Consider the following 106,799-nt stretch of genomic DNA (forward strand, 5'->3'; position numbering starts at 1 on the left):
GACAAATTTGTTTTGCATTTCAGTTGATTCATTTCCGCATCAAACCATTGCGCGCAATCAAAATGGAAGGTACCATTTAACAAGAATTTTATATACTTTATCCCATTACAAAGACATTTATCTCTTTTAAAAACATATTTCAAATAACTTTGTTTCGTAGATACAATTTGCAAAAAACTAAGGCTCTCATTTGCAATTTCACCGATCCTTCCCGCTTCACTCACTTACGGAGTGAGGTTGGAGCGATAATTTTCTAGAAGTTAAATTTCTTCCTTTCCATTATGGCACTTTCACTCTAATCATCTTTTCTACTGTTGCAACATTCCCGAGCTATAGAATGATAAATACCCTCTGTGATTTCCCATTCGAATATTTATTCCGGTGTTTTCATATTAGTGATACTGGACATTTTACCTGATGCAGATACCATATCTTGGTTGTCATTTTGAAAACGGTGACCCATATGAACAATCTTTTGCAACAGCACTCTTTAGTTTTTAAAGATATGTCGAACGAGGTATCACTCACCCCATGTTTCCATTTACAATTTTGAAGTTGCGCCCTGGGCCCCATGAAGTGTGGCCCTGGGAGTCTCCGCGACAATATCAATCGATGTGCCATATGACATTTTCTGTTTGAATTTTTGTTCGATTCATTTATGTTCAACCGTTTTCATATTAGTGATACTGCACGTTTTACTGTATCCGATAGAGGCAACAGGTCTTGGCGGCCATTTTGAATACAGTGCCCGATATAAAAGATCTTTTGCCACAACGCTTTTTAGTTTTTCAAGATCTATCGAAAGAGGTACCACTCACCCCTTGCTTCCATTTAAAATTAAAGTTGGGCCCCCGGGAACCCGCGCAGGGCGGACCTCGGTGGCAACGCGACCAGATCTATCCATCTATCTATCTATCTATCTATATCTATCTATATCTATCTATATCTATATCTATCTATCTATCTATCTATCTATCTATCTATATCTATATCTATCTATCTATCTATCTATCTATCTATCTATCTATCTATATATATATATATATATATATATAGAGAGAGAGAGAGAGAGAGATGAATTCTAGTTGCATCAGCAGTGGATTTTGTTTCGGGAGAGGCTTGAGGAACGAGTAAGAAACATTTGCGTTGTACGTGCAATGCAAAAAATTATCACATTTTTTTTCGGGAGGGGTTTGAGCCCGATAACCACCCTCTAAATACGCCACTGTACATGAGTCAACCGTTCTCATATTATCAAACACAGAAACGAAACAAATTTTGAGTGAAGGTAATTTTAGTATCTATCAATATCAATATTCGAGACGAGACCGAGACTTTCGAGACTGACCTAAGTCTCGTCTCGGTCTCGTCTCGATTTATAGAGGTCTGTCTCGGTCTCGGTCTCGTCTCGGTGTTTGAAAGTCCGTCTCGGTCTCGGTCTCGTCTCGGTGTCTGAAAGTCCGTCTCGGTCTCGGTCTCGTCTCGATAATTCGAGACGAGACCGAGACGAGACCGAGACTAGTCTCGGTCTCGGTACCATCCCTACAACGGGTAGTTGAGTCTCATTAATTGAATATTTAAATTGCACTGGGTTTTTACGTTTTGTAATACTCATGATTTTACATTTACTAATATTTACATTCAATAAATTACTTTGACACCATTGCACCACTGAATTTATGTCTTGTTGAAGTTGATTACAGTCATTTGTGGAATTTATACATCTAAAAAGTTTGAGATCATCGGCATACAACAGTTTGTGGGAATAAGTTATACATCTAGGAAGATCATTTATAAATATTACAAATAGTAGTGGACCCAAATTTGACCCTTGTGGAACACCAGATATTTGCAAGTATTCGGTTGACTTGTATCCCTTATATACAACGAACTGTCTTCGGTCTCTCAAATACGACTCGAAGAGCCCAATTAACTCTGCGGAGAAGTTAAATTGACGAAGTTTCTCTATTAGTACCTTGAGATTTACTCTATCAAATGCTTTCGCAAAATCGGTGTAGATAATATCTACTTGACCACCTTGATCTAGGGTTCTTGCTACAAAATTGTTAAGAATACTGAGATTTGTGACTGTCGATCTACCCTGGACGAAGCCATGCTGGTATTCTGAAATTGATAGTTTTATATGATTTTCAATCCGTTTATAAAGAATAGATTCAAACACTTTAGCAAAAGTACTCAATATTGATACAGGCCTATAATTTTGAATATCTTTACCATTATTAGACTTAGGAATGGGACAGACTTTTGTTATTTTCCATTTACTGGGGAATTTAGAAGTAAAAATAATTAGGTTGAATAAAATATAGAGTGGAAGTAGAAAGTGTTCTTCACATCCCTTTACTATATAATCTGGAATACCATCAGGTCCTATCGTTCCTTTCCCCTTCAGTTTTCTTATTGCTTTTTTAATTTCAGTCATCTCAATTTTTAGAATCCTTAATTTGTCCAGTGTCTCATATGAGCTGTTACTATTACTACTGCTATCCATGATATCTTCGTTATTATAGACTGACTGAAAATATGTAGCAAATGAATTTGCAATCTCGTCATTACTAACTAATTCTTCGTTATTGTATGTCAGCGTGTTACAATTAAGGTGCTGGGTCTTAGTTTTAACAAAAGTCCAGAGCTGGGAAGGATCAGCTTGTAACGTGTTTTCTGTATTCGCAACAAAGTTACTATATTCTGTTCTAATTTCTTTTTTAAGTTCATTTCGTAACTTCTTAAATTCTAGGAAGTGATAAGCTATATTTCTGCTATTGTGCTTAATTGCCCTGTGGTGATGGGCTTTTGTTTTTATTTTCCTAATTATATTCTTAGTAAACCAAAACGGGTACTTCCTATTTACCTCTTTTTTGAGAGGGATGCACTTATCAAAAATATTACATATTATATTATAAAATGATTCTGTAGCCGTATCAACCTCAGAATAACAGCTAAGGAATGTCCAGTCAATATTTTGAAGTTCAGAATAGAGTTGCCTAAAATTAGCTTTTCTAAAATTATATGTGCTGATATTACTTTTTTTGTTTATACCTAATAATTTGCTTAATTTTACTGTTATGGATAATGCTGGGTGGTACACATCCTCCTTAACTAAAGGAAATATGTCCCTAGTGACTGTTACGCTGTCTAAGTTCGAAAGTACTAAATCTAAAGTTTTTCCAAGATTATTCCTAATATTATTAAAAGATGCTATATTGTACAGCGACATAAAATTATGTAAGCATTGATATTTGGCTGAGGTATTCAGAAAATTAAAATCTGTGCCTGTGATTTCTGGTAAATTAAAATCACCAAATAAGAGGATAGTGCAACCTGGCTGACATTTTGACTCTATACCTTGAAAAACCTCTTCATACTGCTCTATCTTTGAATTAGGTACAAAATATACAATACAAACATATATAGTCATTTTATCAGTTGTAATCTTTGTTAATATACAATCTGTACTTATTTCAGAGCAGTCTATAGCAAATATCTTATATTTTTTCAGCACAGCTAGTAACACTCCCCCTCCCTTTTGTTTCCTTGTTTCTTTTAGATTTCTATCACATCTAAACACTGAATATCTGTCATCAAAGAGTTCTGTGTCATAGTTGTCGCTTTTCAGCCACGTTTCACTTATTCCAATTATATCATAGTTTGATGACAAGATATTACAATAGAAATTGTACGTTTTGGACCTCACCCCCCTAGCATTTTGATAAAAGATAATTAGGAGTGTGTTGGTGTCTTTTCTTTGTCCCTTGGTATTTCCAACTTTCACTTCTTGCAAGTGACCAGATTTTTCATGCTTCACTTCCTTACCTTTGCTTAAGTTCTCTCTATGTCAGGGCATCACCTTCCCCCCTCGACCTCTTGTAGTTGTCAATCTTGTGTTTCTCCTGCATAGTTGAGGAAATGACGCATCATCACCTGTCCTTGAACAGTGATCCATTTGCATTGTTTCCAACTCACTTGAACCACCTTGTGAAGAAAGTTCACTCTGGTCACACACATCACTAACACTTTCCAGCTCTTCTAACACAAATGGTTTATTATCAATGTACACTTTATCAAATCTTAAGAAAGCGCGTTTACCTTCTTCTTTGGCTTTTTTCATGTGTACCGTCAGTTTCTTTCTCACTTCACGAACACGCGCGGAAAAGTCCTCAAATATTATAGTGGGAGTCCCTTTTGCCTTATACGCACTTCTTAAAATTTCTAACTTCCGTTTATATGAGAGAAATTTCACAATAATGGGCCTGTTCCTGCCTCTGCCTAGTCTATGCGCTCGCTCAATATCGTGTTCAGAGAGTTCAATTCCGAGGCGTTCTTGAACAAACCGTCTCACTGCATTCTCACAATCCTCCCAAGTTTCATTGTTCTTCCCTTGTAAGTTTGTAAAAATTAGATTGTTCCGTCGCGAAAAATTCTCAAACCTATCTATTGTATTTCGATTCATTACAATTTCTGCCCTAAGTCTTATATTCTCCTCTTTCACCTCTCTTAACTCACTCAGCACACTTTCTAATCGTTTACAAAATTCAGCATTGCTCTCGCACAGGCCATTCATCTTCCTTTTTCCATTGTCTCCAATTTTGCGAACACATCCTCCAAGGTTCGGGGCCCAGGGTTGGTCTCTAAACCAGCTATGACTAGCAGAATTGAGACAACTACTCCTACAAAGAATAGATTAACGTTACTTCGGAAATGTATGCTATGGGGATGGCAACACTTCACACGCAACCTCGCGTTGAAGAGTCCAATACTAACTCTCCAATATTCAAGCGACACCCCCATGATTTCACGCTTCACCGATTCCTGGAGCACCTACAAACACGTCTTACTTCAGCGACTGTTTCTGAATTAGGGAGTTTAACTGAATTCCATAATTTTCCGAAATCCGGAAAGTGAAAGTTCCGCTTCCGAAAAATAAATTTATTTTGGTTAAAATGAATCTTGGCGGAAATAAGTTTTTGACCAGGTAATGGCGACTGCTTTGAAAGAAATGGAGAGTATGAGAATTCAATCTGTTATATTTGTAGTTTCGTGTGGAGAAAAACTTGTGAACCAACGGTTCAAGAACAACTCAAGTTATTAATGTAAACTTTGCCGACTTCATAAAAGAAATACGAAAGACATTTTGAATCGAAGAAATATAACATACAAATTTGCAAGCGAAGACAAAAGAAACCTAACGTAACCAGACTAAAAACGAATCGTTTACCGCGTAGCGATCGGGGTTCAGTGGTCGAGGTGCTTGTGCGAATGCACGTTGTATTTTTTTTAATTTCTTTTTTTTTGAACTTTAGGATTTTTGATGGCGATTGATCCGCGATAACATACGTTTTATTATATTCAGATATTTGAATACTCGGATGTTTCCGAAATGTTAACGAAATGCTTGTGCGAATGCACGTGGTCGAGGTTCGAATTCCGAAATGTTAACGAAATCAGAAATTTCTAAATTCCGGATTTTTCCAAATTCCGGAATAATTCCAAAATCGGAATTTGTCCGGTTTTACTTTCGGGAGTCCGGAAAGTAATAATTCCGGAATTGGCTATACTTAGTTTATACACAACCTTTCAGAACACTAAGCTAGTAGCTGTCTACCAACAAACAAGTAATGCAAAGCATTTTGTATCTTGCAATACGTCATGTATTAAAATCCGACGGCAGTTTCACTATCTAACCAGAAATTGCATGTATCTAGCTACTGGAAGCTGAGGTATGAAGAATTGTATTGTGTCTTATACAACCCTGCAAACCACTGAATATCTAGCGTGAGTAAGTCTTTCTCTGCTCTCCCGTAAAGTTGTGATACGATCTACTACAGAATAAAGAATCAATTATCAATTTAACCAAGTTGTTATATTACTATACATCGGCTTCCGCCTCTGTCAACACTGGTCGATCTCGTTCACGCGACATATTTGCTTTCTTATACCCCTTTCTTCGTTTACTGAACTAACCAGTAACTATTCTGAAATATACTACTGCGCATGCCTCGTAGATAAATATTTCTGATGCCAATAGTTTCCATTTTGTCCAAGGAATGTTCTTTTTCTTATTCCCAGCATGACCCTTTTATTACATTATATGGAGAGCATGTAGATCTAAATACCTCATGTCTTACATAGAATGTAGGTTTAACTCTTCCAGCAAACAAGAAACATGTGATCATAGTATACAATCTACAGAAGTGATAGCTGGCAATACAGTGATCGTAATCCCTAACGACACAGGGAGTGATCGGTGCCCTCCCTGCTGGTCTAGTGGCTAGCACGTGCGCCTTTGGTGTATGGTGTCCCGGGTTCGATTCCCGGCGGGAGAGAATCTATGATTTTTTAACTGTTCTCGATGTTTATGTGTTCGTGTTCCTGTCGTTATAAGTTATTAGAAAAAGCAAGTTAAACGAGTTAAGCAAGTAAAATTAGCAATAAGTAAATTACTAAAACACGTTCGGTCAGTTAAAAAGGAAAAGTGGACAAAGCTTTGGCTTTTCGCGCCGTCCATGCGAGTTCGAATCTATCTCGGCTTGATTTCATATCCATTTGAGAGAAAGTATTGTTCCTTTTCGCTACAGCTAATCACTCTTTTCGTATTTTTCACCGTCGTTCACAGTTAAAGTAACTGGCTATTCTTATTCTTTCTACAAATGATGGATCTTCTCTTTGGTTTCATGTCAAACATGCTCACGTAATGAAAAGACGCTGTCGATGATAATAATAATAATAATAATAATAATAATAATAATAATAATAATAATATTAAATATTAGTAGCTAACTCGTGTGTGTATTTCGACAATATAATTTTATATTATTATGTGCAAATAAGTAAGGCTCACTGGCGTCCGCCCCCCGAATTTTTTCGATGCGCCTTATGGGTCCACGGTGTCCAACGTTGATCCCATCCCACCACCTCCTGTTCTCTCGATATAAGTTATCGACATTTTGCCTAAAGAGGACTCTGCCGTGGCCCTATGACTCCCCATGACAATGACTCTTCGTTCATTTTTCAATGAAATCGCTTATTTTTCTGAGTACTATGAGTGCATACTGTCCAACGTTGCTCCCATCACTATACAATTTCCCGTTCTCTCGATATAAATTGCTAATATTTTGTTTGTAAGGGAGATATGGCGTTACAATCATTACGTTTGAAGAAGCATTGAGGATGATATTGCCTTGCCACAAACAACACTTATTGTTATTATTATTATTATTATTATTATTATTATTTACTTACCACTAATGTTGCCTACCTTTATTTGCAGTGCAATGTGTTACTAAAAAGCAAATCAAATAACACTCCTAGCCATTCACGCTCCCGAAGTCGAAACACATGAGGCCCGGATTCGATTCCCAGCGGGAGCTCATGTGGTTCGGATTCCACGTTAATCAGTAGGTCCACGTCTCATATAGCCTCGTTGCTGAAAAGGGACGTTAAACTCAAAATCAACTCAACTCAACTCGAAATACATGATTTACAGTTGTCTGTGTTAGAGTAAAGCACATTTATTCTATTATTCTTTCAAATACCACGTTTCACAAGTTACTTCACTTTCAATGTGTAATTTCATATCATCACTAACAATCATCTTGTTCCGATACGAAAATAACCCCCTCCTGCAAAAAAAAAGCCTGACCGTAGCGAAAGGGCGTGAACCTTCTTTAGGCGATTAATCGGGTCCAATATTTCAATAAAAGAGGATAAGTCCCTCCACACAAATATTTCAGTGAAAGAGGAAAAGTTATTCAGACTTTCTGAATACCTATTTATGGGCGAAATTTGGTTCCCTTGGAACTTTTTAAGAATTTGAAGGGCCGCCATTTTGAACATTTTCATCTGATTAATCTGGTTAACGAACGCATCAAGATATTTCAACAATTAATGTTTGTGCCAAGTTTCGTCTCAATCCGCTGTAAATTAGTAGGGTGGTTATGGCATTCACAAATAGCGTTTTATATATATATATATATATATATATATATATATATATATATATATATATATATATATATATATATATATATACAGATAGATAGATAAATAGACACACAGAGGGAGAGGGAAAAAGCTTTTTGCTCCCTTCTCGCACCTGTGGTGCGTCAGAGCTAAACCGGGCCCCTTTGCAAAACGTATTGACCAGCCTAACCTAAACACAAGCCTCTTACTTGCTAACGTAGAAATGTGATCGGGAGGTGTAAGGCATGTAGAAATTTATTTTTAGTAACCATGAGTATGGTCGATTTCCATGTTTTTCTTTTTACTTTTTGCAGCTACTTCAGAACGTTCAATTTTTATTCTTCACTGATCACAATAGGCGTTTACATTCAAAATAAGAGAAATTTTGGTGGCATTTGTTCGGATATTCTTCCCTTTCGAAATGAAGAAAAGAATAAAAGCAATACGCAAAGACAAAAAAGTATTATCAGTACTAAACATTACCAATAATAATTGCTACGGAAAACTAAATACGACCTCTTTTACCCTCTCATGAGCTGTATGTATTATCAACAAAAATTTTTAAAAATGTCCTTGACGGCGATTCGAACTGACGACCTTTGCATTTGTAATCCAGAACCTTAACCACTACACCAAGATCATGGATGGTGAACATTTAGTTATCGGCGTATTTGTTGTATTTGTGTTTTATGTTCCCACTTCGACAATTTTTACTCTTTTTTCTAAGTTTAACAGCTGTTTCTGGCTTTCTCTTTCGGTGTCGTCCTTTATTTACACTATGCACTATTCGTATTTAGAGCTTGTGCCCCTCTGCAATGTCTTATTCAGATTAAACTTTTCTTTTTCCCCTCAGTAAATATTTGATTGATTAAATTCTCATACTCTCCACGGATGGAGCGCAGGAATGCCAGACTCGAAAAATAGGTGTACATTTACTTTCCTGACAGATAATACGTCAGTTTGGTAATCATCCTGTATATCTACTTCTTGAATATTTTCTTCAACATATGCAATGGGTGTGTTCTTTTCTAAGGTTACTGGTCTATTAGTCGGATTTGATATTAATAGCGTGAAATTATCTTAGATACTTTGGCAGGCAACGTTTGTAGTCCGTACTTGTCCAATAAGTTTTCTAATGGAGAAATAAAAAAATATTCGCTATCCGCTTGTCGATTCTTGACATTAATTTGGTAAAAAGAAATGTGACCTGGCTGGTATAGTAACCTTTCGAGTAATAAATACGTCAACCGATTTATGCTGCTTTATTGTATGCATAGCGCTAGCAGATAATTTTTCTTGAGTGTCAACTTCAATTGGATACGGCAGAGGCCGTGGTTTCCTGTATACCGATAACATGTTATTTTGCAAGTCAATTTTGGCCTGTAAACGATTTAGAATATCTTGAATATTTTCTTCTGAAATAATGGCAAAAAAATCTTCATGCTCTAAAATTCGAAAATAATGATAAAAAAAATCGGTGAGCCAATCCAGAACTTAATTAAAGCTATATAACGTAAATTTACAACGGAATTCTCAATTCCTCGTAGATTAGTGCTAAAAGGAATCAATTTTGTGTTTGGAGGAAGCCAATTTTTGGGCCATCAACTTAATGAGCTGCCTGTATCAATGATAATAGGATACTTTTCTTTGTTAATTGTTACATTAATTAATAATTTATGTTCCTGATTTAACATTTTAATGTTTTCTATCTGATAACGGAGCCACCGTATAAAGTGATGTACTTGCAAGTTTTTGATGTTCGTTAAGTTCCTGACTTTCGGCCCTCAGAACATTTTCTTGAGAGGGTTTGTCCTGGGGCCCCTCTAGGCGTTTCCCTGTTGGTTGTTCTTATAACATATACTGGAAGAATGACCTTTTTTATAGCATGTGCCGCATACTGTAATTGTTTCCGGCCTAGGATTATTATTATTATTTTTAGAATTGTTTTTCTTTCCGTTTCTCTGCTGTTTTTGATTACCATTATTTGTATTTTTCGATCTGTAATTGTTACGGCCACCTCTCCTAAATTATGAGTTCTTTATAGCATTTTGAACTACCAGAAGAGATAGTTCAGCCATTTGATTTGCTAATTTAGTGAAGTCTAATGAATTATTTGCACTAGAAGTACTAGACGTGCTAGGCGCGGGGGGTTCGGGAGGGGGAGTTGGATTGGTAGCTTGGGAGGGTGGATTTGGAGATAACTGATTTTGTGATGCACCCTGAAGCTGTGGTGTTGAAGGTCTAGGAAAGACTGGGATCGGATGTTGGTAGTGATTCCAATTAGGTGTTGGGTTACATAATGGATAAATCAGTTGTTGTTGTTGATGCACAGGGTAGGAAGCGCCAGCGATTGCTGATGACTTTAAATTGCTGACTGGTGAATTATGATCAAAGAGTGAATATATTGCCTGATGTAACTCCACGTAATCACGCTTCTTCATTAGGTCATTTGCTTTCTCCAGATTATGTAAATGTGTTTGTAAGGGCTGAATAGTTGTAAATGTTTCTAACGCAATCTTTTGTAAAAAGGTTTTCTTTAACCCTAGTGATAAATAATTTATTTTCTGTTCTTCAGTGGCTTGAGGCAAAACTTGCCGAATAACTCTCAGTTTCCTAAGAAAATACGCATCTATTGACTCATTTTCGCCCTGTTGGATCTGAAAAATTTCAAACTCCACCCCATTTGCCGGTAATTTTTGGTCCACTCAAGTCAACTAATTTATCCTTTAATTGTTCGTAATTAAATGCTTCTGGGCCTTTAACTGTAGTACTAAATCGAGTGCCATGTCTTGTAAATACATTGGTAACAGTTCTTTCTTTTTCTCAGCATTCCAAGAACGCAACAATGCAAGATGGTCAAAAAGCATAAAAAATCTGTCGGGGCCCTCCATAATGTGTCCCGAATACTTAGTGATGTGCAATATATTAAACGAAGGGCGCGAATTCTGCTCCATATTTCCACCGTCCTCCGAAAAGTGTTCTTTCCTGTTCTAGTATGAGGCATATACTAAAATAGTCAAGTACGACTTACTAATTTCACTAATTGTACACTTAAGAAAATCACGTACCTTAAAAAAAAAAAAAAGTTCACTGTCAAGTTAATAAAAATACTGTCCGAGAGGGGAGTATTCAGATCGATACTGAGCCGGTCAAAGCCTCTATCCTCTATCATGTAAAACCTTGTCCCATATAGGTATAGGTAGAGCGTTAATAAAAAGTGTCCGGAATCGATCTCCCGTTACCAATTTTATTATAAAATTTCTCTATAAAAAGTATTTTCACAAAATACTGTATAAATTAATCTCTCTAATTTCAAAGGTTAATTATAGGTGGTCTTTGACCGAAAGGTCGCAGACAGGATCTTTGCAGAGCCCCGTGCAGGCTAAGCGGAGTGGAATTAGGTGCCCAAAGCTCCGAAGCAAGCAGTGGGTAGGTTAGTTGGCCAACAGAGCCCCGAAGCAGGCTAAGCGGCTGAAGTTGGGATTCCCAGTCAGAGCCCCGAACAGGCTAAGCCAGGAGAAAGGATGGGCGTAGTCCCGAAGCAGACAGTAGGAAGGTCACCAGAAAACTGGTACTGAATTGCCTTTGTCCATCCTATTTATAGGGTTCCTTGGGTGGCGGTGGTGCTGCTGCTCCGATGTCGTCTTCTGCTCCGTGGGAGGGGCTAGAAGCCGTCGTCTGCAAGTGATTGTAGATCCATCTGGTGCGAAGTCTTCTTGCCGAACTACGTGGTGGTGTTTGTAAACACTGACATGTGGAATTGTTTGTTTACATCACATGGGATATTACAATATTATATATATATATATATATATGCGGGGGGCAGGTATGAGTAAATCGATGATCCAGGGCGCAATAAAGTTAGTTACACCACTGGTCATCTCTCTCTCTCCTGATTTCCACTCCTGATCTCAGGCTTTTTAGCCGTGGAATTGTATTTACCGGGCCCTTTTTGACTCGGACCATTTTGATCCTGCCCTTTTGACTCGGGCTCTTTTCTTGCGACGATCTTTTGATCCGGGCCCTTTTGACGCGGGCAGTTTCGGCTCGGGCTCTTGTCGCGGTTCCTTTTTGACTCGGGCCTTTCTATCCTCGCCCTCTTGTCGTGCCCTTCTGACATGGAACTATATATATATATATATAACGCAGCAGCTGAAATGCGTGGGACAGGGGGCAGGTATGAGTAAATCGATGATCCAGGGCGCAGTAAAATTAGTTATGCCACTTTTCATATCTCTTTCCTTCTCTCTACATGATGTCTGGAGATGAATGTTCTAATAGGCTACAGCGGTGATTTTAGAAAGTAAGACGATATACGCTATGAATGATAAATGTTATGACTTAATATATTATAGGGCAATAAATCGAAAAACTCTATATCGGTCTTCCCCCCCCCCACCGTTGGAAAAATCCTGCGGGCGTTAGTGATTATCATGTTACTTAATAACTGTATTATATTATGCTATACACGGAATAAATACTCCTGTTTTTTATTTAATAATACGAACCTTATTTACATTTATTACGGCCCTTGCTTTACGACAGCGAAAAATATTAACGTTCAGCGTAATCAGTTTCCATTCTCAAATAAGAACAGTGAGGCGAATGAAATAATTCATGCACACATTTAGGACTTAGAAAAGTGTCCTGCGAACATGTCGTAGTAAATTCCTGAAGAGTGAAAAGCGCTAGTAGCAGTTGTTAGCAGTTATTAACTTAACATATAAGACAATAACTGAAAAACTGAGAATACGAATCTTTTCAGAGATGACAGTGCGCTGATGCTTCAAATATATGCCTTTACTCCATATACCTACGTTATTTCTCTAGTCAAAATAAAAGCTCTTCAAAATTAATCACAATTTTCTTATGCAACCATCCCTTCGTTGGAGTACTGCGCGGTCACATACCCGTCTCGGCGATGTAAAGGCAATTTTGGTGACGAGGATACATTTTATGTTTCTATTGGGTGAAATAGGTCACAGATATGATTATTGTGTACTTCTTCCTTCCTGTACTCGTTCCTCTGTCCACAATGGTCGATTATTCAATTTAATGATTATGTAATATAAGCCTTGCACGTTGTCCAGTCAGGGTAATCTGTTTGGGTAATTATATATTATTAATCAATCTAAAATCTGTTGTTTTGCATTACAGAATCACATTGATCAAATATGGCTTCTTCCCGTAGTTGTAAAGGAAACTGTAAAGTACGAACCACTTTTCAGGCAGGATGAGACCTTTATGCTGCTTCTGCATATAAAGCTTGGTCTCATCAAGGAATTTATAGAAGCATTTGATATAAATTTGGACGCCTTCAGGTAGCTGCAAACTGTCTTTCACAAACTTAAAGACGCTAAGATCACTGTGGGTCGACACGTGAAGAAATTATTTACAAGATTATGGATTCATTAGAAAGCTTCTGTCTGTTCAAAGGGAAAAAACTGGAAGAGCTTCCGAGACGTAGTAAATGGCTTCATGGATAATATGGATGACAATTACAGAGTTGTGGTGCAGGGTAGAACTACAAAGCAATGAGGTGCTGACTGTCATTATAGTTACAATGGTCTCCAGTTGCATACGGGTATATATAGAAGAATAGGATGATAGATTCTATTAAGTAATAGTATAATAAACAAATGCTTTTCGACTATACCTGGTGACTGATTTAAGACTCTGATAAAGCCTACAAGAAGATAACCACGAAAACAACGCATATTTCATACTCTGGGTATGTGTTTTCACGGCCTGTAAGTGCTTTGTGTAATTTCACAACGTTTTCGCATTTATTCATTGTATTTTGATGTGTAACACATTACTATTCAAAATCTTGTTTCACTCTGAATTGTAAACCCGCTCGTGTTGTGGAAAATAGGGACATTTTCTTCAAATGAAGAAAATCGCTGCCATGTCACTTAAAAAAAAAAAAAAAAAAAAAAAAGCCATACGTGAAATTATCTGTTTCTAGTCATTTGCAGCACATTTCATCAGAAACAGTAAGTTAAAGAAAAGAAAAGAAAAAAGTACCCAGTGTAATTGATGTTTAGTTTGACATTACGGTTTATCTTTGCCAAAACTATCATTGTACCCAAGTTTTGTTCACTATCACAAGAGGAATAACCAGTTAATACACATGAATTCAAATACTTTTTCATATTTAAGTTTATTGAATGAAATATAATTTATCTTTCGACGTAACAAAATCCTTTTTTAGAAAAGCGGTAGCTCTGTAGAAGCTGAACATACCAGAAGTGTACATTCATCATCATTATCTTCTCTTTACATGTATATAACTTACATGCCAATATATAACAATATCTCTACAGTAATAAACATGTATCACTCTTGCACGGAATAAATGATATTAACACAATGTTATAACTATCACATGTTCTTCATAGATAAAAACTCTCTCATTGCACAACACACTACAAAACACACTATAAATTTTCTACATTGAGTATTGAGGTATCAACAACTAAAATATTCTAGTAAATCAGCCTTCTTCTTGAAAAATTTATCAGATTTTGAATACGCAGCTTGAATAACCATTTCACTTTAAAGGCAAAAGAAATGAACTTCAGGCATTAGTAATTACCCCCCTCAAAAATAGTAAATAACCCAGTCGTATATTACCAAGTAATACTTGGATCTAACTAAATAAGATTCTATACATTTGATGTAACAATTATTTCTGATAATTTACATTCAAAAGCAACTTGTTTTTTTTTCTTTCTTTTTAACCTTGCATAAACTTCCTGATGTAGCTCTTATCTGCAGGTTTATTTTTAAAGTTATCTAACAGTCAAAACGCAGAAAGAGAGATCTAACTAATGCGTATTACTGTGGAAAGATATAATTAACATTATTTTTCAGTCTCACACATAATCTTACTGTTTTCTTTTCCAAAAGATTTTTCTTAATAAAATTTAAACTTCAAGGAAGACTTAGAAGCCACCAAACAATGTTCTAAACTTTTTTGTCGGTGTTCTGAAACTTGATTATAACGATAAGTTTTTTTTTTTTTTCCTTAAGCAAAACTCACGTGAAGTTACACATGGCATCAACTGCATTCATTATTTGTGCATGTTCGTATAAGATTTAACGTCATATATGTAATTTAAACAGTTGCAGCCTTGCTTAGGAAAAGCAAGCTGAACCAACTAATGAATTAACTAGTCATATGAAATGCTATGCGATCTGAAACTCGTCAGACTAAAACGGCATAAAATCAGCAAACTTTTAGGTTAAATGTCTCTCTCTCTTGATATCCAACCGTCTAACGCGCATGCCTCTTGAAAAATGTTTTTTTTTTTCTTTTTTTTTAGTTTAACGTCCCACGGTTATGATTTTTAGACTAAAGGAGACTGATGATTGAGAAAGTAAATGTTTTGTGCTGTCTCACCGAGAATCGAACCCGGGACCACGCGCACCAAAGGCACACGTGCTAATCACTAGACCAGTACGGAGGGCTACCTGTGCTTTCTGTGCACGTCATCCCAGGTACGATATCCTGTACGAGTGCTACATTGGATTAAAAAACTCATCTCGTACAGAACCAATCCTGATAACGGACTTTAAAATCTAATCAGTTCATTAATTATAGGTTGAATGTAAATCACGAATTCGTTGTTCTTTGTGAAGCAATATGTTTACAATTAATGGGCATTCGTAAGTATAAGAGGAAACAATACTGTGATGTCTTGAAGCAGTGGCGTATTTAGGGGAGGGCTTCCGGGCTTAAGCCCCCGCGAAATCTGACTTACTACAGTAAAGTATATGAAATATCTTGCATAATTTTCACATCTTCATGCAAAGCCCTCCCCGAAACAAAATCGTAAATACGCCACTGTCTTGAAGTAATATTATGTACAGTCATTAACTTGAATGCGATATTTGTTTTTACAAACGTTTCTCTTGATATGATTCAGCATATAAAAATATAAACCAAACTTAAACCCTAACAGAACGTAAAAATAAGTCAAATTCCAGTGTGATGTTTAGGAGTTGACCTAGCGTTGTGAGAACAAATAAATAAAGAACTACTTAATACATACATATTGGATTATAGATCAAGGGAGGCAGAACAAACAGCGTTGAGTCAATGTAAGAGTCTTCAAGGGGTCACCCAGCTAAATGTGTGTCACATAGTCCATCATGGACTGCAATATCAAGTTTATTATAAAAAATATACCGATTCTATTTCCAGCATTAACTAACTTGAAATATACTACAAAATTACCATATAACTTGTGACAGAGAAACCATATACACTGAGTGCTCACTGAATTACGACCCCCCTCCCCCCTACACGCAAGAAAGTGTGGCCAGCAGCCGAGCTGATGACATGACCACCCCGACTGGTAGTATTGCAGAGAAAGAACACACTAGAGGCTACATATTGGCAGAAGCATACTGTTATAATAGGAGATGGGCAGAATTTATCCGCATTTCAATACGGCGTGATTGCGGGTACCAGAGCAACAAGTGCGTCAATAACCCAGACAGCAATACTTGTCGGATGCGCCCGTTCCTGTGTAGTGAAGGTGTACAAGGAGGGGAAGAAATGGAGATGGAACTTCAGGGGCGTAGGTAAGAGGTGTCCGAGAATTACGTGACCAATACAATGGTGGATGCACAACACCATATTCCACGCAACTATGCGTTGTACACTGGCACGCATGAAGTTCCACAGCAGATGACCCAGACGTCACCCACTCTTTACGACTTGTCACCACCGACTTTGTCGCGCTTGTGTACAGGAACACGCTAATTGGTCCGTGGATGATTGGAAAAGGGTGTGTTGGTCCGATAAATCACGGTTTTTAATACTCCTCTCGGATGTACGCATGTGTGGCGCCAACAGCACGAACCTATGGACCCCTCGAACATGTTGCGTAGTGTACAAGTAGTTGAGAAAGGCTGTATGGTTTGGGGATGCTTCTGTTGGCATGGACCGGGACCGTTGGTGTGCATGTACTACAGTGAGATATCCGTTGTGTACCTGCAACTGTTAGAGAATCACGTACACCCTACAATGCAACTCTTCTACCCACACTAAGACGGCATTTTCCAGGACGACAATGCACGGCACAAACTAGAATATACAGACCGCAAACTCAGTGAAAAACTGGAAACTTGGCGACAGTAGCGCCTCGAACACACAACAACGGAATTAACTAGTCGATCTGAAGTCACCTACGTGGAAATATCGAAAGTAACCACAGAGTAGATTATTTTTCTTCTTATTTTTTTTCCATTTTGTTATACAATCGTAATATCGGATAGTAGTATTTAAATTATTTAAAGGATAAACGGTTTAATTTCACTGTTATATCTGATAACTGGAGGGAATAATCGATTGTATGTCACATTAAATAAACGTGATACAGGATGAAATCAGTTATCTCCTCTATTTAGCATGTAAATCTATCAGTGGTGTTCTGTGGTATAAACACTGCTTTCAAAGTGAACTGTTTTAAAAGGAAGAAAATTTTATCAATATAAAAAAAAGTTGCAAAGGAACGTCCAGTCCAGAGACGGTACAAGAAAAAATGAACATTAGCTTATCTGATCTTTCTGCACTACATCTAACACTGAGATGCGAAGCAGACGAAAACAGTCCGCCGGTTACTATGATAACCCATGACGTCACGTTCCAAGACCGACGGCAGCGCCATCCACGCACGACGACACTGATCCGACCCATAAAGAGCGTTGATTGGTTCTTTCGCTGTGCAGATGATGCAAACTGATTTCAATAGCGCATATAGGAAGTTGTTCGTCTGTATGTATCATAGTCTGTGATGCACGGTGCCACAAAGCCAGGACTGTACTTGCTTGGCTTACGGAGCATTCAACGGAGCTGCAGCATATGAATTGATCCCCTAACTCACCTGATCTTAATCCTATAGAACATTTATGGGGTGTTGTTGAACGAGCTCTTCGCACCATGACACCTGTACCGACATCTCTGGGCTTATTGTGGGATGCCATCAGGAATATATAGTGTCAGATCCCCGTGGAAACATATCGGCAACTACCAGAATCCACGCCAAACTGTGTCCAGGCCGTTCTCTGAGCAAAAGGTGGACCAACAAAGTATTAGGTACGTCGTCGCAATTCAGTGAGGACTCAGTGTATAAAAAAAATTATGTTTAGCTATCTTTCATGTGAAACTCTTCTCTCATACGTAGATATTTTTTTTTTAAGTTTAACGTTCCACGATTATTGCACCGAGGCTAAGGAAGAAGATGGTGATGAGATGAATGATAATGACAGAATGAAGAAAGTGGAAGGAAATGGGAGAACCTTGAGAAAACCCACGACACGGTGTATGTCTACCAGAAAGCCCATTTAGCGGGGATAGATTAAATTGTACCACATAGAGGTATATATTCGTCCTCCTTCGATTTTTTTTCAGTTTTATGTTAAAAATATTCTAACGTTATGTACGTGTATAAGAAGAGTTTCCAAAAATGAATCTCTCCTGACAATAACGCTCAAATGAAGGAACGAAACGTGAGTCACAGCAAAGTTCAAAATAATATTTGATTCAGAAAATATCCCGCACTGAACCTATAAATTATCTACATTGTAAAGAAGAGTTTTCTAATGTTTGGCTGCAGTATCTACTACTAATATTACAAATATTTAATATCACTATTACTTTATAAACATTAGTCAGACATGCTGTTACAATTGTAAAACTGACATGAAACGCAATTGACACATGAAATACGAAAAATGAAAGAAATACACTTATTATTGTGATAATGTATAACAGTTCTGAAAATTATACCACACGTCTTATGGTATACAAATATCAAATGCAAGTAAGTACAATATTACATGACACAAGTTTGGTGGAAACACCGATTTCATGAATGTGTGCAAATTCTCCGTATCTTGAATATCGAGGTAGCAAATATGACGGCTTAAAAGAAATGCGAAAAGAACATTTACAGTCTTTCGTTTTATTACTGTATAGAACGATAAACTCAAAACTTTCGGTTTATATAAATACGACTGGTCCTTTAAGAAATAATTTACACAGCTGCCTCAGTGTGCTTATGCATGAAAATCACGAAATATATCACAAACAATGCCAACAATCATTGCACGCTCTCAAAAAGAAAAATAGTACAAAAATTGGCATATTGCCGTCAATGACATGAGAATTCATTTCAAAAGCATTTAGCACCAGTGTTACTTTGTTCTCGTGCACATACAGTAAATTAAATGACATTAAAGAGTACGTAGTCGATATGTATGCAGCATGTTTGGCATTTTCTGAAGAGAAAATACAAATAGTTCATGATCGTACAAATAAACGATCTTTAAGGTGCCTCGTTAGCAAGTTTTGCTTTAAGCTATACAATAAGCAACAGGAAATTACGTCATGTAAACAATAATTGTGTTGAGACATGTCTTTCTAGGAACTAAAGAGGACGCAAAATCGTGAAGACAAACTTATATCCAAATCCTTCTCTTTATTTCTTAATTCTCAAAATTCTCTTTTATTTTCAAGACTGTAGTTCTCAATCCCGTTAACGAAGAAAACGGTAGGTTTAAAAATAAGAGAATTGAGTGAAGTACGAAATAAGAAGTGTATTGCATGTGGATGTCAAAAATGTATACAAGCCTATGTTATTGGTATAGTTTTGAAAATCTGTATACAGAAAATGAAATCTTTCAGTTTAACGTCCCACAATTATGCCTGTTACGCTAAGGAAGACGATAATTAAAACAAGCGAATGATGATGGAAGAATTGGTGGAATGAGAAAGCAGGAGGAAACGGGAGTACCACGAGAAAACTCACAGACACGATATTGTCCACCACAAACTTACTTGGCCGGGAATCGAACAAGGGACCAGATGCACCAGAGGTAAGCACTATACCACTGAGCCACCGAGTCCCCGAAATCTCCATACAATGCACTTATTTTTCCTACTTCAATTTCTTCTTACATTTACTTCTAACCCCCATTGTTTTCCCCGCGAACAACGTTGACTATAATATTCAACAACCGACAACGCAGAGAATTTTGAGATTAAGTTCGTGTTTATAAATAACTTTTTGGTACAGTTAACTTTTTTTTCTGAGAAATTATAATGATACTTTTTCAAAACCGAATTAACTTTTCTAAGTATATATATGAAACATTTTAGAAAAGAAACATTTTAGAAAAGATTCATATATATATATATATGAAACATTATATATATATATATATATATATATATATATATATATATATATATATATATATATATATAAAATACACTTAAATATGTTTACATTCACTGGTATTAAATTCTATTTCAACCTCCAGAAAGTGCCAAACATTGGTGTCTGTTACAATCCAAATATAAATATACATTATGAAAGATATACATTTTTGAATCATATTATTAGGAAAAAAATATATAGTCCGTAGCAAAAATAAATTATTTTCATAACCTTACAATATTATTTCTCAAAAACACTTGTATTTAAAAAGTTTCGTGCACTGTAATCGAACAATTTAAAATCCATTTCGTAGATATTATAAAGCTGGAGAATTGTATTACGCGGTAATGTCCCATAGTATTTGTGTAAATTGTTCGACGTGGCCGAGCGTTTGTTCGTGCGAGGAAACTCAATATGAGGTTCACCGATCAAATTTAATATAAATTTCGCATCGTTATATAAAGTTTCAAATTTCCCTATGATATCATAACTAATATAACACGGATGACAAAGTTCATGAACTGGTTCCCAATGTTCATTGTACACTATGTTCTTTGGATCGGTCAAATATTCTGCAAACTCTGCGAATGTTACATCGTTGCCTCGCTGGAGAGATTCATTCGACGGATTGTTTCTGTAGTGTTTGATAATGTGGCGTCCAAATCGCATCTGAAAATATTTTGAACTGTAATAATGCTGCTCTAACTTGTTCCGATACGCAGAAAGTAGTCTTTCGAAAGGATGTCTCACAAATATAAACTTCTTGAACGTCTGGAGGAAAGTATTAATTTCCTGAATCGTGTAATTACTTAATCTGCTGAGTGCTCCTTCTCGGTGAGCAGCGTTGGCGGGAATAGCCAAAACATTGGTGGTGTTCTCCTTCCCCGTCAGGATCATGAAGATTCTCTTCCAATTCGTACAAGCAACCTGGAAAAGCAAAGTTTTTCAGATCATCAATCGCCCAAAACATAATACATAGATAGTAAGTCATGAAGAGAAACATATCATCAATGGAAACATCTGTAAAAGTGCAACTTACGAGATTAATATAGCGTTGGAACATCTTTTGCGCTTAGAACAGCTCTGACGTGACCTGGAATGCAGTCATAGAGGTCATGAATGGTAGTAACTCGAGTATTACAAAGTTTATTATAAAAAGTCTTGAAACAAAAAGCATGACTTGTGAAATTGCGCGTGCCAAGTTTAATGGTAGCATTTCGTACTTTCACAGCAGACCTAAAATTGTATGCTTATTATTATTATTATTATTATTATTATTATTATTATTATTATTTCATTTATTTTTTAAATAATGGAAAGTGTTAAATTTTGATCCAGATTCGCAATATTTCTTTCGACCTTAATATAATATTAATCATATCACTTTGACGGTAGAACTTAGGGAAGGGAGTGGGGAGATATATAAAAATAAATAAAACTTAATAACTCTTGAACCACCCGATCAAATTCTCAACATAGATGAAATAGATGAAGTTCAGACCTAAGATCGGTTTTGTCATATCACTTTCACGGTGCAACTTAGGAGAGGCGGAGAAACACTTAAAAATGATCGAAAATGACCGATATTACTGTCGAATTTACAATTTTCAAGGTCGCTGAGGTGAACAATGACACTTCCGACGCTGTGCCCCGCAATATGAAGGAGGAGAGGCGAATACATAAAAATCATTGGAAATAGCCGATATTAGTGCTGAATACATAGTTTCTGGGGTCGTCGTGATGAACAGTGACACTTCCGATGCCGTTTAAATCAAAATTCAGCCACGCAACATGGGGGAGAAGAGGGGAGAGAAATAAAAAATCATCGAAAATGACCCATATTAGAGAGTGCATTGGTAATAGTAAAAAGTGACTAATTAACGGAACATATTACGATTTTTTTTCTTAATTTAACCCAGCGAAGCGGGTAATTGATGCTAGTCCTTTATACGCGACTAGTCTTGTCACATTTTTGACATTTTTAAGTGAAAAATGGACATTTTCTACAAAATCGTTTGAAAGAACAGTTTCGTACTTACTTCAGAACATTTCCGAATTTGGATTTTTTAAAAAAAATCTATTAAATTATCCTTCCGAATTGAGTGGTTTCTTCTGGTTCGTTGAGAGATTTGAAAATTTCACCATTTTATAGATCATTCAGGGTATAGATACCATCGTGATAGAATTCCCTTTCCAGAATATTGATGGACAAGTGATATAGTGTATAGAGGCTGATTTTTTTCCAAACATTTTCAGTGTCATTTTGAGGCAAGAAAGGTATTTACAAAAAGAAAAGTCACTGAATTTTTACACACATTCAAAATTATTCATTACATTCTATTGAAATACCTTGACTTCTTATATTTTGTTACCATCATCTGTTTGGCATATTCGTGTTCATAAGTTATATTTTCACTTCAAGACTACGTGAAATACAAACCGAGTTAATAGCATATTACGAATTTAACGACCGCACTCTGTATATAGGTAGAACATATGAATTCCAACATTGGCATATGAAAAACAAAATATAACTTGTGCTTTCGTGTTTAGTTTGAGTAATTACACTTGTACGAATACTTAACAAGATCAATTTGTTAACTTCTTCGATCTTCTATATTAAATTTCTTGAAAAATGAAAAGTTGGAGAACGTGCAACTGCTATAAAATTAAAAGTGATATATTTACTTAAGAGTCTTCATCCCGGCGAAATTAAAATACCGCTAATTTTACAGTAATTATGTGATATCTTCAAGTAGATAAAAGATAATCGAAATGTGGAACAAGAGCGCCCTAGACGATATTATTTTACATAAGAAACCGTTATCACGACTCACTTATCTGCTTTCGATTTCGAGCCATTTTGAAAATCGGCATTTATTTTCGCGTTTCTAAACAGCTGAAAACGGAAAGCCACTTAGGTGACTTGTGATAACGGTGCCTCACGCAAAATAATATTGTCTAGGGCGCTCTTCTTCCATATTTCAGTTATCTTTTATCTATTTGAAGATATCACATAATTACTGTAAAATTAGCGGTATTTGAATTTCGCCGGGATGAAGACTCTTAAGCATTCCACAAAGATGCAATGTAGACTAAGGGAAACAGCTGATAATTGAAAACGAATGGTTGTGAGTGAGTTGTCGGAATGATAATGTGGGAGGAAAACCCGTTGATTATCCAGGTACACGATGTTGTCTACAACAAAGTCAGGACCTAGCATCGAACCAGGGCTCCACACACACTAGAGAGCACTTTACCACTGAGCCATCCTGTCCTACGTACAGCTGCTAAGTTCCTTATTACACTGAGAATTGAACTGAACCCCCCGTTGTGTCCAGAATGCGATAGTCAATGGTGCCTGAGTTTTGTTCTCAAAACAATCAGTGGATCATAAGGAGCATCAGAATATCTATATTATACGGTAGGAACAAAAGAATCACAAGCGCCTTGAGGAAAAAATTACTTACTAGAAATTAAGTAGAAACACTGTAACACATGCGTAAATAATTGTTTTGCTATTCGCGCGGAAACGAGAAAGGCCTCGAATGCAAACTGTATTTTCTCCGGCACAGTGTACCTCAAGAATTACATCAAGGTCCAGTCTCAGCACTTTCGAACCGGGAATATATCTTTCCCAAATCTCATCCACAAACAGCTCTAAACAGTCAAGTGATAAAGAAAGCATCACTACTATGAATAAGAAGCAGCTAAGCTTCGTTAAAAGCTGGTACGAATTACCACCCTCACCTTATACACATTTTTTTTTTTTTTTTAATTTTGACTTAAATGAAACAAAATACTAGTAAGGACATTGAGTCTGTCAATAAAGACACAGTAAATAAATAAACATTACATCTTCACATACATGATACAAAATTCTTAGAAGTATGTCTTATATTGATTACCTTTGGGACGTAACAGTAAAGTAGATTATGTTTCTCATCAACAAGAATATGATCGAATACTTTCTTATCACTCCAATCGACCACCGTTGGTTTCCTCTTTGGAGCATGAAGCTTACACATTCTCTGGAGATGCAACTTGCGATCAGCATAAACGTTGTACGGAGATAAAACACTTTCCGTGATATTTACAAAATACTTTTGAAAGACGTGAAATGATGGAGTAACACCTGCAACAGACGAGAAGAAAATGCTATGATTAAAAAATGGTTAAGCATTGACTAAAACAAAAGCTTTCTTCTTGGTTCTGTTCGTTAGCGACAACGAGGGATTCTTCACTTTTAGTTGTTTACCTTTGTCTGTTAATCTCTGTTAACTTCTATCTTTAAATACATCACTGCCATCATGAAATCTCCCTATATACTGTTTTTAGTTAAATATTTTTCTTAATATTCAACATTATACCGGATTCTACACATCTAAAAATAATTAAAAAAAAAAAAAAAAATCATTAATACAGCATTTCGGGATGAGTCAATTTCCTCTGTATTTCTACGTTAGTACGGCCAGAATACAAACTAAACTTCCTGAAGTACATATACATATATGCATTTTCACACAACGAATGCAAACACAAACTAAGTATTTATATCAAGCAGGCAAATAACTAACATATAAAAAGTCAAGAAGTGAATGACTGGACGGGGACTCGAACCCGGGACTTCCGGCATACCGTGCCGATGCGTTAACCACTACTCCACCCAGTCCGCTTCCCAGAACAGCCAAACACTCGTTCACTCCTGAAGTCGGTGCTCTCTACTTACGACCGCATGCCTTGTACCACAGCCTAGGTGTTCTCAATATATGGACACTGGATTGGCTAATCACAGCAGCTAGGCTATGGTACAAGCCATGTTGTCCGAGTGGAGAGCACCGACTGCACGAGTGAGAGGGTGTTTGGCTATTCTGGGTGGCGTAGTGGTTAACGCATCAGCAGGTATGCTGGAGATCTCGGATTCGAGTCACGGTCCAGTCAATCACTTTTTCAGTCTTTGCATGTTATTGAATTCGCATCTACAGAGGATTTGATGTGTAAAAATAAGTTTAAATCGGTTGTTGCCTCCTTTCATTAATCTATATTATGAAAGTGAAAGTGACTATGTTAATGACCCTTAATCTCTTGAACTGCCCGACCGATCTCGATCAAACTTTTGACATTGATGTAGTTCTGGCCTGGGAGTGTTTTCAGGGTTCATAGTGGTCTGGTCTCTTGTAAATAGTTGACAAGTGACCAAAACCACACGCAAAAGTGACCAAAATCTCATTATGCCCCTTTTTTTCCTTTGTCAATTTCATCATCACCTCTCTCCTTGTTGTTTTCTTTCATCTTTTCTTCTTCCTTTTGAGCTTCCTCCTTTCTTAGGTTTTCTAAGTATGCTTTGTAGTTACGGTAAGCAGACTTAGCAGATGTAACAAGCTTCTGAGTAAGTGGAACCAGTTCTGACCCCTTTTCCGAATTTCTTCATCCCAGACATTATATTTAACTTAGCATTGAGAGTTCTCAAAGTCATGAAATATTCAAATTCATCACCTACTCTTAAGAAGAACATAAAAGAAGCGTAACACAAGACGAACATGATGAACCACACAAAAACACACAACGTTGAGCGGAGCGTTAACTATTACGAGAGAAAACTAAAAGACTATCATGATAGAAGAAAGAATAGATACAGAAGAGGTCTCAACCCCATCTTGAGAGCTTAAGAATCCACCAACCATCCACTGTGCTTTAGAAAGAATAAAAGCTGAAATGAGAATAAAGCACATGTGGCAGCACGTACTGAAACTTTCAGAAGAGTAATGAGTAACAAGTTTCTACCTTTTTCCATTTATTTTTATATTTTTCTTAGAAAACTGCCAATACAAAACACATATCGCACGAAAAAGTCACTTTACCTAGCAAAGCAGTAACTTCTAGTGACTAATTTGAAAAAAAGTAACTTTTAGTTAAAAAAGTGACTCGCTATGAGCCCTGTGTTTTTAGCTATTCACTTTGGCGGTATAACTTAGGGATAGGGGAGGACGGGGAATTATAAAAATAATAAAACTTAACTCTTAAGCCAAACGACCTATCAAACTTTCAACATAGATAAAGTTTAGGTCTGGGATGTTCTTTATCATTTCACTTTCACGGACCAACGTAGGGGGGGGGGAGGAGGGATGAGATATACTAAAATCAATATCCGAAAGATCTCTATCAAACTTTCAACATAGATAAGGTTCAGGCCTGGGGTGTTTTTGTAGTTTCACTTTCAGGTGTAACGTAGGGGTTGGGGGAGGGGGAGATATATGCTTATAAAAGTAACGGTCTTTATGACTTCGTCACGCTTAAACCACCAGACCGACCTTAACCAAATTTTCAACAAAGATGAAGTTCGGACCTGGGGTGGTTTTCTTCATATCACTTTTACGGTAGAACTTAGGGGAGAGATCTATAAAAATAAACATAACTTAATAACTCTTCAACCAAACGATCAATCTCGATCTAATTTTTAATATACATGAGGTTCGGGCTTGGAAAATTTATATATTTTTACTTTGACGGTAGAACCTAGGGGACTGAAGGGGAGGGGGAGATTTATTTATAAAGTAAATAAAACTCAACCCTTGAACCATCCAATTATCCTGATCAAATTTTCAACATAGATGACGTTTAGACCTGGGGTATTTTTGTCATTTAACTGACGGTGCAACGTAGGGGAGGGGGAGATATATGTAAAAAAAATAAAAATGAAAGTGACTGTCTGTGACTTCATCACTCTTGAACCACCTGACCAATCTCCATCAAATTTACAACCTAGATGGAGTTTAAACCTGAAATGGTTTTGTCATATCACTTTGACGGTGGAACTTAAAGGCGGGAAGGGGAGAGACATTTAAAAATGACCGATGTTAGTGTCGAATCTCTAGTTTTCGAGGTCGCAAAAATGACAAATGACACTTGTGATGCCGTTTAAATCCAAATTCAGCCTCGCAACTTGGGGGGAGGGGAGATAGATAAAAATGATCGAAATTACCAATATCAGTGTCGAATTCACAGTTTTCAGGGTCGCTGAGATCAACAATGACATCTCCGATGCCGTGCTCCGCAGCATGGGAAGGTGAGGGGATATATACAACTCATCGAAAATGACCGATATCAAAGAGCGCTTTAGTAATAGTAAAAAGTGACTAACGGAACATATTACTAATTTTTAATTTAACCCAGTAAAGCAGGTAATTAACGCTAGTAAATAAATAAATAACATTATTATGAAATGTTACATAGCTTCTTAATGAAAAGCTTCAAGAACCACGTTGCCGACCACCAACTTACCAACTCAATTACTAGTAACTCAACCTGAATAACACAACACATGGACTAAAGTTCCACTTCTAACGTCACAAACTCAGTACATATTCAGCAAAGAGGCTAGGGTATTCAAAGAGTCGGGAGGCAGTCCGTTGTTGAATAGGAACGTATTAAAGTGCACCACAGAGAACACACAGATGTGAGTGCTTTTACTTTACGAACTCAAAGTGGGAGATTCTGCACAGCAAGCAGGAAATAAATAAATAAACACCAAAAAATGCAAGTGCTGCGTCAAGGCTTTAAACCTCAGCCTTTAATTAAACTAGGAAGATAATTTTGGTATCAATGTATTTCTGAAGGATGAAGCTTGCCGTCGATATGCATTTTACATATGTCAAGGATACCACAGCGGAGAGAAGTGAGGGTAAATTTCGTATTTTCTTCTCTTTTTTCATCAGGTTTCTTTGGAGGGCATTCCCCCTCTTGGTGGTATAGTCATAAAGATTGGTATGTGAAACAATGAAGTAATCCACTACACGCTACTACGCTGCAAAAGTACTTGTTGCTTATATGGGGGAGGGGCAAAACTGGCCATTTTTTTGAGTGTCAGTTTTTTAACGTAAGTTTCATTTATTTTCAAGACGGTTCCATATAAGACAAGATTTCTTTTCATTGAACTGGTCTGGAAGCATAATGCTTGTTCCTGTATGTTCAACGGACAATAATGAATATAATGTGGTACTATGGTAGGGTGGGGGTGGAGGTGAGAACCGACAACGTGAAGGTCTGCAACAGCCGTTCGAAAATAAAATATAGGGAGTTTTAATAGGGATTTTGCTCTGAATTTTTATATCTCGCTTTGTATTGCAGCAATGGCTACTACCAGTTTTTAAATATTATTGTTACAAGTGCATTGCCTACACATCAACTTCATTTTGTCAGCGTAGAGTGACTGTAAAAGTTCCCAGGGCGCTCCAAATTCCATTTTTTTCTCCATATTTTAAAGGATTTTTGTTTCTTGCTCATCTTCTTCTACGAATAGGGCGGGAATTCCACAAGTAAATACTTCGTTGGAATCAGTGTTCCGTAAACTTTCCAACGACGTATCAATCATTACCCTGTGATAATTACGGGGAGTCACCAGGGTCCTCAACGTGAGAGTCTATGATTTCGTTCAAATTCCTGCCCGGTGTATAAAGATTAACAATGCATTTGGGCCATGAATGGCACTACTCGCATCTGATTTCTCAAATTTCGTTCCGGTGACACATTATTACAAAATGAGCCTCATGTGTATTAATCAATATCATGTTCGGATGAGATAGTCAAGAACACCGTGGACGGAGACCTTCGGAAAAGTGTTCGTAGTATTGGAGCCGAGCTAGGCATACAAGTACCACTGTCGTTAGGCAGCTGTGTAAAATCGGTCAGGTGAAAAAGTTGAACTCATGTTACAAGTTGACTTCAGCGTAACGAATAAGAGGAACCTGCATCAGAATGTCACTTAGCAATTGTAAATGGCACCAATTTAAAAAAAAAGACAGTCATGGTAAACCCCACGAGTCTACACTATTTATTTTTAAATGCTTCTAGACTTGAAAACCAGATTCTGTTTTAGCATATCTAAGATGTTCTTGACACGCACCATTATCTTTCTTTCCGTTATGTTAGTAACCCTCCAGGCAGTTACATTTTATCTCGTAGACACCCGATTTTTCATTGGGGAATAATATCTCTTAAATTGAGTAATATAAGTAAGGGGATATGAGCTCATACAACAATAGGCAAAATAAAGGATTCTCAGTTAAAAATTAGCTAATTTTAAGTATTTATAGAATCCAATGCGTTGGCAATGTACATGATCTACGACCTGTATAACGCCATCATCAAATGGCACAACTGATGTGATGGTGTTATAAAGGAAAGTACTCTATGTTGCCAATTCATGGATCTTCTGACTCTTCAAGCAAGTTTGCAGGTAACATAATCAATTTTATTCTCACCTATCTGCTTCTGTACAACTATTTCAAAACAAATAAAGTCGACATTTTCTTTATTAAAATTTAACATCCTAAGATAATGCTCCAAGGCTAACGAACATTATCAACATATGTTCAGTATAAGCGCAATAGTAGAATGAAGAGTATGGAAGGAAATGAGAGAACATCGTGAAAACCTACGTGATACACTGTTTGTCCACCACTTGGTGATTGACAATGGTGATAAAATATTTATGATAATGACATGGTAAACAGTTACTTATTCTACAATATGAAGTACCACATTACTACAGACCCAAATCATTATTATTATTATTATTATCCTCATTCAAAATAGACCTTCTTTATAAACAGAGTGCTCTTCTTTCGTGTACTCAAATAAGAACAGCGTTTCTGACTACCTAGGTACTCATTACCTGTATTTTACCTAGGTAATATTTTCAAAATATCGCACACCTGGTGGAAGACTGTTACAAGTCAAAAATACATATTTGTGGGAACATGACTTTTAAAGTTTGTTATTCTATCAAAATCGCTTCCTGGAATACTGGTATTTCTGCCGTCTAGGAGTTAATTTGTTTAGTTACGTTTATGCGAAAATACCACCAGATAGAGCTTGCTCCTCTCTCTCTATTCTCTTTTGAGCGATGATAACTCAAAATTTCCATTTTTTGAGTTGTAACATTCTTCCACCGGGTGTGCGACATGTAACCTGGTCATAATTTCTATTTCAACTTTTCCTATAGATTACCTTAAAAATACTTATCTAATACTTTAAATCTGTTACAACCAGGGGTAAAAGTGAGAGGGAACAAGAGGGGGCGTCATTCCTCCACTTCCAAAAATATCTATCGCGTCCCTCGTCTTCCTAAAAATTACAATGAGCAAAGATAGGCAAGGGGGACGGGGTGACATCATACGTCACCCTACCTTTTCAGATCCACTTTTACCCCCGGTTATAATAGAGGATAACAAAATAGATCATTGTCCTATTCGAAGTACACTGGGATTTGCCCATCTTTGTAGACAAGACAGTAAGTAAAACGACGTGGAAATGTACGAAATCAAGTGGTGACAACACTTTCAACATATTCATCATCAACTTGATACGGATAATTCTCATATGATAAATGGAAATAATAACCAATATTGAGTTCCGGCAATTCCTCTACAGCTGCGGATTCACTGGTATGGAAAGTGTAAAAAATATGAACGACTGAACAGAAAATAGAACCCAGGTCTCCATCTAACCGTGCCGATGCATTAACTACTATGCTACTCAGGCCACTCCCTGAACAGCCATATTCTATCTCTTTTGAAGTCGGTGCCCAGCCACTTGAAGCACATGGATTGTACCACAAGTTCTGTTGTGTTTAGACAACCCAGTGTCTACACTCCGACTGCAAGAGTGAGAGAACGTATGGCTGTTCAGGGAACGAACTGAGCAACGTATTGGTTAACACATCGGCACGGCAAACTGCAGACCAGGTTCGATTCCTGATCCAGTCGTGCACTTTTACCACTCTTTATATCATTGATAATTCTTGTGTGTTATCATTGCAATGTCAGAAATATGCAATTCTTCTTTCTGATTCCATTCACAAGAGAACTCTGTTCAAGTTTGGAGTGTTTTAATTCCAACTGTAAGAGTTCTTAAGCCCTACTGTGCACAAAGTTTTTCTCATATAATACAGAAAGTCTTTTTTAAAAATAAATAAATTACATTATCTCGGTTGTCACGAAATAATCCGTAAGTGTAATTCTTGAATTTTCTTTACACTATAGAAAAAAATAAAAGTTTATCTCTAATCCTGTACAAAAAGCTAATTTCATAACAAGTAAGTATTATTTCAAAACAAATACTGATACAAGGAATTTTATAAAAAGGAAACCAATTTTGAAAAAAATAAATAAATAAATAAATAAATTAAATGAAATCTTTAAGTTGTACGTCCCACGGTTATGCCGGTGAGGCTAAAGGAGACGGTGATGATGAGAAATGAGAGAAATGGTGGAATGAACAAAGTGGGAGGAAACGGGAGAACCCCGAGAAAACCCACGCAGACAGTGTTCGTTCACCACAAAGTTCCCTTGGCGCGAAGTGGGATCGAGTCAAGAACCCTAAGCACTAAATAACTATTGAAAAAAAAAAATGAGCTGGACATTTAAAAATTGGCACACTCGCTAATCTCACCCACAGAACCAACTCTTTAGTAGCCCAAGCCCAATTTTAATCATATTAAAAGCTTGTAAAAATTAAATAATGGTATGAAAAAAAAAGAGAAAATTGACTTTTTCTTCAAAACTACGTTGTTGTTGTAACGTCTCCAATGTATATTAAAATTGAAAAATAAAATACCTGCCTCGGAAAAATATGTTCAGGTGACAAAATAAATATCAAGTGATATAATTATGTTAAAATAAAAAATAAAAACATTTTCTTTTAAAAAATAATAAATACAGATGTTTAATTAATGTTATTACAACAATTAAATCACATATTCATGTAGATAATGACGCACAGCGTACATACATGTGGAAGCTAAGTTGTAATGACCATTTGTGCATCGATAAGAAGATTATTAAAAAAGTACGATGACGAAATACAGTATACTATGAAACGAAAGTGATGTTATCAAAAATATTAATTTTAAAAAAAATGACCATATCTACTAAAATACCTAGTACTAATCAGTCTCCATGGGATCAAGCATTGTTCTAGTCACTTCTTCGTGTTGTGTTGTTCTGTGTGGGCATTTGTTACAAGTTTGGACAAAGCTTTACAAGCAACAAACATAACTGAATTGTTTACTAGACGGATACATAAGCTAAGAAGGCAACGTAAAATTTGTCAGTCGCAAAAGTTTTATATTTTAAAGTTGGTAAGCCATAAATAATCACGAAATGTTTGCAAACAGAAATAGTTTTGACACTGATTTATATTTAAACAAATTGGTGAGGAACAGATTTGAAGATAGCTTTCTAAGCATGAATCATACAGAAATGTAAACTAGATACTTAAAAAGAAGTAAATATAGTTTTCATTGAAAATCAGGTGGGAACACATAATCATAGTCTGTACTTATGATCCTAAATTTTGAACTGAGCTCGCCTATACTTAGCATACTTAGAATAGCTCGCCATACTTAGAATATTTAGAATAGCTCGCCTATACTTAGCATACTTAAAATAGCTCGCCTATACTTAGCATATTTAGAATAGCTCGCCTATACTTAGCATATTTAAAATAGCTCGCCTATACTTAGTATATTTAGAATAGCTCGCCTATACTTAGCATATTTAGAATATCTCGCCTTTGTGGCTATATACTTAGCATACGTACTTTTGGCACGGGAGACCCGGGTTCGATTTCCGAGTGAAAAAGCTCATGTGGTTTCCACATTAAGCTAGAGGTCCACGTTTCATATAGCCTCGACACCAAAAATGCACGTTAAAGTCCAAATGAACCAAAATTCTGAACTTAAGCTTATAGGCTGTAGAAGCACCGATTACATTTTTACACTTACAGTTTTATAAACCTACTCACCTGACTTATTCTCCATTTGCGATAAATTTGATGTGTAAAAAACAAGACTTAATATGCTCAGCGCGAGAAGTGCTACTAACACAAATTTTAGTTGGGAGTTTTTGGCCATTTCCTTAATTCCACTTATATTTCCATACTGCTACCTCTTTCTGGAATGTATGTATGGAGTTTTCATATTCTCTCCAACAACAACATAAGGAGATTTATTCTGTTGCCTCTTATTTTGAAACTGAAGTCCTCAAACTCCTTCCTGGTTTTTGGATTCATGGTAATGCCATTATCTGAAATAATAAGTTATGATTTTAATTAAAAAAAAAAAAAGAAAAAAGCAAGAACTATTTGGTCTAGGAATTAATTCGTGCGGTTTTACAAAAGATGGCGTAACTAGCTTATTGTCCCATAGTTTCGTTGATCCAAACATGCGTTGAAAACTACTGTCATTGAGCATCTTGTTTAGTATATGTCAGTTGCTTGAAGCGGAAACAACAACATTTTTTCTTCAACTGAAAATGGCGCATTTTGTGCCTGATAAAGTTTTTTTGCGGGGAGTTATTCTTCATTGCTTTAACATGAAGAAAAGTGCTACCGCAAGTCATCATATTTTAGTGGAAGTGTTTGGTGGCCATGCTCTAGCTGAGCAAACGTGTCAGAAGTGGTTTGCACGGTTTAAAGGTGGTGATTTCAGCTTGGAAGACCAAAAGCAATTTGGACAGCCAAAAAAATTTGAAGATGAAGAATTGAGAGCATTGCTTGATCAGGATTCGTGTCAAACGCAGGACGAACTTGCAGAAGCATTTGGAGTTGAGCAAACAACAGTTTCCAAACGTCTCAAAGCCATAGGAATGATTCAAAAGATGTCTTATTGGGTTTCACATGAATTGAAAAGAAAGACGTTGAAAGAAGAGAAACCGTTTGCGAATTGCTGCTTCAAAGACAGAAAAGGAAGGGATTTTTGCATCGAATTGTAACTCGTGATGAGAAGTGGATTCATTACGAGAATCCTAAACGAAAAAAGGCCTGGGTGAAGCAAGGTGAACCAGGTCCTTCACAACCGAAACGAAATATTCATTGTGCAAAGGTTATGCTGTATATATGGTGGGATTTGAAACGTGTGGTGTACTATGAACTTCTGAAACTTGGTGAAACTATTAATGGACACCGCTATCGACAACAATTAATGCGTTTGAAGCAAGCTCTGGCCTGAAAACGACCAGAATGGAATAACAGGCATAATAAACTTATTTATCAAGATGATAACGCTCGACCACATGTCGCAAAACCGGTCAAAACCTATTTGGAAAATGTCGAATGGAAAGTGTTACTCCACCCGCGATATTCACCAGACACTGCTCCGTCTGACTACTACTTGATCGATTGCATGAATAACGATTTGATTGGACAGCGGTTCACTTCTTCAGAAAATATCGAAAAATGGATCTTTGATTAGATTGCGTGAAAAGATGAGGAATTCTTTCGACACGGAATCCGTAAATTGCCTGAAAGATGGGAGAAAGTAGTGGCTAGCGATGGACAATATTTTTGTTATCGTATTCATTTACTTTGTTTTTGAAATAAAGCTTCAATTTTTATTAAAAACCGCACGAATTAATTCCTAGACCAAATATATACTACATATACAAACATAACATGAATAACGGCATAGGCAACAAACTTGTGAGTGGTAGTTAGTATCAATAGTAGTAGCATCGAATCCATAGTTTTCAATGCAGTTGAGATTAATGATTACAATCACGGTAGCGTTAATATCCAAGTTCAGCCTCATCGGCATGAGGGGGGGCGGGGGAGGGGATGTGTGAACATGTCAGCTGGATTGAGAATTTACAGAGGCAGAACCGAAGGCGTCGCTCGCACATCTCTAAATATTTGGATGTATGAGTATGAATGTATATTCCAGCAAAACTCTGGAACTTCTGGAGCAATTTTAACCAAACTTGGTAGACTCTCAATCTGGAAAAAATACTGTGAGAGTAAGACACCCCAAGGGATAGGAGTTTGGAGAAGTGACATGTAAAACGACTAATATTAGTGTGTAATCCATACATTTCTGGGTTGCTGAAATGAATAGTGACATTCCCAATGGCATTTAAGTCCAAGTTCAGCCCCATCGGAAAAGGTTGAGGGGGTAGAAAATAAAAATTTCAAAAATTACTGAATTTTTTCTCGAATTTGTAGTTTTCGTGGTCGGGAAAATGGCTGGCCCGTTTTCAAGACTTTTAAGGTAGTACCCCCTTCAAGCTGGGTTTGCTAATGATATCAATTTGGTTAAAGATGTATTTTGTGGAGGTAGGGTATTTCAATACGTATGCCAAAAGCAGAGTACCTTCTGTATTTTTATCAATACAGTTTCCTTGAAATAAATATTCTAAGGGAAATGGGATTCAAATATTTCCCATAAACCTATTCTTTCCGTGTTAAGGACGAGCATTTCAGCTAATATATATACACCGGGTGTTCAGAAAGTAACTATGCACTGCCATGTTGTGGTGTGTTAAGTGATGTCTTCACAACGTCTTCAAGAACATGCAGAAACGTGTGCAACTGTGCCTTCGAGTGCAAGGGGATCACTTGCAGCATCTATTATAACTTCCATGACATTAAAGTTTAGCTTCCAGTTAATTTCAGTTGTTTAAAGTGGTTTATGGAAAATAAAATACGACAAATTATGAACTGCTTAGTTACTTTCTGAACACCCTGTATAAATTAATGTGTATGTGCGTGAGTTACTAAAATCTATTGAGTGTATAAAACTATATCCGTTTTTCTGAGTGAACATTAAAAAAAAGTATTTGTACAATTCAAATACAACACAGAAAAACGACATGCATAAAATATAACTTTTCATTTAAAAATAATTATTGATAATGTAGAAACAAGGCAAAGTTGAATTGCCTACCTTTTTTTTACTACAAAAGGAAACGATCAGGTAATAGATTTCTTTAAATACATATGTCTTCTGCCGCCTTTCAACATTTAAGTTCTTTGGCGCAGTAAATGTTAACTCCATATTACGCTCTACTACTCCAGCGTGCCTCTTAACAGACTTGTAACGTAAAAGTAATAATAAAATCAGTAGTTGAGTTCATATTTATGTTTTCTCTTTTCAAAGTGTAAAGCAATTACAAGTAATCCATGAACTTCTTTCCCGTAGAAAATAAAGAATAGCCGGGTAGGCGAGTGACAGAAAAACTGAAATAGAAAAATGAAATGAAATCTTTCAGTTTTACGTCCCACAATTAATTATGCCTGTTAGGCTAAAGGAGACGGTGATGATGAGTAATGAATGAAATGGTGGAATGAAGAAAGTGGGAGAACGCCGAGGAAACCCACACACACGGTGTTTGTCCACCACAAGGTTCACTTGGCGGGGGCTGGGATCGAATCCGGGACCCCAAGTACCAGAGGTGAACGCTCTACCATTGAGCCACCGCGGTTCCAAAACTGAAATAGAGTAAGTAATCCCAAATGAAAGGTAAGGGGGAAAATAGGAGTCACAAAATTCCTTTTTCGAGAAAACGGCGTTTTAATGTTGAAAAACGCATTAAAAAAATAAGGTTAGTCAAATTTTTGCCCCTTTGTACATGGACATTTCTACATCTACGCATACATGACGTATACAGTCAAACAGTACCAAGATTAACCAACAAATAGGACAGAGCACCCGATAAAGCACACACACATGGACATTCCTGTTTTTTTCCCCCCTTACCCTTCAAATGCCTCGCAAGTACTGAGTGCTTCCTCTCTAAGTACTTTGTAGATAGTAGACTGCCATGTTTTTATGATTATTACCTTTTTCCTTTTAGTTTAACGTCCCACGATTATGCACCGAGGCTAAGGGAGATAGTGATGATAATGGTAGAATGAAAGAAGTTGGAAGAAACAGGATAACCCAGAAAAATGAATGCACGCACTGTGTCCACCAGAAAGCCCACTTGAGGCGATCTGGAATCCAACCAGGGCCCTCACACGCCAAAAATGAGCGCTCTATCACTAAGCCACCACGGCCATATTATTACCTTAATATTTATATATTTATTAGTTTGAAAGTTCGAACAAGAAAACATGGTATCTACTATGGTTTCTTTGCAAATATGTAATACTATGGTTATGAATCAAATATGTACTGCTACAGAAGAAAAGATCACTGCTTAAAGGTTATTTCGATCATTAAATGTCATCCACTACCTTCCTCAATGCTACTTAATGCACTACGAGCAAACAAGTATGATAGTGTACGTAACTCTTCCATTAATTCCGCTTTAGTTGATGATTCATTTAAATTGTAGAGAGTCAGCAGATACACAGTTTAAGCAACCTTCCATCCAACTTTGCAAACATAACACAGTTAATATGCAGATGTTAAAAAAAAAAAAAAAAAAAAAAAAAAATCAGTGCCTGAGACCGGGAAATGTCGGAAGAGAAAGAAAACTAAGAGGTGCAATTATGAACTTCTACTACAAAGGTTGCAAAAATTAAAAAAAGTAACAAACAAAAATTATAGCGACAAGAAAATATTACATTGGTATTTTACAAGGACAATAAAATATGCTAAATACAGTAAAAAGCATCACACCTAGAAGTTTCAATTTCGTAATTTCGTACGTATGCTGCCATCTAACGGTGCAATCTGTAACTTCCAGCGTTCTACAATCGTGCACCTCTGTTACAATAGTAGAAAATATAATATGCATAAAGCCAACGCCTAAAGATGTTAACGAATTCACTCATTTAACAAAGTTGCCTGAGATAATCGCTCTCGCTATTTATTGCAAAAAACAGAATTTAAAAATTATCTTTCGTTCAAGAGTTGTCGTGCGGAGTAACGGATGGACTAGCATTACAATGTTACAAAGCCCCCTAGCGTGATCCCAATAATTTGATGTTTAATTCTTTAATTTTTCCAATAAAATATTCAAAGCTACCATCTTGGAATATCACAATGTATCCTCTCTTTTAGAACTATCACTCCAATATTGATCTAGTAATAAATAAATAAATAAATACAGTACCGGATCTAGAAATTTCGGGCCCTCTCGCAAGAAAATTTGAAAGGGTCCTCTCTATAGTCAATACTTTTTAATAGTACATTTTAATGAAATATTCTTAAGTGTTCTATTTGCTATGCAATAGAGGTTCAAATACGTTTTACAAGAAATCCTTCCTCCTCAACTTCATTTCCGCCAATTTCCATATAAGATCTCTCTTTTCAATGGTCGAAGCCCTCTCATGGTTGATTACCAACATTCCCAAGTCTCTCATTCTCTCCTCGGAAAATAAATTAGAGATAAAGAGGGCCCCTTAGCAAAAAAGCTCGCCCCCTTGAGTGATGCACCAACCTATATGTACGTGCACCTACTACATGCAGTTAGAAATCTAAAGCAGCATGTCGAATGTCGTGTCGCGTCACGGTTTTTATTCAAAGACATTTACCGGACAGTGTGTATTAGAGAAAGAAAGAAGGGTAAAATAGAAGATAGGAAAGCGCGTGAAGATTGTTCGCCTCACCATTGGCTTCGGTAGGAGGAGGAAAAACCCGGAAACACATGGAGTCCAGGAAAACCCCCTTTATTGGTCATACACGTACTCAAGTATTTACATGGCAAAACCACACTAAGAAGGGGTGGTAAAAATCCATGTAAAAGCATCTTTACTGTCTGTATTGATTCCCTAACTAAAAAGTCAAGTGTGAGTTATACTATTGTGTTAAGTTGTCTGTAGTTTGGTGGACAAGCTTTGTTAGTGGGATTTTTTTTTTTTCATGCAAGTCGGTCGGCTTCTTCATCCTTAGACTGCGTCAATCTAAAATGAGACTAAGATACATATATATACGATTATGTAGTGATATGGTTGATATTAGTATCCTATTAGACTTGTCAATTTTGTAAATACTAGTGATATTTCAATAGCTTAAATAAGATGTATTAGTTATATTTGTGCCTAACAGGCCTCGTTATACCTTTTTTATTTACATATTTACATTTTCCTCTTATTATTATCAAAAGTGTTTTGACTTGATTTCTATTTTAGCGCATGAAGCGGTCGTTTATATTTGTAGTAGCTTTCTGGAATCGTGTAGCTACCGAGTTCACAAGGTGGTTGTCTATTGCTTTCACAGACTGATAGAAGTTCCTCACTAAATACTGTATGTGCTCTTCAATCACAGTCAATCCTAGATAGTGTTGTAAATAGAAAAAAAACCGTTCGTATTTTTTCAGAAATGTACGTTTTTTTTTAAAAAAAAACATTGCCTCTCGTTTTTTTTCTAAATTTCGTTTTTTTTCAAATAGTCATTTGTAATGCATCTTACGTCTATTTCAGTACTAAATATTTTTATGTAGGTATAATCACCATAAAATGCAACATAAATTAAACGCTAGATACTGATACGCTACAAATATTTTACAATTTACATGAATACCATACCTATTAACAATTCGGGTTTCAGCAGTTTTACTGAGAAATAAAAGTAGAAATGAAATTTTGTGTTTTCGTGAAAGCAGGCCTTTAATAACTACGAAAATAATGACACGAACAGTATAAAATTCAAATAACTTGTCTAATGGTAAAAACTAATACTAATTTGCCATAGTATTTTTCTAAATGTCATATATAAATAATTTGTCGACTAGATATATATATGATATGCAGAGCCGGCTCTACCATACTTGCAACACGTGCATCTGCGTGGAGCGGCAAGTTTGGATGGTCCGGCAAAAATCTGTCATAAATATATTATTTAAATTAAATATTTCTTGTTGGAAACAGACTTCATGATGATGGTAGTTACATTTACTAAGCTGACCTTCTATTTGAATACTACATTCATAAATTATGTTTAGATTGCATTAGTTTAAGGCCACATGGACAATGCTAAAGCAAATGGTCGAATACATCCGAGCACAAACTGCTTGATTGTTGCCAAATGCAAGAATTCAATTCTCGAATAGTAGTGAATATATGTTCCATTTAGCAAGTTATCACAGTTTTGATATGACAACTAGTCTTGTTTTTTCTCAGAAACAAGTTCCTTATCATTGAAGATAGAAACAACTTTTTTAAAAAAATGTTAACAAATATAGAAGAGAAATCAAGAAATAAAGATAAAAGAGCTAGTTGCACTGGAATTGCAAACTGATACATTGAGATTGAAGCTCGATAGTGAATTCTATAAAAAGGATTACCATCTTTCCTCTGCAGGTGTGTTTGCTTTATCTTTCACTAACATAATACCGGTAGATTAATATTTTAAAAAACAGACACAACGGGATTGCATTTTTAGTAAGTATTTAAGCCTTTCTGAGTGCGACTGCACTTACCCTCACCTTTGTTGCTCATGCTGGAGTAGCATAATTAAAATCATGACTTTTAAGATTTGTTCTTTCTAGAGAAAGAGGGAGGCGGCAAATTATGCTATTGCACGAGGCGACAAATTGACTAGGACCGGCCCTGATGATATGTATATAAAAGACATGAATATAGGATTACACAATTTGAAGTAATGCAGGGTGTTTCAAAATTAATATTAGGGTTTTGAAACTTTGTAGTATCTATTACAATTAACTTACAATCATAAATATTATATCAAATGAAAGAGCAACTCAAACAGTTTTGTACGCACGCATGTACATGCATTGTTTCTTCTGTCTGCCGTTAGAAAGAGCAAGCAGCAAAGATGTAGACTAAAGAGCAGAATGTTTTTTGTGTTTTAATAAGGACTGAATCTGTACAGTGCAACGGTCTGTGTGAAGAATATTAAGGAGACACTTGCAACTACGTCCTTATCGTTTGCAGTTGCTACAGGTCTAAAGCCTACAGACTACGGTTTACGTGCCAATTTCGCAAGTGAAATATTGCTGCATAACAATGAAGATTTTCTGGATCGTGTCGTCTTCAGTGATAAATCGACATTTCACCTAAGAGCTAATGTGCACTCATAATGTTTGTATCTGGCCGTCAGCAAATCCTCAGGAGATGGTACACTTGAAACGAGACTCCCCTAAATTGAATGTGTTTTGTACCATATGGCGGAAAGTTTATGGGCCTTTCTCGCCTATCGACTAGATGTGTGCCGTGTGACGAATGAATATCACATTGAACACTTGTAGCAAAGAGGTGCTCTTTTACTTGATGCATTGCTTTGAGGTGCTCTTTTACTTGATGCATTGCTTATAATTGTACGTAAAATGTAATAAGTACTACGAAGACTTAAAACCCCAAAATTCATTTTGAAACACCCTGCATTTCTCACCAACAGTGTTGGAACTCAGATGTAAAAAGGAGTGAAAATTTTCCTTATAAAGTTATTGTTTACAACAACGATATTATTATTAGTCGAGACTATAACTACAACAACAACACGAGTTAGTAGTCAAAAAAATGTAATCTAATGTATACTCGATGGCCCAGGTGGCCAAAGTGGCACACAGGGGTGCATCATTTGTTTAATCCGCTCCTGTGTGGACATTAATTAAGATATCGGGATATTATTCTTGCAAAATATGGTTGCACTATAGTTTATCATATTAATTTTTTTCTTCTGGTGTCGAATTTCCTTCTCAAATTTCACCGCAGTCAAAAATTCAAGAATTTTCTAATTTCGAATTTCCTTTACTTCTTTTTTCCCTGTAGCTTCCTTCAGGCCCGTAGCCAGCCCAATAATTTAGAGGGGGCCCGGTAGAAGTTAGGGGGGGCACACAATAATATTATACTTCATCACCATATTATAGTTCATTTGCAAGCCTACCGTGAAATTTTATGGGGGCCAGCCAAAATTTAGGGGGGGGGCCGGTCCACTCTTTCCCCCCGTGGATACGGGCCAGGCTTCCTTCCTTGTAGAAAGACCTCCTTAAGACTTGCCAGGTAGATACCTCGGATGGATACCTAACTGTTGACATTAATTGGACGGGCCTGCGCGCAGTGTTGCCAATTAGGGAAATTAAAATTTTCCTAAGTTTGGGCAAAAAATTAGAAATTTTTGTTTATAAATCCGTACCTATACGTCCGAGTGCAAGTCAACTTACGCCAATCGAACATTTGTCCTAACAAATGCAAATACAGATTGTTACAATGGGTTAATTAGGGAACGCACGAAAAATTCGTATTTAGGTTTTAACACTTAATTTTTCTAGTTTTTTTCCTTACTTTTCTGTTTACCGTAATATATTTTTGGTAATTAGAAGTTTTGTTCCTTAAATATCGTCATAATACTTGTAGGATATATTAGTGGTGCACCAATGTTTAATTTAAGATAGTTTGCATCTGTCTGGTCGCAGTGTTACCAGCTACAGAAAATTTTAATTCCAGATTTTAGGGGAAATTTTGGAAAAAATATCTGTTTTGTCTCTATTATTTCCCTCTTGTTGGCTATATCGGACCAAACGTACCAGTATCTGGAAGTCTCGTCTTTGCTCTACACAACGCACTATGGAAAGTTTCAATAGGATAATTAGAGGAAGTACAATTGAGGTTTACAGTACACCTTGTTCTCTAATTGGGAAGATGACTGTGATTTTTTAAAGGTAGAATGAGATATTTTTTATTGACATGCTTACTTTATTAGATATCGTCACAATACTTGTAGGAGGGATATATTAGAGGGATACCAAAGCTTATTTTAAGATAGTTTGTGTGTGTCTGATAGTAAGTAGTGTTGCGAGCTACAGAAAATTTTAATTCCAGATTTTAGGGGCAAATTTTGGAAAAAAAATTCCCTTTTTTATTTCTATTATTTCCTGCTTGTTGGCTACATTCGAACAAACGTACCAGTATCTAACAGCCCCATCCTTAGCCTACATAGTGCACCATAAAAAGTTTCACTAGAATAATTAGAGAAAGTACAGTTGAGGTTTATAATAAACCATGTTCTGTAAATGATAAGAAACTGGTGAATTTCTGAGGTAGAATGATATTTTTTAAAAATGTTCTTGCTTACTTTGTTAGATATCGCCATGATACTTGTAGGATATATTCTTGGAGTACTTAGGTTTATTTTTAGATAGTTTTCGTCTGTCTGATGGCAGTGTTTCCAGGCAAAACAATTAATTCCCGCTTTTAGGTGAAAAATTTGGAAAATTTCCCTTTTCCCCTCTATTATTACCTTCTTACTGGCTACATTGAAACAAACGTACCACTACCTGAAAGCTTCCTCTTTGCCCTACAGAACGCACCATAAAAAGTTTCAATAGGATAATTACAGAAGCTGTGACCCCGGCATATTTGATTTTTGCTTGTGAGGCGTAAAAAGTGTCAAAATTTCATGTGATGATAGAATTTTTTCTTTCCCTCTTTGGATGCAAGCAAGCGACTTCAGGATTTCACTGTACCTTGTCAACACACCAAAGATTTTTTTAGGTGACTTGAACCCATATAGCAGCAGTGGTACTAGATACAAAAAATTTTGAAATTCGGTTAGGGAATTTTTTGTAAATTTTCACCCCTAAATTTCCCTCAATAATTTCCCAACCATTGGCAACACTGTAATGCAACTTATACCAAAAAATAACCACATCCATTTTCTAAAAAACAAGGACTTAACCATATCAATCGAATGAATGGTTTTTGAGCAATAAGTCACTAACTGGAAATGTAGGAAAACGCCAAAAATGACCTGGGGCCGAAAGGAATAATCACACAATTTTGCTAGTATATATGTACAAAGAAACAAAAAAATTTGTAAGTTACGAGGGCTTCGACTCAAGTTCTGTTGATTGTTTCAATAATCTGCAACGTAAATCAATAAATAATAGTTGCCAGAAAAAAACAGAAATTTGAAAAAAAAAACATGAAAAAGAACGATGTTTTTTATTGAAAAAAACTTCACAGAAAAAAAACCGTTTTTTTACAACACTAATCCTAGACGCTGCTGTAGGCGTAGAACAGGCAAATATCGGGGAGAGTTTGTTATTGTGCACACAACGTTGCTCTGAAGTCTCTGCAAAGCCCGCGTATAACAAGGTGCGGAGAAAGCCCATGCTGGCGCAGCATATGTGACTATTGGTCCAACTAGCATTTTATATAATGTAACTTTGCTCTGCATATTCAGGGCAGGTGAGCGGAAAAGTCCGGCTAGGGTTCGTAGTCTAGCACTAGCCTTATTTCTTTGGGAGTGCATGTGGTATTTAAGGGTAACCCTTTTATATAGTATTACTCCTGAATATTTAACTTTATCTTTCCATTCTATTGGTGTGTTATATAGAGTTAGTTGGTCGTTTGGTTTTCGTTTGTATTTCTTAGTAAACTGTATGGCTTCACACTTTTCTGCATTGACTTTGATTTTCCAACGCTTAAACAAGGGTTTGAATTCGTTTAGATGTTTTTGTATGTACTTCGTCACCTGATTTGGCAAGAATGGTGATATATACACGATTGTGTCATTAGCATACATTGCTATCTGTGTTTTGGTTGTTTTCGGTATATCATTAACATATATTAGAAAAAGAAGTGGCCCTAACATGGATCCCTGAGGGACTCCTGCTTCAATGTCTTTTTCCTTAGTGGTTTTGTCGTATATTATATTTGTCTGTGATAAATTCTATTACGCGCACTAATTGTGTGCCGTAGAATGTTGTGCTCTAAATCCGAATTGTTCAGGTGTGATTATATTATATGCTGAGAGAAATCTTCTGAGTCTTCTGAACACTATCCTTTCGGCTACTTTGGCAATTGTATTCAGAAGACTGATAGGTCTATAGTTCTGAGGAAATTTAGCATCCTTGTTGCGTTTATGAATGCTTATCACCTTGGCTATTTTCCATGCATTTGGAAAACAGCTAACTTTCAATATGTTTTTTAGTGACATTTTTGATATTTTATTCTCAAAGATGCGGTTTTTATATGCGGATATTGCTTCTTTTATGCATACTCTATATCGATTTACGATCGCTTTATAAAGTGGGTCTCGAGTTTTGTTATATTTTTTGTGAAGTCGGTTCCGCGTTTTTATCATATCTAAGATTTTCGGGGGTAGTGTTTTTAAATCTATCTTATTAGCTGTAGAGGGTATAGTTTTTTCTGAAGTAGTTTTAATAAGTGTGGTGAGGAAATTGACGGCAGTATCTGTATCTCCTTTTCATTCTCTCCTGTGTCATTGAACACCTTAAATAGCTCTTGATCCTCCTTAAGACTGAGAATGACCTTTCAGCAGAAGCCACAGTCACGGGTAAAGTTAGGAATGAAGCGAGAGTAGTCAAAACTTCAAGATAACTTGTCGCAAGAGTATTAAACTCTACGTATAGTAATATCGCCAATTCAAGAACAGTGTTGATCTTTGAAATAAGGTTTTTAAGTCCAGTGCGAAGGAAAATTAATTCCAATGGTATCGATGGACCAATGTCTTGCTAGTACTTCTGTAGTTCTGCAGCCTTACCTAAAATTTCTTCGTCTGAAAAGTTCACAAGTACTTTTGAGTATATGACTGAAAATTCATCAAGAATTGTCTCTAACGATGTGAAACGGTTATCTATTTCATTGTACGCGATATCTAAAAGTCTACTGTAAACACCTGAAGCAAGTCTCTGTGTCCGAAAACCGATGATCTACCATTTCATCCAAGTGTTTTTTCACTTTGGTTAACGAATACAGGGTTGATTTTCCACTTCGCAGTAACAGCTATGGCCTCTTGTTTTATTTGATGGTATTCTTCTCTATTTTTTTTTTCAATTCTAACCGGCTCTCTTCCAGTGTGTGTAAAGTTTTTTCAAGGTCAATTTCTTTAACTTGGTAAAGTTGCGGTGCGATGTTCAGATGTAACAATATTTTTGACACCATCAAGTCAGAAACACAAAATCGAAGGAATCCATGACTTTCGCCAATCGCACTGTTTCTAAAATTAGTATTTACAGGCAAGGTGCAGGGGGACCTTTAAAAGCCCTTGGACCCGTTAGGGTCCGGCTCCCCCGCATCGCGGGGTCTTGCGGTTTATAGATCCGGCACTGAATAAATAACTACCCCACATATTTACATTTTTTTCAAGATTCCATGTAAGTGACAGTAGATAGGGGTCACTTGCGGGTGTTTTTTTTCCTACTGCGCATGCGCAAACCCTTGACGCTGATTGGCTGGCGCAGGTCACGTGACCCCGCCACGCCCCTTCACGCTGATTGGCCACGCCCTTTTACGACCTCCAATTTAGGAGTATCTACTGCGCTGACTGGCTGGCAGCGGACACCCACCGATTGGCTGGCGCAGGACCACGCCGATTGGCTGGCGTCGGACCTCGCCCCCTTGACGCTGACTGGCTGTCACCGGACCCCGCACCCTTAACTCCGATTGGCCGGCCACGCGCACCTCGGGATATGGGAGTTTGCCACATGCCACATAAGATTCGTTCCCTTTTATGAGCACTTTACGAACTCATAGCAGATCGATAACCCATTCTCCATCCACCTATTTAACATAGCACATATAACATAAGACTATATAACATAGCAGATAATACATAAGATTCGTTCCCTTTTATGAGCACTTTACGAACACATAGCAGATCGATAACACATTCTCCATCCACCTATTTAACATAGCGCATAGCAGAGCTAATAAAAGACTATGGCTTATTTAACATAACATAGCAAAGATTCGTACCCTTTTATGAGCACTCTTTTTAAACATAGCAGAGAATAATGGGGGTGTATTCGCCCTCCATTTTGAGACCAATTTTTGACCTACTGCGCATATGCGCAAAACTGTTCCGATTCCGCCGGAGCAGAACTTCCGTTCTATTCATCAATGGTACCAGAACACACACACACACACACAGCAGACCGCAGATTGTTCCAGTTTAGGAGCAGACTACGGCTATGCGCAGAAACATAAAATAAGACATAACACCCCTGTTTTCTTTTACGAGCACTTTATAGCAACATAATAGAGCAGAGAATAAAAAATAACAACACACACACACACACTTGATTGCTTATGCGCAGTAAAATTAAATTTCCAATTAATTACACATTGCACGCATGCGCAGAAAAATTACACTAGACTACAGACTGTTCCAGTTGCAGTGCTGGTTCCGGTTCAATAGAGCAGATTACGTGCAACAAGCAGGCCATAAAAGACTATGACCTATTTTTCATCCCCTAAATAACATAGTATACACCCACACTTGGTTGCGTATGCCAAATCCGATTTAGTACAAATAACACGCATGCGCAGAAACATTTACATTTCCGATTCGACCATGCTGGTAAAGAATACCACACTTATTTCTACCTGGGTCTTATAGTTTATGTGGGATACGCCCTTTCTATGACAATTTTAACCGATTTGGATGAAACTCGGTATACAGGGGTTTTCGGCCATGCTGATTACGAATATTTATTTCTAGCTGGGTCTTATAGTTTATGTGGGATACGCCCTTTGTATGACACTTAAAAACCCAATCACTCGTAAACAAAGCCACATATCGAGGTCGTGTCTCCACATTAGGTACTACAAGTTCCAAAATAATGGCCATCGAGGTCAAAGGTCAAAATACTAAAAACCTAATAACTCGAAAACGGAGCCAAATATTGAGATGGTGTTTCCACATTTAGTAATTGGTCATCAGGTACTACAAGTTCCAAAATAATGACCATCGAGGTCAAAGGTCAACATACTTAAAACCTAATCACTCGAAAACGGAGCCAAATATTGAGATGCTGTTTCCAAATCTAGTAATTGGTCATCAGGTACTACAAGTTCCAAAATAATGACCATCGAGGTCAAAGGTCAACATACTTAAAACCTAATAACTCGAAAACGGAGCCAAATATTGAGATGCTGTTTCCAAATCTAGTAATTGGTCATCAGGTACTACAAGTTCCAAAATAATGACCATCGAGGTCAAAGGTCAACATACTTAAAACCTAATAACTCGAAAACGGATCCACATATTGAGATGGTGTTTCCAAATCTAGTAATAGGTCATCAACTAGTACATGTTAAAAAACGTACTGACTTTCGAGGTCAAAGGTCAAATATTTAAGCCTTAATAACTCGTAAACGTAGCCAGCAAGAGATTTCTGTGACCTATTCATTTTTTTGTTCCAAGCAGAAAAAGTGAAGAATGAATAAATTTTAGTGACTTATTTGCTATTGTACTAACGAGAAATCTCATTTGTAACTAGCTCAGAATTTCTGTACATTTTGGGTTATTCAAAATAATTTGGATGGACTAACGAAAAAGAAAGCAAAGATATGCCATTTTAGCTAGCTGAGAATTTAAAGAAAAAAAGAACCTACTCAATTTTCTATCAACGAGAAATGCCATTTCAACTACCTCAGAGTTTATGTGCCTTTTTGTGCTAAGGTCTATTTTAACTCTTCTTGACTAATTAAATAAACGAAGGAATATTGTACCAATGAGAAATGCCATTTTTCTAGACCATGTTCTAATATTTAAACAAACGAAGGGGTGGATTTGAGTGACCTATTCAATTTTGCACCAATGAGAAATAACGGCGTATTTTAAATCATTTTGTACTATTTAAATGAACAAACAATCGGATAAATTTAACCGGCTCAGAAGTGTACTATTTAAACAAACGAAGGTCTCTTGAGTGAGATTTCCAATTTTGTAGCAAGAAGGACTATTTTCTAACTAACTCAGAATTTCATTTCATATTGTAATACTCAAATTTTGATGGAGTGTTTAGTTTTGTTCGAACCAGAAAAATTTGATTGGATTATTTCCTTATGTACCAACTGGAAAAAGTGAAGGAATAAATTTGGGTAGAATATCTAGTTTTGTACCTAACAAAATAAGAAAAAGAAGTGAAGAACGAATAAAATTTGGATGGACTATTTTCTTATGTACCAACAAAAAAATGGAGCACCAGCGACAAAAAAGAAACCGAAGGAGGAATAAATTTGGGTGACCTAATCAGTTTTGTACTAAGCAGAAAAAAGCGAAGAAGGTAAAATTTAAATAGCTCAGTATTTATGTACATTTTTGTACTACTAAAATAAACGAAGGAATAAATTTGGGTGTTCTACAGAAGAAAACGGGGAAGGGCCATTTTATTTAATTTTGTAGTACTCAAAATATACAAAGATATAAATCTGTGTGACCCATCCAGTTTTGTACTAAGCAGAAAATTTGTTGGCTTTTTTAGAAAGACCATTTTATCTTTTGTATTCAGATTTTCCGGCTACTTTTTGTGCTCTACAAATAAATGGAGGAAAAGCAAAGAGAGACCATTTTATGTGCCTTTTGTAACGAAGAAACAAATTTGAAGGAGGTTCATTTTAACTAATCCTGCTGCGAGTAGATCAATTAGTACATAGTAAAAAATAAAACAATATGGCATTATTGCGACTTTCATTTTCGAATACATACGAATTAGGCCACTATGGCAAAAAATTCTACTCTCTCCTTATGCTTATTTGGAGCAGACTTAAGAGGACCAAGCATTAGAAACCCGCTAGTAGGGCGTCGATTCAGTAAACTCGTTATGCTTTAGAAAACAAAATCCATATTGGAGTATACCTTTTATACAACAAACAAGCTTCTTAGCCCCACTCCAGAAATTAGAAAACAAATTCTTTCTTCTACTGTCTTCGGCATGCATTTTAGACCAAGGGCAGCAAGACACTATATTAAATAACACTTCTGCTGGATAGAAATTCGATTCTCTCGATCTTCTGCTTTATCCGGCAAGTTTACTTGGAAATTATCCACATCTTAGAATTTATCAGGTTACATCTAGTAAAAGAAAACGAATAGATAATTTTGAGGCAGTTCCATATGGGTAAATACAGTATTAGTAGAAACGATAGTTTTTAATTAAGTAGAGATAAGGAGAGAGTGAAAAAACGGAAAATTAAATTTTAAATCATTATTATTATTATTTTAGAGGTCAAAAGGAAGAATAAATGAATTTGAGTGGCATATGTACGGAATTTAGTTTTGTACCGGGCAAAAAAGAAGTGAAGAATTAATAAAATTTGAATGGAATATTTTATTTTGTACCAGCTGGGAATTTAGTGTTGTACCATTGTATCAATTTAAGTATTTTGTACTATTTAGTACCACCGAGAAGGTGTAGAATATTTAGTTTTGTACCAAGCAGAAATTTGTTAGCTTCTTTATTTTGTATTAACGACTAAAACCTTTAACACATACTTGGTTGTGTGCATTACAATGGCCGAAGTTTTTCATTTCCCTGTGGTACAACGTAATGGTCGCCCCGCTTATTCTAGGTCTACAGTTAGATATTTTCGGTTGGATAATGGTATACAGCCATGTTTTGTTGAGCACAATGCCCACTATAACGATGTGGTAGACAATTATTTGATGGATAGATATTTGTTTAATAGTCGCTATAACAAATGGTATATGGTAGAATTTGTCAAGCATTTATCGCAGGTAGATATTAAGATAGACTTTTTGTCGTTGGTTACTCGTTTAACCGCACACAGTTCTCTTTTCCAATCAGCTACCTTTTTTGCCATGAAAACTAAGGGTAATAGTTATACTGTGACAGCTTTCTTTCGCTATGGGGGATGGTTTTTGTCACAATAAAGCTATACATACAGAATAATCCATTTGTTATTCTTTTTCACCAAGTTTCCAAATACCGCGAGGTCCAACAGATAGGTATCAGGAGATACCGCAAAAAGGCCAGTTTTACCACATCGTGTAAAGCAACCAAGTAAATCTGCAATCTGGATACTTGGCCTGAACTCGCACACATGATTCAGAAACTTTAATAACTCATCCAAAGTGTCCTGCGTTCCCCCATAGCGAAAGAAAGCTGTCACAGTATAACTATTACCCTTAGTTTTCATGGCAAAAAAGGTAGCTGATTGGAAAAGAGAACTGTGTGCGGTTAAACGAGTAACCAACGACAAAAAGTCTATCTTAATATCTACCTGCGATAAATGCTTGACAAATTCTACCATATACCATTTGTTATAGCGACTATTAAACAAATATCTATCCATCAAATAATTGTCTACCACATCGTTATAGTGGGCATTGTGCTCAACAAAACATGGCTGTATACCATTATCCAACCGAAAATATCTAACTGTAGACCTAGAATAAGCGGGGCGACCATTACGTTGTACCACAGGGAAATGAAAAACTTCGGCCATTGTAATGCACACAACCAAGTATGTGTTAAAGGTTTTAGTCGTTAATACAAAATAAAGAAGCTAACAAATTTCTGCTTGGTACAAAACTAAATATTCTACACCTTCTCGGTGGTACTAAATAGTACAAAATACTTAAATTGATACAATGGTACAACACTAAATTCCCAGCTGGTACAAAATAAAATATTCCATTCAAATTTTATTAATTCTTCACTTCTTTTTTGCCCGGTACAAAACTAAATTCCGTACATATGCCACTCAAATTCATTTATTCTTCCTTTTGACCTCTAAAATAATAATAATAATGATTTAAAATTTAATTTTCCGTTTTTTCACTCTCTCCTTATCTCTACTTAATTAAAAACTATCGTTTCTACTAATACTGTATTTACCCATATGGAACTGCCTCAAAATTATCTATTCGTTTTCTTTTACTAGATGTAACCTGATAAATTCTAAGATGTGGATAATTTCCAAGTAAACTTGCCGGATAAAGCAGAAGATCGAGAGAATCGAATTTCTATCCAGCAGAAGTGTTATTTAATATAGTGTCTTGCTGCCCTTGGTCTAAAATGCATGCCGAAGACAGTAGAAGAAAGAATTTGTTTTCTAATTTCTGGAGTGGGGCTAAGAAGCTTGTTTGTTGTATAAAAGGTATACTCCAATATGGATTTTGTTTTCTAAAGCATAACGAGTTTACTGAATCGACGCCCTACTAGCGGGTTTCTAATGCTTGGTCCTCTTAAGTCTGCTCCAAATAAGCATAAGGAGAGAGTAGAATTTTTTGCCATAGTGGCCTAATTCGTATGTATTCGAAAATGAAAGTCGCAATAATGCCATATTGTTTCATTTTTTACTATGTACTAATTGATCTACTCGCAGCAGGATTAGTTAAAATGAACCTCCTTCAAATTTGTTTCTTCGTTACAAAAGGCACATAAAATGGTCTCTCTTTGCTTTTCCTCCGTTTATTTGTAGAGCACAAAAAGTAGCCGGAAAATCTGAATACAAAAGATAAAATGGTCTTTCTAAAAAAGCCAACAAATTTTCTGCTTAGTACAAAACTGGATGGGTCACACAGATTTATATCTTTGTATATTTTGAGTACTACAAAATTAAATAAAATGGCCCTTCCCCGTTTTCTTCTGTAGAACACCCAAATTTATTCCTTCGTTTATTTTAGTAGTACAAAAATGTACATAAATACTGAGCTATTTAAATTTTACCTTCTTCGCTTTTTTCTGCTTAGTACAAAACTGATTAGGTCACCCAAATTTATTCCTCCTTCGGTTTCTTTTTTTGTCGCTGGTGCTCCATTTTTTTGTTGGTACATAAGAAAATAGTCCATCCAAATTTTATTCGTTCTTCACTTCTTTTTCTTATTTTGTTAGGTACAAAACTAGATATTCTACCCAAATTTATTCCTTCACTTTTTCCAGTTGGTACATAAGGAAATAATCCAATCAAATTTTTCTGGTTCGAACAAAACTAAACACTCCATCAAAATTTGAGTATTACAATATGAAATGAAATTCTGAGTTAGTTAGAAAATAGTCCTTCTTGCTACAAAATTGGAAATCTCACTCAAGAGACCTTCGTTTGTTTAAATAGTACACTTCTGAGCCGGTTAAATTTATCCGATTGTTTGTTCATTTAAATAGTACAAAATGATTTAAAATACGCCGTTATTTCTCATTGGTGCAAAATTGAATAGGTCACTCAAATCCACCCCTTCGTTTGTTTAAATATTAGAACATGGTCTAGAAAAATGGCATTTCTCATTGGTACAATATTCCTTCGTTTATTTAATTAGTCAAGAAGAGTTAAAATAGACCTTAGCACAAAAAGGCACATAAACTCTGAGGCAGTTGAAATGGCATTTCTCGTTGATAGAAAATTGAGTAGGTTCTTTTTGTTTCTTTAAATTCTCAGCTAGCTAAAATGGCATATCTTTGCTTTCTTTTTCGTTAGTCCATCCAAATTATTTTGAATAACCCAAAATGTACAGAAATTCTGAGCTAGTTACAAATGAGATTTCTCGTTAGTACAATAGCAAATAAGTCACTAAAATTTATTCATTCTTCACTTTTTCTGCTTGGAACAAAAAAATGAATAGGTCACAGAAATCTCTTGCTGGCTACGTTTACGAGTTATTAAGGCTTAAATATTTGACCTTTGACCTCGAAAGTCAGTACGTTTTTTAACATGTACTAGTTGATGACCTATTACTAGATTTGGAAACACCATCTCAATATGTGGATCCGTTTTCGAGTTATTAGGTTTTAAGTATGTTGACCTTTGACCTCGATGGTCATTATTTTGGAACTTGTAGTACCTGATGACCAATTACTAGATTTGGAAACAGCATCTCAATATTTGGCTCCGTTTTCGAGTTATTAGGTTTTTAGTATTTTGACCTTTGACCTCGATGGCCATTATTTTGGAACTTGTAGTACCTAATGTGGAGACACGACCTCGATATGTGGCTTTGTTTACGAGTGATTGGGTTTTTAAGTGTCATACAAAGGGCGTATCCCACATAAACTATAAGACCCAGCTAGAAATAAATATAATATTCGTAATCAGCATGGCCGAAAACCCCTGTATACCGAGTTTCATCCAAATCGGTTAAAATTGTCATAGAAAGGGCGTATCCCACATAAACTATAAGACCCAGGTAGAAATAAGTGTGGTATTCTTTACCAGCATGGTCGAATCGGAAATGTAAATGTTTCTGCGCATGCGTGTTATTTGTACTAAATCGGATTTGGCATACGCAACCAAGTGTGGGTGTATACTATGTTATTTAGGGGATGAAAAATAGGTCATAGTCTTTTATGGCCTGCTTGTTGCACGTAATCTGCTCTATTGAACCGGAACCAGCACTGCAACTGGAACAGTCTGTAGTCTAGTGTAATTTTTCTGCGCATGCGTGCAATGTGTAATTAATTGGAAATTTAATTTTACTGCGCATAAGCAATCAAGTGTGTGTGTGTGTGTTGTTATTTTTTATTCTCTGCTCTATTATGTTGCTATAAAGTGCTCGTAAAAGAAAACAGGGGTGTTATGTCTTATTTTATGTTTCTGCGCATAGCCGTAGTCTGCTCCTAAACTGGAACAATCTGCGGTCTGCTGTGTGTGTGTGTGTGTTCTGGTACCATTGATGAATAGAACGGCAGTTCTGCTCCGGCGGAATCGGAACAGTTTTGCGCATATGCGCAGTAGGTCAAAAATTGGTCTCAAAATGGAAGGCGAATACACCCCCATTATTCTCTGCTATGTTTAAAAAGAGTGCTCATAAAAGGGTACGAATCTTTGCTATGTTATGTTAAATAAGCCATAGTCTTTTATTAGCTCTGCTATGCGCTATGTTAAATAGGTGGATGGAGAATGTGTTATCGATCTGCTATGTGTTCGTAAAGTGCTCATAAAAGGGAACGAATCTTATGTATTATCTGCTATGTTATATAGTCTTATGTTATATGTGCTATGTTAAATAGGTGGATGGAGAATGGGTTATCGATCTGCTATGAGTTCGTAAAGTGCTCATAAAAGGGAACGAATCTTATGTGGCATGTGGCAAACTCCCATATCCCGAGGTGCGCGTGGCCGGCCAATCGGAGTTAAGGGTGCGGGGTCCGGTGACAGCCAGTCAGCGTCAAGGGGGCGAGGTCCGACGCCAGCCAATCGGCGTGGTCCTGCGCCAGCCAATCGGTGGGTGTCCGCTGCCAGCCAGTCAGCGCAGTAGATACTCCTAAATTGGAGGTCGTAAAAGGGCGTGGCCAATCAGCGTGAAGGGGCGTGGCCAGCCAATCAGCGTGAAGGGGCGTGGCCAGCCAATCAGCGTGAAGGGGCGTGGCCAGCCAATCAGCGTCAAGGGGCGTGGCAGGGTCACGTGACCTGCGCCAGCCAATCAGCGTCAAGGGTTTGCGCATGCGCAGTAGGAAAAAAACACCCGCAAGTGACCCCTATCTACTAGTGAGTCTATGGGTTAAGGAACCCACAGGTTCGTAATCTCAGAAGGAAGTCCTCCTAACTGGATCCTATGCTGTGCCAACCCAGTCCATGACTGTTCTTACTCACCTCCCAAAAGACTCTTTTCACCAGGTTTCACACCGACAGAACTATGCGACCCGCTCTATTTGTCCACCGTAGATGTCTCGACTTCAATATTCCTATGATATTCGGTAAGCTGATTAAGGGATTTAGGATTTTCAGGTTTGCTCGTGGCTTTCGGCATCTATGGCCATTTAGACCGTCACGTATGAAGGGTGACGTCTCTCGGCGAGCAAACTATCCGGGGAAAGGGAAGAAAGAAAGCGCCCTGGGACCTATAAGTTAGGTACCACCCAGGCATTTGCTTGGTGTGAATGAGGAAAACCCACGAAAACCTCATTCAGGGTGGGTGGCCTGAAAAAGCGTTTTACACTCTTCTGACTGAGTGCACCCAGCGAAAATCGAACCCGGGCGCCTTCACACCCTAATCACGATTGGGAAATCCACAGTTGTGTAACTTTCTGAATTCACACGTTCGTTCAATTCCTTTCGCGCCAAGTTTTTTTAAATTAAACATAAAAAGTACAATTTTATGAAAATTTCTTGGACTTATGAAATAGTCTCAGGATCAGTAAAAAAAGAAAAAGAAACAACAACAAAAATCAACGTCCCTTTACGCTACAAGAGATGGGTGAGTATTGAAAACGAGTTGTTAACAATGAATTGACGTTATGAGAGCGTGATAGGAATCGAGAGAATCTCGAGTAATTTAGAAAAATGTTCTCCGAAACAACTTTGATTGCGAACTGTTCAGGCTACTGGGAAAGAAAAGTGAAGGAAGCAATAGCAATACTAGAAGAACCTCAATAGGGATAGCAGTCTTCAAACTCAGCAAAACATGGCTTCCCCTCACTGGAAGAAAACGTATACAAAACAACCCATCGGGATTTAGATCTCTGGGGTTCCGGCATCTATGGTCATTTAGCCCTTCACGTTTGAGGTATGACGTTCCTCGGTGATCACACTATTCGGAGAAAGGGAAGGAAGAAAGGATTGGGGAAAGACGGAAGCAGCCTGGGACATATATGTCAGGTACCACCCCGGCATTTGCCTGGTGTGAATCAGGAAAACCTCATTCAGGGTGGCCTCACCGGGAATCGAACCCGGGACCACTCGCAACGAAGGCGAGAGCGTTAGCGACTTTGCTATGCGGGCCACAAAACAACCAATCAGTACTTGCCAACCAATTACAACTGAGGAAACAGACTGACGCTGATTGGATGTCGCCACTGACCAATCAAATTCCGCCTCCATCCTGCCAGCACCTATAAAAAAAGGCTTCTAATTTTCGTCCCCCATAGATTGCAATGAAGAGTTGTTGAAGATGCCGTGCTTTGCTGAAGAAGACGCCGACACACCGGGAGACCTTGCGGTGTTAACGAAGGTGTGTTCACCAACCAAGAAGAAATTATTCTTTACATAAAGAGTATAATTTAGAGAAGAGTTGTGTGTTAAATAAAGAGTAAACTGAAACAACACACATACACACACCGCTTGCTGGAGAAATAACATTTGTTTTCCGTCGGCTGGACCCCCTATTGTGCGTCAAGCTTCGCGCTGGCCATATAGGTTGAACAGCCTTTGGCGACAGTCGGCTGACGGGAATTCAATATTATCTCTCTGGGATAGCATAAGGAAGCATATACACGAAGTTAGAGAAGACCCTAACCCCTAAGTCTCACCAACCCAAGTCTAACGAAGTGTGCATCGGTCCTTATCAGGACCATGCCGCGACCACGAAAGAAGACTCCGTTAAGAAGGCAATCCCATGAAGAAGGACGAATTGATCGGCACACCAAGAAGGATGCGAGCAAAAACAGCGAAGAATACATATCGCAAGAAGAATACTATGCGTTTATGTCCACCAAGCCTATCTGCATCGAGAATAGCAGCTGCCTTAACAAGGAAGACGCCAGAACCATCATAAATGAGAAGATAGACCCCGAAGAGTATTACATATTAGAAAACAGAGGGATACTTCAAAGTTTTCTTCAAGTCAGAGCCTACGAAAGAGATCTTCATGAAGATCTTCCAAAACAGTAACTTTGGCCCACGTGCTGTGATTCAGAACAAGTTCGGAGAGAGACACAAGAAAGAAAACCCACCAAACTTAGACACACCACATCAAGAAGAGCCTGACCAACATAAATCTGAACGTCGTCACCTAGCAGAGAAAATAGAAGATGGAAGCACACAGGCAGAGAAACCAAACCGCACACAAGTGAATAACCAAAGTTCCGGCCCTTCTAAGAGCCAACAGGTGAAAAACCAAAACATGTAGGTGGAACACCAAACATTACAGATGATAAAACCACAAACAATTAAAGCAAATGGCCCTTTCAAGGACCACGAATGAACTGCCCACATTCAGGACAACGACCAATCAGATGTCACCCGCTCACAGATGATCAACCAATCAGAAGACGCCAAACTCACGAAGAAGACAAACCAAACAGAAGCAACAAGATCCCAAGACGCAACAGCCAGCCAAGAAAAAGAGGGGGACTTTCATGTCGTGAAGAGAAAAAAACAGAAAAACAAAGAACGCAACAGAGGCTTCCGAACCACACAGAGTGACTCCAAAACCAACCACATACACCTGTGTCATTAAAGGTGTTCCAACCACAACCAACATTGATCATATTAGAAGTGCACTAAAGAGACAAAACATTCAATTCACGAACATCGTTCGTATACAAACAAAGGAAGGACCAGCACCCATGCTGAGGATGTTCTCAACCAGCGCTTCTGATGTCAATCGACTTACAACAATAGGACTAAGAACTGACAACACACATTACAAAGTTGAAAACTCGATATTACAACCTAGACCGATGCCATGCTGGAATTGCTACCAGTATGGCCATCGTAAGACCCAATGCACGGCACAGAGAGTTTGGTTTCGTTGCGGTGGCACACACAGCAAGGACTGCGGTAAACCAATAAATAAGAACTTTTGCGCAACATGCAAAGAAGACTCACACAGAACCGGAAGCAGCAGATGCCTGCTGAAACCTAAAAGCTACACAAAGAACAGAATCGCCAATGTCTCAATAGAAGACACAACAAGCAAAACTGGCCCTTTTCAGAGCCAGAAAACAGACCAACCACCAGCAACAAGTGAAGAGCAAACCATTCCTATAGAAGAACAACCGAAAATAGCCATAGAAACAGCAACAAATCATATCATCACTTGGGTCACTACTGTACTCACTATCTCCACTCCGCAGAAAACAATAGATGCAATCCAGATAGCAACCACAAAAGTAATCTCCAAGACCATCAACGCACTAAGCACCACAACTGGAAAACTACACATCACTAAACCCACGTACGCAGATAAAATAAGGGAAGTAGGAAAGAAACCAAGACCAGAAGAACAACCAACCATAGCCAACAGCGACAAGGAAGTCTACCCTCAAAATTCACGCAGTAGAAGCAGCGGAGGAAGTAGCTGCAGCCTGCAAACCGATGACGACTCAAGCACCACAGACAATGGACCATGAATAGGACAATTGCATGTTAAAAAAATAACAGATATCCCCACTAACAAAACACCTCCACAATACAGACAACACAGATTAGTGTAATCTAACATATACAGATAGGTTTTTGCAACTTAAATTAACACATAAATTAATAATTTATTAATACAGACATTTTTACATGGATTTTCACCACCCTTCTCAAGTGGTTTTGCCATGTAAATACTATTGCATGCAGCAGAACCGATACAGGTTTTCCCCCCCCCCCTGGTTTCCAGGTTTTTTATCCCTCTATCAAAACATAATAAAACCTTCTTTCGCGCTTTCCTATCTTCTGATTTACTCTTCTTTCCTTCTATCTGACACTACAATTACAGACACGCGTGTAAATGTCTACCGAATAGATAGAAACCGCGAGACACACCCACCGACAGCAGCTTTAGTTTACTAACTGCATGGGGGAGAGGCATGTAGAATGTTGGATGATGCCTTACCCACTATCCAGGGCGCGGGCTTTCCCGAGGGGCGTCCTTATTTTTAACTTTTCTGTTTCTGGTCCCCCATACTTCTCCCTGAAGACGAGAACAATTATATTCTAGAAACATGTTGTCCAGCAGAAACGCACATGGCCTGAAATAGGACCACGAACCCTTTGAACTAGAAATGATTCTTTTTCTACTGTCATTATTTGATTTGATTTGATTTCAGTTTAGCGTCCCTTTCAGCAGCGAGGCTATATGAGACGTGGGATCCGGACCACATGAGCTCCCGCCGGAAATCGAAGCCGGGTATCCCACGACAAAGGTGCATACGCTAACCGCTTATCAACTAATGGGGGCGCGGTGGCTCAGTGGTAGAGCGTTCACCTCCGGTGCTTGGGGTCCCTGGTTCGATCCCAGCTCGCGCCATGTAGACTTTGTGGTGGACAAACACCGTGCTCGTGGATTTTTTCGGGGTTCTCCCACTTTCTTCATTCCACCATTTCACTCATTTCTCAGTATGACCGTCTCCTTTAGCCTAACCGGCATAACCGTGGAACGTTAAACTTACAGACTTCATTTTTTTTTTTCATTTCGCTTATCAACTAGGGAGCTCTCAGTCATTATGTCTCGCACTGTTGGGAATAGTGTAGGAGTACAATAATTGTTGGTGACATTCTTCATTCCGGAATAGAAGGACGCTTTCCCACTGGAATACGTTAGTAGCATTCACATTAAAATGGCTATCAGGTGACTAAAAATGCCACAAATGTTTTCGGAAATTATCGATATGAAACAACCAACACTTGAAATGAGGAACTGCGTATATACCATCAAAAAATAACAATGAAACAACAACAAAAAAAAAAAAAAAAAAAAAAGAGAAAAAAATCTGCATCAATGCTAGATGCATTAAAGCATGAGAAAGCTTTCGTGAATTCCAATCTGTGCAGGAACCGTGGTCATAAAAGTTTCCAGTTGGCAAGCATTTGTAGTGGCCACCGTTCTACGTGTTACAGAAAGAAGAAAACGTTAGCATCTACACACATTTACGATTTGTGTGTGTAGGAAAAAAATAAAATTCAGAAAAGAAAAACCTTCGGCAACAGCTCTAGGTTCAGTGTTGCTGCCAAATGTCAGCATGAAACAATTTTAGGAGTAAGAAAGTACAACGCTGGTGGAATTCACAAGCATTTAATTTACTTTATTGTTAGAAGCTTGCCTAATGTATTAATCCCTGTACTAATCCTTTGTTCCCTTAGTCTGAAACGATAAAATTATTATTATTATTTTGACGGTATAACTTCCCTAAAGAGAGACCACCGAAAGTAGTAAAACATTTGATGTAACTAGTGGCGAAGAAAATGAAAATGAAATGACATCTTTTAAGTTTTACGTCCCACGCTTATGCCGGTTAGGCTAAAGGAGACGGTGATGATGAGAGATGAGTGAAATGGTGGAATGAAGAAAGTGGGAGGAAACGGGAGAACCTCGAGAAAACCCACGAGCACGGTGTTTGTCCACCACAAAGTCCACATGGCGCGAGCTGGGATCGAACCAGGGATCCCAAGCACCGGAGGCGAACGCTCTACCACTGAGCCCCCGCGCCCCCCGCACTAGTGGCGAAGAGTCATTGCATAAACACCGGAGGTATACATATATATATATATATATATATATATATATATATATATATATATATATATATATATATATAAGCTAATTACAGTTACACTTACTCAAAAATTAGAACTGTTCCTTAAAGTTACATCATCTATCTAATATAACTAACATAGAGTTTGTTTGTTTGTCTGTCTGTGTGTGGTCTGAGGACCAGACGAGTGGACCTAAGGTTACCAAATTTTGGTTATGGGTCCCTTGGTCCAGGCCCCAAAGAGGAAGCTTTTTTTTTAAAAAAAAAAACGAACCAGGGGGGTCTCGGGGGGGGGGTCGTTTACCGCAAAAGTAGTAGAAAATGACCGATATTAAGTGTCGAATTCACTGTTTTTGCGGTCGCTGAGATCAATGGTGACACTTGCATTAGCACTGACTTGCAAATTCAGCCACCATTGTATGCGGGCCGGACTCACCTGCGGGGGGGGGGGGGGGTACCGAGACATGTAAAATATAATCCAAAATGACCGATATTAGTCTTGAATCCAGTTTTCGTGGTCGGTGAGATGAATGGAGATACTCCCACAGGCGTTGACTTCCAAATACAGTCCAAATGCGAAGAATGGATATTTCAGCTAGTAACTAATATAAATAAAATAACGAGTTTGTTTGTGTGTGTCTGTCTGCACGCACGTCGTTAGCGGGGGGTTGTGGGACGCATCTCCCCAGATTTTAGTCAAATATATTTAAAGAAACTATACTACTTTGTGTATATATAACTTTTGTCGGAAAGAGGATTTTGAGTTTGATTCATCCAACACCCCCAGATTTAAAAAGCTAACGACGACAGTGCTGTCTGTGTGTGGCCTGGGTACTAGACTAGTGGACCGAGAGTAACCAAATTTTGGTCATGGTTGCCTTGGTCCAGGCCCCAGACCAAGACGAAGCGTTTTTTTTTTAATTCGAACTAGGGGGTCCTGGAGGGGGAGGGGTGTTTAACGGGACATGTAAAAGTAGTAGAAAATGACCGATGATTCATTGTTTTCGCGTTCGCTGAGATCAATGGTGAAACTCCGATCGCATTAACTTCGAAATCCACCCCATTCGGCTACGGGCCCGGGGTCACCGGGGGAGCGACACCGAAACATGTAAAGATAATGCACCATGACCGATATTAATGTCAAATCCATAGTTTTGGCGTCTGAGATCAATGGTGACACTTCCATTAGCAATGACATTCAAATGCAGCTACCATTGTATGCGGGCCGAGGGTCACCTGCGGGGGAAGGGGTACCGAGACATGTAAAAAATAATCCAAAATGACCGATATTAGTGTCAAATCCACAGTTTTCGCGGTCGCTGGGATAAATGGTGATACTCTCACAGGCGTTGACTTCCACATGCAGCCCCCATCGGCTGGGGCAGAGGCGTATTTTTCAAATTTCGAGCCAGTGAGTCTCAGGAGGCGTTTACTGGGATACGTGAAAGTAGTAGAAAATGACCGATATTTTTTCCTTTTTTTGTTCAGTTTGTTTGCACAGATATATCTGACCCATGTGAAAAATGGAAAATGAGATGAAATAAACTTTTGAGTTTTACGTCCCACGGTTATGCCGGTTAGGCTAAAGGAGACGGTGATAATGAGTAATGAATGAAATGGTGGAATGAAGAAAGTGGGAGGAAACGGGAGAACCCCGAGAAAACCCACGCACACGGTGTTTGTCCACCACAAAGTTCACTTGGCGGGAGCAGGGTTTGAACCCGAGACCCCTAGCACCAGAGGTGAACGCTCTACCACTGAGCCACCGCGGCCCCCCATGTGAAAAATGGGTATATTCGGCTAGTAGAGAATATAATTTAACGAAGGTGGTTATGCTCTTTAGGCTAAAGGGTATGGATGATTAATGGAAGCGAGTGATGATGGAAAAACAGGTGGAATGATAATGCGGGAGGAAAGGAAGAACCCAAGAAAACCTACGGACATGACGATGTCCAGCACAAACTCACATAGTTAGCAAGGAAACAGACCGCGGTAGTTCAGTGACTGAGCATTCACGTATAATGCGTGCAGGCCCGGAACCAGAGGGGGGCTAGGGGTCCTGCCCCCCATAACTTTTCGTGGCCCCTCCATACCTCAATAGAAAAAAACACAATTTAGATATGTGTAAGAGAATTTTTAATGACTTGCCCCGCCCAAAACATATTCATGGCCCCTTAAACCTCTGTGGCTGGTTTCGGACCTGAATGCATGGGGTCTCTGGTTCAATTTCAGCTTGTCAAGTGAGCTTTGTGGTAGACAAACGCCGTGTGCGTGAGTTTTCTCCATGTTCTCCTGTTTCCTTCCACCATTTCATTTATTCTTCTTCAGCCTACACGGCATAACCATGGGACGTAAAACAGAAAGAATTAATTTCATTTCATTTTTCGAACCAGGAACCCTATACACCAGATGTGAGGACTTACCACTGAGACACAAATCCCTTTTTACAGTTATCTTCTACATTCTGTGACGGTTGAAACGAAAGGAGTAGTGACCCACGTGCCATGCAGTTTCCGATTTCTCATTTATGTATGACATTACAGGAACTCTATAAGCTAAAATTTCCTCATTCTAAGGAAGTGGTTACAATACATTTTGCTTTACAGAATCAACACGAGATACTGTAGTCAACGGCGTAGTTTAGGAAATATACAATGAAACAAAAATAGTATCCAATGCACGAAAGAAAAAAAAAACTACTTAAGGTCAGAAATTGTTTACGTAGTTCTAAATACTACTGCAGACTGTATCGCAAGCGAAACTGAATCAGAAGAAGGAAGAGCAGCTTACTTAATGTTGATTGCTGTTGCAAAGAGAGAGAGAGAAAATTTCACATTTACAGATAAAATACACGTTATAGCACCGAATTTTCAGCATTGATATGGCAATTTTAGTAGTTTTGAACAATGTACTGATGTAAATAATTCCAACCCCGCAACCGAGTGTCCACCTCTATAAATAACTGTGATATGCTCTACCGAACTTTAAAGAGTATTGTTATATACGCTACATAGCGGATTTCTTTCTGGAGCAAATCGTTTAAGGTTGATGTAAAGGGACATGCTTTGCCAATAGATGTCACTATAGTCTTTGTATCTGTCTCATGTATTTTTTACCTTTCACGAAAATTTACAATTTCTCCTACAAATTTCAACCTAGAGACTTCAAATTTTTAGAGAAGGAACTTTATAACTTATCAAAGGCAACAATCCGTGCCGATTTTTTATTTAGATTTTCCTTCGTTGTTGAAATAGTTATACTTTTTTTAAGCCTCCACTTTCCCCTGCCTTTGCCATTTCATATGGTCTTATTAAATGGCAGACGCTACTGCCTCTTACTTGTAATTCTCTCTCTACTACTTTTTTTTTTTAATTTTTTATTTCGTATGATTTCTCTCCTCTTTTTATGATTGGCCTCAGTTAGGGTGAGGCGAGGCTTACCTTTTATTGGCATGATACCTAAAACAAAATTTAAATCATGCCTTATTCTTACTTTTTTTCTTATTGTTTTTATTTCCTTTTTTAAAAAATTGAAAAGATACACAAAGACACATACACACACACACACACACACACACATACTACATACATATACATGAGCAGGAAACACCTTGCATAAAGTGTAAAGGTATGAGGTGAAAAGAGAAAAGAAATAATTAGTAAATAATTTAAACAAGTATTACAGGTTTTTTTCTTTAAATAGTTATCTCCCCTGTATGAATTTATTTCTTCATGTTATTTATACCTGTCTTTCCTACTAAAAAAGAAAGTTCTTTGAAAGAACTTCCAGATTTCCAATTTTTCGTTAGTTGTTAGTTCTGGAAATCTACATCAGAACTGTTTTGGTCTGTCTGAATTTCCCTCACCAGCTTTGTAAAGTCTTCTTATTTTCTCTCTTCTTCTAAAACATTTGTTATATTTTAAAATCCTGCCACCACTAGCAAAACACTAAACAAGGCACTATACACTAACATAAATAAGAACGTGAAGGTTTAAGTTCTGAAATTGTCATCAGAACTTAGTTTTTTTTTTCTGTTTGATTAGTTTTATTTTCTTCTAATTCCTTATTTAGTTATATTTACAATGTAGGGTATCGATCTTGTTAATTTCTTTTTCTTTCATCGTTTCTTGATACATATCTTGCAACAAATTGTAATTTTCCTAATTTCATTTTATCGCTTATTAAAGTTTGTATATTATCCCTTTTTAATAGGTCTCTTATTTCCCTTATTTTGATATTTGTTATATAATTATTGCAATTCCAGAAGACATGTTCTGGTGTTTGTACTTCATTACATGTACATTTATCGTCATTAATTATATTGAGTCTTCTTAGATGAGATTTATATGGTCCATGTCCAGAGATGTATTCTATTAATTCACTGCTTATTGTTCCCATTTCTTCTTTATTTTTAAGTTTGGGATAATGGTTCTTGTTCTTTGTCCCTTTATCGAATCCCTCCATTCATCTTTCCACTTCCGTTTAATCAGTTTGTTAATATCGTCTTCGGTGCTTGGCAATTCTCCCGTAATTTCTAATATCTTCGTTCTCTCATTATTCTTTAGCCACGTCTTAATACATCTTCTTAATATCTGAAGATGTATGGGTTCTTCATTGGCCAAAAGTTGTATTGCTTCTGCAGAGATAGTTTTTATGATGCCATGAGTTCTAATTAGCATTAATCGCTGCACTCTTATTAATTTTTGCTTAAGGTTTTGTTTAGAAACAGTCTATGACCCCAGATTCCGGAACAATATTGTGCAATAGCCATTAGAATAGCTTTGTTATACAATTTATTTATTTATTTTTTATTTTATTTTTTTGTCAATTTTAAAATCTTTTATAGCGACTGTTAATAGTTTGTTGGCTATTTTTTTCATCTTCTCTGTTGTTTCAGTTATATGTGTTTCGTAGTTTAGCCGTTTGTCTAGCCATACGCCTAAATATTTGAATTCATTCACAATTCCTATTTTAGTGTTCCTAATTTTGATTATGGGTTCTCTGTAGAGTTTGGCCAAATAGTGTAATTTTCGTTTTATTTACCGATAGAGTTAATTTATTTTCTATACACCATCTTTCTAGATTTTCTAATATTATATTTCCTTTTTGCTTTATTTGTCTTCTTGAGGATGCTGTCATCACAACTGCTAAATCGTCTGCATATCCAACTACGCCTAATGTTTCTTTTAGATTGTTTAGTTTTCTTAAACATGGTTGGAAAGTAATGTCCCACATTGTAGGTCCGCATATTGAACCCTGTGGGCATCCTTTGGTGCTTATTGTTGTTATATCTTTTCCTGGAGATTTTAATGTAATCGTTCTGTCAGTATAGTAATCCAGCATGATGTTGTAAAGAGCTTTACTAATTTTTAGTTTTTTGAGTTCTTTAAAAAGTGCGGGCCACCATAGATTGTCAAAAGCACCACTAATGTCGGCATAAATAACAACTTGGTACTTTTCCAGTTTACCTTCTTCTATGAGGTCAATTTGTCTTTTAACAGCTGTTTCGGTGCTTTTGCCTTTTCTGAAACCATATTGCAATTTGTCATTATTTAAAATTCTGTTTTTGTTTATTCTTTCCACAATGGTTCGTTCGAAAAGTTTACTTATTACATTTAATAAGCAGATAGGTCGATAAGATTTTGGATCGTTATTTTTCTTGTCCTCTGACTTTTTGAATATGATTAAATTTACTTGTTTCCACCTTTTGGGAATTCGTCCGTTTTTAAAACACAAGTTGAAGAGTTTTGCTAAATATGGTGCCCATGTGTCAGCATTATGTTTAAAAATTTCCGATTTTATTCCATCCGGTCCAGGAGCTTTTTTGCTTTTAAGTCGTTTTATGTGATTTATTTATTGGTTTTCTATTACCTCTATTCTGTCTTCTAAAGGTAGTAATTGCATTTCTCTTCTAATGAAACTTTGTGAGTTATTATCTTCTTCAGGTATTTCCTGTGGTAATAGAGATTTTATTAGATAGTCTATTGTTTCTTCCCAGTTAGTTTATACGTACCATTTGTTCTTTTTAGAGTTGAGAGGGTTATAGGTGTTTTAACTTTATTACTTGTAATTTTGTAGTACTCACCCCAGGGATCTAGATTTAAATTAGTTTCAATGTATGTTTTGCAGCTGTTTTTCTTTGATTCTATTATTTTGTTTTCATATTTTTGTTTTAACTCTATATTTGTTTAATCTGTTTTGTCTTAGATTATTTTCTGTTGTATGTTGATAAAGTTTCCTAGCTTTTCTTTTCAGGTCTTGTAATTCATTGGTCCCGAAGGTATCTGTTTTAGTGTGTAATCGTTTAGTTGTCTTTTTTGTTTTTGTTGAGTTTTTAATTGCTAATTTTATTGTATTTTCTACTTTCTGGGCTAATTCATCTATGTTGCTCTCTTCTTCTATCTGTGGTAGATTTATTGTTTGCCAGAACTTTGTCCAATTTATCTTCTCTGGGTTATATATTAATGTTTCGTCTGAAGATTGAAAATAATTTGTTTCTTCTTGTTTGGTTGGTTTTATGATATCAAATATTATTATATTATGATCGCTTGTTGTTGCTGAATCGAGTAGTTTCCAATTTTTTATTTTATTACTCAATCTTGTAGAAGCTATTGTCTGATCAATGTTTGATTCCCCCTGACTGTTCTTAAATGTTGGTGGATTCCCTTCGTCATTTATTATTATTAGATTATTATTCATGACCAATTCTTCAACCTTTCCCCTCTATTGTCCGTTTTATTGCCGTGCCATAGTGTTGATTTGGCACTTGAATCCATGCATATTAAGATGTTTTCTCTTTATACATTTGACAAAATCTTTCTATATTATCCAAAAAGGTTGTATGTCCATGCAAAATTGACAATAACAGTTGATTAATTTAATGTTCCCTAGATTCGTTCTCAATCCCACACATACCGTCCAATTATTTCCAAATTGTGTTATATTTAATGTTTTGATGCTTTTATTTCTGTTTATGATTGCAGCTATTGGTTTCTCACCTACGTTTTGAGGAATCTGGATCTCTCCTGTGTGGTTTTTCGCAATAATTGTTTCACAGTCTCCCATGTTAATCAACTTGTCATTTCTTGTGTAAGGCTCTTGTACAACTATTATGTCTGCTTCTACTTTATTTGCTAGTTCTTTAATTTCATCCATAGCAGTCTTTGCTCCCATAGCGTTGATTTGAATGATTGTTAATTTTTCTTCATTTAAGAAATTTGTCATAAAATGCTTTTGAGTTTGTCATAATTTATCTTAAAATATTTTTTTTTCTGTATTTAAAAGTCGATTTTTGCGATTGTGCGCTAGTATAGCATTTTATATGTTGCACACTCTTGTTCGGTTTTAGCATTGCACTTTTTCTTTCTCTTGGTGCATGGGATACAAACCTTGGCTTTATCTTTATTCACACATCCCGACTTATCGTGCCCCCCCTGTCCACAGAAAAAAAAAACTTTCTCTTCTTTGCAGTGTTTACTGATGTGACCATAATCAAGACAAATATTGCATTTTGAGACAGTGATAAAGTCTTTTATTCCATGAGCTTCAAACATTAGACATACTCGTCATTCTTTCAAAAGTTTTCTTTTAATTTGGGAAGTTGCTTCAATAACTAGATGACATTTAGTTTGGTTTTTTGGTCCGGTTCTAAATCTAGGTTTAATTTCTTTGATTGCTTCTGTCATTTCTTGCTCTTCAAAGTTTTGCTCCACTAAAGTTTCGATGATCTCTTCATCTTTGAAATCAGCTGGAATGTTGTATATAATCAATAATGGTTTCTTCTTCGGTTTTTCTACTACAACAGTTTCGTTTAGTTTCTTGTTATTTACTAAGCTTCTCATGTCTTTTTCAGTGGCGGTTTCTACAATGATTGCATTTTTCATTGTTTTAACCGATGAAATTTTGATTTTCTCTTTAGCTGGATTGACAGCTTGAAACAATTTTCTCTTTACCTCCTTTATTTCCTCATTCCAATTCGCTTTTAAAAAGATGGTTGGCTTTTGTTTCGTTCGTGCATGTTCAATTTCCTGAGTTCTTCTACTTGTTTGTACTTGTTCCTTTGATCCTGTAAGGATTGCGGAATACAGTGGCCTCTCTTCTGTGGCTTTTCCCTTGTCGTTTTGTAATTTGGTGATTTCGATCTTTAATTTTTCATTTTCCTCTCTGAGCTTATTTATTTCGGTCCTTAGGTATTGGTTAACACCTTCTGTTTTTGATTGTTTCATTAACCATTTGGCTAAATGTTTCTTGATGCTTTTAGCTATCGTTGAACTGGCTTTGCTTTTTCTGACTGCTTGGTCAACAAAATCCATGGCCGTTTCGTAGTCCTTACTAATTTCAACATCGTTGTCTTCTTCTTGATCCTTTTCTCCTTCGACCTCATCTCCAGAGATACTTCCCTCTTGCTCATTTAAACTCATGCTGACATTGAGTTTGGTTGGTGAAACTTCTTTTTTCCCTTTCCCACTCTTTTCCTTCTTAGCTGGTGAATCTACCTTTCGTTTTTCACTAAATGTCTTTCCTTTATCTTCTGGATTCTCTCTTTGACTTTCGTTTCATCTGGTTCTGTTCACTTGTGTGTTAGAGTTGGTTGTTTGTCTTTGTTCCTGTTCGTACTTATCTAGGATATCCTCATAAGAACTGCCCGAAAAGTTTGGCCTCCTATCCATTGGAATTTTGGCTTGTATCTTTGTTTCCCTATGATTATATTTAGTTTAGTTAGTGTGGAAAATAACACCTTACTATTATGCAACCCGCGTGTCCCTAAGAACGTAATAGCCGCATCTCCTGTATGCGTACTAATTTTCCCGCCAATTTTTCCCCCGATAAAAGCAAAAGGGATTATATGTTTAAAGGTATTACTCACTATTGCACCACGCTGCACCAAAACTAAAACTTCAACTCACACAAACACTCACTGTTGTTTCTCAGGAACCACTGATTACACCCCGTGCTTTTGCATGTATACAAAAGCACGTGTTTTTACTCACTCATTCACAAGATACTATGTAGTACTATAAACTGCACACGTAGTATTTTCTTCCATTTACACTTCACACACAGACTAAAAAAAAAAAAAAAAAAAAAAAAAAAAAAAAAGTTTTCTTGAAGAAAGATGATTCTGCGTTTGTCGAACGATAAAAGTCTTTGCTCTTCTTTTCAGCAAGATTGCAGTTTTTACTTTCTAGAGGAAGGAATTTCCTGACAACGTATCAAGAGAAAATGTCTTCAATATATTGCACTGTAACTTTTAGAAATTGTTATTGTTCTTGTTAATATTTTAAAAACAATGTTTTTTTTCTCTAGATTTCACTACACGTAAATGGTCACTTGATGTTCACGAGCTTGTGGGTCAGCGGATAATAGCCTGCTTTCCCTACAACCTCTTTTTTCGATATATTCTTCCAGAGCAACATAGCACACGTCACTCGCGGTTGGTTACACGTTACAGTTATACTGTTAAAGGTTTGGATATCCATTTCAACAATCAAGCGATTTCAACAATGAAGAAAATTCTAAATAAAAAATTGGCACGGATTATTGTCTTTGATGGATTATGAAGTTCCTTTTCTGAAAATTTGAAGTCTCTAGGTTGAAATTTGTAAGAGAAATCGTGAATTTTCGTAAAATGTAAAAAATACATAAAAGAGATACGAAGACTATAATGACATCTAACGGCAAAACTTGTCCCTTTAAACCAACCTTAACGTCCGACAATTATCTCCTTTAGGATAAGGGAGACGGATGATTAAGGCAAGTGAATGGTGTAAGAATTGGTGGAATGATAGTGTAGGAGAAAACGGGAGAATCCAGAGAGAGCCTACGGACACGATGTTGTTCACCACAAACTTACTTAGCCAGGGATCGAATCAGAGACCCCACGCACTAGAGGTAAGAGCTTTACCACTCAGCCACCCTTTATTTAAGTTGATTTGAAGGCTGCAACAAGAGTATGTTTTATCCGTTTAAAATGCAATACGACAATAGAAGGCAATACCTCCCAATTTCATCTAGATTTTGACCTTACCCAAACAGAATAAAGTATTCGTGATGAATACATGCCCCTATTTTTTCAGAAAAATACAAAACATTATTTCTGGATTACCAGCGGTGTTATGAATACTATTAATAGATTAATTACACTAATTTAAACTTTTCCGTTCATTTAGGAGAATTTTGTTTAATTGAATTCGATGGAATAGTGCCAATCTCCTCTAGTATAATTCCACAATCCCGAGAGAATGTTGAATTCCTGAGTCAGCTTTCTTGACTAGTTGCTTTATATATTTCCTGAGACCAGTCGGCACATGCTGAGACAGTACCTTAAATTACAGTCAATTTTCTCACCTTCTCTAACCACAGATACAAATGTAACTAGCGAGAGGTGGTTAATGAACTCGTACGTTGTAAATGGTTAGCGACGCATCTCATTCCTGATGGAAGCACGTGCTTCTCATCCAACGCTAAACTGTTTGGCGACATTACAAAACTTTCTTGCTATAAGCAAGTTAACTAGGACCAACGAGAAATTTCCCGTATATAAGTAATGTGGCCCACAATTTTCATGGACAATAATGAAAGCAACTTCCACCCCTACGCCCTCCATGTTGAATATGCTCTAAGTGATTCTCTGAAGTATCTGAGCAAAAGTCACAATATACAAATGTTTCAGTTTAGAGATAGAGTGGCTCGGTGGGTCATGATTCGTGATTGGGTGAGTAGGTCGTGGGTGAACAGGACATGCCCCACTCTGACCCACCGACCCACTCTGCTCAGTGCATTGTAGACAGCATCTTCTGAACACTTATGAATTTGTCTACGTTTTACTTTCAAGGCTTCCATTTTTCTTCCTTTTTGATTTGTTTCTATTTACTTACCTGAGATGCTCATATCTAACAAGTAAACCTTACGTTTGGGTGAATCGAGTTGCTGACTGAGACACATATGAGAAAGTAGTACTAAATGTGGTCAGTATTTCAGTGAAGTTGTAGGTGCGAAAACTCCAGGGCTTTAGGAGATACAGCTACCAGAACATCACATGGAAGTACAGAATAGTCTTCATACAGTTGGAGGTAAAAGCTCTGTAAGACCTCTTGTAACGACAAAAGGTGAATAACAAATATATGGGTACATATTAGGACTAGGGGGAAGTCATATAATAAGGGTATATCTGACGGCGTCCATCTTGAAATCCGCCATTTTGAATTAAGGTTAAGTTTTTAAACTCCCATTAGTGATAATTTCACAGCTTTTTTTTTTTTTTTTTTTTTTTCCAAGTGTAAACTCTTCAGTCAATGGAGAGGAGGACGTGGATCATGAGTCAGAGTTGATGATGATGGGTTTTGGTGGGTCACGTTTTCATTGAGTCACGCCATCTCTGTTTCAGTTATGACCAAAGGTTCAAAAGGAGCATGCGATAGTAGTAAAATTTTCTCCCTTTTTGGAGTAGCCTTTCTAAAAATCTGATAGAACAAATTACTCCTATATTAATGAAAATTATTTTACGTTCGCTTATATTAACACCTAAGGACTGAGTGATCGGAGTATATGCTTCACCCAGCACCTAATAACACATTCACAAATCCAAATCACCTACACGGTTGCTTACAAGGAACGGACATGAACATGTCATCCGGACATCCGAATCAAACCTAGTCCATTCGATAAACATAACAAAGATATGTTCATGCACAAAAAATTAGGTGTCATGGACAACGGACTAGGTCCCTGGGGCCCATTAACCCTGTTAATATAAAGAAAATCGTAGACTCGCAGTAAAATAGATATTGTATCAAAACTGCTCATTGGAAAATCATGGTTTATAGTTCATTCTCTTCAGCATGAAACAAGCTTTCCAGAGGCAGGGTTTGAAAAAACCCGGGCTTCTTTGAAAAAGTCCAACCCACCTGGGCCCATATGGGTTTTTTCGGGTTTAATATGTTTTTTACGGGTTTAATCGGTTTTTTTCGAAATATTTCAATGTCTTTGGGGTAAAAGTGTTAAAATGTGATTTATATTTCATGATTGTCATTGTCACAACTTGCAACAATTTTCTACTTACTGCTGTTTTGAAAAAAATGACCGCCATTTTGAAATTTTACATTCGATCGCCGAGAAAATCTATACAGCAAATTTAGCATATCTCGTGCTTCCACCGTCAAAATTTCAACTTAAAAAACTGAAAATTGCGCTTCGTAGCGTGGATACTCATTGTTTTGAAAAATGGCCGCCGTTTTGATATTTTACGTTGGTATGCCACCAAAATCTATACAGGAAATTTAGTGTCTCGTGCTTGTATTTTGAAAATTTTAATTTAAAAGGCCGAAAGTTTTACCATGTAGTGTGTGTGGTAGAGGCAGACAAACGAGTTAAGTTGATTTTGTGTTTAACGTCCCTTTCAGCAGCGAGACTATATGAGACGGGACTTGCTGATTAACGTGGAATCCGAACCACATGAGCTCCCTCCGGGAAGCAAACCCGGGTCCCATACCTAAGACGCGTACACTAACCGCATAGCCATGAAGGAGCTCGCAGACACACGAAAAAATGTAGATCAAGTCATCCAGAAGCCTGACTGACGTTCGCTAAATATGAATACCAAAAGGGGTCTGTTAATTTAAAACAAAGATACAATTCATGTTGTATGAAACAAATAAATGTTTTAAAATGTCTTATATGAAATTAACATCTTCCAGCGTAAATAAACCTGCCATATTTTCTCCATGAGAATACGGGACACTTCAGATCCCCCCTTCCTCAACTTTCCAACACAATGCAATGAAGTGTAGTCTGGTTCAAAAGTATAATAACCCGCGGTGGCTCAGTGGTAGAGTGTTCACCTCTAGTGCATGGGGTTCCTAGTTCGGTCCCAGCTCGCGCCAAGTGAGCTTTGTGGTGGACAAACACCTTGTGCGTGGGTTTTCTCAGGATTTTCACGTTTCCTCCCACTTTCTTCATTCCGTCATTTCAATCACTTCTCATCATCACCGTCACCTTGAGGACAGCAGGCATAACCATGAGACTAAAACTAAAAGATTTCATTTTATATATATTTTTTTTTCTTCAAGAATATAATAGGTGAAAGTTCACTAAGCAGCAGCTGCTTTTCTCTGTTCGTACCCTGCAATTACTTGTACAGACTGAAGATGCCTAAAAACTTAAGATGTGCTATAAAAATGCTTTACAGGACAACAATATTCAAATTATTTAAATCAATGGTACAATCTACTTTCAATATTTTTCGCGCGTTTAGCAATATTTATTTACATGGCTGTATCTGCCAAAATTACGTTCGTCAGTTTAATCTGATGAAAAGCTGGTTTTTCTCCTTGTGTCGTGTGTAATTGTCAGGACCAGATTTACATTTTTCTAAGACCTGGACCAAAGCATAATTCTGTGCCCCTAGCCTCTGAAAAAGATTATAATTCTTGTTAACTTATCTAATGTGTTGCTGAAGAAAAGGTTAGTCATCTTCCCTGTGTTTGTAAATGTAGAAACACTCAAAGCCATCTTTTTTTTCTTTTTTCTTTTTTTTATGTTCCGGAGAGTATCCGAGTTTCCACCAAGTTCAATAGAAAAAGTAGCATTGCAAATTTCGCTCCCTATCAAGTCGAACAAGGTGGTGTTATAAATCCTCGAAACTGACATGCAACAGCGTACTGTTCATTCACTAATTACAGGATTCCCAGTCACTGTCAGAATTTTTTGTTTTTCACTCTTCGGGTAAGCTGATATTGATAGCAGAAATGGAACGGAGTTAAAATACGGGACATTTCCCTGTGCCAACTAAATTTACGGGGACGCGGGACACTCGGGCCCAAAAACAGGACATTCCCGTTTTTTACGGGACGTATGGCAGGCTTAAGCGTAAAATAAATAGTTTTATTGTTGAAGTATTCATTTCCGATTCTTCTGCGTTTAATTCGGGAATTTCCTAAGCACTTCTTTCACGGCGTGTACATCAAAACTTCCACTAGTACGGAAATTTGAACTCAGCACTTGAAATAGTACGCGTTACATAGTCTTCGGAACACTGAGCATTAAGCTTCTTAAATTTGACAAGAATTTTTACGCTATTGCTGGTGTTGATTCTACAGAATGCTTATTTGAAGAGTAGCAACAAATGACTGAACTAAACTACTGTTGTCGAAAAACCAAATTTTAGTTGAAGAACCTTGTGTTTTACATCAAAGGTAAGAGATAATACTAATAGTTTTACTAATGTATTTACATATGTACTGTTAGTACCGGCACCTATGACCTTAAACCCGTGAAACGTATGAGTGATAACGTCCCTCGGTGTCGCCAAGTCGACGAGCATACTATTCACGGAAAATATTTTCTAAAACATTGCTTATTTTGCTTCAAATAGGCTATAAGCATAATCCATACATTAATTTGTTCTATAAATATCTCAAGCTAAGGTGTTTTTTTTTTTTTTTTAAATTCATTTAGTGCATTCAGAACTTTATAAAGGTCCTAATGTTGAATGTTGCTGTATACCTTAACGTGAAAGCCTCTAATTCGCCCAAGGAAAGTCTAAAATCTGATAAAAGTCACGTACAATGTGATCACCTTAGTTGTATCAATAATAAGCTAACAAATAGGTGAAAAACCCAGGTGGGTTTTAAAGTGTTTTTTTTTTTCAGGTGGGTCCAACCCGAAAAAAAAACACTGGGTTTTTTCGGGCTGGGCCCACTTGGGCAAACCCTGTCCAGAGGTGCTATGGATTGGGGCTGATAACTTACATGAACAGGGAAAATTGGGAGAATGATGGAAACATTCCCTCCAAAAATCCCTCTCATGAACTTTGGCCCTCTCTGGAGTGGCCCCGGATAAAAGCACACAATCCAAATATATCTCGAAAAATACTATAGGGGTTAAGAAATGAGTGTACCAAATTCTTTTATGATAGACGAAATAGGTATGAAGGAAAAGGTTGTATACCAAAACGTTCTGTACACACAACACCGAACCATGATCTGACCTGTAAAGAGAACATAATATAAACCAGTAGAGAAGTTACGAATGGCGGGTTGTCGGACATTGCAAGCGCTTTACTTAAAAGTGAATGGCGAAACCTACTGCATGCTGGCAACTTCAAAGTCCTCAAGCGCCGCACTGCCGTGTCGTGACAAAACGCTGTAACTTTGGCGCAGCAGTTTTGCGAAAAAGAGCCGTAAAGTTTTCATCCGAAAATGTGATCTGTATCGTGTAGAACCAGTGTAACTAGGCAATAATGGTCAACCAATCAATTTTCACCAAATTTAGTCACAACATGCATTTACGTAACATTACATGTAACCACGTGTTTCCAAAGTCGAGATAAACTGGTTCTACACGATACAGATCACATTTTCGGATGAAAACTTTACGGCTCTTTTTCGCAAAACTGCTCCGCCAAAGTTACAGCGTTTTGTCACGACACGGCAGCGCAGTGAGGTGTACTTGGATGGATATGGATTTATAAGAAAAAAGAACAGTTGAGAATGCTCCAAGATCATTGGCAGAACGAACTTAAAACGAGTGGACAAATAGAGCGGGAAGGATAATTGTGATTCTTCCTACATGTAAAAGTAAATCCTTTTATCCGCACCTTCTGTTTCTCATAAAAAATCGCAAAATATCATCTCTCTATAACTTATGGTTTCCGAGATACGGCTCCTTAAATCTCCGGTGTTTTTTTTTTTTTTTTTTTTTTTTTTTTTTTTTTGCCAGTACCTCGGGAAAGGTAAGAGCGACGCGAAAAATTCAACCACTTTCTCAGATAGTTTTTGATGCTTTATCCAATGGAGAGCTCAAATTAGAAAAAATCGTAAATAACAGACGGACAGACACACACACATATAGAGCATTCAGTAACGAACTTTTCAAGTTGGTAGAAAATATAAACGCAGTATTGTTTATCCTGATATTAAGAATTGTACCACATTCTCTGCAGAATGAAGCAAGCGTTTCAGTAATTATCACGCATATTGTTCCGTGATATGTGGAGAGGGAAATTTGGGCTACGTCGCAAAAATATCATCCAAAATAGCTCTATTGTGAAGTTGTGCGTCCTCTAAAGCGACACCGGAGCCAGTAGAAGTCAGTGTGCGAATTAAAGGACAATTTACAGGGGGGGGGGATAAAATGCACATCTGAGAAATTTAACATGAGATAGTTCAAAACTTATGGGAGACATCCAATTCTTCAGAGAGGGACTTCCTCCTCATTCCCCCTGGTAAGTTGCAATCTAGTAGGAGTACACAATTAAAATGTACCTTGAAAAATACTACGAGGTATACCCTTAAAACAAGAGAGAAGATATAGTATGACATCGTAAAAACAGAATACAGAACACAAGGGCATGGGTGGGCGTGTTGCTGGATAACGTTGGTTTATCCCAATACAACTGTAGCACAATTGCTGTTTAAAATGCCTGCTTTATTCTACAGAGAATGTGCTACACATTTTTATATCAGGATAAATACTACTGTGATCTCTTTATAGGTCAGGTCATAGGTTCAGTTTCGTATGTACAGAGCACATTGGTATACAACCTTTTCCCTCATGCTTATTCCGTCTATCAAAAAGAAACCTAGTACACCCATTTCCTAACTCCTACAGTATTTTCCGAGACATTTAGATTATGTGCTTTTACTGGGGCCACTCCAGAAGGAGGCCAAAGTTGATGGGACGGATTTTTGGAGGTAATTTTCTTGACATTATCCCGATTTTCACTGTTCAGGTATGTTACAGGCGCTAATACACATCACTTCTGGAAAGTTCGTTTCATTCTGAAGAGAATGAACTTTAAACCATAACTTTCTAACGAACAGTGTTGATGCAATAGCTATTCATTGCGAGTGTACGATTTTCATCATACTAACAGGCTCCATGGATTTACTCCGTTGTCAATGGCACCTAATTTTTTGTGCATGAACATATATTTATCGAACTGACTAGATTTGATTCGGATGTCACGTTCATGTTCTTTCCTTGTCAGTACTAAAGTGATTACGTCTCGTGTGAGAAGACCTTGGCTCAATTCCAAATAACCTGAACTGGTGGATGCCCTTTTCTCCCACATACCCATTCTTCCATATTATTTATTACCATTACCTGCCTCCTTTAGCTTAAAGGGAATAATCGTGGGACGTTAAATTAACGATTTACGAATCACTTACATTTGCAGCAAAACTTTGCTTCCATTGACATAACGAATGACAGTAGACTCAAATAGTGACAACACGTACTATCGGATCTGGGATGAGATATGGTGTGTCTTGATGTGCGCAAGGTACCTCTACGCGCGAAGGCGGTAGCTTTTGAAGGTATAGAGGTGAGCAGGGCCGGGATTGAACAAGCCACTTGGGCATGCCTGGGGTACCCGGATTAGTTGGGACTCTACCGGGCTGTGGGATTCGGTAGCTCATCCCAGGAATCTGAGTAACGGGGAGCATGGGCGGGAGGTGAACATGCCTCGAAACGCTCGGGCACCATGCCTGCACAGCATGGGAGGGCCTGATTCACTAACATGACCGCCTCCACCAGTAGGTACTCAGGGCTTCGGTCTGGCCGCGCAGTGGGCTTATCCCACTCCCTTAGAGAATAGGGCTTAGATCGCTAACGCGAGTCAAGGTTAAGGGACAAATCTTGAGGTTGCACTTTGTGCATGAGTTCTATCATCTCAAATAGAGGAACTACGGGTCGGGTGTCTAAGTTGACGGAACCGGTTAATTAAGTAGAACCAACGGCCGGAACCAATGTTGGCAGCGTGCGATAAGCGTCGTAAGCAGACTACTAGCGCCTAATGTCACTCATTCCCATTAACTTCAGATAAGATATAGCTTCCATAGGGACTCGAACGCAGATCTGCTGCTCCCAAAGCCCATATGCTAACCATATAGTCGCTATATACAGGGTGTTTCAAAACAATACCGACAACGTTTGGGAGGTAATTCCTGACACCAAGATAAGACAAAAAGTATAGACCAACCTGGATGCACAAACGCTTCCTTTCGGAGTTATAGGCTGCCGAAAACACGAAAAAATGAAGTTTAAAGGTCCATAGCTCCAGAAGTATGGGACCTATCGTGGTCGGATCAAGACTTCGCTTAAGAACTAGTATGTACCGTTTCCAAATATCCATGTTTCAGAATCATGTGATACTTTCGCAACAATTTTTAAAGAGGTTGTTGGTGAGTACTTCAAATTGTTTGCCCGTAGCTAAACTGTCTCTATAAAAATTGTTGCGGAAGTACCACAGGATTCTGAAACATGGATATTTGGATAGGACACATACTACTTCTTAAGTAAAGTCTTGATCCGACCACGATAGGTCCCATAGTTATGGAGCTATGGACCTTTAAAGTTCCTTTTATCATGTTTTCGGCAGCCTATAACTCCGAAAAGAAGCATTTGTGCACACAAGTTGGTCTATACGTTTGTTCTTATCTTGGTGTCAGGAATCAGCTCCCAAACATTGTCGATGTTGTTTTGAAACACCCTATATATATATATATATATATATATATATAGGGTGTCCCAGGACGAAAGGGCAATATTTTGGGAAATGGCAGTATGAGTGATTTTAAGAAAAATGTCCATATGAACATAGGTCCTAATCTCAACGGTTTGAGATCTATAGGGTGTGAATCATTTATTTTTGACTTTGTTGTGTATTGTTCACCCTGCAACTATTTTACAGAGGTAAGACATAGCGGATTTGAAAGGTGATGGAATAACCTTTCCAACGGTATGCAGCATGTGGCAGTGATGTCTTCGGAGGGGAAGCTATTGAGGGAAATTTGAGAAAGTTAAGGTTAATTAAAGAAATTGGATGGTAACACTGATTCCAAAATATCCCTCAATAAATTCTCTTCCAAAGATACCACTGCCACATATTGCATATCATTAGAAAGGTCATTTGAACACCTTTCAAATTTGCTATGTACCACCTCTGTAGAATAAGTATAGGGTGAGCAATAATCAATATAAAGTAAAAAATGTTTCACAACCTGTAGCTCTTAAACCGTTAAGATTAGGACCTATGTTGATATGAACTTTTTTTGCTTAGAATCACCCATACTACTATTTTTCAAAATATTGTCCTTTCCTCCTGGGACACCCTAATATTTTATTGGGGCGAATTACTAAAATGAGCCATCAAAGGATAGAAACTTTTTCTATCCTTTGATGGCTCAGTTTAGTAATTCGCCCCAATAAAATCAAATATAAGAAAAAAAGACTGTTGAAATGGGCAACCTATTCATTTCTGATTTAATCATGTCACTTCCAAATCTTTGTGACTGAGTTGCGAAGACTAAGTAAGCGGAAGGTCGGTAGAATAATAATAAGGATCATTTCGGCAAATTGCTTACGATTTGTGTACTTCCCTATAACAAATCATGGATCTATGAAAGTCAGGTTCAGTATTCGTCTTTTCAGATAGATATATTTTATTTGATATTAGTCTTCGGTACTTCACCCAGTTAGTATAAATAAATTTCACGTTATTATTCCATCATCTATTCAGTCGCAAATTTGCCTTAAACGAAAATCACCATTAAATGGTATTCCTTTCTAACTGGTAAACTACGGGGATTTCAGATTTCTTTTATTATATGATGTTAAAATAAACACGGAATTCGGGGTTTCCTGATATTTATTATTATTATTATTTTTTTTTTTCAAGATAGGGCCTACCTTTTTCTTCCCAACATACGTATAAGAGTGGGCGGTCACAGTGAACGTCAGAATTTGCATCACAGTAATTGGACGAAAGAAAGATAATCATAATAATCTTAATCGTAATTCTTTTTAAGTGTATAAATAAGTAAAGAACAATAGTAAAATATGCACGTGTAGAATATGCTATCATTCTGCCAACTGCAAAAATTTTAATTGCGTTGCACAGCGAGTATATGTTCTTTGTAAGTTTTTTTTCTTTTAAATAAATCGAATACATTTATTACCGCTTTACCATAGCTATTTCATAATTCATATCCGTATCTTTCACTTTAAAATTGTAAAATTATTCAAGATAAACATGTATATCAGCATGAATTGGTATAAATATTTGATTTCCAAGTTATGTTTACTCACTATAACAAAAATAATACCACAATATGTAAAATATTTTACGAGTAAAGCGTTTTTGATAATGTTTTTTTTTCTTTCTTTCCAAGAATATTTTTCACTATTTACAATACTAACAACTGGCTGAAATGCCCGTTCTTAGCCCGGAAAGAATAGATTTCATGGCTAAATATACGAAAGAATTATTTTATGACCACTACGCTGTGTACAGATTTATATATGTCTGTACTTATGTCGAAAAATCAATATTCTTATATACTTACGTTCCATTAAAACATTGCTCGTGACAAAAATAAGCATCAACCTATGCTAGGTGGTCACTACAGGTAACTGTTCCAGTTCAGGGCAAAGCAAAGCCGGCAGAGACAATGACAGAAGGCGTCCCTAGAGACTACGTGCGGAGCGACATGGGGTATGGGGATAAAAGTTTGAAAAACACGCACGAAACAGTTCAAGCTAGTTTTGCATTACAATTGCATATTTATAAACATAAGCGGAGATAGGAATTGTCTGCTGGGGGGGGGGGGGGTCAAAACAACCGTGGCATTTTTATTTTTATTATCTTATAGGTGGAATTTTTATTTTTTGTCAAAAAGTTGGGGAGTCATTGCACTCCCATAACTCTATATGCTAATAAAAATATCCCCGTATTCTTATTCTAGGCACCAACTGCCCTAGTTCAGTACACTGAGAACATAAAATAGAAGTGGGGAACAACACAAACATGAGGTAGTTCCAAAAGTTCTTCAAGACAAAAGAAAAGTGCACAATTTTCCAATAGCACATTTCGTCTACATTCCTTTCAAACGCATGATATTTTCGATACTGTATTTTCATTTTATTTATTTACTTTTTTTTTATTTGGTATTCCCAACAGGAAGCTGCTCTCTTACATTTACAGATGTCAGATTGGATTAATTAGGGTCCAGTGCTTATCAATTACGGTACGCTTTTGATGTAGTTCAATGGATGCTAATCTTCGAAACTCACACAGAAATATAAGTATGCTATTATGACCTGTCCCACACGTCATTTAAATTTTAAAGGTAAACTCAAAAACTGTTATATCGGTAAAGCAGCATGTAGAGGAAGGACATCCTACGAGAAATGCTTCCTTTTCTTATGCATCGGTTTTAATTCCTGGTGCTGACCACGACAGAGTGACAAAATGACAAATAATGAGAGAAAAATACTGAAATTAATCAGATGTGACAATTGCGAGAAAAAGTGCTGATTAAGAATAGTATGTCAAATTAGAAAAGCAACTTTCTATTACTTTTAGGCGTTATTTAATTTCTCCTCTAAATCATTTGGTAGTGATGACGGTTCGTTATATATATGTAATGAGTGTAAATACAGTGTCGACATATGGCATAAAAACTAGAGTGCACAAAACACGATCTAAAAAGCACGAATGCTACCTAATCCAGTCAGGGCAGGAACGCACCAGGGTAACCCAAGCAGTAGCAAGATCGTGAGTCCATAGGAAGCAGCCACTTTAGCGACGGAGGGTATACGCATATAAACGAGGTCGTTTATAACGCCTCACTAAAAGTCACAGTAACGGCTTCGAAGCCGTCGATAGATTTGGGGGCGATAATGAATGATATGTCACTTTTCTTGCTTTGAATGATTTCTTAAGATGTTTCGGATTACTATTTCCCTGGCGCATGCCCAAATAATTCTGTACAGATTGATAATATGTATGCAGACTGACATGCCCTGAAAATATCTACGTGGTATCCTAGTACCTAATATCCTACCCTATGCAATTGTCTTAGAACTCGATTCTTAAAAATTTGCAGTCATGGGCACAGATATAATTTAAGAGGACTTCCCTTATGAGTATAAATACGCGATCGCACATATATCATAAAAATGACCATAAAAAAAAAAAAAAAAAAACTTTTGCTAGGTGGCCACTGAAATCGAAAATCCTATTTAACCAAGCTATGGTAGGAGCGCAGCAGGGTCCAAGCATCCACAGGAAGCAGGCGCGTGAGCGACAAAGGATATACGCATAAAAAGATAGTGAAAAAAATATTTAAAAAAAATAAAAACACTGACATTACAAAATGATAGAGGTTAGAGCGCTTGTCATGGTTTCACACTTGGAAGTCTAGACTTGTTAACAATCTACATATCCTACATCGTCCAGAAATGACCTGTCTTTGGAAATTAGAATGTTACAGTCACATTTGATATCCACTCATTCAATTTAACCCTAGTATAGCCCTTGTAACGGTTTTACACTTATAAACATGATATACTGGTTTGGTATGTTCTGAAAAAGGTGCGGATTTACTGTACAAATCTACATATTTGTAAAACATAGAGAACAAATTTGTAATTATATTTTAATTGATCAGTATGTACACTCATGTCCAAAATTATTGTCGGATGTATGTATATGTTGTAAGAATATAATTTGATAACGAATTCGCCCGTTATTTTTCATAATGCTAGTATGTGTATAATCGGCATATATAGTATGTGGCAAATTTCATGTAAAGAGAGCAGTAAATAAGAACAATAAAACGAAAATAAAACTTTCTCGTCCATTTAGCAACATTTTGCTTTATTCAGTATAATTTTCCTATGAAACTTACCACAAATACACATTTCCCGATTACACACATAGTATCGGTGTTAAAAGTACCCTGCAAAATCATTATCAAATTATATTCTTACAAGAAGATAGTTATAGATATGCGCCAATCATTTTGGACAGGAGTGTACATAGTTGAAATTCGCTATCATCTCACATATGAGATGTGTATCTACGTATAAATGCATTAATGAAATTCTAACATGTTAAGCACAGATTTGCCCATAAGGCAGCCATTAACCACAGTAGACAAAGTGAAGTAAAGCGAAGCATCTGGGCAGTGTACTAACTCATGCCGAGAGTTAAGAGATCCACATATTTGTGTAATGTTATTTTGGAACATAAATGCTTAAGCAATGAAAACGTATCAGGAAATTACCCATAAGGCCACGTATAAGTACCTAATCCAACACGCTAATTAAGTGTTTTTATACCACATATAGTGTTTTGCGCTATCCTCGTTTATGTGTATACCCACCGTTGCTGACGCGTCCGTTCCGTACGGAGGAATTTTTCTGCCCTCACTCGGTTAGATAGCATTCGTGCTTTTTTTTTTTTTTTTTTTTTATTTTTTTTTTTTTAGTGGAAACCTAGCACAAGCTAGTTAATGCCTTTGGCTCAATAGTTCTTATTATGTACGTACACTGAAGCCCTCCTAAAGTGAATATCCACCCGGGAATGCAAGTCCACACCCGAAAAATAATTGTTTAGGATACCTAGAGCTGACTCGCTGAAAATCACATATGGTAAAGTCTAAAATGGCATTATTCGATCAGACGGTTCTACCAAATTTGACAAATTTCTTACATTTTCAAGTTAGGTTATATCTATGTATTTTTCTGGGTAAACTTTACAAGACACGCTCCAGCTGCGCATCGATAAGTAGGCCTCTTTTAAAAAGTATAGTAGAGTAAGGTAGGGTAGAGTAGAGTAAGATATAAATACGTTGGGTAGGGGTTAGGAACGGGTTAGCTTAAGGTTAGGTAAGTTTTGATCCATTTTCATAAAATTATTAGAGTATAATTTCTCGTTTCTGAATGAGTATATCTGCTGGAGCGGGCGTTGTAAAGTTAACTTTTTTTTTTTTTTTTTTTTTGAGTAGAGTACGCAATGAATCAGGTGCTCCATTACTACTTGCAGATTGATTTCAGGAAGGCTCAGTATAAATATAGTGGGGATGTATTTCATAAAATCTACAGTGCATAAAACACGAACCAACTTGTGTTGATATTTAGTATCTCCCACAATCTTCCACATATAAGGTCTTTAGTGTTACTCAGTTTACAAAATAGAGCAGAGCCAGCGAAGGGGGTTAGGAGCCCATTAGGGCCCGGAGAACGAGGGTATGCGTCCAAAGGGAGCAGGCGCGTCAGCGACGGGGAGTATACGCACAAGCGAGGATAGTGAAAGAGCACATTTATACATACAATACTTTCATCATCACTGAAAATTAATTTCAATACGCCGTGAAGCAACAGTAAGTAACAATTGCTTACATTCACCCTCTCATTCCTTCTAGAAAAAAGTTTCACGTATTTTGCCTATAAATTTTCTATTTGGTAGAACCGTATACTCGAGTGAACCCGGAAAAAATTGCGTGTGTACCCGTACAATAAACCTGCATCATGAAAAATTCCTCGAATAGTGGAATTTGGTATTCTACACAATCCTCTCACGCAGTCATTCATTTTAACTGCAAAAATTGCAATTTTTATGATGAACTATTCTTAATCTGCATCTAGTTAACTATAAACTCACTTATCAATTTTCCTTGCACTTGCTCATTTCTTGTTTACAAAATTACTAAATATAACCGGAGTTTCAACACATATGGGTTGATTTTTTTTTTAGATGTGTTTGAATTTTTACTACAATTATTATTCACACCATTATAACTTTTTTCAACGATTTGCAAAATGCAGCATAATCCACGTGTTTTTTTAATAATTCACAGAAGGTCATAAACCGAATAAAAGAATATTAAAATATTTTCGCGCACATAACTCACCAATAGAAATACTGCTACATACACACTCGCTGCAATTAGTTTTTCTTTCGAAGAAACTCATAATGGATCATCGAATTTATCGGCGCTAGTCAATAAACAATACAGAAAATATTGTTTACAACACTTCAGAGATGTCATCCTTTTCACAACTGGCGCACATCTTTTGAGTGAAACCTAAAACACACAAACGATTATCTCCCAGTCGTCTGTAATAATAACTTCCATTGACAACTTTGTTGCATCCACTGCGCTTAAGCGTAACGCGTTTCCTGCTTCGGGAACTGAATTTCCTGTTACACCAATACAAGTCGTATAAAGGGAAGGTTTGAGATGAACCGATGAGTACACTTTAATCACTTGACTACTCGCAAATTAGCATAGCTATGCGCAGTGCGTATGGGATGGGAAGAAGCGACCTTTTGTCATGCCGTTGACCGCGATGGTGAGAAGGCACTCCTCACTTCCATACTATTCAGGATAGCTACCGTTTCATTCTAACATTTGCAATTTACTCACGACCGCCTTCGGCGGGAAGAAAAATTCCAACTTTACCTTGGCAAGCAGCGTGTTTACTAATTGTTTTCCTTCTTTCTTTCATTTTGTTTATTCATACAGTACACACATTAGTATCAACTAGTTTCATCCTTCGGCCTAAATATTTTCTATGCGGCTTGCGGCTCCCGAGTGTAAACAATTATTATTCTACTTCTAGGACAAGAGCTATTGCCTCAAAATTCAGTAGTACACTGATTTTTAGGAAGGTACCCGAATATTATAGTTATTCATTATACTATGACTATAGTGATTTAAATAAACATGAAATGAATGAATGTTTATTTCAGTTTTAATTAAATTAGTTCTTCCTCTCGTGACTATGCCCTTTCGGCTAAGGACATAGACGATACACAGAAGCAGGACCGCATTATGAATCTTGGAAACACTTAAATAACTTTTTAGTGCCTCGTATGTACGTAATTCAAAATATATCAATAATAAAGTATAAAGCAGGGGTAAAAATGAGGGGGAACGCTGGGGACGACATTCCCCACTTCCAGAAAATATCTACAGTGACTCACATTAATATTCGGACACCATAGATATTACACATAATTTGCTTGCTGTACATGGAAAAAATAATAAATGGGAAACCAACGGAAAACAAGCATAAAGGCAATGGTTTGATCTAACAAATATGCTATCAGTTAATTAAATTATGCAAATTAAGTCTACTTTATGAGCACGTAATTACAATATATCGTATTTTGGACGCCACTTTAATATTCGGACAGTTGTTTTGACGTTTGTTTATCAATAGTAAGCGAGACAGCGGAAGAGTTCCAGTTGCAGTTTAAGTTGTCCCGAGACAGGACATGTGTACCTACTTCGTTTATGAGTGATTAGTGTGACCAAGAGAAAGCATAAAAGGAAAATGGGGCGGAAGGGACCAAATACAACGTTTAAGCAACGGCATTTAGTAATTTTTCGCTATGTGAAAGGTCTATCGTACAGGGAAATTGCAGATCTACTCAATATTTGCAAAAGCACCGTTTTGACATTGTGCAAAGACTTAATAGAGAGGATTAGATCGAGTCAGAGCCTCGAAAGGGTCGACCTGTGAAACTGAATGATGGAGAGAAACGCAAATTGATTCAGAAAGTGAAAACAAATTCCAGAATAAGTGCGCCGAAATGAACAGTAGAGCTGTTTGAAGACACAGGGAAGACAGCGCATCCTAAAACTGTGCGGCGAACGTTGTGAAGTGAAGAGTTTAGTGGGAAAATAGCTAGAAAAAAGGACTTTTATTAGTAAAATTAACAAAGATAAAATTGTTAAGTTCGCTAAAGTTCATATTGAGAAGCCCGCAACTTGATGGAATGGCGTGTTATTCACGGACGAATCAAAATTCAATCTCCATGCGTCCGATGCCAAGGTAATTGTGTGGCAGAAGCCAAATACAGAGTTAGATCCTGCAAATTTTCAACCTACCGTAAAGCATGGAGGAGGAAGTGTGATGGTATGGGGGTATATTTTTGCATCGGGAGAGGCAGAACTCGTGTTTGTTGAAGGGATTATGACAAAGGAGGTTTATTTGAATATTCTCTGGCAAAATCTCTACCAAAGTGTTGAAAAATTAGGAATTATGAGGATGTTTAAATTTTACCAGGATAATGACCCGAAGCATGAAGCGCATGTGGTGCGCGAATGATTGCTGTATAATTGTCCGAAAGTGTTTGAAACACCACCGCAGAGTCTCGACCTTAACCCTAGAGAGCATATTTGGGATGAGCTACAGCATAAGGTCAAACGGGTACAAGTAACGTCACGAGACGATTGGAAAAGGGCTCTCCGCGCAGCATGGGATGCCATATCCCCCCATTCTACCAACAAACTTGTTGGAAGCATGTCCAACCGTTTACAGGAAGTCATGAAACGTCGTGGGTTTCCCACTAAGTAATAGTAAAGCGTTTGTGAGCAAGAAACAACACAAACAAAACATATATGTAGTAGGTGTCCGAATATTAAAGTGACGTTGCAAATACACAGTGTCATCAGTATCTGTAAGTTCTTTCTGCTTCTTTCGTTCAAGACACCGTATTTGTACTTCGTTTCTTTCTGTAAATATATGAATATCTAAATACCTATTTTTTTCACTCACACGGCTCTAATTTATTTCACAAACCTTCCTACTTTTAAGAAAATGCAAGTGTCCGAATATTAATGTGAGTCACTGTATGGCGTTCCCCACTCCCTAAAAAATTACAATGAGCAAAGATAGACACAGGGGACGGCGTGACGTCCCCCCGACTTTTAAGATCCAATTTTACCCCTGCCAGAAAGTAAAAGTTTATGATGGAAGTTGATCAAAACTTACGGTACGATAAAAAAAAAAAAATATATGTTTGTTTTCTGTATACTTCCACTTTAATTATTTTAGAAAAGTTTTCTCTTATTTTTTTTTTTTTTTAATTGCGAAGTCTTTGATGGGACCACTCAATCATTACTATTCTATTATTATTATTTTTACTTCCGCAATTTTTTCACTGACGACCAGAAAGTATACAAATTTTACAAACTTCATTCAAAGTTTCGCGGAGAATTATTTTCCTTCGATTTCATGGCCCTTGGCAGTGGTCTTCACTCTCTGAGTAGTGTTGTTATTATTGTATAGGCCTATATATGTAACTTGTGGAGACTCTTTTTGCGGATCCTTGTTTAGTTGCATCAATTAAAATAGTGCACCTTATGGTAGATTCCGCTATAGAAAATTTCTGTGGTGCCCCCTTCCCCCGAGGCCCTAAATACGTGTTTATTTTTCTTAATGGTTAATACATCCCGAGACAGAAACAGGAAGACCAATGCTACAGGAAATGACTCTTTATACATGTAGTATTAGCAGTGGTGTACACAAGCGATTTTGGGGGTTTATACCTCACTTTGGAACACATTTGAAAAAAAAAAATCTTATATTGAAATATAATATATACAAAAAAGTAACCCTTGTATCGAGAGAATATGAAATCGAGTGCTTGATCCCTCCGGGATAAAATTCTACATACGTCACTATGTACTGTAACACAACTTAGTTTAACAGATATCAATTGCACAATGTTTGTTTAAGTTTAGCGTCCCTTTCAAGCATCGAAACTATATGAGACTGTAGAAATTATTGCAATACCTTCAATGCTCTTCCTCTGGAAATCGAACCCAGAACCACGTGCCCTGAAAGTGCGCGGGCTAGTCATTGGACCAGCGGGAAGGGCTTTCGATTAGCTCAAATGCCCTGAGCCTCTCTATATCTACTCCCGTGTTGCCACGTTTGGCCTAATCCTCGTTTCGTCTAACCAATTATCTGACACTTTTATGACAGATAAATGATAAGATTTGTGTCCGCCATTTTAGGCGAAAAAAAGGATCCTCGTTTAGCCTAATCCTCGTTACGCCTAAAATGGTGGACAGTAAGAAAAAATCGTGGAAATTCAACTAGAGGGAAATTATATAAGAGAAAATTCCCTAGTATATAAAGAATTAAGAAATGCAAAATATATAGATTAAAATTATATGAACTATTTTCGAGGAGGTAGGATTACCAAAATTCCTTTATGTATTTACTAGGACCATGGATATATACGAATATACGAGGGCTATCCAGAAAGTAGATTACGTTTTGGAATAAAAAATCAACAAAGTATAGGAAACAAATTTTATTATATACAGATGAAAGCCACACACAAATACTACTTTTCGACATAGTCACCATTCAAATTAAGGCATTTATCGTAGCGATGTACGAGCTTGGAAATTCCTTCGTCGAAAAATTCGGCCGCCTGCGACTTCAACCACTTCGTTACCTCTTCTTGCAGCTGTTCGTCGTCATCAAAACGCTGCATAGCCAGCCACTTCTTCATTGCTGGGAATAGGTGGAAGTCGCTCGGTGCCAGGTCGGGACTGTACGGCGGATGAGGAAACACGGACTTTAACATCGACTTTTTCGACAAGTTCGGCAGTCACTTTGCTGGGTCTCCCACTTCGATCTTCGTCGTGAACATTGGTTCGGCCATTTTTAAATCTTATGACCCACTGTCGCACTCCACCTTCAGTGATAATGTTGTCCCCATACACTTCACACAGCTGCCGATAGATTTCTATCGGTTTACAGTTTTTTGCTGTCAGAAACCTTATTACTGCACGCACCTCGCAGCTCGCGGGATTTTCAATTAACGCAGACATTTCAAACCGTCACAGTATCTTAACGGAGCACAGCACGAACCTCTCACTAGCACGGCTAGATGCCGACTGAGCTGCGCAACGCTCTGACCCCAAGATGGCCGCGCTAGCCCCGCCCCTAGCGGACACAGACGAAAACGTAATCTACTTTCTGGATAGCCCTCGTATTTGAGTAGGTGAATAGCAAAACCCGTTAAATTCACATCTTAAAATTTGTGACAAATCGAGAAAAACTGTTTAAATACGTCATAATTGTAAAATAACATTAGAAACTAGAGAACATTAAAAAATTAAGAATGATGTGAGTGTTGGTCTGTCGAAAACTGTATAATCACACTAGTCTGTGGATTCCGTTATTGAAGAAAATAGTTTGGATTTAACAGGCTTTGCGTATGTAGGCCTAAATGGAAATAACAGCTTTTGCATCTGGACGAGCGGCCATTTTTGTTGAGGCTCAAGATACAAAACCTATAAAAAAGAAAGGGAGTCAGAGTCAGAAATCAGTATTATACCTACTAAAATATTGGAGGGGAATGTATTATCAACTATACATTGCACAAGATTGACACAAATGAATATGGATACATAAATGCTACATTAATTTTGTTATAAATTGAAAACAATGGATCCAAATGTGCAAAAAATTGAATTATGTAACTTCCTCTCCATAATAATCTACTAAATGGAAATCCATATCGTCATCGTCCTCTGGTGCATCACCACTTTCTCGGTTTTCTAATCCTCAAAAATCTCTTTGTAAAACGTGAGCTTTGAGCTGCTTTCAATCGTCAAACCCTTCGTAACTACAAGCGGAGTTAATTATACCTATCCGCATACGTACATTTCTAAACTGAATGACTATATTTTGGAAGAGTTTGTAACATTTTATGGACTAACATAGGGTGAATATTAATTTGCCAATTATCCCAATATATGAATTTGAAATATAGCAAAACAAAATGTGCAAATGTTGAATTTGAGCAAAACAGTGGCAGAAAGAGAATCAGAAATGGTAAATAAGTGGCAAAGTTTTTTAACATGTTGTACAGAAGCATGTTATAATTTTGAATGATAATTGACACGAGACATTTTAAGAAAGAGGTTCTGCTGAAGCTGAAGAGACCGTTTAGAGAACATAATCCAACAATATTCTGTTCAAAGTAAAGAGTTACCCTGAAATGCAAAACAAACGACTTTTAACCATAGATAGTCCACTCACTTTGTCTTTTTGGCTACATTTCGTTTCCAGTTTTTTATGTCTTGTACGTTTTCTAGACAATTTTGGCATTGTCTGATAACAAAATTATGATCATCGCTGCTTAGAGTATCGTTTTCTTTCGATTTTGCGTGCATTTGTCTAGTAATTATTAAAGAAAAGCAAATAAGCACAGAAAAGTTTCACGAACAGTTAGGTTAAGACATACAGTGTCTCCATTTTCAGTCCAGGGTGCGCGGTGGCTCAGTAGTAGAGAGTTCACCTCCGGTGCTTGGGGTCCCTGGTTCGATCCCAGCTCGCGCCATGTGGACTTTGTGGTGGACAAACACCGTGCTCAGTATTATACACATGGGTCGTGGGTTTTCTCGGGGTTCTCCTGTTTCCTCCCACTTTCTTCATTCCACCATTTCATTCATTTCTCATCATCACCGTCTCCTTTAGCCTAATCGGCATAACCGTGGGACGTAAAACTAAAGATTTCATTTTCTTTTTTTTTCAATTTTCAGTCCCAAAATAAAAAAATAATGAAAGCACACACTTCAAATTCTGCCAAATAAAATTTCGAATGATTTACGAAGAGTTGCAATAAATATTCAGATTACTAAACTGATCCTATACAGTACGAAACCTCAAATTGTTTGAAATATGGAATTAACCGGGTTTGATTCTGCTTTTCTTTTTAGGTTATTTGCAGGTTTGGGATTTAACAGTTTACGAAACTGAATATGGAAGAGGGATTTAACTGGTTTTGCATCTGTATTTCTGTTCTTCACATAGTAGGGAATATTTTTTTTTTCGAAAAATTTCCCTCCAGTTTTATCTCCACGATTTTGTTATAGTCCACCATTTTAGGCAAAACGAGGATTAGGCCAAACGAGTATCCTTTTTTCGCCTAAAATGGCGGATATAAAGCTTATCTTTTATCTATCATAAAAGTGTCAGATAATTGGTTAGGCGAAACGAAGATTAGGCCAAACGATGCAAGATCATCTACTCCACTGGACAGAAGTGAACAGTTATGGAGAAATGGGAATGTAGAAGGAACGGGAATCGAATAAGTCTAGAAATCCCACAGGAATGTCAGAAACGCCCACAGGATTTTTGCAAGGGGGAGGCGCAAGAGACTGACACAGAAGTGAAGTCGTGAATTGTACTTAAAACTTCATTTAAAACAGTTATTATTGACGTACATTGTGTAACTTTATTAAATACTGTATTGAGTGAGTAAGCATACCTGATGTTTTCACGTGTATTTCGAAGAACTGAACATTTTTACCTGCCCCTCGCTCCTGACGCCCATGGCCATGATGTTATACAACAGAAGTTCACTTAACCTAAGATTGAATCCCCTTGTTCACCCTTCTTCTCTACATGCAAATACGTTAGAAGGAAGATTTTAGAACTACAATGACTAGAAGTCTGCGAGAGCTTTGGGTGGGGCCATAAATATGTTACGAGGGACCAAGTCATTAAACATTCTCTTACCGATAGCTAAATTGTGTTTTTTGTATTAATAATAGCATTTTGTGTTAAGGTTTGGAGGGACCAAGAAAAGTTTAAGGGGGCAGGCCCCCTAGCCCCCCTCTGGTTGTGGGCCTGGTTGAATTCATCTATTTCAGTTATCTAATCCATAATGTGTTTCGCGCCATTCCGCTTACGATTACAATCATTCAGTCCCACTCGCTGCATTTTATATATGATACGATTGACGAATTACGAAGAGATTTGTAAAAAATGAAATGAAATCTTTAAGTTTTACGTCCCACGATTATGCCGGTTAGGCTAAAGGAGACGGTGATTTGAGAAATGAATGAAATGGTGGAATGAAGAAAATGGGAGGAAACGAGAGCATCCCGAGGAATCACGCGCACACGATGTTTGTCCACCACAAAGTTCACTTGGGGGGGGAGCTGGGATCGAACCCGGAACTCCAAGCACCACAGATGAACGCTCTACCACTGAGCTACCGCGGCCCCTCACGAAGAAATTTGTGTAAAGAATTTATTGAAGAGATATATGTTCTTCCTATCTCACTTATTCCGAGCTGTTAGCCACATTTCTACATATCTATTATCTAAAAGGGATTAAAATGAATTTAAAATAAAGCATGACTTACAAATACATAATTTGTATCTTTTTGTATCAATATAATATATAACGATACATCGCGTCTGGGGAGGCCAAGGTAAATTTTGGGGAAGGGCTCCTTAACCCCGCTGGCTGCGGGCCTGAAACTCAGTTCACATGTTCACAAATTTCGTGAAAAGAACTTTGTTAACTCTGTCCCAAAAGTTAAAAATTTGCTGAAATTAAGTTGTATTTTTATGCGATTTAAGAATAAAAGAGATTATTTGCATTTCGCACAGATTTTGTTTCGTTCCCTCATAAATTCTACTCTATAAATAAAAAACAACGGGAGAAACATAAAAGTTTTCAACTTTACTGTTTCTTCCACGCACACAACATGGTGGTTTCGTAAAAGTTGATCAACTCTTGTCCAATCTCATCGGAGCTGAGATAAATTAAACTGAGATAACATATCACTTGTGCAGGACACATTATAGTGTCCCAGTATGATTCCCTGTCACTTTGATTTTGGAAGAAAGTTCCTTCAGCTGATTTTTTCTAGTGTGTTAGATTTTATATACAGTGACTCACATTAATATTCGGACACTTGCATTTTCTTAAAAGTAGGAAGGTTTGTGAAATAAATTAGAGCCGTGTGAGTGAAAAAAATAGGTATTTAGATATTCATATATTTACAGAAAGAAACGAAGTACAAATACGGTGTCTTGAACGAAAGAAGCAGAAAGAACTTACAGATACTGATGACACTGTGTATTTGCAACGTCACTTTAATATTCGGACACCTACTACATATATGTTTTGTTTGTGTTGTTTCTTGCTCACAAACGCTTTACTATTACTTAGTGGGAAACCCACGACGTTTCATGACTTCCTGTAAACGGTTGGACATGCTTCCAACAAGTTTGTTGGTAGAATGGGGGGATATGGCATCCCATGCTGCGCGGAGAGCCCTTTTCCAATCGTCTCGTGACGTTACTTGTACCCGTTTGACCTTATGCTGTAGCTCATCCCAAATATGCTCTCTAGGGTTAAGGTCGAGACTCTGCGGTGGTGTTTCAAACACTTTCGGACAATTATACAGCAATCATTCGCGCACCACATGCGCTTCATGCTTCGGGTCATTATCCTGGTAAAATTTAAACATCCTCATAATTCCTAATTTTTCAACACTTTGGTAGAGATTTTGCCAGAGAATATTCAAATAAACCTCCTTTGTCATAATCCCTTCAACAAACACGAGTTCTGCCTCTCCCGATGCAAAAATATACCCCCATACCATCACACTTCCTCCTCCATGCTTTACGGTAGGTTGAAAATTTGCAGGATCTAACTCTGTATTTGGCTTCTGCCACACAATTACCTTGGCATCGGACGCATGGAGATTGAATTTTGATTCGTCCGTGAATAACACGCCATTCCATCAAGTTGCGGGCTTCTCAATATGAACTTTAGCGAACTTAACAATTTTATCTTTGTTAATTTTACTAATAAAAGTCCTTTTTTCTAGCTATTTTCCCACTAAACTCTTCACTTCACAACGTTCGCCGCACAGTTTTAGGATGCGCTGTCTTCCCTGTGTCTTCAAACAGCTCTACTGTTCATTTCGGCGCACTTATTCTGGAATTTGTTTTCACTTTCTGAATCAATTTGCGTTTCTCTCCATCATTCAGTTTCACAGGTCGACCCTTTCGAGGCTCTGACTCGATCTAATCCTCTCTATTAAGTCTTTGCACAATGTCAAAACGGTGCTTTTGCAAATATTGAGTAGATCTGCAATTTCCCTGTACGATAGACCTTTCACATAGCGAAAAATTACTAAATGCCGTTGCTTAAACGTTGTATTTGGTCCCTTCCGCCCCATTTTCCTTTTATGCTTTCTCTTGGTCACACTAATCACTCATAAACGAAGTAGGTACACATGTCCTGTCTCGGGACAACTTAAACTGCAACTGGAACTCTTCCGCTGTCTCGCTTACTATTGATAAACAAACGTCAAAACAACTGTCCGAATATTAAAGTGGCGTCCAAAATACGATATATTGTAATTACGTGCTCATAAAGTAGACTTAATTTGCATAATTTAATTAACTGATAGCATATTTGTTAGATCAAACCATTGCCTTTATGCTTGTTTTCCGTTGGTTTCCCATTTATTATTTTTTCCATGTACAGCAAGCAAATTATGTGTAATATCTATGGTGTCCGAATATTAATGTGAGTCACTGTATGCCTTAAAAGATTTACATCTTTTCATTCTTATACAAAAGGATGGTAGGTTCGACGGGTTCGCAGGAAGTTACGTACTGTGCACTTCGGGATATTAGCTAGTTTCTACAGTCAGAAACAATATTAAGTATACGCGTAGATTGGAGGTATAAGAAATGAAAACTCCAACCTATACTTAATATTGCTTCTGACTGTACTAACAATACACTGACAGCAGATTATTGGTCCAATATGTTGACAGAAAAAGTACTCTTGTCTCATGTTGAAAAAAAAAACACACACTAAACTGGTGTGTATAAGTTTTTGTGTATTAATAATAGTTTCTACGTGTACTCAATGTCGCTGCACACTGCTCCCTACGGACGAACTACTGCGCAGGTCCATCAGTTTCAACTTGTTCAGACCCGGAATAGATCTAATTCTTACTTCCTTTAGCCATCTAGCACATGTTGGTATGTGGTATTTTTTCCTTTTTTTAAGAACATGAGTTTCCATTCAAATTATAAATCCACATGATTCACGCGTACATGATCCACAAAAATTCGAATATAAAATATCTTGGAGAATCGTTTCAAAGAAGGAGGTCCCTCGTGGCTAAGCAGTTAGCGTACGCGCCTTTGGCGTGGGAGTCCCGGGCTCGATCCCCGACAGGAGCTTATGTGGTTCGGATTCCACGTTAATCAGTGGAAATCATATAGCCTCTTATATAGCCTCACTGCTGAAAGGGACGTTAGACTTAAAATCAATCGTTTCAAGGAAGAAAAGTACATCATGATGCGCATTCTTTGCATCAATAACATTTATATGGCATGCCACTTTGCACTATATTACCAATATGTAGACAACTATAGGGTGAGGCAAAAGGCTATCAACATCCTTTTATTGTTGAAACAACTAGAGAAAAGATTACGAAACTTTGGATGTGGGTAATAATGTGATTGCGATTGCACCAGATGGTGCCATTTCGCATTACGGTGACCATCTTGAAATCCATCAATTTGAATTCAGGTCCAATATTTCGAATAGGAAGAAGGGCAAACGATACATGATTTTATTCTAGAATTTCACCAGAAATACGAATCCGAAGTTATTGTTTTTACCTAACTTTAATCAGCAATGAGATTTTGTGAAGTAGACATTGTATGTGGGATCCTACAAGATATGCTCTATGTGTTCCTCGTTGTGTGCTACACATAGTGCAAGACGTTTTCTCCAGTCCTGATGGACACGTAATAACACCTCCGGTGTCCAAGAGTCCCAAGCGCGCTTGATTCGTTGTTCCAGGTGTCGGAGATTAGTGATTGTTTCTTGATAAACATGTGCTTTGAGATGGCCCCACAGATGAGGAAGAGTATTAGGTCAGGCAAACAGGGAGGCCACTCAATTGGCTCTCGACGACCAGTTCAGTGGTTAAGGAATCCCTCTGGACGGCCCTACCGGGGGAGAGCAGTGGCCACGGCCCTTCTCCCAAACGGCGACCTACACGTGCTGTTGGGTCTGGGAAGAGATACAGAGTATCTCAGCGTGTACGTTGTACCTCAACACGTAAAAGAGAGGTAGTCCCGTATTGCTTGGACTATCCTACCGGGAGGGGAGAATCGGATTCCTGCCTGCTAGGAGGACCAAACGGAAACAGGAAAGGTCCAATCCCAGATATCTGGGCAACGGTACTAATTCCCTGCAGGAAATGGGCCGGCTCCAAACTCAAATGGTAACTTAACACGTACCATTGGATCCGGGATGGGATGCACAGCATCCCGACGTGTGTGTGGTACCTCTACACACGGCGGTTGCCAGTTGAACGATAGAGGTAGGCAGGGCCGGGACACGAGCCCCCTCGGGCATTGCCTGGGGTTCCCGGATCGGGTTGGACTCTGCCGGGCTGTGGTCATACCGTGGGATTTGGTAGCATATGGGAACTAATCCCAGGAACCTGGGTAACGGTGAACATGTGCGGGAGGTGAGCTCGCCTTATAACGCCATGCCTGCAGAGTATGGTAGGGCCTGACTCGCTAGCAGGACCGCCTCCACCAGTAGGTCAACTAGTAGGCACTCGGGACTTTGGTCTGGCCGCGCAGTGGGCGTATCCCACTCCCTCAGTGGATGGGGGTTACACAATTAGGTGTCAAGATTAAGGGACAAATCTTGGCGGTGCACTTGTGCACGAGGACTTAAGTCCAAGCACGAGCAACCACGGGCGGGGTGCGTTACATTCTCGCGGTACCCGTCCATCAAATAGACCGAACGGTCGCGGGCATGTTCTCCATGCATGCAATTAAGCGTGGATTAGTAGACCACTAGCATCAAAGTGTGTGCATCCAACCACTCCCTGATGCATAATGCATAATGAGGAGGTTAACCATCTTTTTGGAGAAAGGCAGAGAAATCACCTTGTGGGTTCAGCGTTGATGAACACCTGTTCCTGTAGCATGTTAAGATATCTGTCCCCAGTTAGGTTCCATGGATGAAGAATGGCACAATGATATGAGTGTTCCATATTCCACACCAGACCACACCTTTTCTGCACCAGTTACCCTCGAGGCATCTGTCCATATTGGGTTTGTGCCTGATCAATAACGGTGATTCTGTTTATTGACCTCAACGTTCACACGGAACAGAGCCTCATCAATAAACAAAACACAAGGAAACGTAGAAACCTCGTCACTGCCCATTCTGCAAATTACATTCTACTATCGGGTCATCTTCCGCTCGGTGTTGCTGCAATTGGAGTCTGTATGGATGCCACGTGTTTCTGTGCAATACACAGAGTATCGATCTCTAACTTACACCTAAAACTGCAACTAAATGTCTGGTACTGCATTTCGAGCTTTTCATCAAGAACGCTACAACCGCCGTTGCTGTTACCTCATCCCTTCCAGTCCTCGGGCGTTCACTGCGTTGTTTGTCGTGTACAGATCCAGAAATTTGAAATTTCTGAAAAATACGCGATTCTCTGGTATGTGCAATGTTGTCTCTTTCAGGATGCTGGTGGGTGAAATCGTCAGCGATGGCTCTGACACTGTTCCTCACTGATAACAACAATTTTATTCCTTTCTTGGTTAGAGCCATGTCACATCACCTGAAAATACTAATCGAAACTCAGTACATGATGCAATATTCAATGCCTATCTATCAACATTTCATTACTAATTAATGTTAGGTAAAAAAAGAAAAAGAAAACTTCATATTCGTATATCTGGTAAAATTCTAGCCTAAAATCATGTATCGCGTGTCCGCCTACCTATTTAAAATATTAGACCTGAATTCCAAATGGCGAATTTGAATATGGCCGCCATGATTCCAAATAGCACTATCTAATGCGCCCCCACGAGAATTACTTACATCCACCTTTTCGTCATCTTTCCTCAAGCCGTTTCAAAGATACAAAGGTGGTGCTGTACTTTTCCCTCACCCTGTATTTTGGAATGCTGCATGTAAATTAAAGTGTATAATATTTTGTTTCAAGGAAGAAAAACAGCGAGCGACATGCATATTTGGCATGAATATATTTTTTCATGGCACGTCACCTTGGACGCATATTATCAACCTATATGCAATTGTTTAGTTATATGCAGAGGCGGATCCAAGGGGGGCTATAGCCCCCCTTGACGCTCAGGTATACACTGGATAAAATGGGCTTCAATCCTGCTTTACACTGGATAAAACTGCAAACTATGGTTCAGCCCTTCCCTTGATCATATCCTGGATCCGCCACTGTATATATATATATACAGGGGAAGCCAAAAAAATCTAAACCGTTTGCAAAAGTGAAACAATCATACCTAGTATGGTGTGAGGCCTCCTTTTGCGTTCAAAACAGCTTGGATCCGACGTGGAATGGACGTATACAGCTCCTGAATCGTGGTGTGTGGAATTTTGTACCATTGTTCCTCCAAAACATGCTCCAGTTCCTTAAGGGATGCTGGTGGAGGGTAATGAGAGTTCTTTGAGGGTTCTTTGTAACTGATTTAAATACATTCATTGATTCAGTGTTAGGAATATCTTTAGGGAGGTTATTATATAATGTTAGACCTAATTATATGGGACCATTTTGAAACAATGCTGTACGGTGATTAGTTCTTAATTTGTAGTTATGTCAATCAGAAATGTCACATGAAAAGACTAATAAAAAGTATATAGATTTTAACAGATAGTTACAGATTTTAAGGGCTTTGTATGCAACAAAACGCCACTCCGTAGGATTTTTCTGCAGGATGAGTAACACATTTCAAGTGAGCTATATTTCTGATCTTGTTAATAATAATGACAATTAAATATTTTCACATAAAAATAAATAATAAACACTATATTAGTTCTGTGTTACTGTAATTACAGATAATAAACGATCTCCATCAAATGTGAGTCCACTTAGAAGTTGGTCTGTAAATACACAACGTTCTCCTCCAAATAGTGAGTTAGTTAAAATTTTGTGGTTACATTGCCATTAATGCAGCAAAGCAACTCACCACTGCCAAGGCTGCAAAGTGGTCAAAAGTGGATATTTTGAGAGCTAGAACTGTAAAAAAACCGTGGGAAAATGAAATTTGGGGGCGAATATCTCCAAAACTATTAGCTATTGAGCTGAGGCGGCATGTTTTTGTCTTACTAGTTAGACTTGTGATCTGCTCTATCCAAAAATGCATGATTATGAATCGTTCAGTGGCGGCGTAAGGGAGTCCCCCACAGGAAGTGGGGAGTACTGGATATTCTGTTAGAACAGATGATTCCGATTCATGGTAGATGGAACAAAGTTCCATTAAGTAACAAAAAGCAGTTGACAGACCATCGATATTTTGAACAGAATCAATATGGCGAAGGATATTTGGTGTGTCGTACGTGTTTGCATAAGTACAGTAGGGACTGAATGTAGTGGATAAAAGGAAATTAAATAAAATTATTACATCTGCAGCTTGATAACCCACAATCATGACCTGTATGCTAAAGGAGACAGACATTAATAATACGTAATGATTTTGGATGAATCGGTCCAATGAGAATTTGCGAGAAAATGGGAATATCCACGCAAAAAAAATAACGAAAAAAGAACAATAGATACAATGTTCTTCACAAACTCACTTGTTTGCAGATCTAAAGTGAGACTCCTAGCCATAAGGTGCACACTACCTCTGAGTTACCATGTACCCCTTTTCCCCTCCCATGTAGCGGACAACAGACTGTTTACAACGCATGGGATTTGATGACACATAAAAGCAACAATACTGATTATGTAACAAACGGAGGGGAAAAGTCGCGTTGAGATGTTAGACATTTCGAGAAGAGTTAGTAACTTATACTTTCAGATTTATTTGAAACAAATTAACATTTCACAGTGTTGCCTCCTAGGCTAAAAGAGGCGGATAATTAAGGATATATGAAAAGAGTTGAGTGAATGAAAATATGCTAGACTATGGTAGAACAGTGAGGAAGCTCTTGAACACTTCTAGAAAGACACCTGCTCATTGCGATGACCAATATGGAAAGTTTGTTCGACATGTGGGTCACGTTGTAGGTAGTAATAGGTAATAGAACACATGGTATTGCCAGACAGTCACAATGGTGAGTGTGTCATTGAACATCTCAGGATCACATGGAGATGGCTGGGAAGAATAACCCATTCTACACTGAAAGTAACCCCCTCCCTTCACCTCCTCCTTCCCCTTTTTGATGTATGAACATATAAGATCATCACGGGGTAGACGTCTGCACGGGGTCGGGCCTAGCCTGCGGCCTTAGGCCTGGACCAGACCGTGGGCCGGACTCTGGTCTACAAAGCATATATAATTTCGGGCTCAGGATTAGGCTGTAAATTTTTAAATATACAGACGCGTTCAAATTATTAGACTCAACATTCAGTTCCTGAATATTTTACTATTCTTACAATATTACATGAGAAAATATGTTTCGAACTTAGTCCAAATTACTACTTTGTAACTCTCCTAATTTCTAGTGGGTGTGACATATGCTTTTCAATATAAAGAAAACAATTGCGTACGTAACATTCAAATATAATTACTATAAAGTGTGTATATCCAAATTGGAACAAAAAAGGGAATGAAATACTTACAAGAGAATTATCTCTCACACAAAGATTCATATTTCTTACGAAATCTTTCTTTATTAAGTCTTTTATCCTCTGTGGCATCCTATGTATGAGCTTAGCACATTTTGCCTTCAATTCAGCATCGTGATGCCACAAATTGTTGATCTCTTTGATCAACTGAAGTTTGGTTCTAATGTGCTTCTTCTCTAGCTTTTCTTTCATGAAGCTCCAAAAGTTTTCAATCGGCTTCATATCAGGACTAGTGCCTAGCCACGGAAGAACACTAATTTCACTGTCCTGGAAGAATTTTGCCACAGCTTTGGCCCGGTGCATGGAGCTCCATCATGCATAAAGATGAATTGTACGTCATCAAACAAGAGTACAGTTGCACTTCTGTTTCCCAGAGCCAATCTTTTTAGTTGTTTGATACTTCTTAGCGATAGCTTTGGTTTTCGCACACACTTCCCAACCCTGTTTTGGCTCTTGTTCATTTCAACAGAGATTCTACTCACAGATTTTTGTTCTATCGCAATGTATTGCCGTGTATGTATATCTTATTTCCACCAGTAGTATTTTGTTAACTTCCATTTTGCACGGAGAAAAGTCTCTGGCTTTTCCCATTATGCTGAAATTACAGGACTAAACAGAATAAAAGATTGATACACGAAACATGTCACGATCATTTTAACCCGATATGGACGACGAAAACAAATTTGTAACGTTTCAACGCATTGTTGTATTGCAAGCCCGAGCATTTTTTTTTATTCGAAACGACGAACGTTTCATATCCGTTACGTTTCGAGGATTGTATTTGACAAGTAGCGAAGCCTGGCGGCTTCAGTGTGGATCACAGCTTGATACCGAAAACAATTCTTTTTCTTCAACAGGAAAATAATTCCGTCCATAAAGGGTTAAACTGGCTTATTCGATCTGTTGAACGCTTTGAATGACATTAACTTCTTACGACAGCAGCCACAACACTTCAGACTGTATCTTATTGATAGGAACCACAATAGCTATCTACAACTGAAACACCACTTTCAGAATTCCCCCCTCACTAATACCATCTGCTGTTCAACTATGATATCACCGCTTCAACTGTACAGTAAACAAATGAAGGATCCTATATTGGTGGTTTAACAATTAAATTAAATGTTCTAGAACTCAGAAAGTAATACTCCTACATCAATTTTGCATTTTTCGAGCTTGAGTCTAATAATTTGAACACGTCTGTACAATCATATTCCTCTGGCTTTTTTCGGACAAACTCTGCAAATATAATGTACTACAATATTTATAAAACTGTTCTCTCTGGAGAATTTTTAAAGCACCACTGTAAATTTAAACATTAATTGCTACAAATAAAAATACAATTTTTCGCTAATTATTAAGTTGCTGTAATTAAGGCTTATTTCGGACTCACACGGGCTCGGGCGTAAAGGATATAACGGATTTTGGACTCAGGTCGGGCCTCACATTATAAATCCAAGAGTCGGACCGGATTCAGGCTTAAAATTCCAGCCCCTGCAGACTTCTATCACAGGGATAGCGAACACAAATTGCAAGTAAATTGAAAACTCGTTGTTTATCGGTGCACTCACATTGGTCACAACAGATGAATAATATCACGCGACACCTTGTAATCAAGGATCCCAGTTTCGATTACCAGGGGCTACACTCTAAAATGTTAATTTGTTTCGAAGAAACCTAGGATGATAAGTTACCAATTCTTTTCGAGGTATCTACCTTCTCAACACGACTTTTCCCTGTGTTTGTTACATAATCAGTATTGTTGCTTTTATGGCTCATCTACTCCGATACGTTGTAAACAGTCTGTTGTCCGCTACATGGCAGGGGAAAAGGGGTAGACCTACATGGTAACTCAGAGGTAGTGTGCACCTTATGGCTAGGGGTCCCACTTTAGATCTGCGACCAAGTGAGTTTGTGAAGAACATTGTATCTATTGTTCTTTTTTTCGTTATTTTTTTTGTGTCGAAACTCCCATATTCTCGCAAAATTCTCGTTGGACCAATTCTTCCAAAATCGTTAGCTATTGTTAATGTATGTCTCCTTTAGCATACAGGTCATGATTGTGGATCATCAACCTGCAGATATAAAAATTTTATTTAATTTCCTTTTATCCACTATATTCAGTCCCTACTGTGATTATGCAACCATGTACAACAGACCAAAAATCCTTTGCCATATTGATTCAGTTGAAAATATCGATGGTCTGTCAACGACTTGTTGTTACTTGATGGGACTTTTGTTCCATCTACCATGAATCGGAATCATCTGTTCTAACAGAATATCCAGGACTCCCCACTTCCTGTGAGGGACTCCCTTACGCCGCCACTGAACGATTCATAATCATGCATTTTTGGATAGAGCAGATCACAAGTCTGAGGCAAAAACATGCCGCATCAGCTCAATAGCTAATAGTTTTGGATATTCGCCCGCAAAGTTCATTTTCCCACGGTTTTGGATAGTCTTAGCACTGTCCTGAAACTATGCACTTTTGACCAGGGCTCCATATGAACTTTTTTCCTTATTTTGATGTGAGGAATCACCTGTTTCAGTTTGTCGGTGTAGTTCGTTAACACTCGGTTTCATTAACATAGGTTGTTTCTAAACAACACGCTCGTGGGTTTTCTCTGGGTTCTCCCGTTTCTTACCACTTTCTTCATTCCACCATTTCATTCATTTGTCATCATCACCGTCTCCTTTAATCTAACCGGCATAATCGTGGGACGTAAAACTCAAAGATTTTTTCAAAACAACGCAGAAAACTTTTGGAAACCCACTTCTATACTTTTTCTATGGACAGGGTTGATCTATACTTTTTGTCTTATCTTGGTGTGAGGATAAGACAGAAAGTACAGACCAACACAAATGCTGTGCACAAATGCTTCCTTTCAGAGTTATAGGCTGCCGAAAAAAATGAAAAAAATTAACTTCAAAGGTCCATAGCTTCAATACTACAGTAGTAGAGTCAAGACTTGACTTAGGAACTAATATGTGACCTATCCAAAAATACATGTTTCAGAATCCTGCGGTACTGTGGAAATTTTTATGTCATCCATCGCCCTCACGATAATAAATTCGCCATTCTTAACAATTTACGTTATCTTTTTTTTCAGTTTGGCACACTGATATATTTGTAACAGAATTGAGGTTTGGTCGAACGCCTTTCTAATTCTCAACCATCCCAACGGCCCTGTATTTGGGTTGCCTACTATTGCAGGAAAGTGAGAATTGCAGGTGAGAATGCACTTTTGGAGTCGTCCATACAATCACTTTATCAACTTAAAGTTAATCATATAACACTAAAACAGTGCTTGAATCTGACTTGGAAGAGCTAGTGTTTCGCACAAGATTCGAGAACGTTTTCCTCTAGCTTCGAATTCACAATGGACTTCTTATCTCGTTGGTAAGGGTAATCATATGAATAGTAGGTGAATTACATCGATTTTTTGTGCCATCGTTTCTTTTCATACCTTTTTTTCTGCCTCTTTCAGCCTTTGGAGCATAAGCGCGGGAAGTTAAGAAACAAGCCTTCTTTATTTATTTATTCCATAGAAAGTGGTCTCGGGTTCAAACCCTGCTCCCGCCAAGTGAACTTTGTGGTGGACAAACACCGTGTGTGTGGGTATTCTCGAGGTTCTCCCGTTTCCTCCCACTTTCTTCATTCCACCACTTCATTCATCTCTCATCATCACCGTCTCCTTTAGCCTAACCGGCATAAACGTGGGACGTAAAACTCAAAACTTTTAATTTTATTTCCCTAGAAAGTGAGAAAAAGAAAAGGAAAATTCAGACAGAAACATATTACACACACCGTAAAGTCCAAAGAAAATTTGACCATTTTTAATAAGAGACTATAAAATAATATTAATAATATACATGTGCAATGAATACGTGTATCAGGCGTGCATCCAGAAATTCTTTTTCGAAGGGGTCCAAGCTTTGTGGGAGGGGAGAGGTCCAATCCTACAATCAACTACGTCTATGAAGTATTAAACGGGTATTATTTTGTACCTGATAAGTAATTGTAAAATATTTCCACCTATATTTTCAGAAAGAAATGATAGAGCTAGCTTATTTTTATAAGAGAAAGAGTACAGATGAAGTATAAGATCAAAATTGCATGCTACATAAGTCATTTCCATGTTAAACAAATATAGTTTCATTAAGAAAGTGTACAAATGTATGTTGAGTTAGGAAGTTTTTATGGGGAAGGTGTCCGAACTCGGTGGAGTCCCTCTCCGCCGAAAGTGTGCCTCTGGTATCAGTTGAGTTGTTGAGTTGAGTTGATTTTAGTTTAGCGTCCCTTCCAGGCTATATGAGAGGTGGACCTACTGATTAACGTGGAATCCGAACCACATGAGCCCCCGCCGGGAATTGAACCCGGGTCCTGGTATCAGTGTTAGCGCTTTCACCTCTGTTGGTGGGGTCTCTGGTTAGATCCCAGCTCCCACAAGTAGGCTTTGTGGAGGACAAGCACATGTGCAAAGATGTTCTCGGGGTTCTCCCGTTTCCATCACTTTTATAATTCTACGATTTTTTTATCACCACCACCATCATCATCAACGTTTCTTTTAGCTTACACAGCAAAAACGTGAGATGTTAAACTGAAATAAAATCAATACTAATTATACTACAAATACTAATTATACTACAAATACTAATTATACTACAAATACTAATTATACTACAAATACTAATTATACATTTTTAATCTTAATCTCTGGAAATCGGCCACTTTTTGGCCAATATCTCGGGAATGGTAAGAGTGACGCGACAATTCCATCACTCTCTCAGACAGCTTTCGATGCTCTATGAAATGAAGGGCTCAAAATTTAAAAATATCGCAAATAACAGACAGACAGACACACACACATAGAGAAATCAGTAACGAACATTTTAAGTTCGTTGATAATCATATCTTTGAATATACTTAAGCCCAAACAAATATCTTTCGTTCTTTCTTTTTCTTCGTTGTTTCTTAAACCTATTTTCGAA

At 37.5% G+C, this 106,799-nt stretch overlaps 1 protein-coding gene across 1 annotated transcript; it reads right to left on the reverse strand.

Annotated features, from left to right (window-relative positions):
- Positions 1–17,210: 17,210 nt before the first annotated feature.
- Positions 17,211–86,037, reverse strand: LOC145687861 (carbohydrate sulfotransferase 11). The gene is made up of 4 exons (XM_081761355.1): positions 85,483–86,037; positions 33,015–33,295; positions 24,119–24,345; positions 17,211–21,137 (listed from the first exon to the last, which is right to left on the reverse strand). Exons 2-4 carry the CDS (start codon positions 33,121–33,123, stop codon positions 20,451–20,453), a joined length of 1,023 nt encoding a protein of 340 aa, XP_081617481.1. The 5' UTR covers positions 33,124–33,295; positions 85,483–86,037; the 3' UTR covers positions 17,211–20,450.
- Between the last annotated feature and the right edge of the window lie 20,762 nt (positions 86,038–106,799).

This window comes from Thermobia domestica, chromosome 6, assembly GCF_964235325.1.
Source record: "Thermobia domestica chromosome 6, izTheDome1.hap1.1, whole genome shotgun sequence".
Classification (NCBI taxonomy): Eukaryota; Metazoa; Arthropoda; class Insecta; order Zygentoma; family Lepismatidae; genus Thermobia; species Thermobia domestica.

What these genes read in the sequence shown, in the direction of transcription:
- LOC145687861 (XM_081761355.1), bottom strand. Translation starts at nt 33,123, where the DNA reads ATGGCCAAAAACTCCCAACTAAAATTTGTGTTAGTAGCACTTCTCGCG. An exon ending in GCAAATGGAGAATAAGTCAG is followed by an intron (nt 24,346 to 33,014) that starts GTGAGTAGGTTT and finishes CGTCTGTTGCAG; the next exon opens with GTGTTACTCCATCATTTCAC. An exon ending in TTTACTGTTACGTCCCAAAG is followed by an intron (nt 21,138 to 24,118) that starts GTAATCAATATA and finishes TTGCTTTTCCAG; the next exon opens with GTTGCTTGTACGAATTGGAA.